Source organism: Oncorhynchus clarkii, chromosome 11, assembly GCF_045791955.1.
Source record: "Oncorhynchus clarkii lewisi isolate Uvic-CL-2024 chromosome 11, UVic_Ocla_1.0, whole genome shotgun sequence".
NCBI lineage: Eukaryota > Metazoa > Chordata > Actinopteri > Salmoniformes > Salmonidae > Oncorhynchus > Oncorhynchus clarkii.
In genome coordinates this window covers 26378862-26519209 of record NC_092157.1, presented here as the reverse complement: position 1 = coordinate 26519209, position 140348 = coordinate 26378862, and the positions used below count along the sequence as shown (strand labels likewise).

Genomic DNA, 140348 nt, shown 5'->3' with positions numbered 1-140348 from the left:
GCCCCGAAATAGAAATAGATTTAAGGGACTAGAGTAGGAATAATGTAATGTAATTTCCTTAGTGAAAACACGCTGTTCTAAAGGTCTTAATTCCGATGATTAGGTCACAAATGGCATGCTTTTCCCTGTATAGTGCAATACTTTTGACCAGGGCCCCAGAAGTAGTGCAGTAGTGCAGAATAGAGTGCCATTTGGGATGCAAACCATGATTCAACAGCAGAAACACAAACAGCTCCCAATGTGAGACATGTTTATTTACAATACAGGAGGGTGTGGCTTTCTAAAGAGCATTTTCAGAGCTAAACCAACAAATCAGACAACCCCTCTTTTACAGCTCACTGTATACATCAGTGGGATGTCTCTGTCGCCGCAGATTTGCAGTTGAACTGGGCCCCTGTGTTTGGTATCAGTGGTATTTTTTGACTTCATTGGGATTCTCAAACAGTGCCTTAAGACAGTTGTGTGTTCTTTGTGCATTCTGCAAATCGACTTATTACAATATGGACTAATGGAGATCTGGTTTCTCTATACAGATCACAGTGACTAACTGTGGCGTTGTAGTTGTACAATGCTTTTGATACAGTGTGCACAACCAAGCCTTTGTGCAGGGATCATGCAGTAAAGTTTGTCTCCCCTCCACAGTGAAGTTGGAGGAAGCGTGAATTCGTGGCAAGAGACGCTAGGTGTGTCCTTGTCCTCAGGATTTGGCGGCAGGGCCTACACCCTCTCCTCGCCTCTCCTCTTTAGCTTCTATTAATGCCTCTACCATGCCATCGCTCTGCTCGCCACCCTATCCTGAGCCCTGCCGCGGAGCCAAGGCCCTCTCACTCCAGGGACGGCGCGCGAGAGAGAGGGGAAGAGAGGGGAGGTAGGGAAAGGGAGATGACATAAAGTAAGAGAGAGACAGAGAAACATACAGAGGCAGAGAGAGAGAGTATACAGAAACATAGAGTCCAACGGAGTCCTTCCCAAGCCAATGGCAGTGAACACAGCACCACAAACTGCATGATGCTGCCTGGCCCTGGAAAGCCCTTCGCCGCACAGTCCATCTATCAGTCAGGACCAATCAGGCCAGGGCTCTTTGAGGGGCCAGCGGCTCAGCAAGGGACCACTGGGGATGTACTGGATCCCTGAGCCAACTGGAGCACAGCGCTCTCTCTCTCCCCCTCCCTCCCTCCCTCCATCCATCCCCCCTCGCTCCATCCCCCCTTCCCTTTCTCTCTTGTCTCTCAGGCAGCTATCCCGGACACGTCCCAAAATAATTCTATCAGGTGTTTTGACCCGTTTCTCTGTTCCCATCTCTCATTAAGTGGCCTGGCAAACATCCACATCTGAGCAATAGTTTCCATCGAAAATACTAAGCGATATTCCATCATGTTTTCTTTTTTTTTCTTGTAAGTCCCAAACGGCACCCTATTCCCTATATAGTGCAGTACTTTTGACCAGGACCCATAGGGCTCTGGTCAAAAGTAGTGCACTATGTGGGGAATAGGGTGCCATTTGGGACTCAGGTTTGGTGTTTGTCTGGAGGATTTGAAGTTGAAGACTCGCATTTGCTGAAAGATTTGAAAAGCGTTGCGGAACTAAGAGCTGTTATCTCGGAGCGCACGATCGAGAGACGGACAAGTGAAGAGATGTTAGGCGCTTGGCAGACAACTTTACTTGACAGACTCCAGATCACCTTGTTTTTACCCAGCCAGAAAAGGAATGGAACTCAGAGGAAAACCACACGGGATGAAATCCAAGAACCAAAGACTTTATTCCTGAAAATCATTTAAAAACAAATTGTATAGTATTTCTTATTTGATGAGGGACTCTAACCTTCACCACACTGAAGTAATTAGTTACCTTGCAGAGGAGAGGAGAGGATGCTTCAACAGTACGTTCAGTAGAGTCAGTCCTTCTCTGCATCCCAAATGCCACTGTATTGCCTATATAGTGCTCTGGCTAAAATACATTCACTATAAAGGAAATAGAGTGGCATTTGGGACGCAGCCCTTGTTGTGTTTCCACTCATACACAGTATGCTTGGAGACAAATCTGAAGAAAAAAGTATTCAGCTTGTTATTCAGAAATGATTGATTAAAACTGTCCGGCTTGGCAACTCAGCAATGGGACCGGTACTGATCAACTGCAGGTGCATGTCACAGGAGGTTGGTGGCACCTTAAATGGGGAAGATGCGCTCATGATAATGGCTGGAGAGGAATTAGTGGAATGGTATCAAATACATCAAACACATGGTTTCCAGGTGTTTGATGGCGTTCTATTTACTCCGTTCCAGCCATTATTATGAGCCGTCCTCCCCTCAGCAGCCTCCTCTGCTGCATGGGTGTTTTGCCATTTTTCAATGTGCCTTTTTAAGCGTTTTTACATCATATAAAGGTGAGGAAGCTAACAAAGCCATGTAAGGTCACACGGATACTGTTGTAGGAGTCTCAGCTCTCATGATAAGGAGTGTCGACAAGACACACAGGAGTCAATGGGTTAAAAAGGGTGATGACATTTCAAGCATGTGTCCCAAATGGTTCTATTTTCTATATAGAGCACTGCTTTTTACCAGAGTCCCATGGCCCTGATCAAAAGTAGTGCACTAAATAGGGAATAGGGAGTCAAATTGGGACATAGACAAAGTCTTTAAACTGTTGAAACAGACTGTTATGCACTTACCTAAAGACTAAATATAAGGGCTCAGACACACCAATAGCGTTTGCTGGCCGAGAGTACTTAGCACCTCCGAGCATAATTTGCAAACCGAGTGTGTACAGTCGGCAGTCAGATGTTTACGCAACAAATTTACGATCGGAATTTTAACACCCAAAGTGCTAAATGTAATACTTTATTAGTAATTATATAATTATAAGTGTTAAACTAACATTTTTCAAAGTATTGATAAACTAACACCCCAAGATGGTTGCAAATTCCAACTTAAGTTAACTCAATATTAAAGCTGTTGTTACACTTTCTCACTGTTAGGGAATTAACACCTGTGGTGTCACATTAACTCATTGTTGGGTGTTGTTTTCTATCTGGTGTAAAGCCTTATTTGTATATTTATTTCCCAGGGAGCCTTTCGAGTGAATTTTAGATGTACCAATACCACGCATGACTGCGTTCGCATTCGAAGGCGTTCAGTCCTGTAGCTCACCAAGTGAGTGCAGAAGTGAAGATTTTATCCTAATAAAGTAATTATTTATGAAAATACAGAATTTGTTTTTGACAATACCATACTTCGACAGTTAGTTTTACCCTAACACAATAGTCTGACACTCCTGGTTTGCAGGCCACATTGGCAAATCATATTATGCTGGCTTGCAAAGTGCTACGTAATTCCTATTGGAATCCAGCCAGAGTTAGGATAGCCAACAATTGGAACTTTTAATCCCCCGCAATCTGCAGTTAGAATGACATGCCAAGGTAGGGAAGAGAGATAAGAGACTACCTGAGCCATCTAAACTGGCACGACCACTTCAATAAAGGGTGAAAAAAGTGGACTCGTTTAGAAAAATGTATGCTATTTATCTTTGTGTAGTATAAGATCAATTCATCAATCGATGCGGCATGCAGAAACATAGATATTAAAACAAGCTCATCTAAAAAGCAACCCTAACTCTGAGAGAGTTCACGGAAATGAACATCAACACTGTCGAGTAACAACACCACCACCTGGTTAACACATTTATTCACCGCTGGCGGGGTCAATTTCAATCCCGCTGGTGTTAACCCCACTAGAATCGACACTCAAATATATAACGCACACAACACTGAGATGTTAACACCCGCAAATCTGCTTCGTACAGCAGGTGGTCCCTAAAACACAGCGTGCTGAGCGATCAGCAGATCCACATTTGGTGCGATGTATGCGAGCCACATATCACAGAATTACAGAATCACATCAAGTGAATCACACAGAGCCAAAGACTCCTTACTATAATACATGAAGAGTTCAATTAGAATCATAAAGGAATGATGTAATATATGAATTGTTATCTCAGTGTGATACTTCACTTCCTGAGTTTTCTATAGGAATGAGAAAAGTTACATTGATTTTGATCCATTTCTTAAACTAATGGGGCAGGATGACTGTTAAGAGTAAAACACTGAAAAGGTTTATTTTGTTATATTATATTGCTTAATGGATTATTTCCCTAAGGTATTTTCTATTGGTCTGAGTATGAGGGATGAATACTGGAATTGTTTTGTCTCCATGATTTTGTTATTGTTTTAAAGCCACAGATGTTCAACTCTTCTCCTGGTTCCAATGCTGATGTGAGGCGGTAACTCGTTTCTAAATCTGCTGCTCAGTAAGCTAACCTAAGGCAGTAGCAACATTTCCTGTCTTTATTGTTCATAATAAACATTCCAAAAACCACGAGAAACATTGAGAAAAAAAGTTTGACTTTTAAGAAACAACACAAAATTGCTATTTTCGGCCAAACAGCGGCGTTTTAGATGAATTATCAGGTGTGTTGTTAGAATGGCTGAGTCTTTTGAACGCATTGGTCTTAAACAAAGGGGTGGAAATGATACATCATATCAAGTTAAAACAAAAAGGTTGAGTGGACTTGTTAGTACATGTGGTGGAGGGTTGGGGTTGTTTCGACTTGAGAAATGGTCACAAGTGAGGAGATCAAGAACGAGCAACACACCAGGAGAGAGAGGGAGAGAGAGAGAGAGAGAGAGAGAGAGAGAGAGAGAGAGAGAGAGAGAGAGAGAGAGAGAGAGAGAGAGAGAGAGAGAGAGAGAGAGAGAGGGAGAGAGAGAGAGAGAGAGAGAGAGAGAGGGAGGGGGGAGAGAAAGAGAGAGAGAGAGAGAGAGAGAGAGAGAGAGAGATACTTTACCTCAAACCACTCATGACTAAATATCAGCATCTACTGTAGATACAGTGCCTTGCGAAAGTATTCGGCCCCCTTGAACTTTGCGACCTTTTGCCACATTTCAGGCTTCAAACATAAAGATATAAAACTGTATTTTTTTGTGAAGAATCAACAACAAGTGGGACACAATCATGAAGTGGAATGACATTTATTGGATATTTCAAACTTTTTTAACAAATCAAAAACTGAAAAATTGGGCGTGCAAAATTATTCAGCCCCCTTAAGTTAATACTTTGTAGCGCCACCTTTTGCTGCGATTACAGCTGTAAGTCGCTTGGGGTATGTCTCTATCAGTTTTGCACATCGAGAGACTGACATTTTATCCCATTCCTCCTTGCAAAACAGCTCGAGCTCAGTGATGTTGGATGGAGAGCATTTGTGAACAGCAGTTTTCAGTTCTTTCCACAGATTCTCGATTGGATTCAGGTCTGGACTTTGACTTGGCCATTCTAACACCTGGATATGTTTATTTTTGAACCATTCCATTGTAGATTTTGCTTTATGTTTTGGATCATTGTCTTGTTGGAAGACAAATCTCCGTCCCAGTCTCAGGTCTTTTGCAGACTCCATCAGGTTTTCTTCCAGAATGGTCCTGTATTTGGCTCCATCCATCTTCCCATCAATTTTAACCATCTTCCCTGTCCCTGCTGAAGAAAAGCAGGCCCAAACCATGATGCTGCCACCACCATGTTTGACAGTGGGGATGGTGTGTTCAGCTGTGTTGCTTTTACACCAAACATAAAGTTTTGCATTGTTGCCAAAAAGTTCAATTTTGGTTTCATCTGACCAGAGCACCTTCTTCCACATGTTTGGTGTGTCTCCCAGGTGGCTTGTGGCAAACTTTAAACGACACTTTTTATGGATATCTTTAAGAAATGGCTTTCTTCTTGCCACTCTTCCATAAAGGCCAGATTTGTGCAATATACGACTTGTATAGGATTGTTGTCCTATGGACAGAGTCTCCCACCTCAGCTGTAGATCTCTGCAGTTCATCCAGAGTGATCATGGGCCTCTTGGCTGCATCTCTGATCAGTCTTCTCCTTGTATGAGCTGAAAGTTTAGAGGGACGGCCAGGTCTTGGTAGATTTGCAGTGGTCTGATACTCCTTCCATTTCAATATTATCGCTTGCACAGTGCTCCTTGGGATGTTTAAAGCTTGGGAAATCTTTTTGTATCCAAATCCGGCTTTAAACTTCTTCACAACAGTATCTCGGACCTGCCTGGTGTGTTCCTTGTTCTTCATGATGCTCTCTGCGCTTTTGACGGACCTCTGAGACTATCACAGTGCAGGTGCATTTATACGGAGACTTGATTACACACAGGTGGATTGTATTTATCATCATTAGACATTTAGGTCGACATTGGATCATTCAGAGATCCTCACTGAACTTCTGGAGAGAGTTTGCTGCACTGAAAGTAAAGGGGCTGAATAATTTTGCACGCCCAATTTTTCAGTTTTTGATTTGTTAAAAAAGTTTGAAATACCCAATAAATGTCGTTCCACTTCATTATTGTGTCCCACTTGTTGTTGATTCTTCACAAAAAAATACAGTTTTATATCTTTATGTTTGAAGCCTGAAATATGGCAAAAGGTCACAAAGTTCAAGGGGGCCGAATACTTTCGCAAGGCACTGTATAATACATAATATCTCTGACAGTTTATTTTCCACTATAAAGACTATAAAGTGTTGTAATGCAAATGGCCTTTATTTGCCCTCAATGCCCCACTGAACTCTTTGAGATGAACATTATATAACAAACACCTCACAAGTCCTCAACTGGCAGCTACATTAAATAGTACCAACAAAACACCAATCTCAACTTCAACAATGAAGAAGCGACTCTTCTAGGCAGAGTTCCTCTGTCCAGTGTCTGTGTTATTCTGCCTATCTTAATCTTTTATTTTTATTGGCCAGTCTGAGATATGGCTTTTTTTTTTCAACTCTGCCTAGAAGGCCAGCATCCTGGAGTCGCCTCTTCACTGTTGACGTTGAGACTGGTGTTTTGCGGGCACTATTAAATGAAGCTGTCAGTTGAGGAATTGTGAGGAGTCTGTTTCTCAAACTAGGCACTAATGTACTTGTCCTCTTGCTCAGTTGTGCACCGGGGCCTCCCACTCCTCTTTCTACTCTGGTTAGAGCCAGTTTGCTCTGTTCTGTGAAGGGGGTAGTACACAGATCTTCAGATCTACGAAATCTTCAGTTTCTTGGCAATTTCTTGCATTGAATAGCCTTAATTTCTCAGAACAAGAATAGACTGACGAGTTTCAGAAGAAAGTTCTTTGTTTCTGGCCATTTTGAGCCTGAATCGAAAACACAAATGCTGATGCTCCAGATACTCAACTAGTCTAAAGGAGGCCAGTTTTATTGCTTCTTTAATCAGAACAGTTTTCAGCTGTGCTAACATAATTGTAAAAGGTTTTCTAATGATCAATTAGCCTTTTAAAATGATAAACTTGGATTAGCTAACACAATGTATAAAATGCTAATTTCAATGCAAAATGTTAACAGTAGTGCTAACACTAGCGGGAGTTAGCTAACAAGATCAACGCATGGTAATTGAACACAATAAACCACAAAATGTAGCTCAACATAACATGACGCAGATCTCAAGGCATTTACGTTTAGATGCACGCACAATTAAACATCAGGCATACAGGGATTCAGTCCACAGGAGGAAAAGTTCAGCAGGAGAGGAAACTGTGGAAATGCTCTTCGGGATGGGGAAAGCACATTTCTGACCACACAGTCCCGGGAATCAAGGCTGCTGATAAGCTGAACGAGATGTGGTAATAAGTATTTGGCATGACCTTGACCAATAAGACACTAACAAAAGTGGGGGTCCTCTGAATAGGAGACTAAGCTGCCCGACTAGAACTTACCATAAAGGATGGCTAGAATCAGCTGACTGAAGCTAGCCGTTTTAACACAAATCCTAAAACTAACCCTAAACCTAATTTGAACCCTAACACTAATTCTAACCTTAACCCTAAACCCCCTAGAAATAGCATTTAGCCTTGTGGGGACTAAGAAAATGTCCCCAGTTGATCAAACTTTTGTTAGTTTACTATTCTTGTGGGGACTTCTGGTCCCCATAAGTATAGATAAACATGTCCACAGTCACACACACACACACACAGTCACACACACACACACATAGTCACACACACACACACACACACACACACACACACACACACACACACACACACACACACACACACACACACACACACACACACACACACACACACACACACACACACACACACACACAAAGGTCTGTAACATTGCAAGAAAAATGCAGGGTTAGCTTTTTCCTAACCTTTTTCCTAACCCTCAGCTGTTTCCAAACCTCCATAATCCCCTCTTTATAACTAACCTGCTGTTGTTCTCCTGAGACGGACCTGGCGAAACAGCTGCTACAAACAAACCCAACTTCCAATGGGATTGGGGGTAATAGCCAATTTATGCACGCAAGCACACACGCATGAGCACACACACATAGGCATGCAAACAGGAACACACACACATACACCTCCTGCCAACAAACAGCAGATGGCTAAACCCACATTATTGATCATTTGACTTCCTAAGACTCTTAACAACATGGTTTGCTGCTCTTACAGCATCTCCTTTCATAAACAATGATCACTTTGGCCCAATTATTGTCTTCACCTCACCAAGCTGGCCCAAGGTCTTAAGACTATGTATACTCCATGGCCAGTTTATTAGGTACCCCTTCACAAAAATGGATCGCTCCTACAGACAGTGAGTCACGTGGCTTGCTATATAAAGCAGGCAGACAGGCATCGAGGCATTCAGTTACTGTTCGACTGAATGTTAGAATGGGCAAATTAGTGACGTAAAGCAACTTTGAGTGTTGTGTAATTGTTGGTACCAGGCACGCCGGATCCAGTATCTCAGAAACGGCTGCCCTCCTGGGCTTTTCACGGACGGCAGTGTCTATAAGGTTTCCCGAGAACGGTGACCTGGTACTACATGGGTGTACCTAATAAACAACAGCTATAACTCAGTAGAACTTGGTTGTTGAATGTCATTTTCTAAGGTATATGCCATCAGCAAGACCAATAATTGAGTTCAGTGTACTTTCCTCATTCTCTCAACTTCCTATGTAATAGTTATTCCCAGTTCTGTCTATTCTTCAGGATTAAATCTTCTCTGTCTTGTAATAATGGTTCTCTGCTACAGTTTCAAATCATGTGTTCCATTCCATGTCCACAGACAGTTGTGTTAGGTCAGAAACATTGTCCATGTCCCACAGACACCAGTCCAGCAGTAGCAGTAGCATAACCCCTCATAATATAATGACAGCTGTGGGATCACAAATAAGGAAAAGAAGAGAGAAAAAAGGTTGGGTCTATGTTTCTGTTCTGTCTGTAATATTTCTTAAGAGAAAAGTTGAATAAATTCCTGACTACAGTCAAGTGAAACCACGTCAATGCAACAGATGTAGAAAAAAAAAATGGCAGCTGCCGTAGGAATGTGGCTTGGCAGGGACGAGGATGGCCGGGGAGACTGTGGCCCCGTCCCAAACAGCACCCTGTTCACTTACAATGCACTGCTTTTGACCAGAGCCCTGGTCAAAGTAGTGCACTATATAGGGAATAGGGTGCTATTTGGGACGGGACATGTAAGGTCCTCTCGCGTTAACACGTTTGTGTTTGGAAGCACAAAGATACATTGTTGATGGACGCAGTTTGACTCTCCCTGCTTGAATCACATATCTGCATGTACAGGGTATCACATCTCATTGACTGGCACATGAACAAATTATACACAAAGGCTTCCATGTGTCCAGACCATATGCCCAGGGTAGTTTTCTATGAAATACTATTAGCAATATTGAGAGTGAGTAGATCTACTATTATGGCACTGGACACACACAAACACGTATGCAAACACGCACGCACGCACGCACGCAAACACGCACTCTGCACGCACTCTACACGCACTCTGCACGCACTCTTACGATGCATTCTGCACGCACTCTGCACGCACTCTGCACGCACTCTTACGATGCATTCTGCACGCACTCTGCACGCACTCTTACGATGCATTCTGCAAGGCCATTCTTATTTACTGCCCTGAAATGTTTCATCCAGCCGACAATATGTTCAATATTACCCAACTTAGGAGTGTGTTCACAGAGAGCTTACCTATCAAGAAGCATTGCTCATCAACCACCTTATAAACTCATTTGATAATGGAGACATTGAATGAAAACCCAGGTCAGGTTGGGTCAGCAGAAAATTAAGGATATACGTGCAAATTAACCAATAAAGCGAGTACTGTATAGAGCAGCTGGAAATACAAAAAAATAAATGTTCTCTCACTGTCAACTGCGTTTATTTTCAGAAAGCTTAACATGGGTAAATATTTGTATGAACATAACAAGATTCAACAACTGAGATATAAACGGAACAAGTTCCACAGACATGTGACTAACAGAAATGGAATAATGTGTCCCCTGAACAAAGAGAGGGTCAAAAGTAACAGTCAGTATCTGGTGTGGCCACCAGCTGCATTAAGTACAGCAGTGCATCTCCTCCTCATGGACTGCACCAGATTTGCCAGTTCTTGCTGTGAAATGTTACCCCACTCTTCCACCAAGGAACTTGCAAGTTCCCCGACATTTCCGGGGGGAATGGCCCTAGCCCTCATCCTCCGATCCAACAAGCCCCAGGCGCGCTCTATGGGGTTGAGATCCTGGCTCTTTGCTGGCCATGGCAGAACACTGACATTCCTGTCTTGCAGGAAATCACGCACAGAACGATGGCTGGTGGAATTGTCATGCTGGAGGGTCATGTCAGGATGAGCATGCAGGAAGGGTACCACATGAGGGTGTAACACTCATTCCTTCGACGATAAACGCGAATCTGACCATCACCCATGGTGAGACAAAACCGCGACTCATTAGTGAAGAACACTTTTTAGCAGTCCTGTCTGGTCCAGCGACGGTGGGTTTGTGCCCATAGGCAACGTTGTTGCCTGTGATGTCTGGTGAGGACATCACAGGCCTACAAGTCCTCATTCCAGCCTCTCTCAGCCTATTGCGGACAGTCTGAGCACTGATGGAGGGATTGTACGTTCCTGGTGTAACTCGGGCAGTTGATGTTGTCATCCTGTACCTGTCCCGCAGGTGTGATGTTCGGATGTACCGATCCTGTGCAGGTGTTGTTACACGTGGTCTGCCACTGCGAGGACGGTCAGCGGTCTGTCCTGTCTCCCTGTAGCACTGTCTTAGGCGTCTCACAGTACAGACATTGCAATTTATTGCCCTGGCCACATCTGCAGTCCTCATGCCTCCTTGCAGCATGCCTAAGGCACGTTCACACAGATGAGCAGTGACCCTGGGAATCTTTCTTTTGGTGTTTTTCAGAGTCAGCAGAAAGGCCTCTTTAGTGTTCTAAGTTTTCAGAACTGTGACCTTAATTGCCTAACGACCGTTCCACAGGTGCGTGTTCATTAATTGTTTATGGTTCATTGAACAAGCATGGGAAACAGTGTTTAAACACTTTACAATCAAGATCTGTGAAGATATTTGGATTTTTACGAATTATCTTTGAAAGACAGGGTCCTGAAAAAGGGACGTTTCTTTTTTTGCTGAGTTTATAAGAGTCTCGAGGGCTTCAATTGTATTAAAGAGTGTGATTGATTAATCCGCTTCATTGAATCAACATTGAATTGATCTCTTTACAAGTTTCCGTTGTATTCCAGTGGCTACTGCTTTGTCTGTCTGTGTGTCTGTCTGTCTATGTGTCTGTCTGCAGGCCAAATCTATAAAAGGCCTGAGAGTGATCTACTTAGGACTTATGCCCAGACGGTTGGACAGCCATGGTTGCGTCCCAAGTGGCACCCTATTTTCTGTCAAGTGCACTACTTTAGTCCACGGGCCGTAGGGCTCGTGTCAAAAGTATGGCTCTACATAGGGAATAGGGTGCCATTTGGGACATCACATCCCCATGTACTACATGTCATCCCAGACCCAGATGCTCTGGCGTTTGTCAGGGTTGAGTTTTGCGTCACTGGGTCCTATTTAAATGACTGCTATTTAATCATCATATACCGCTCATCTCCTACAGAGGAGTCCTCAGTTATAGATATAAAGTTCTACTGTAGGTAGGTTTATTATATGACACCCATACACAGAACCCCACAAACCTAATCTAACCAATGATCTCTAACAGTCTTTTATGTACCTTTTGAGAATGTAGTCCATGTGTTATACTGTTATAATACATGCCTGGTATTTGTTATTAGAATGGACCTAATAAAACTAACATTGTGGGGGAAATGAGGTTTCAGAGAACGTTTTAGCACCTCATCCGGTCATATGTTCTCAGACAAATATATGATGGTATCCTGGTTCTGACCCCTGAATGGCTGTCATTTCAGTTGCAGTTCTTTACACAGAAGAGACAGAGAAAATAAATCAAGGAGAAAACAGAGACACCACTGAAATGTTCCAAAAAAGATAAGATCAAGTTCTGAAACCTAGATGAAGATCAACTACCTCAAAATATTTGAAGCTCGGAAAGAGACAGACAGAGGAGGAGGGGACAACATCAATAACTGTCCACTGTGTGTGTGTGTTATACTCCGTGATTCGGCTGTGTCCGGGAGCACACTATGAGCTACAGTACCCTGGAATCCCTAAGCTCTGCGGTGGGAGTGGGAGGCAGCACACTGATGACCTCACTGAAATATATGCGCTACTGTCTGCCGCTTGATTGGACGAATGTAAATATTTGAACTCTTGGAAATGTGCCTGCTGCTATCCAACACCATGCATGAGTTCGAAGCCACTCAGGGTCTGTATGGTGAGGAGCCAGGAGCCAATGCGCGCGCGCACACACACACACACACACACACACACACACACACACACACACACACACACACACACACACACACACACACACACACACACACACACACACACACACACACACACACACACACACACACACACACACACACACACACACACCCCTTGACGTTGGTAGCCAGGAGCCAAGGCGGGCCCCAAGCCCCAACCCGGCACTGTGGGGAACCTAAACCATTGTTACTGTATCTGCTTACCTAGGAGGGGCAGAAGTGTGTGTGTGTGTGTCTGAACATATTGTTTGTGAAAGCTGATGTAAAATTAGATGTGGAGAGTTTTTAGAGCCGGTGCCAGTCTATGTTAAGCCAGGCTCAGGCCCAGCAGGTTACTAACGTCCTCCACATTACGGCCTTGAGGTGGGTGAGAAGTAGACAAAACAGCCAAGTCTAAAGGCCCCCGCCCCGGGCGAGGCTGTTACCATTACAAAACACACACACTCCTACACAAACAACACACGCACACATGCATACACACACATACATGCAGACACATGCGCAGATGCACGCACACACACACAGTTTTCCAGCTTCTACATCTGCCACTAACTAACAGTCTGCATTCCAAATAGCACCCTATTATTCCATTTTGTTCTGGTCAAATGTAGTGAACTATAAATGGAATAGGGTGCCATTTGGAACAAATCTATAAAGTACAGGGTCTCTTTTCTCCAGTACCACAGTAAACTGTCCCACTATTGTAAATTATACCACTGTATCAATAAAGTATTCCAAATCCAAAATATATTGATTTCCAAAATATTATAAAAGTATAACAACATCTATAAAATGTACTTTTTGGATCCAAATCTATCGTCTTGTATTCAATATTAGTCTAAAAAGTGATAAACATCTGTGCAATGAAAACATTTTCCAACCATTTTAGTATTTTTGAGTCATAAATCTTTGAGGTCTTTCAGATATGGTGATATTTTTCAAAATATTAAATATGTGATGACAAGGAATTCATGAAATTATTATTTTTCCATTCGCCTGTATAAAATTCTGAGACAGAATACGAAAATACCAGTCATAAATATAACCTAAACAAACAGCCTGGTTTCATAGACTAGAGGTAACATAGTAAATGTAAATCTGGGACACTCAAATGAGTTTTTGTTACGTTTGGCATGGTTACATAACACAGATTGTTACTTAAGGCAAAAATGGAGGTGGTTGGGTGGGAGTACAACGCAAAAGTCTATCAACACAAGTTTGAATCTCATCATGGACAACTTTAGCATTTGAGCTAATTAGCAACTTTTCAACTCAAATCAAATCAAATCTTATTTGTCACATGCACATGGTTAGCAGATGTTAATGCGAGTGTAGCAAAATGCTTGTGCTTCTAGTTCCGACCATGCAGTAATATCTAACAAGTAATCTAACAATTTCACAACAACTACCTTATACACACAAGTGTAAAGGAATTAATAAGAATATGTACATAAAAATATATGAATGAGCGATGGCCGAACAGCATAGGCAAGATGCAGTAGATGGTATAGACTACAGTATATACATACGAGATGAGTAATGTAGGGTATGTAAACATTATATAAAGTGGCATTGTTCAAAGTGGCTAGTGATACATTTATTACATACATTTTTTATTATTAAACTCACTCAATGTTAGTGGTGGCTGTTTAACAGTCTGATGGCCTTGAGGTAGAAGCTGTTTTTCAGTCTCTGGGTCCCAGCTTTGATGCACCTGTATTGACCTCGCCTTCTGGATGATAGCGGGTTGAACAGGCAGCTGCTCGGGTGGTTGTTGTAAAAAGGAACGCGAAGCGAGGCGGCCTTCTATGTCGGCGCCAGAAGTTACTTCCTACTTAGTCTACTTACTACTTTTCAACATGTTAGCTAACTCTTCCCCTAACCTTAACCCTTTAAACGAACCCTTCCCCTAACCCTTTAACCTAAGTCCTATACTTAACCCTAACCTTAACCCTAAACGTTAGCCAGCTAGCTAACGTTAGTAACCAAGCCACCTAGCTAGAATTCGTAACATATCATACATTTAGAAAATTCGTAAAATGTTGTACGTTTTGCAAATTCATAACATGTTGTACATTTAGTAAATTCGTAACATATAATACGAATTGTAATTCATAATATGAAACAGTTGATAGACATCCAACATATCATACAAAACGTAACATAAACTGCATGACCAAAAGTATGTGGAACCAGCTTGTCGAACATCTCATTCCAAAATCATAGGCATCAATATTGAGTTGGTCCCCCCTTTGCTGCTATAAGAGCCTCCACTCTTCTGGGAAGAATGACCACTCGATGGTCATTGTTGGAAAAGTGACTTCCTATGACGGCCATTCTACTGTAAATGTTTGTCTATGGAGATTGCATGGCTGTTTACTAAATTTATACACGTGTCAGCAACGGATGTGTCTGAAATAGCCGACTCCACTCATTTGAAGGGGTGTCCACATTCAGTTGAAGTCGGAAGTTTACATACACCTTAGCCAAATACATTGAAACTCAGATTTTCACAATTCCTGACATTTAATCCGGGTAAAGATTCCCTGTCTTAGGTCAGTTAGGATCACCACTTCATGTTAAGAATGTGAAATGTCAGAATAATAGTTGAGAGAATGATTATTTCAGCTTTTATTTCTTTCATCACATTCCCAGTGGGTCAGAAGTTTACATACACTCAATTAGTATTTGGCAGCATTGCCTTTAAATTGTTTAACTTGGGTCAAATGTTTTGGGTAGCCTTCCACAAGCTTCCCACAATAAGTTGGGTGAATTTTGGCCCATTCCTCCTGACAGAGCTGGTGAAACAAAGTCAGGTTTGTAGGCCTCCTTGCTTGCACACACTTTTTCAGTTCTGCCAACAAATGTTCTATAGGATTGAGGTCAGGGCTTTGTGATGGCCACTCCAATACCTTGACTTTGTTGTCTTAAGCCATTTTGCCACAACTTTGGAAGTATGCTTGGGGTCACTGTCCATTTGGAAGACCCATTTGCGACCAAGCTTTAATGATGTCTTGAGATGTTGCTTCAATATATCCACATCATTTTCCTCCTCGTGATCTATTTTGTGAAGTGCACCAGTCCCTCCTGCAGCAAAGCACCCCCACAACATGATGCTGCCACCCCCGTGTTTCACGGTTGGCATGGTGTTCTTCGGCTGCAAGCCTCCCCCTTTTTCCTCCAAACATAACGATGGTCATTATGGCCAAACAGTTTTATTTTTGTTTCATCAGACCAGAGGCCATTTCTCCAAAAAGTATCATTTCTGTCACCATGTGCAGTTGCAAACCGTAGCCTGGCTTTTTATGGCGGTTTTGGAGCAGTGGCTTCTTCCTTGCTGAGCGGCCTTTCAGGTTATGTTGATATAGGACTCGTTTTACTGTGGATATAGATTATTCTGTACCTGTTTCCTCCAGCATCTTCACAAGGTCCTTTGCTGTTGTTCTGGGATTGATTTGCACTTTTCGCACCACAGTACGTTCATCTCTAAGAGACAGAACACGTCTCCTTCCTGCGCGGAATGACGGCTGCATGGTTCCATGGTGTTTATACTAGCATACTATTGTTTGTACAGACGAACGTGGTATCTTCAGGCGTTTGGAAATTGCTCCCAAGGATGAACCAGACTTGTGGAGGTCTACAAAAAATGTTTGAGGTCTTGGCGGATTTCTTTTTGTTTTCCCATGATGTCAAGCAAAGTTGCACTGAGTTTGAAGGGAGGCTTTGAAATACATCCACAGGTTCACCTCCAATTGACTCAAATGATGTCAATTAGCCTATCAGAAACTTCTAAAGCCAGGACATCATTTTCTGGAATTTTCCAAGCTGTTTAAAAAGGCACAGTCAACTTAGTGTTGACTGACCCACTAGAATTGTGATACAGTGAATTATAAGTGAAATAATCTGTCTGTAAACAATTGTTGGAAAAATTACTTGTCATGCACAAAGTAGATGTCCTAACCGACTTGCCAAAAGTCAATGCAACCTAAGTGCATGTACACTTCCGACTTCAAGTGTACACTACCTTTCAAAAGTTTGTGGTCACTTAGAAATGTTGCATACATTTCTAATGTTGGGAATAGCTTCTTATGGCAATCTCTGAATGGATTTCAGACGCCATCATTCAACAGTATAGTAGTGTAGTGGGTGAGGTGAACTCGATCTTCAAGGTCATGTCTCGATCTTCAAGGAGCTTTAACGAAGAAGACATCAAAGCTAGAACCTTCTCTGCATCAGAGAGTGACTTAGTGGTAGCATGACCTGAACTAAACGAAACATGTAGATCGCATACACTTCACTATGCCTGTGTGCCAAATGGCACTATCCTTTATAGTGCACTACCTTTGACGAGAGCCCAAATGGTAGTGCACTGTAAAGGTAAATAGTGTTCCATTTGGAACTCAGCAATGTTTTTCAGAGTTTTGCGTGACTGTTAACATAGATGTTGGTTCTGGGTTACATGATTAGTCAGATAGACTATTGTTTTCCTTTTGAATCTGAGTGAAATGAATTACCCAAAAGAAGTGGATACAAGATGTTGACTGGGATTAGATCAAGCAAAACTCATGTACAGTACTTTTGATGTGTCTGTCTATGTGAAACTCATCTATAGTTTCTTTATAGAGCAAGAGCTGTATTCTACTTAGAAGGAGAGGGAAAGAGAGAGAGAGGAAGACAGGGAGAGAGAGTGAGAGCGAGAGAGAGAGAAAGGGAGCGAGAGATATTCTACTTGGCCAGTGGGAGGGTGGGAGTCGAGAAAGAGGTAGAGGTTGAGGTCGGGGGCCCGTCTGTGTTTTCAATTTCAATTGTCCGCCGTACATCTTAAAGAACTTGAGCTTCCTGTGGTTCAGGGTAATAAACGTAACCTCAGGTTACATCCTGAGCACAATGGAACAGACATGTTGGAAAAACATACATTAAGTAAGAGGTAAGCTACAGGGCAAAGGCACTATGCTGTGCAAAACACCCTGCAAAAATGGCAAAGCAACCAACAAAAGTGGCAGAACTACCAACTCAAATTAAGTGGCAAGGGTTTACTACCATTGAACTACTTGGTCGGGTCAATACTTTCTACTGCTTCTCTTAAACACCCCCTATTCTGTCCAAGGTGGCACACCTATTCAATGTTTGAGGGAAAGTAACCCTGTATCCTCCCCACCCTGACAGACCTACACGCCTCATCAATGCCAGTCAAACTGCAGGGACTTCTGGTCTTTGTGGTTTGTAATGAATTCACTAGTACAGCCCTGAAAACCAGATCATCCTGGCAAAGGAAAATAAGCAGCGCAATTATAACACAGAGCAGGATTATTTATACAAAATAATGAATTTGTTTCTATACATGCCAATCATGTAGACCAAAGGGAGTTTAATAATATATATTTTTTTTTCAAGGCGGGTCGAGATAGAAGCATAGCAGTAAAACATGGATGAAAAAAGGGTTTCAGGCATGTGGAAAGCTTACACCCAGTCCATGTTGACACAATGTGATTAGTTTATTATAGAATCCAATAAGCTTGGGCCTGTATGGATATTTGCTTCCATGTTATAGTAGCACGAGTCCAGATCTGACCGGAGGGCTTTTTGTGACAAGCGGTCGGGTGGTGTGGGTGAATGACAGCACAGCTAAAGAATTCTGGGGAGAGCCGGAGTATGCCAGAAATATGCCACAGGAGAGTGGAGCGGGGAGCGCAATAAACAGGGGAATTATGGGTAGATGGATGATGAATGGTGGTACTCATCCTTTCATTTGGTTTCCACAGGATGGTGGGGTGGTACGTGTGTGTGTGTGTGTGTGTGCGTGCGCGCGCCCCGGTCAGTCCCTCTCTGAGCCCTGTGCTTATTAACACAGTAACCTGAGGCCAAGATGAAAGACTGCCCTGTAGAGAAAGGAGCTTCCGCTGTATGGGTGTGGAATCACTTGAGTCCCTCTCCCTTGCTTTCTTTAGGGACCTTTACATAGGAGTCTGTGTTTTCCCAAATAACAAATATAGGTTACAATACAATCACTTAGTTTCAAATCGCGAGGAAACTCAATTACAACTGAATTACAAGTCAAATTGAATACACGAAATTAGGCCAAGGGTTCGCACCAAGCAGGGGTAGAGGTTTCCTACTCACAAAAGGTCAGGGATTATTCAGTTATGGGGCTGCTCCAGTCTGATTGATAAGTGATCTTGTAGGCCTGGTATCTCAGAGGATATGATCACACCTTTCTGAGGAGGACAGAATCTAACTTCAGTGGGCCTTACACTACTATAACCCTGTCTTAACATTATGTCAACATCAACAATATCTCTGTTCATACTGTTTCAGGACACACTTTCAAAAACCAGGAGACTGTGATCTGGAATGAGAGGGAGGTAGAGAAAGAGAGTGAGAGATACAAAGAGACAGAGGGGAAAGTAGAGAAAGAGAGAGGTAGGTAGAGAAAGAGAGGGAGGTAGAGAAAGAGAGAGAGAGGTAGAGAAAGAGAGTGAGGGAGGTAGATGAAGAGAGGAGGTAGAGAAAGAGATTGATAGGTAGAGAAAGAGAGAGGGAGGTAGAGAGAGAGGGAGGTAGAGAAAGAGAGAGAGAGGTAGAGAAAGAGAGAGAGGAGGTAGAGAAAGTGAGTGAGAGGTACAGAAAGAGAGTGAGAGGTAGAGAAAGAGAGTGAGAGGTAGAGAAAGAGAGTGAGAGGTAGAGAAAGAGAGTGAGAGGTAAAGAAAGAGAGTGGGAGGTAGAGAAAGAGGGAGGTAGAGAAAGCGAGTGAGGTAGAGAAAGAGAGGGAAGGTAGATAAAGAGAGAGGGATGTAGAGAAAGAGAGAGGTAGAGAAAGAGAGAGGTAGAGAAAGAGAGTGAGAGGGAGAGAAAGAGAGGGAGGTAGAGAAAGAGAGTGAGAGGGAGGGAGAGAAAGAGAGGGAGGGAGAGAAAGAGAGAGGGTGGTAGAGAAAGAAAGTGAGAGGTAAAGAAAGAGTGAGGGAGGTACAGAAAGAGAGAGGGAGGTAGAGAAAGAAAGTGAGAGGTAAAGAAAGAGAGAGGGAGGTAGAGAAAGAGTGTGAGAGGGGGTAGAGAAGATCGAGGGAGTGAAGGAGTAGTATTATAGGACAAAAGGAGGGCCATACATCTCCGAGGGACCACTGAAATTGTGAAATAAGAAGCTCCTGATGAAATAACAGGTGACAGAGTGTAAAACGACAATCTAAACAGGAGATTCAACCTAATTAGTGTGTTTCCACCTGCATTGACAGTCTCATCAGTCCTGGGGCTGTTGGTTGCATTACCTCAGAGGCTTCTGGTACAGAGAGAGGTTGCTTCCCAAATCACACCCTATTTCCTTAATAGTGCATTTCATTTGACCATGGCCCATTAGGGATCTGGTCAAATGTACTGTAATATATAGGGAATAGGGCGCCATTTGGGATGTACACGGGGTAACCTAAGAGAGGAGAAGGCCAGGGAGCTTGGCTGAAGCTGGAGCTTACTGACTTCAGAGGGTAGGGAAGGAGGATGGAGGGATGGAGGGGCATTTTCCTCTACCTCACTTCAGAACGTTAACACTTGAAAAGTTTGCAGACGCACAGGTACCTTATAGGCATGGTTGGGTAGGTTACTTTCTAAATGTAATCCGTTTAAGTTATCAGTCCAAAATTGTAATCAGTAACATAACTTGTTGATTACTTAAACTCAGTAATCTGATTACTTACTTTTGGATTGTTTTTCCCTTAACCTAGAAGACAAAAAGTATCTATCAAACATATTTGCTGTGTCATCATAGTGGTCTCTGAATTGTGGTCAGACTCGCTGAGGTGGAACAAACTTAAAAACTTGTGCACAAGTGTCATAATGTATTTGTTTCTCGCAAACATTGCGAAGTAATCCAAGAAGTAATCATCTAGTTCTTCAAAGTATCTGTAATCTGATTACAATATTGTTGCTGGTAACATAACAAATTAGTTAAAAAATAAGTTTTTAATCAGATTACATGTAATCAGTTACTCCCCAGCCCTGCTTATAGACCACCATTTTCACACTACTGAGCTGAGCCGAACCAAGCCGTACTGCTCCGGCCTGGCTACCCAACTACTGGAACTGTGTTGCAAGGGACAATGTGAATCAGAGCCAGCACGGTACATACTGCTTGATTGAAGTTGGCACAATAGTGTGGAGGGAGTAGCTTTTCAGACAAGGCCTGTTGCAATGTCAACTCACCAGTGCTCCCCATCACTTTCACACACAACACTTTCTGGGCGCCGAGCGGAGAGGAGGAGGCTATCCTCATGGTTAACCTATTAGCCTTAAGGCCCCCGATAACTCAGATCTCTCCCAGCATCAGTAACAGAGAGCGTGATCCTTTCAATTGTTCTCTCCCCCATTCTTTCTTCTGGTCAGCATGGCAAAACAATTAACTGATAGCAGACCGACAACGAGCATGACAAACTGAGTGACGTCTGGGAACCCGACACCTTATGAAACGATGCCCGACGTCTCGTAACATTTTTACACATGACAGCATGACGGCTCTCCTGAGAGGCTCGTCTGAGCTAGCGCTAACCCAAAACCCATACGGCCTGGCGGAGAGGAGCCCGTGCTAATGAGACACAGACCCACTCTGTTAGCTTGGCCACTCAGACTGTCTCACTCCAGTCCCTTAAAAACCTGACTGACTACACATTTTCTGCGACACATATTTTTTAACGTAACCTTTATTTAATTAGGCAAGTCAGTTAAGAACAAATTATTCTTCACAATGACGGCCTAGGAACAGTGGGCTAACTGCCTTGTTCAGGGGCAGAACGACTGATGTTAACCTTGTCAGCTCGGGGATTCCATCTAGCAACCTTTCAGTTACTGTCACAACGCTCTAACCACTAGGCTACCTGCCACAACCTGGTCAAAAGTGGTGCACTATGTAGGGAATAGGGTGCCATTTGGGACTTCGACATACTGTTATAATACTATACTATTGCTAGTACAAATTTGAATAGTGTTAAGTGGAAAGAGAATGCAATGGGACGTGGCCATAAGGTGGCAGGCAGTGGCATACTGCGCATTCGCAAAGTATTCAGACTCCTTGACTTTTTCCACATTTTGTTACATTACAGCCTTATTCTAAAAATGGATAAAATATTTTTTTCCTAATTTACAAAAAATGAAAACAAATAATTTTACTAAAGTATTTAGACCCTTTGCTATGAGATTGAGCTCAGGTGCATTCTGTTTCCATTGATCATCCCTGAGATGTTCCTACAACTTGATTGGAGTCCACCTGTGGTAAATGTAATTGATTGGACAGGACTTGGAAAGGAACACACTTGTCTATGTAAGGTTCCACAGTTGACAATGCATGCTGACAGAGCTTGATAGGATCTGCAGAGAAGAATGGGAGAAACTCCCCAAATACAGGTGTGCCAAGCTTGTAGCGTCATACCCAAAAAGACTTGAGGCTGTAATCGCTGAAGTAAAGGGTCTGAATACTTATGTAAATGTGATATTCCTGTTTTTGCTTTATCATTATGGGGTATTGTGTGTAGATTGATGAGGGGGAAAAACTATTTAATCAATTTTAGAATAAGGCTGTAACATAACAAAATGTAGAGTCAAGGGGGTCTGAATACTTTCCAAATGCACTGTATATCCCACTGGTGGTCAATTGTCAGACCTAGGTTCAAATAGTATTTATTTGTACTTATTTAGTTTCAGATAACTTTGAGCATTAGATTGAGGTCTGCAAGATGAGCAGAGTTTGCATCGTGTGCTAGTCGATTAGATCCATTGCGCCAGGCAGGCTCAATCAAATGTAGCTGAAGTATTTGAACCCAAGTCTTGTGTTTTGGGTTGGTGGTGGTTGAGAATCCACTGGGAAAATGTTCCTTCTAATGCACTTTCTGCACTGACAAACCTCTGGTCTGTGTAATGAAGCAGATTCTCAATATAACAATGTGGTGGTTAGGTCTGTTGATGCTACAGACATTCAGTTATGTTGTAGGTCTGTGTTTTCAGATTAACAGCAAGGAAAGACTGAGGGTAGTGGGTTAAGCCAGCCCTTTCATAATGACACAGGACTGATGCACATCCCAGTCAAAGCCACCGCACCAAGGCAAAAATAATAGTGGTAGGGTTTCCTGACCAGCTGCCCATAGGATGATTTAGAAATCACAGGGAGCTGTAAGGAGTCCTCGGACGGTCTGTAAACGTGTGGAATTCAAAAACAGGCTTTTAAGAGAAACCCTTTTTCAGTTCTCACCAAAGGATGACATTTCCAACATGGTAAGTAGTCTAGGTCGTTTTCTGTGAAGACTTCTCAGATGAGGTGAAGTACAAGTACTGTGTGAAGATTTATACTAAGTTAACAGGATCTGGCCCTTTGTTTTACAATAGGCGAGGGCTCCTTAGCTCGGGCAGGAATAAGCATTAACTTCAGAATCCTTTAAAAATTACTTTATTCACTTTAATACAGAGGGCGGTTTTATAATAGTATGTATACATTCAAATTTTACAATCCACACAGGAATGATACATATTTTCATAAGTATTCCTAAACACACACATGAATTTACAATGTGTTTATATGCTGTCACATATAAACAGAAAAGAACAAGTTCAAGAGTTAAAAGTCTCTGTCATTTCAATCATAAAGCAGACGTCTAGTTCATTCAGGACAAATAAAACATCTCTATGCAGTCTACTCGAAACCCTGTGTGCAAGGTCCTGGATGAAGGTACATTTAACTCAATTGTTGTGTATGTGTGGTTCATACAGTCCAAGTTTGTGTCCGAGATGGCAACCTAATTCTCTATAGAGTGCACTACTTTAGACCAGGGTGGTTGAAAGTAGTGCACTATATAGTTAATAGGGTGCCATTTTGGGACACAATGCAACTGTCTCTGCAAGGCATTTATAGAACAAACATGAAAAATTAAAAATAATTCTACATGCAATTAAGGATAAGAAATAATTATATTCTGATTAGACATACTGTAAAGGCATCCGTGTCACTCCTGACAAATATACCATAGGTACGGTCACCCAAAACTACATTTCCCAACACATTCTTCCTGGCTCTCAAGAACTACAGGCAAGGTCTAAGGACATGGAACATGGAGACAGAGCATTGCAAAACTAATTTTTTACAGGTCTTACACCTTCTTTGATTTCAATGCCAACACCCATATGACTCAATGTATTCTTTAATATAGAAAACGTTGGGTCTTTATTCCATATAGGGATGCATTATGAAAAGCTGAAGCAAGACTGACGCTAGCGCTGATACTGATATTAATATTTAACTGTCCGAGTGGCAGATAACCAGGCTGGTCACAGCCCATTAGAACAACCAACAAAACATGCAGCGTTGGTTCGTTTAGTTTCTTTTTCATAACACACACAATGGATAGCCAACCCTCCTGTGCCAATCTGTTTGATTTATAAACCCTTCAAGAAAATGCTGAAAGTTTTGAGTCCAAGTGAGGAAAAGTTGTAAAACTTAGTTCCAAAAACATGGTGACTGTATAATTTTTAGAACAAAAGAGGCAGCTTGTGGAAGAGAGACAAAAAGAGAGAGAGAGAGAGAGAGAGAGAATACACGAAGGCTTGGCCTGACAAGAAAATCAACTGCAGCGCTGTTAGGAGGACGAGCACTGGAGAACAAGGTTGCATGATCACACTGGGTAGATGCACACGCTGGAGAATCATCCCTGCAGCCAACACACACTAGCTGTCAACACACACTAGCTTGCCTTGCTATGGGGAGCAAAGTGTTAAAGGAGAGAAAATAGGGGGGGGGGGGGATTCTACAAAGAAAAAGTGTTGAGGGGGGAGGACAAACAAAACGATACAACCGTAATTGAGAACAGGTGATAGAAAATTATTTTCTAAATGAAAATAATACCCCCATCTGCTATCCATGGTACTGTGCCCCACCTCACTATTCCACCAAGTCATACACTAATTTCATTTTCAGAAAGACCGACAGTACCTTTAAAACAGAATTATAGCCATGATAACAGGAAGTGTGCAAACAGCAACATCCCTATGAATGATCACAGCCAGTGAGCAGAGGGTGCTGGTCAGGAGCAGCCCTGCCTCACTCCACACCTCAGGGGCTGATGTGGGAAATAGTCTGAAAACTATAGCTTTCATAGTCCTCATCGCAGGACATCAGCCATCAGTGTGAGTGTTTGGTTGGGTGTGTCTTTCAATTGAGTGTGTGTGTGGGGTGCGTTTCGTATGCGTGTGTGTGTATGTGTATATGAATGTCTATGCTTTGTATGTGCGCGCGTTGCGTGTGAATGTAGTGTGGGTCTATACCAGGGAGCAGTAACCCCCACAGCCACCCCCTGCAGCCTGGTCCTGCCGGCCCAGCTGGACCCCTCGGCCCTGCGTCTCGCTCTCCCACAGTCCAGGGGTCTGGATGATCTTCTCAACCAGCTCCTCAAACGCACACTGGACCCCATCACGCGTCTTAGCACTGGCCTCTGGCCCAGAGAAAGGGGGGTGGGGGGGAAGTAGGAGAGAAAGAGAGAGGGAGAGGAGGAAGAAGGGATACAGACATAACAACTGTCAGTGACTGGCTGCTCCTTCATGTCATCTAGCTTCTGACCTCCACAGCTGCATTTCTCTGAAACTAGACAGGGTAATTCTCCTGAACATTGTGTGCCTCAGCTGCGTGTCGGACCGAACAACGTCATTTACCTGGGACTATGTTTATCACAGCCTCTTGTGCGTTATTGCTTAGCTAGAATGTGCTCTCCGAGTGCTACAATTTGAACAAGTTGCTCAAAATAGCCGTATCTATTGATCGGTAGAAGTTATTTCTGTTCTGATTGGAATAACAAAGACTCGGACAAAGACTTCATACACAAAGTTTATCTTATGAAGGTGGCAGATAGCCTAGCGGTTGAAAGCGTTGTGCCAGCAAACCGAAAGGACACTGGTTCGAATCCCTGACTAGGTGAAAAATCTGTTGATGTGCCCTTGAGCAAGGCACTTAGCCTAATAGCTCCTGTATGTTGCTCTGGATAAGAGCGTCTGCCAAATGACGGAAATGTAAAAATGAAAGTGGTCAAAATGGTTGTTTCTTAAATTGGAGAGAAAATAAAGTAGTTGACACGGTTCCTAAATCAGTGGTGCCTCTGGAATGGCAGAATAAACTTCTGTTCTGAGTCAATTACGTATGAGTGTTGGTCCCACTGCTCTTTAACACAGTGTATATTTATCACGTGGTTATCATTCAAATGATCGAAAATATGTTATACTAAATACAGGCAAAAATATGGTAACAATACACAAAAAAATGGTTTAAGTCATTAAATTGATTATTTCAAACTAAATCAGACAACTTTGTCCACATAAGTGGGGGGGTTTAGACAAAGTGAAAGATGTTCGAGGATATTAAAAAGAGAAGGCTAAGAATAGAAGCAGGCAGACATTCCAGTCCAGGTATGACAGGTATTTAAAACGCTGTTTCCCCCGCATAACGGTGGGCCATAACTCATGCCCTGAGTCGCATCCGAGAGGGGAATCCTCCCAGCTCCCGACTTACCTATAAACAGCATGGAATGTTTTCTTGCAAACTTCAGGCCTTCGTTCCTGTCTAGTTCATGGTTTTCCTAAAACAAAGAAGAGGTCTGTCCAGTTTACCTGTCAGCTACTGTGAATGGGCTGGGTACACGGGAAGCATACACTACATGACCAAAAGTATGTGGACACCTGCTCGTCCAACATCTCATTCCAAAATCACGGGCATTAATATGGAGTTGGTTCCCCCTTTAAGCTATAACAGCCGCCACTTTTCTTGGAATGCTTTTCCACTAGATGTTGGAACGTTGCTGCGGAGACCTGCTTCCATTCAGCCACAAGAGCATTAGGGAGGTCGGGCACTGATGTTGGGCAATTAGGACTGGCTCGCAGTCGGCGTTCCAAATCATCCCAAAGGTGTTTGATGGGGTTGAGGTAAGCGCTCTGTGCAGGCCAGTCAAGTTCTTCCACATTGATCTCGACAAACCATTTTTGTATGGACCTCGATTTGCGCACAGGAGCATTGTCATGCTGAAACAGGAAAGGGCCTTCCCCAAACTGTTGCCACTAAGAGTCACAGAATCGTCTAGAGTGTTATTTTATGCTGTAGCGTTAAGATTTCCCTAAACTATGAAAAACAGCCCCAGACCATTACTCCTCCAAACCTTAGAGTTGGCACTATGCATTAAGGCAGGTAGTGTTCTCCTGGCATCCGCCAAACCCAGATTCGTCCCTCGGACTGCCAGATGGTGAAGCATGATTCATCACTCCAGAGAACGCGTTTCCACTGCTTCAGAGACCAATGACGGCGAGCTTTACATCACTCCAGCCGACACTTGGCATTGCGCATGGTGATCTTAGGCTTGTGTGCGGCTGCTCGGCCATGGAAACCGATTTCATGAAGCTCCTGTTGAACAGTTCTTCTGCCGAAATTGATGCCAGAGGCAGTTTAGAACTCGGTGGTAGGTGTTGCAACCAACGAAAGATGATTTTTACGTGCTTTGTGCTCCTAGATGTTTCCACTTCACAATAACAGCATTTGCAATTGCCCGGGGCAGCTCTAGCAGGGCAGAAATGTTACAAATTGACTTGTTGGAAAGGTGGCATCCTATGACAGTGCCACGTTGAAAGTCACTAAGCTCTTCAGTAAGGCCATTCTACTGCCAATGTTTGTCTATGGAGATTGCATGGCCGTGTGCATTTTTTTATTTTTACACCTGTCAGCAATCGGTGTCTGAAATAGCCGAATCCACTAATTTCAAGGGGTGTCCACATACTTTTGTACATATAGTGTAGAAGAGTCCAGTCAGTACCACAGCTAAAGACCAGTAATGTACATGATATCTACTAATGTTATATTCTCCTACAGGGTTAAGAAACAACAAACAAAGGACATACAGTGCCTTGCGAAAGTATTCGGCCCCCTTGAACTTTGCGACCTTTTGCCACATTTCAGGCTTCAAACATAAAGATATAAAACTGTATTTTTTTGTGAAGAATCAACAACAAGTGGGACACAATCATGAAGTAGAACGACATTTATTGGATATTTCAAACTTTTTTAACAAATCAAAAACTGAAAAATTGGGCGTGCAAAATTATTCAGCCCCCTTAAGTTAATACTTTGTAGCGCCACCTTTTACTGCGATTACAGCTGTAAGTCGCTTGGGGTATGTCTCTATCAGTTTTGCACATCGAGAGACTGACATTTTTTCCCATTCCTCCTTGCAAAACAGCTCGAGCTCAGTGAGGTTGGATGGAGAGCATTTGTGAACAGCAGTTTTCAGTTATTTCCACAGATTCTCGATTGGATTCAGGTCTGGACTTTGACTTGGCCATTCTAACACCTGGATATGTTTATTTTTGAACCATTCCATTGTAGATTTTGCTTTATGTTTTGGATCATTGTCTTGTTGGAAGACAAATCTCTGTCCCAGTCTCAGGTCTTTTGCAGACTCCATCAGGTTCTTCCAGAATGGTCCTGTATTTGGCTCCATCCATCTTCCCATCAATTTTAACCATCTTCCCTGTCCCTGCTGAAGAAAAGCAGGCCCAAACCATGACGCTGCCACCACCATGTTTGACAGTGGGGATGGTGATGAGCTGTGTTGCTTTTACACCAAACATAACGTTTTGCATTGTTGCCAAAAAGTTCAATTTTTGGTTTCATCTGACCAGAGCACCTTCTTCCACATGTTTGGTGTGTCTCCCAGGTGGCTTGTGGCAAATTTTAAATGACACTTTTTATGGATATCTTTAAGAAATGGCTTTCTTCTTGCCACTCTTCCATAAAGGCCAGATTTGTGCAATATACGACTGATTGTTGTCCTATGGACAGAGTCTCCCACCTCAGCTGTAGATCTCTGCAGTTCATCCAGAGTGATCATGGGCCTCTTGGCTGCATCTCTGATCAGTCTTCTCCTTGTATGAGCTGAAAGTTTAGAGGGACGGCCAGGTCTTGGTAGATTTGCAGTGGTCTGATACTCCTTCCATTTCAATATTATCGCTTGCACAGTGCTCCTTGGGATGTTTAAAGCTTGGGAAATCTTTTTGTATCCAAATCCGGCTTTAAACTTCTTCACAACAGTATCTCGGACCTGCCTGGTGTGTTCCTTGTTCTTCATGATGCTCTGCGCTTTTAACGGACCTCTGATACTATCACAGTGCAGGTGCATTTATACGGAGACTTGATTACACACAGGTGGATTGTATTTATCATCATTAGTCATTTAGGTCAACATTGGATCATTCAGAGATCCTCACTGAACTTCTGGAGAGAGTTTGCTGCACTGAAAGTAAAGGGGCTGAATAATTTTGCACGCCCAATTGTTCAGTTTTTGATTTGTTAAAAGAGTTTGAAATATCCCATAAATGTCGTTCCACTTCATGATTGTGTCCCACTTGTTGTTGATTCTTCACAAAAAAATACAGTTTTATATCTTTATGTTTGAAGCCTGAAATGTGGCAAAAGGTCGCAAAGTTCAAGGGGGCCGAATACTTTCGCAAAGCACTGTACTATGGCGGAAGACGAGAGGCAGCAGGATACATTTCAATCTATATACAATGTTGTCGTTTTTTTTTTATTTGTTTTTTTAAACACAGACTCAGGGAACTAAACCCAGAGATGACATTTGGTTGAACATGCGAGTGTTTTCACATGGGCTCGGGATATGTTAAAATGTGACGAGCCCTCTTCTCTCAGCCCAACCAGGTTGGGAGGCCTCACATTACATTCCAGCTCAATCTGTAAACTAGGAACATACTACACCAAGTACTGAAGAATGTTTCAAATATACACCAGCGCAGTGGTTCCCCCAGGATTTATTTTCAGTAGTGGTGGCAAGGGTAGCAGGAGGGGGTTGGGGGGGGGGGGTCCACAGGTAGGCATGGTTGTTTTAACAAAGACTACGTTGTGTAGTCAGTTAGATGCATTACTACGAGTTTTGTAAAAAAATTAATGTATATACAATATAATACATTTTGAATAAAATAATAAAAGGGGAAATACTGGGGTATGATCTAAACATAGAAAATCAAGAAAAATAGGATATTGGTTTGGGGTAAGTCAATACAATGAATAGAGGATAACTGAAAAACAAGAAATTCCCTGTACATAGAATGTGTTGATTCTATGAGGGGGGTGAAAAGCCTTGTTACCTATTAAGTATCAACAAACATTAACCACTGATTATAGCACAATTCTAGCCTAAATGACACACTGTACACAAACAAACGGACTCACCTTATCAATTTTGTTCCCGACCAGCATCTTGACAAGGTCATTCCTTGTGCAGTACGTCTCCAGCTCATTGAGCCAGTTGTCCAGCTTGGTGAAAGTATCCCGTCGTGTTACATCATACACTGAGGAAGAGACAAGGGGTGAGGTGCTCGGTCAAAAACATTGTATCTCTGTCAGCAGATGACTGCAGGACATACTGTAACTGAGGGCGGGACCTTTGACCTTTAAAACCGTGTTTCAACCCCCCCCGCATCACAATAATGTGTTAGTGTTCTATCAAAAAGTAGTCCTGTGTATCAACACAAAGTATAGAGTAACAACACTGGTTCTGCTACTACTAGGAATGTGTGTGAAATGCGCCATCTCTATATGACAAAAGCCACAATTCACCCAAAATCGGACACTTAGCCAACGGACTAAAACTGATGAGGAAATACAACACTTGTTTAGAAAGCCAGTTCTACTGCATCCATGGTGTTAGCCACACTATCATAGCCTCCTGGTATACTGTAGGCTCTGGAGGATGTCTGCTCTAGCGTTAAGAGCAATAATGTCAGTTCCAGAGAGTAAGGAAGAGGACAGGATGAAAAGCCATCAGTCTTTATGGTGGCTGTCCGGACCTACAGTGGCTGAATGTGTCTAAAGGGGTAGAGGTCTGAATGATGAAGTTGTTTGCTCACCCAGGATGACTCCCTGCGCGCCGCGGTAATAACTAGGTGTCAGGGTTCGGAAACGCTCCTGGCCAGCCGTGTCCTGCAAAACATAACCATAACCATTAAAGCCCTGGGCACATCAAAACACAACAGCTCTGGACACATAACACAGCCATAACCCTCTCCGCTGTCAGGCTCTGGACACATGGGGAGGAAAATATGGTGGTGTGACTAAGACAGAACCATAAAAAGTGATGGAGGACAAGGACTAAAGCATAAAGAGAGATTTGACAGCCATTTGTCATTGGTGCTCAGAATGATGTACATCAGCACCATCTTGTGGAGGTTAAGTGAATCATTTGTTAAGTGGAAGTTAAGCAATTAGATATTTTTTTTACTAGCCATCCCTAGGAGTTGTCGACAACAATAACGTAGGCCCACACCTCATACTAACTCCTTTCCAGAATTTTCCAGTCAGTTTTGAAAGGGACCGTGTGTGTGTGTGGGTGTGTGTGTGTATAGTGGACTACTTACCCATATTGCCAACTTTGCCTTGTTCCCATCCACTGAGATGGTCTTCACTTTGAAATCAACGCCTGCGTAAGAAACAAAGAGAAACACACATTCAGGGTGCGTTCGTAAATTCACTCTGGCTATCTTCAGATTTCAGAGCACTCTCGCCTGTGAGTGCCACAGTGCAGAATTTTTAGAAATGCTCAACACCCGTTGAATATGGCCGATGTTGGTAAATGTTGGCAAAAAGCATAATTAATTTGTTGCCAGCAGCACAGTTACCAAGCTCTGGTTAACATGAAAACAGCATAACCAGCCCTGCTAGGGAGAGTAAAATGCTCAGAGTGAGGTGTTCTCATTTGTGTCTGGAAGTAGCTAACAAACTAGACAACATTAGCCAGTTTGCTTGGGGGCTTGAATGCCGTTGTGAAGTCAGAACACTCGGATCAATCCTATTCCTAGGTCAGAGCGTCCAGTGTGCGCTCTGAAAGCATTTGCAAAACAGACAATCCGACAACGCTCTGAATGTACGAATACCCTGAGCGCTCATTGGCACTCCAGAGTGAATTTACGAACGCACCCCCCAATCAAAGACGATGTCTTCATCATAAATGTGTGCCTGGTGATTTGAGTCATCACACAGGTCGTTTTCCCCAAGAATATGAATCAAGAAGACAAATGAACTTGACTAATTTAAAAATGGTCAAAACATACAGAACTTAGACCTACATGTACCACACAATGCATGTCTGAACTAAATTGGATATTTTCACTAGTCAGAGAGGGGCGGAGATTTGTGCACTTAAATTTTGATGCGAGTCCTGATTTAAAACTGTGTGGGGAATATGTGGTTGAATATGTAAAGATAAAAATATAGCAAAATCCTATTAAAAAAAAAAAATCCACCTGTGTTGTCGCTCAGAAGTGCCATGATTCATTCTTTGAAATCCCCTTTTCATCAAAATAAAAGCGCCGTGCTCGTCACACATGACGAGTAAATCTCTATGGCTTCTTTCAGCGCACATAGCATGAAGGGTTTGGCTGGACGCATTTGTCCATAGCTTTAGCACACACTGAAAGATTTATCAGGAAAAACGTATGCTTAAGATGGGGTTGTTTTTATGTCTGGACCAGGCTCCAGACAAGAGCCAAAACAGAGCAGAGTGAAGACAAGAGGGACTCATCTCCTCACCCTGCCCTCCTCCTTACACCCAAAAGAGTGTCAAGCATGTCCTCTCGCTCTTTGTTTATCCCTATGGACCATGGTATTTAGCACCCACTACAGTGTAGACAACAGTACAGTCATTGCCATAATGCAGCATCTGGTTCATACATCACCAAGCCAATAATAACTGACAATCACTGTGGTGTAGTCAAGGTAGGGCTGTTGTGCTGCGGACTAAACTCTTTATGGGCGACCTGAAACGTCCCGAGTACGTCTGACAGAAACCGGAATCGGCAACTCACTTAAACATGGTTTGTTAATTAATAAAAAGGTACGTGATGGAGATCTTTTCTTCGACCCTGCAACCCACTAAATGATGTGGTTTTGATTTAAAATAATGCGCGGGAAGCCTGTGTTTGGAGGATACATTGGCATGGGTGATAGGCCCGAAACGAAGTGGAGGGCCGGCAACCGAGCCAATGTATCCTCCAACACCGGTTTCGAGGGCATTATCACTTGTATACAATGGGTTACCAACATATTTAAATAATGATTGACATTTTCATTAAAAAACATTATTTTGATGAATTTATGGATACCATTTCATCCTTCCACAAGATCTAGTCCAGACACAAATCTAGGGTTGCTACCCAAGATGGCTGGTCGTTCGTTCTATCGGTTTGGTTGCTAGAGACGCGACCCAGTCGCTCAGTCTTTTTGTTCTATATCTGTGGACGCGACTCTAAATGTTCCATTGCCATACTGGCTGACAACGTTCTTATCCCTTGCTTGTTAGCTTGCCAACTACGGGTAACTTACAGTCACGTCAAAAAGTGCGATCTTGCCTGGCTTAGAAAATGTGCTTAATTGTCAGGACACTGTTGTTCAGAGGAGCTAGCCAACAACACAGCTAACACAATCACTTCAAACTGAAGCTGGAAAGACCACAAACTAGCTGCACTTCATTTCACCTTTTTTCCCCAATTTACATTTCTTTGTATAGATATATATCGATAAAACTGATGCCAGCTGATTCATGATTTCGACTGGCTGAGAAACGCTGCCTTCCTGTGTTTGTCTCGTCCCGAAACGTCCATTAATGGGACAGCTGAAGATCGAAACAATGTTGCAAATGTCCGAGAGGCAGACGGCAAGGCAGACAGCAAGGTTTATACAAATCTCAGCTGTTGAAACTAAATGTTAGTTTAAAAGAAATGTGAGATAATGTCTAGATGCTTTTCATAGTGGAGATCAAGTTTAGAAAGTGCCTGGTTGCGGCTGATGAGACAGTGGATTGCGCAGTCAGACGGAACAAAGTAAGTAGTCATTTTAATATAATAGATTTAGCCGCATATGGTAATTAGTGGAATATACACCGACTGGAATGCGGTTTTAACCAATCCGCATTAGAGCCACCCGCTGTATAACGCTTGATAACTCACACAGACAGCACACTAAGTACAACAACCACATGCACCAAAACAGTAGTGTCAAAGCATTTTAACTGATCCCAGACAACCCGTGTCCTCAAATCTGAGTCTCTGTATTTATTAATGAGTACCGGTACACCTGAGCCCGAAGTGTCTTATCGCAGTATTTAAGAGAGAAAGTAGTTGGATGATAGGGAGGTAGTTTTATTTGGATGGCTCTGTTTAAATGTCAAAGGGGCGCTACAAACCACATGTTCCGATACAGATTTGTAACATGCTGGCACAGAATTACAGCAAGACTCAAATAAGAGACCACGGTATGCTTATGCTAATATGACAGATATTGACAAGTGTAGATTGAACTTTTACTTTATACAAAGGAAGAAAGGAGCAAGCAGGAATTGAGGGATACCAGTGGTTTTCAGACCACAAATCACAAGGGACTTGTGTCAATGTGGGGAGTATAGCTAAACTTCTACGGGGACATCTGTTTGGCAAAGATATTGAGTTGGCCAAGTAAAATAGGAGCGAGGCATGCCTACCAGAAAAATTATTTTATTACGTCGAACTTTCTCTCTGGGATTCCACAGGCACGTATGGTTGTTTTAACAAAGACGACATTGTGCACTCAGCTATAAGAACTTCTTATTGTAGAAAAAAAACAACACTATTCCGTTTGTGTCTCCCATTCTAAGTAATCAATAGCGCTATGAATTTTGAGCCTGTCTTTCACTAAGACTCCTGGATGTTAACTGTCTCAAGGCTACCTAAAAGAAATAATAGGGGTGTCCTTGAAGAGTCTAATGTTTAATACAGTTTTGAATTCTGATATCATTTGCAGATCCTGGAAGAAAAGGAATTCTCCATTTCCCAAACCATGCATTTCACCACCAGTTGAATTAACTCACTCACTGTAAACCGGGCTGTATCTCAAATTCATTCCGTTAAATTTAGAAAGTAGATTATTGAAATAGTTGGGATATTAGCTATACTTTTCATTCAGAATACCAGTGAGTTAGTTATTGTTACCTGGTCTGTTCATACTGTTGATACCCATATGAGCCTAGTACAGGACTGACCAGGTCAAGCTACTCTGTGCTTAGCTCAGATAAGACGGGTCCTGTCCAGTACTGTTTGTGTGTGCTCACTGTTTGTCTTTAATTATTGGGCATGTTTTAATGAGACAACAAGGGCTCCTAGTCCTAGCTAATCCGGGATCAATCAGTGGAGCTGTCACTAAAACAAGATGATACTAATGATACTGACTATTATGTGTGTGGGTTATAGAGGGCTAGTGACACTGCCTTCAGAAGGTCTTACCTATAGTTGCTGCTAGTTCTGGATCAAATGTGTCATCTGTGAATCTCAAGAGAAGACTGCAAAAGAGAAAAGGACAAATACTTTATCATTTGTATCATTTCCATTTTAGCCTTGCACAATTACAATGGTGTCGTTTTTACAGTACTGTATAACACATTTGAAATGAGGGCAACTTCCACAAAGGCAAATAGCCATGAGCACATAGCTATTATCCTACATATTAAATACACTAACAACCAGATGACATCATCGGTTGGTGTTCAGAGGGTCAGGGTTCAGTTGAGTCACTAATCAAGTGCTAAGAACTGAATCACATGGCTAATGATGTAGCTAGCTAATCCTTATTTCCAGTCAACCCCAGCACAGATAATAGCCCGATACTCTAATTTTCTTATTCAACCATACACTCATTTTCTTCATCCACATGGAAATGATTTATCAGATGGAATGTCAGAAGAATGACTGGTCATAGTTTTATGTCAGTATCCTGATACCTCAGTAGCAATGTTGTTACTTAGCCTACATAATAGCACAATCGCAGTGCAACAGACCAATTTGCCCGGTAAAATAAAACCCATATTCTCTGCCAGAGAGATTTCTAATGATTTGAAGACCTAGGAAGAGAGGGGGGATATTTGAGAATGAGATCATGCATTTATTTAATCAATAAATGATCAAATAAATATAAATATATATATGGACATAATGTCACTAATGAAGATTACTCAATCATATGCCATTACATTTTAACAATACTTAAAAATTCAAGGTTGAGGCAGTAACCCAAAATGGGCAGATGAAACACTAGCCTTGGCCAACATTATTCATACCAATAGCTAACGTTAGTGATGAGTTGGAGGTGTTGCAACAACAAGGATGACTGCATAGTTATTTTCACACAGCTAACGTCTTAATATGCCTTAAGTCACTTCCGTACAAGTGAGTTTTGTAATAATAAATCAGAACAATCATTTTGCTGATAGTATACAAATATTTAAGCTACTGTTTTATTTGGAAAAGTGTTTGAGTCAGTCAATTCAGGTGTTAGATGAATTTGATCCAAATTGAACATTTGACACATCCAATGACAGCAGGGTTTAGCTAGGCCTTTGTGTCCTGAGCCTGATATATCTTAGGCCTATGCCAAGACCTTAGCTATAGATAAAGAGTTTGGCCAACACAGCTGAGAGTTAGAATCTTAAATGGGTGCAATGATGGCACCATAAGTTCCAGGAAGAAATTACAGGGCGTCCTTGTAAATAAGAATTGAGTCGACCTGGATAAATAAAGGTAAAAAAAAAAAAAAATTTAAAGACCCTTCGCATCTCATTGCTAATCTCGTTAAATACAAAAAAAGGCTTGAAAAGGCTTAAAATCTTAGAAAATAACTATTTGTCCCTTGATGCAGATGCATTTTGGGAGTGTCTCTGGCCAGTCAGGTGGAAGGAATATCCAGTTTATTTTTTAAAAATGTAACCTTTATTTAACTAGGCAAGCCAGTTAAGAACAAATTCTCATTTACAATGACTGCCTACCCCAGACGACACTGGGCCAATTGTACACCGCCCTATGGGACTCCCAATCACATCCGGATGTGATACAGCCTGGATTTGAACCGTGGACTGTAGTGGACTCTTGCACACAGCCTGGATTCTAACCAAGTGGACCCTTGCACTGCAGTGCCTTAGACTGCTGCGACACTCGGGAGTTGCAGTGAGTCTGCCGGTCTTTCTTCAATTAAAAAACACATTTATTTGATTCTTTTGAGAAACTGAAGGCTGTCTGGTCTGAACCAAAGGCCTTATATGAAAAGTACATCTGACTGCTGGGTCGGGCAGTGCAGGTGCACTAGTCCTCATGCTTTAGTAATATAACATAACCCTACTATTTGATGGTTCAAGGCTCACTCAGACATACCAGCATTCTTTCTAGCAGTCTAGAGACTAAAGCCAGAGATATACACAGCTTGGTAACATTCCATGACAATAACATCCTACTTTGCCATATTTCTAGAATTTATTCTTGGAACTTGTTGCCATCATGGCACCCATTAAGATTCCAACTCTCTCCGCTGAGTTGGCCAAACTCTTTAGCTATTGCTAAGGCATTGGCCTTGACATAGGCCTTTTAGACTCACTGGGTCTCACTCAGGGCATAGGCCTAGATAAACCTTGCTGTCATATTGGAGGTGTCAAATGTCCAGTCCAGTCTGGATTAGATTAATCTAAAATAACCCGTGAATTGAATTACACTCAAATTGATAACTTCACTGACACTTTTCCTATAAAAATATATATTTAACTTAGCAAGTCAGTTAAGAACATAAGAACACATTTTTATTTACAATGACGGCCTAGGAACAGTTCAGGGGCAGAACGACAGATTTGTACCTTGTCAGCTCAGGGATTCGATCTAGCAACCTTTATGTTACTGGCCCAACGCTCTAACCACTAGGCTACCTGCTATTAAAGCATTAACTTAGTTATTTGTATACTAATATCAAAATGATGGTTTTTAATGTAATCTTACAAAACTCACTCCTACCGAAGTGACTAATAAAAGGCATATTTAGACGTTAGCTGTGTGAAAATAACTCGTTGCAGCCATCCTTGTTGTTGCAACACCTCCAACTCATCACATCGATTACGTCACCCGTTCTACATCGTAAGCTAGATAACGTTAGCTAGCTGATGTGGCACAGCAAAATATTGTGTTACATTAGCCAGTTTACTATGATCTAACAACATATGTTGTTTTTTTGCTTGGTTAACACTCAAGCTATCTGGTTAACAGACACAGCACGAAAACATGGTCATTTTTTAACGAGACAACAGGGCTCCTAGCTAATCGTTCCAGCTACTGTTAGCTACCAGCTTTCTTACCTGGACTTCCCAACGCCACTTTCTCCAATTATTAATATTTTCAGTGTTGTTAAAACGTCGTCTTCCATCTTCCTATGCGATCTATAGACTATACTTGTACTTCAACTGAGAGTTGTAAAAAATACACCCTAGAAGAGTTGTCAGCTAGCTAATGAGACTTCTTCTTTAAATTTGTATTGGCGGATCGCAACCACCTCAAAGAGCCATGGACCGCCACCTACTGTACTGGAGTGAGGCAGGTCACATCCTCCCTATATAGAGCGCCACAGCATGAGTCATGCAACCTTACGGTCTAACAGGGAAATGGTTCCAATCGTTTTTCCACCATTGATTTTTTACATAGGGTATTTTAGAAACACTTCAAATGAGGGCGGTGTTTCATGTAGGCTTAACCTGGCGTGACGTTTTGATAACTGTAAATCTCTCTCAGACAACATGCCCTTCATCAATATATTTGCCTGTATTCACAACCCCCCCCCCCCCCCCCCCCCCCAAAAAAATGAAATGCTAATCACCTACTTATGTGGGTATCATACAGAACTACAAGTTCCATGATGATCTGGATGAGACTGGCAAATCGAGGCAAAGGTAAGAATCTCTGGATTAACGATCTAATGTTAGCTAAATGTAGTAATGAATAAATTGGCTACATTTCTTTAAGTTTACAATTCTGTCAACTGTTTTGGGCAAGTTTGAAATTTAAACAATACCTGTTTGCAAAGGTGAAAGCTAGAGATTACGTGCTGGAGCTTGCAGGGATTTGTAGTCTACTTTGATGCTAATTAGCATAAATTAAATAGAGCCGAATGTATTGATAAAAGTCACCTTGTCCGAAAGAGATTTACACATTTATCAAAACGTAACACCAGGGTAAGCCTACACACAACATCGTCTTTATTTTCAGCATTTCTAAAATCCCCTATAGGAAGAATAAATAGTGGAAAAAAATATTAGAACTATTTCCCTGTCTGACCGCTAGGTTTTTTTGGGTATTATGAGAGGGCCACTGTGGGGCTCTATTAGTAAACGTTGTCTTATCTAGCCCTGTGTTTCCGCCTACTATTATGGAGTGTGAATTCATTAGACTTTGTAACAGAAAAAGGAAGAAAATTGCCCTACCAACTAACCCTACACCCATTAAAAACCTCACCACTATTCCGCTACTTGGCCCTATCTGATCCTACACTAGGCTGGAGAATAATAATACTTCTTCTGTGGGGTTTTACGGTGGACTACATCCTATTATGGTGTATTGCCGCCACCTACTGTGTGGGGTGAAAACTGACGCTTTAACACCGAAAAAGAGGAAAAAACGTAAACAAAACCAAAAATATAACAGTCTGTCTTCCTACTCAGATCTCTACACAGCCTCTGGGGCCTGAGAGGGGGGAACATCTTCAGATAATATTCCCTGCAATGTCTTGGCTGTGAAGTCCTGGAGATCCAAAAACCTTTTAGGTTTCACAATGTCCAGTTTCTTAGATTCCTTGGTTGTTTGGCCAGTACAATGAATCACCAGCGCAATTAAACGCAACAAAATCCACTACTTAACAATCGGTGTTTCAGGATCCTTTAACTGATGAACGACTTTCTCAGCAAGCTGCGGGGCATCCACTACCATGTCATCCTCATCTCCATTTCCTCCAACAATTTCCACTGCCTCCACATAGGAGACCCGCTGGACAGCTACCTCGACCTCCTTCACCCTGACAGGGCACCCCGGGAGACTCAATAATGTGATTCCCACCACAATTGCAGCATTGTACACCCTCCGAATCTTCAAAAACATTTTTCCTCATCCTGCACACACTTGACATGTGTGTCCAAACTTTTTAGAATTCTGGAATAACACTGGAGACTTTTGCACACTTCCAGTTTAAAAAGGCACTTTAAAAACAAGATGTGGTATTTTGAGAGATTTTAGTATTTTAAAAACACACTCCAAGAGGCCTTTTACTTCAATACTGATTTCACACAAACACTGTTACAGATGAAAGGCCCAGTGATTGCAGAACAAATGTCACAATTTTTAACATTGATCAACATGAAACACATTGGTTGAATCAACGTTGTTTTCACGTCGTTTCATCGAATTTACATAGAACCAATGTGGAATAGATGTTGAATTGACGTCTGTGCCCAACGGGAAGGCTTTGCAATGAAGCCATATTTGGCTTTGCTTGGAATGAGCACAGAAAGAATGACCTGAGGTTGAATACTGAAATCTTTTAGAATAGAACTATTAAATTAAAAATAAATTAAACTTCAAATTTTGTCACATAAAGACATGTCAATTGATTGTGTAATTCATTGATTTAGATGATTTTATCCCATTAATACAAGTGGTTTTCAATCCCTTTAAAATAGACTTGATGACAGTCTTATGACAATGTATACTTAGTCTTTTCAGTCCTTTCGCAATGCAAACTTGTACTCATCAATAGTGCAATGAAAACTTTTAAAACATCAATGTAATAGCACTTCTTCACGCATGATATGTTATCTGATGACAAGGTTAGAGTCAACCAATGGTTTTCTATGATTGACAATTATGTGAAGGATGTGCTAAATTCATCTTTAAACTGCTCTCAATGATAAATCCAGATTCTTGTAATCCTGCTTAATGGATGACTATTTTATACACAAATCAATGTGTTTACTACATATATACTGTACCCTTTGGCTGAAAAAAATACTTTATAACCACAATGCAAAAGGTATGCTTTAGCCTCAGGTCCTGTCTGAAACTCGATTTCTTCGTTCCAAATTTCTCTATTTCCTATATACAGTAGTTAACTACTTTTGATCAGAGCCCATTGGCCATCGTCAAAAGTAGTGCACTATAAAGGGAATAGGGTGTCATTTATACACAGACAATAACACATTAACATCAAGTCCATGTAGAGAATGAGAGCTCTTTGTGTCCATATGGGTATGGTCTATTTCTGCTTCCTTAATGGCATCCTATTATCTCCTTTATAGTGCTACTTTTACCAGAGCCCCACCGGCCCTTGTCAAAAGTAGTGCACTATAAAGGGAATAGGGTGCCATTTGGAGTACAGATGTTGTCTTTGAAAGGTAAAACCCTTTGCCCATACCAGTTCTGTGGCAAAAACCTTCATTTCAAACAGTGGTTCAAGAAAGGAAATAATCTTAAAAGTATATACACATAACTGTACTTAAAAAAAGAAAATGCATAGAAAATAAAATGTTAGTAAACATACCAAATGTATTGGCCAAATGTAATGTTATAATACTGAAGCAACGAAAATAAGAAATTACAAAATACATACAATGAATCCCCCCTCCCATGCTACTATCCCTCTCACTATATTTGCATACAGTGTTTTTCAAGCTCCATCATTTGCCTTCATATTTGGGGTTGACCACTGTCGTAACAGCACTCTTGTAGATAGGGTTTTCGCCCTGGAAGGCACAAGAGAAACAAGGAGAAAACGTTATAATTGTAATGTACAGTCAGTCATAATATATCTGTCACATAACATGTCAGTCGTATGACAACAGCTGCAATCTGAGACAATTTATTAGGAAAAAACACCACAGCAAAATCAGAGCCATCCATTTAGAATATCAAATGATTATGAAGCATTCTTTGGACAGATCTTTCCAACTGATTGTGCTATCACCTGGATACGTTGCTGTCATTGTGAGTGAGCATTTGTGTTGTCATCCAGGGAACACTTTTAGAAGAAATATCAACAAACGTCACAGTCACAACATGCCATTTCCATCATACTGTAGCATTAAATATGATATAAATACTAGACTTAAACTGAAGTGTACTGGGCCTACACGTGACCGACCACCTGTTCATACTTACCTCCATTTAAACTAACAGACGGGACAGCTTGTGTTGACCAACAAAACAATAGATATTGTGGGTTTTAATATCCCCTCATATGGATCTTTCTGCACAGTTTCATCAACTGTCTTATTTGGCTCAAAGAGACCAAATGAAAGACAGAAATAATGAGATGGATGAAGAAGTGACAGTTTACAGTAAGTTGACAAACATACATATAAACAAACAGGAAACCCATGCAGGAAAACAGAGGAGAGGGAAAGTAAATACAAACTTATAGAACCACATCTTTATGTCCATAGTTTGGATTCTGGAACTTTTTAATGGGGCTCTTGTAAATGGGATTCTCTTGCTATGGGTTGAGAGAGTGGGACAGACAATCAAGAACAGGAAACAGAGAATGAAATGAAAAGCATGGGTGAAGACAAATGAAGACAAAGGAATGAAGCAATGATATGACAAAGAAGTGAAAATTACTCCCAGGTCTGACTGGGAGTAATCAGGATGAGCTGAATCATTAAGGATTTCAAACCCTGACAGCTGTCTGGAATTGAACCTCTCCTGCTGTGTGGATAACACGCCACTAGGTTGAAGCATAACACAGAACAAACTAAGCTGCTGTAGCCACTCCCATGAAAAGACACGTGTGTCCAGACCTTCGCATTCCAAAAAGGATTCATTTTTTCATAGCTGTATTTTGCACAGAGATTACTTAAAACTACAGGGTTTTATGAACATTTTAAACAAACTGTTGGGTAGGACTGTGGAAAAATGTGTGTTTCATCTTACGAAGTCATCGTCAAAAGCAACAGGTCTGTTATAGTCATCAAAGGTTAAAAGAAAGTAAAACATTTCCAGTTCTGTGTTCCTTCAGGAGTCTGTTCTCCGTGTAAGAGATTCACACATTGACCATATCTATAACACCAGTTTTCCACATCTCAATCAACCTACTGAAATTACATTCAGGGAGAATACAAACTAGGACCTGCAAAAGTACATCATCATCATCCCCATTATGGGCCATAACGAATAGTTCTCCAAGATTGCTTCTTGCGTCCTGTATCTACCATCTCCACTCCCTTACCGTGTCCCATTTAGCATTCATCTTCTCCTTCTCAAACTTGGCGAACTCTCTCCTGTCGTGGATGATCATGAGCAGCTTCCAGATGAGAAGCAAAGCCAGGCCGATCAGGACGATGCCCGCCACCACGCCAGCCACGATGGGGATGATGTCAGGGCCCGCAGGGCAGTCTGGAACACAGGCAGGAAACACACAGCCAGGAACATTCAGTTATCCCAACTTGTATTTATTTATTTAACCAGGCAAGTCAGTTACTGTAAGAGCAAATGCTGATTTACAATGACGTCCTGATTTGCATTATATATAGGCCCAGGAACCTTACCTGACCAGGAAGAACTTCCGGCCGGAGTACTAGGCCCTAGTACCATTAGAGCCAAGAGTTTTTCCTAGTAAGGGCAAAAACTCCTAGCTCTAATCACAAAACGACTCAATAGACAAATAAATAACCTCCGTTTTCACTGTAATATCCTCAGTCACAATGACATAGTAGGATGTATGTAATATCCTCAGTCACAATGACATAGTAGGCTGTATGTAATATGCTCAGTCACAATGACATAGTAGGCTGTATGTAATATGCTCAGTCACAATGACATAGTAGGCTGTATGTAATATCCTCAGTCACAATGACATAGTAGGCTGTATGTAATATGCTCAGTCACAATGACATAGTAGGATGTATGTAATATGCTCAGTCACAATGACATAGTAGGCTGTATGTAATATGCTCAGTCACAATGACATAGTAGGCTGTATGTAATATGCTCTCACCTAGTGTTTCCATGACATGGACCTCCTTCTCTGTCTTGTTGACAGCGTAGGTGTAGTAGAACCAGCAGTCGTTGGCATCCCTCTCCTTACAGTGCATCAGAGGGAAGGCCTGTCCTGGCTGAGGCAGCTTGTCCCTGTCCTTCACCTTGATCAGGTTGAAGTAGCTACAGTCTCTCTCACATGTGTCCTTCTTCTCCCCCGTCCCAAAGGCCCTGCACTGAACACACTCCCTGTGGAAGACAGGACATTGACATGTAACTCTGTACAGATGGAGTAACACGCGCAGGTAGTCTCGCATTGTGATGCTTGATAAACTTGTGACATATTCACTAGTCTACTGGAATGCAAGAAAGCTGGATATTGAGGTTCCACTCCACATGCAGGTGTTTGTAGTGGACAATGCTGTACCCTTGCCACCACTACTGGTTTTAAGATATCACAGTTGTGTCTAGACTTTTCATTGGTCCCCTATCTTGGAATTATCAGAAGAAAGTAAACAAAGGTCACAATAATAATTGAGGTTAAGACAGATAAAGGAAGACATATCTTTATGCCTACTTTAAAAGGTTAAGAGGCATTCAACTCAGGCTGAGGAAAGAGACAAGGAACCGGTCCCTCAAATAATAATACTTTTTAAAAAAAATCTACATATACATTTTCAGAAACGTTAGCTTTTATTGTTTAAAGAAATTCTGAAAGAGATTGGTGTGTTTTTTCACTATCGAATCATGGCACAGGGTTGATCAATGACCACCATGTGTTTGTTTAAAAACTATCATGGTTTCATTTCAGAGAGACAAAGAATCCTGTTTTTTTTTAAAGAACTGTTCAAATGATACATTTGTGCCATCAGAAATCTATACAGTAATATGAGATGTGTGTAATAAAAAAAAACGTTTAGTCATTTAGCAGATACTGTTAGTCACTTTTGATAAGAGTAAGTGAATTCATCTTAGGATTGCTAGTTGAGACAACCACATATCACAGTCAAATATACAGGATGCGAACATTCCATTCATGCTAAACAATGGACAGACAGGACCTGAGACTAAAGCATACATTTTGCATTGTGGTTTACAAAAAAATAACATTTTTCATCTAAAATCTATGAATAAAAACATCAGAGAACAGTAATATTTTACACACACATGAAGGTACCCATAAGGAATCATTTCTGATGTAAAAACACAAATGTGCATTTTTTCAATATAGCGTTTTGGAAATAAACTTGTTGTATATTGTTGTTTTCTGCATAGTTAAAACAGATTAAAATAAACAATTCATTAATTCCTTTATTCAACTCACTTGTGTTCTGCGCAGACCCCTGGACAGGTAGGACAGATCTCACAGCTGGGGCCCTGGAACTTTGGGTCAGTACACCTGCAGGTGCCACACTCACAGGTGCCTCGTCCGTTACAGATCTGCTTGTTGGAAGCCAGGCAGGTCGTGGTGTCCAGAGAACAGTCACAGGCACTGCCTGTCCAGTTGGCATCACATATACACACCCTGCACTCACAGTGACCATGTCCTGCCACAACACAACACACAGGGTCAGAGATGATCCTCTATAGTTCAAACATCATTTCATACTATAGATAATATTCTAGATTAGAGATTAAATTAAGCTAAATTGAACACGGGAAATCTAATTTCGTAAAAGGCCATGTCTGATTTTATCAACTGATCTCTAATTTAATTGGGAAATCACCCATTACGCCACAAACACTAGAGGTAGTTTGTGTTCTGAGGAATATGTTCCACAGGTCTTCAGATGGTACACAGGTCTTGACCATCATTTCACAGCAAGCTAAATCTTTACTGATCATCCAATGAACTGAACTCGCATACCTCCACAGAGTTTGTTGTTGGAGCGGTCACAGTTGAAGTTGTCACACTCGCAGAACATCCCGCTGTAGCGCTCCTCTGGGTTCTCTCTCTTCTTGCACTCACAGGTTCCACACACACAGTCTCCGTTGTTGCTGCAGATGTCTGTACCGTTGTCTTTACGGCAGCTCTTATCCAGGTCTTCGCTGGTCACCTCGTTGGTGCTGCACTCACACTGTCTACCAATACGGCCCTCATTGCACCTGACAGATAATAAAGGAAATGTAATGTTATTAACAACAAGGGAGGACTGCATAAAAGACTGCCTATGTAAAAAAATATTCACATGCAAACAGATGCAATGCACTTAAACAGTCACATGCTTATGGCCAATAGAAATAGATTTACAACACATTATATATACAGTATCAAATATCATGATGTATCTCTATGCCATGGAAATTATTACAATATGGAAGGTGAATAAAGGGTTAAGATCTTCTGCTAGTGAAACATAAGTGCCTTACCTGCAGGCTCCACATTCATATGTCCCGTTGCCGTTGTGGCAGATGTCACTGTTCTCAATGCCATCTTTGTGACAGTCACACTCGCAGATGAAGTTCAGAGTGATCTCCACCTCCTCATTGAACCCTAGGGGTTTGATCTTGATGGTCTCTGGTTTGCCCATTTTAGGACACTGCTTAGCTGTGATGCTTATGGTGAAAGACACCTACAGATCAGGGATGAAGGGATGCATTCACACATAAGGCATAATAATCACATTTTGTAATAAAAACAATGACCTTGACACCTACAGATACTGAAAACATTATATTTACTTGATCAGAAAGCTAAAATAACTGAACCTGAATTTTAAAAAAAAATCTAAAATAAATACATATGTATTTAGAATAGAAAACATTCAATGTCATGTTGTTTTGGTTTCTCACCTCGTCACCGATTGAGATATTGGAGCATTTTCTTCCCATCTCTCCCTCACCAGTCACTCCGTTCTTGCAGCGTGACTGATACATTATGGTCACTCCCTCTGGTAGCTTGCTGTTCTCCAGAATCACCTCTGAGGAAAGAGACTAGCACACAAAGAACAACAATTAGCCCTTTGTACACTATATACAACATTTTCAGTAGGCTTCAGTTTTACAAAAGCAGAAATGCATATTTTTGACTATTCCCATAGAAAGATCAGTTCAGAAAGAGAAATGTGATGACTTAACAGTAGCAGCAGCATGGTTTTGCCAACTATTTTAAGGATGAAAGTTAGATAGTGTGCAGAAGTGCATCTTCTCCAGTAACTAAACCAATCCAATCTATACTTACATTGTAGGCATCAATAATGAGGTTGATAACGTTGCTGGAGTTAGCAGAGAGTATCCCCACTGCAGATTTAGGAATGAGATTCTTTAACTCCTGAGAGAGAAAACACAATACACTAAATGATCATGTATGTCAATTGGAATCCTGTCAATCTCTAAATACTCACCAGAAAAGTCTAGAGCAAAAAAGTTTTGTCATGTTTTGCCTGACCCATTAAGATTGCGGAGTAGTTTGATTGTGGTCTGCATCACATAGTGGTAAAGTCAATCTAAAGTTACAACTTTTTGAAGTGTTGTGAGGTTCTAAATTCAGAGATCCAAGTCTGCGTCCTAAATGGCACTCAATCCCTACATAGTCCACTACTAATATCGGGAATAGGGTGCCATTTGGGATGCATCGTGTAATCAACTAAATGAGAACGCCATTCTACCGAGGTTGACAGATTGCAAATATTGTCCAAACATTGGACTGATGGGGATATGATAAAAGGTCATTACGGAACTCCAGGCAGACTTCTAATTGGCTTGAAAAGCACTAGAGGGCAGCAGGGAACATTCAAAGGCAGCTGTCCAAATGGAAACCTATTCCCCACAGTGCAGTACTATTGACCTGGGCCCATAGGGATCTTGTTAAAAGTAGTTCACTTTTTAGGGAACATGGTGCCATTTGGGGAACAACCAGAGATCCAAAGAGATGCTACTGGTAACAGAGAGAGATGCTGCTCTTCAAAGAGTTGGGCTTCTTCTAACCTACAACAGACAAGCACAGGAAATTGAAAGGAATTCCACACACACATCCACACACACACCCACGTACAAACACGCACAGACACAAACAGTGTAATGGAACAACTGACTGACCTTGTAAACAGGCTGGAACTCCTCTGTGATGGCAAAGATCGTCTGGATGTTGTTGTCGCTAAGTTTCTGAACCAGGTGAGCGATGGAGGGGTAGTCCTGTTACAGGGAGACAATGAGGAAGTACAGGTATCAGGCAAGCCCTTTGATGACATCACTAAGGGCAAGTAGCCCATTCCCTTCAAACTTGTCATATTCAAAATGCAGACCACACAGAAGACTAGAAAGAAAAGTCACAATACATGCAGTACATAGGAGTGCATCATTATACTACATATCGCATTATTATACTACACAGTGTATTACTATAATGCATAGTGTATGATTATACTACATAGTGTATTATTATACTCCATAGTGTATTATTATACTCCATAGTGTATTATTATACTACATAGTGCATTACTATAATGCATTACTATAATACATAGTGCATTACTATAATACATTGTGCATTATTATACTACAGTGTATTATTATACTGCATAGTGCATTACTATGCTGCATAGTGTATTATTATACTACATAGTGTATTATTATACTGCATAGTGTATTATTATACTACAGTGTATTATTATACTACAGTGTATTACTATACTGCATAGTGTATTACTATACTGCATAGTGTATTATTATACTACATAGTGTATTATTACACTGCATAGTGTATTATTATACTGCATAGTGTATTACTATACTGCATAGTGTATTACTATACTACATAGTGTATTACTATACTACATAGTGTATTATTATACTACACAGTGCATTATTATACTACATAGTGTATTACTATACTACACAGTGCATTATTATAGTGCATGATTATAGTGCATAGTGTATTATTATACTACATAGTGTATTACTATAATGCATAGTGTATTATTATACTACATAGTGCATTACCATAATGCATAATTATACATACATAGTAGTGGCTCATTGTGTACATGTTGTTCTCCAGGTGACATTTCCCATCGTTGGGCAAAACTATCCCTCCCAGTTTCCCGTCTCCAGCAAAGTGGAAGCCAGCGTCAGTGGAGAACACCAGCAGACGGGTGACGTTCCTCCAGCCAATGTGCTCCTGGGGAAGGGAGGGAGGACTATTAAAACATGTACAAATTAACCACATACAGAAAATGGACACAGCCTAGAGAAATACCAGAGAACAAAATTACAAGACTTACAAAAGACTCAGGAAGTATATATCAAAAACTATGAACAACTATGTGAAAGGTTACCCTCTTAAAATAGCAGTTTAGCGCCCTAGAGTGAATGAACTTTCAAACATTTATAAAAAGGCCTTCTCTAAGCATATACACATTAAGCCTTGACTCCAGCCATTCTCAAATGAAAGTAGGGTCTTGAGGTCTGGTACCATGAGAAAGGCAATATAAAGCCCTGATAAAAGTATTATTGGAACTTTATGGTCTGGTTTTCTGGACAGATATCAAGCCTAGTCCTGGAGTATAAACTAAGCTCAATGGAGAATTCTTTTCAGTCCTGGACTAGGCTTGATCTATGTCTGGGAAACTATCCCTAAATATGATATAAAACATATTACTTACACCACACACAGCCACTTGCATGATGGCATCAAAGCCTCCCTCCGGTGAGTCCAGGTTTCCAGAGATCTGCTGTTGTCCCACCAGGGTGTTAAACTCCTGTCCATTGCTGGTCAGCTTCAGGACGTTCTTGTAGCTGAAGGGACTGGTGCAGTTCTGGTCCCCAGTACAGGGGTTCAGCAGCTTGGATGGGGTGATGCTAATGTAAGGCATCACTGTCTTTTCTACAAAGGAACCAAAACCTAGAGAAGAAGAAGAAGATATCCATCTCATATATAAACTGTATAGTTAAGGAGACGGGACACCAATTTGTTAGCTTCAAAACATCTTTACTAAGATCAAACCGGTTATCTTACACATGGCATTATGGGTATTGTAGTACAGTGTAACTGCAATATGCACCCAACCAGAACTGAAAGCAGAAGAGATCAATTTGAAGTGGAGAAGATGTTCAAATAAATATAAACATCCTCAATCCTCATACAACCAGGCTGATTCTCAAGCTCACCGATTTTAAAATCAGTCGTGATCTTTGACATCTCCAGCATCAGATGTGTTCCCAGGTTCTTGACGTTTTCCAGATCGTCCTTCATGGAGTAGGACAGGTCCATCAGGTAGTAGAGGTCAATGGGGTAATCCTCGGCCCGTTTGAACTTCAGGTTAAAAGACTGGGGTTCACCTGCAGTACACAGACAAATGGGCAAGGTTAAGCCGGGGACTACTGACTTGCTAACTCTGGCATATTTACATTGATGTGAACACTGAAATCTTGATTCATGTGCACCTTCCCTGTCAAATAAGGTGCTGGCCTTCACATTAAAGAGTATAAGGAACACTCCTTCCAAATCATAATAGCTAAAACACTCAAAGAAAATGGAGGCTACTGTAACTAATCAACATAACAGTGAAAGACCACGGAGGAACAGCAGGATAAACAAAAAAGACCCTCAGCAACGCTGCGTCAACAATGGTTGTCAAGCAAGATGTTTTGGCTGAAGCAAAGTTAACTAAGACTACATCCCTAATGACAACCGATTCCTAACATAAGGCACCACTTTTGACTAGAGCTAAAAGTAGAGCACTAAATAGGGAAAAGGGTTCCATTTGGGACGCAACCCAATCAAAAGTAACAGTTCCATTTAAGTTTTTACCAGATCTGAGGCTGAGGGTGAGTTTCTGTGGCTGGACCTGTGTGATGTCCTCTGCTCTGAGATTCTCTGCTCCCTTGTTGCGGTTGGTCACAGCCTTGTTCTTCAGGGCCCGTTGGCTGCCTTGGGGGTTCTCTACCTTGGTGGAGCTACAACCTCTCTTCCTCAGGGACTCCAGCTCGTCACAGCGGGTCGATGTGGCCTCACCCTGCTTCAAGAACCCCTGGGAGAGAGGAGGTATAAGTATTATGAAACATTGCATTATGGCACTCAGAGGAAATCCACCCACAATGTAAGGTCCTTATTTTCTGAAAATGTATTTCCTACTCTCCCAAGCAGGTTATAAAGGTTACAAACAATATTGCCCGACATGCTAGTGTTTTAATTCCAAGGAACAGTTTAGATTTCTTAAGTTGTAACGCTGAGTCAGTTGATATTAAGGTTGTGTAGCATCAACGCAGCAACAATGTTATTGGAAAATTCATATCCACGTACTGGGTCCATGCACCAGCCACATTTCGCTCCCACTTGAATACACTCCCCACAGGATTTGGCATTAGCTTTGATGCACTCGTTCCCTTCTGGAATGGAATGGAAAAACAAAGATTGAAAAGAAGCAAACTCATCATTAGACTCCTAAAACCTAACCAGGTAATAAGCCAGAGTGTACACATTGTGTAATTTGGAAAACTGTGTGGCTCAGAGAGAACAGTAAATTGAGCCAGAGACAGAATGGAATATTCCTCTGTTCCATAGTTCCATGATGTCTTCACTACTATGCTCAAAGAAATGCTCAAAGAAACATACACTGTAAACCCCAGGGGGATGTCATTACACAACTTTTGAGGAAACCTGTTGCACTTAATATATCTGAGTACAGTTACTTAAAGTGATTTGTAGTCCTTACTCAAAACAATAGAGTAACTGTTACCCTGTAGGGGGGTTCAGATTTGAATTGTATCAGCTTGAAAAAATGTTGCAATGCCCCCACTAAGCCACACCTCCAATATAATTTCCCAGTGTGCCTTGCCTTTTCGAGTGAGTCCTCTGGCCTTCACCAAGTGAGTTCCTAGGTGAATGTTATTATTATAATTAAACTCTTTATGACAATACATTACATATCTCAGATTTTATAGAATGGCGCCAGAGGAGATGGCTGCCGTTTTACGTGCTTCTAACCAACTGTGCTATTTTGTTATTTTTTTGGCGTTGTTTTGGTGTTATTTTTTGGGCGTTGTTACCTATTTTGTACATAATGTTGCTGCTACCGTCTCTTATGACTGAAAATAACTTCTGGGCATCAGAACAACGATTACTCACCTCGAACTGAACAAAGATTTTTTCCAAATCTGACACGAAGGATATACTGCTTTCTCAGGAACGTGAAGAAAAGACAGAGAAAAAGGGGGCGGAGGTCAGGCTGCCTTCTGAGAATTCGTAGGCGAGTGTGTAAACCTCCACTGCCATCCGTTCTATTGGCCAACATGAAATCATTGGAAAACAAAATGAATGATATACGATCAAGACTGTCCTATCAACAGGACATGAAAAACTGTATTATCTTATGTTTCACCGAGTCGTGGTTGAACGACGACACGGATAATATACGGCTGGCAGATTTTTCCATGCATCGGCAGGACAGAGAAGCTACGTCTGAGAAGACGAGGAGCGGGGGTGCGTGTCTATTTGTCAATAACAGCTGGTGCGCAATGCCTAATATTAAAGAAGTCTCAAGGTATTGCTTGCCTGAGGTAAAATACTTTATGACAAGCTGTAGACCACACTATCTACCAAGAGAGTTCTCATCTATATTATTTGTAGCCATCTATTTACCACCACAGACTGATGCTGGCACTAAGACTGCACTCAACCAGCTGTATAAGGCCATAAGTAAACAAGAAAATGCTCACCCAGAAGCAGTGCTCCTAGTGGCAGGGGCCTTTAATGCAGGCAAACTTAAATCCGTTTTACCTCATGTCTACCAGCATCTCACATCTCTAGACCACATTTACTCCACACACAGAGAAGCATACAACGCTCTCCCTTGCCCTCCATTTGTCAAATCTCAACATAATTATATCCTTCTTATTCCTGTTTACAAGCAAAAACTAAAGCAGGAAGTACCAATGACTTGCTCAATACGGAGATGGTCAGATGAATTGGATGCTACGCTACTGGACTGTTTTGATAGCACAGACTAGACTATGTTCCGGGATTCAGCCAATGGCATTGAGGAGTATACCACCTCAATCATCGGCTACATCAATAAGTGCAGCGACGACGTCGTCCCCACTGTGACCGTATGTACATATCCCAACCAGAAGCCATGGATTACAGGCAACATCCGCATCGAGCTAAAGGCTGGAGCTGCCGCTTTCAAGGAGCGGGACATTAATCCGTACGTTTATAAGAAATCCCGCTACGCCCTCAGACAAACCATCAAACAGGCAAAGCATCAATACAGGTTCTAACACCGGCTCTAACACTTCTCAGATGTGGTGAGGCTTGAAAACTATTACAGACGCGAGCCTAACAGACAAGCTAAATGCCTGTTATGCTTGCTTCGAGGCAAGCAATACTAAAGCATAAATGAGAGCACCAGCTGTTCTGGCTCTCGGTAGCCGATGTGAAAAATACCTTTATTAAACAGGTCAACATTCACAAAGCTGCAGAGCCAGAGGGATTACCAGGACGTGTACTCAAAGCATGCACGGACCAACTGGAAAGTGTCTTCACTGACATATTCAATCTCTCCCTGACTGTGACGACCCTCCCACTCTGTCTGCCGTATTCTGTCTTTGTTCTTGTTTCCTTATCAGGATGCCGGTGGGCGGAGTTGGGAGGGTCATCAGCTTCATGGGAAACACCTGGGCCAGGTGTTTCCCAGGATAAATAGACCTCTTCCACATTCATGGAAGAGACTCTCTCCATGCAGACACCTTTGTAGATTGTGTTGTGGGTTTTTGTTTGTTTGCTTTGGCACCTTTCAACAGCCTGCATTATCACATTCATGCATGCAAAACACTCACTTACACTACTGATTACTGATTACACACACCATTGTATATTTTCCTTAGTTGCTTTAGTTAATAAATATATATTTTGTTACGCCTTATCGCCACGTTGTCTCCCTTTGTTACGGGCTTTGAGCCGGTTCATGACACTGACCGAGTCCGGGATTCTTCCGATGACATTGAGGAATACACCACATCAGTCACTGGCTTTATCCATAAGTGCATTGAGGACGTCGTCCCCACAGTGACTGTACATACATACAAGAGGTCGACCCATTATGATTTTTCTACGCCGATACCGATAATGATTATTGGAGGACCAAAAAAGCCGATAAACGGCCATTTAAAATGTATTTGTAATAATGACAATTACAACAATACTGAATGAACACTTATTTTAACTTAATATAATACATAAATAAAATCAATTTAGCCTAAAGTAAATAATGAAACATGTTCAATTTGATTTAAATAATGCAAAAACAAAGTGTTGGAGAAGAAAGTAAGTGCAATATGTGCTATGTAAGAAAGCTAACGTTCCTTGCTCAGAACATATTAACATATGAAAGCTGGTGGTTCCTTTTAACATGAGTCTTCAATATTCCCAGGTAAGAAATTTTAGGTTGTAGTCCTATAATAACTATTTCCCTCTATACCATTTGTATTTCATTAACCTTTGACTATTGGCTGTTCTTATAGGTACTTTAGTATTGCCAGTGTAACAGTGTAGCTTCCGTCCCTCTCCTCACTCCTACCTGGGTTCGAACCAGCAACACAACGACAACAGCCCCCATCGAAGCAGCATTACCCATGCAGAGCAAGGGGAACAACTACTAGAAGGCTCAGAGCGAGTGACGTTTGACACGCTATTAGCGCGCAATAACTAGCTAGCCATTTCACTTCGGTTACACCAGCCTCATCTCGGGAGTTGATAGGCTTGAAGTCATAAACAGCGCAATGCTTGACGCACAACGAAGAGCTGCTTGCAAAACGCACAAAAGTGCTGTTTGAATGAATGTTTAAGCGCCTGCTTCTGCCTACCACCGCTCAGTCAGATACTTAGATACTTGTATGCTCAGTTAGATTATATGCAACGCAGGACACGCTAGATAATATCTAGTAATATCATCAACCATGTGTAGTTAACTAGTGATTATGATTGATTGTTTTTTATAAGATAAGTTTAATGCTAGCTAGCAACTTACCTTGGCTTACTGCATTCACGTAACAGGCAGTCTCCTTGTGGAGTGCAACGAGAGAGAGGCAGGTCGTTATTACGTTGGACTAGTTAACTGTAAGGTTGCAAGATTGAATCCCCCGAGCCGACAAGGTGAAAATCTGTCGTTCTGCCCCTGAACGAGGCAGTTAACCCACCGTTCCTAGGCCGTCATTGAAAATAAGAATGTGTTCTTAACTGACTTGCCTAGTTAAATAAAGGTATATAAAAAATATTTAAATCGCAAATCGGCGGCCAAAAATGCCGAAGCATCAATACAGGGCTAAGATTGAATCATACTACACTGGCTCCGACGCTCGTCGGATGTGGCAGGGCTTGCAAACTATTACAGACGACAAAGGGAAGTGACACAAGCCTACCAGATGAGCTAAATCACTTCTATGCTCGCTTCGAGGCAAGCAACACTGAGGCATGAATGAGAGCATCAGCTGTTCCGGACGACTGTGTGATCATGCGCTTCGTAGCCGACGTGAGTAAGACCTTTAAAACAGGTCAACATACACAAGGCTGCGGGGCCAGACGGATTACCAGGACGTGTGCTCCGGGCATGTGCTGACCAACTGGCAGGTGTCTTCACTGACATTTTCACCATGTCCCTGATTGAGTCTGTAAGACCAACATGCTTCAAGCAGATCACCATAGTCCCTGTGCCCAAGAACACAAAGGCAACCTGCCTAAATGACTACAGACCCATAGCACTCACGTCCGTAGCCATGAAGTGCTTCAAAAGGCTGGTCATGGCTCACATCAACACCATTATCCCAGAAACCCTAGATCCACTCCAATTTGCATACCGCCAAAACAGATCCACAGATGATGCAATCTCTATTGCACTCTACACTGCCTTTCTCCACCTGGACAAAAGGAACACCTATGTGAGAATGCTGTTCATTCATTGAATACAGCTCAGCGTTCAACACCATAGTACCCTCAAAGCTCATCACCAAGTTAAGGATCCTGGGACTAAACACTTCCCTCTGCAACTGGATCCTGGACTTCCTGACAGGCCGCCCCCAGGTGGTGAGGGTAGGTAGCAACACATCTGCCACGCTGATCCTCAACACTGGAGCTCCCCGGGGGTGCGTGCTCAGTCCCCTCCTGTACTCCCTGTTCACCCACGACTGCATGGCCAGGCACGACTCCAACACCATCATTAAGTTTGCTGATGACAAAACAGTGGTAGGCCTGATCACCGACAACGATGAGACAGCCTATAGGGAGGAGGTCAGAGACATGGCCGGGTGGTGCCAGAATAACAACCTATCCCTCAACGTAACCAAGACTAAGGAGATGATTGTGGACTACAGGAAAAGGAGCACCGAGCACGCCCCCATTCTCATCGACGGGGCTGTAGTGGAGCAGGTTGAGAGCTTCAAATTCCTTGGTGTCCACATCAACAACAAACTAGATTGGTCCAAACACATCAAGACAGTCGTGAAGAGGGCACGACAAAGCCTATTCCCCCTCAGGAAACTAAAAAGATTTGGCATGGGTCCTGAGATCCTCAAAAGGTTCTACAGCTGCAACATCGAGAGCATTCTGACCGGTTGCATCACTGCCTGGTACGGCAATTGCTCGGCCTCTGGCCGCAAGGCACTTCAGAGGGTAGTGCGTACGGCCCAGTACATCACTGGGGCAAAGCTGCCTGCCATCCAGGACCTCTACCCCAGGCGGTGTCAGAGGAAGGCCCTAAAAATTGTCAGAGACCCCAGCCACCCCAGTCATAGACTGTTCTCTCTACTACCACATGGCAAGCGGTACCGGAGTGCCAAGTCTAAGACAAAAAGGCTTCTCAACTGTTTTTACCTCCAAGCCATAAGACTCCTGAACAGGTAATCAAATGGCTACCCGGACTATTTGCATTGTGTTCCCCCCCAACCCCTCTTTTACCTCAATTGGCCAGACCAACCAGTGCTCCCGCACATTGGCTAACCGGGCTATCTGCATTATGTCCCACCACCCGCCAACCCCTCTTTTTATGCTTCTGCTACTCTCTGTTCATCATATATGCATAGTCACTTTAACAATACCTACATGTACATACTACCTCAATAAGCCTGACTAACAGGTGGCTGTATATAACCTCGCTACTCTTATTTTTAAATGTCTTTTTTCTGTTGTTTTATTTCTTTACTTACTTACCTAAACACACACACACACCTTTTTTTCCGCACCATTGGTTAGAGCCTGTAAGTAAGCATTTCACTGTAAGGTCTACTACACCTGTTGTATTCGGCGCACGTGACAAATAAACTTTGATTTGATTTGAGTCTGTAATACCTACATGTTTCAAGCAGACCACCATAGTCCCTGCGCCCATGGAAGAGAAGGTAACCTGCCTAAATGATTACTCATGTTGGTAGCCATGAAGTGCTTTGAAAGGCTGGTCATGGCTCACATCAACAGCATCATCCTGGATACTCTAGACCCACTCCAATTTGCATACCGCCCCAACAGATCCACAGATGACACAATCTCAATCGCACTCCACACCGCCTTTCCCACCTGGACAAAAGGAACACCTATGTGAGAATGCTGTTCATTGACTACAGCTCAGCATTCAACACCATAGTGCCCTCAAAGCTCATCACTAAGCTAAGGACCCTGAGACTAAACACCTCACTCTGCAACTGGATACTAGACTTCCTGATGGACTGCCCCCTGCGGTAAGGGTAGGCAACAACATGTCTGCCACGCTGATCCTCAACACTGGAGCCCCTCAGAGGTGCGTGCTTAGTCCCCTTCTGTACTCCCTGTTCACCCACGACTGCGTGACTCCAACACCATTATTAAGTTTGCTGACAACACAACCGTGGGAGGCCTGATTACCGACAACAATAAGACAGCCTACAGGGAGGAGGTCAGAGACCTGCAGTGTGGTGCCAGGACAACAACCTCTCCCTCAATGTGAGCAAGACAAAGCAGCTGATTGTGGACTACAGGAAAATGCGGGCCAAACAGGCCCCAATTAACATTGACGGGGCTGTAGTGGAGCGACTCGAGAGTTTCAAGTTCCTTGGTGTCCAAATCACTAACAAACGATCATGGTCCAAACACACCAAGACAGTCGTGAAGAGAGCATGACAACACCTTTTACCCCTCAGGAGACTGAAAAGATTTGGCATGGGTCCCCAGATCCTCAAAAAGTTCTACAGCTGTACCATCGAGAGCATCCTGACCGGTTGTATCACCACCTAGTATGGCAACTGCTCGGCAACTGACCGTAAGGTGGTACAGAGGGTAGTGCGTACGGCTCAGTACATCACTGGGGCCAAGCTTCCTGCCATCTAGGACCTGCAGTGGCAAGAGAAAGTATGTGAACCCTTTGAAATTACCTGGATATCTGCATAAATTTGACAAAATTTTATCTGATCATCTAAGTCTCAACAATAGACAAACACAAGGTGCTTAAACTAATAACACACAAATTATTGTATTTTTCTTGTCTATATTGAATACATGATTTAAACATTCACAGTGTAGGTTGGAAAAAGTATGTGAACCCCTAGACTAATGACTTCTCCAAAAGCTAATTGAAGTCAGGAGTCAACTAACCTGGAGTCGAATCAATGGCATGAGATTGGAGATTTTGGTTAGAGCTGCCCTGGCCGATTAAAAAACACTCACAAAATTTGAGTTTGCTATACACAAGAAGCATTGCCTGATGTGAACCATGCCTCAAACAAAAGAGATCTCAGAAGGCCTAAGATAAAGAATTGTTGACTTGCATAAAGCTGGAAAGGGTTACAAAAGTATCTTTAAAAGTCAGTCTACGGTAAGACATTGTCTATAGATGGAAAGTTCAGCACTGTTGCTACTCTCCCTAGGAGTGGCTGTCCTGCAAAGATGACTGCAAGAGCACAGTGCAGAATGCTCAATGAGGTTAAGAAGAATCCTATAGTGTCAGCTAAAGACTTACAGAAATCTCTGGAAGATGCTAACGTCTCTGTTGACGAGTCTACAATACGTTAAACACTAAACAAGAATGGTGTTCATGGGAGGACACCATGGAAGAAGCCACTGCTGTTCAAAGAAAATACATTGCTGCACGTCTGAAGTTCGCAAAAGAGCTCCTGGATGTTCCAGAGGTACTGGCAAAATATTCTGTGGACAGATGAAACTAAAGTTGTGTTTTTTGGAAGGAACACACAACACTATGTGTGGAGAAAAAAAAAGGCACAGCACACCAACATCAAAACCTCATCCCAACTGTAAACTATGGTAGAGGGAGCATCATGGTTTGGGTCGGCTTTGCTGCCTCAGGACCTGGACAGCTTGCTATCGTCGACTGAAAAATGAATTCCCAAGTTAATCAAGACATTTTGCATTGAAGCTCAACAGAAGTTAGGTGATGCAACAGGACAACAACCCAAAAGACAGAAGTAAATCAACAACAGAATGGCTTCAACAGAAGAAAATACTCATTCAGGAGTGGCCCGGTAATTTCTGACCCCAACCCGATTGAGATACTGTGTCATGACATAAAGAGAGCAGTTCACACCAGAAATCCCAAGAATACTGTGGAACTGAAACAGTTTTGTAAAGAGGAATCGTCCAAATTCCTCCTAACTGTTGTGGAGGTCTGATCCGCAACTATAGAAAATGTTTGGTTGAGGTTATTGCTGCCAAAGGAGGGTCAACCTGTTATTAAATCCAAGGGTTCACATTCTTTTACCAACCTGCAATGTGAATGTTAATACAGCGTGTTCAATAAAGACATGAAAAATGTGAATTGTTTGTGTGTTATTAGTTTAAGCAGACTGTGTTTGTCTATAGTTGTGACTTAAATGAAGATCATATATAATTCTATGACCAATTTATGCAGAAATCCAGGTAATTCTAAAGGGTTCACATACTTTTTCTTCCCATTGAATATGCTACGCGGTGTCAGTGGAAGGCCCAAATAATTGTCAAAGACTCCAGTCACCCAAGTCATAAACTGTTTTCTCTGCTACCGCACAGCAAGCGGTACCGGAGTGCCAAGTCTAGGACCAAAAGGCTCCTTAACAGCTTCTAGCCCCAAGCCAGAAGACCGCTGAACAATTAATCAAACGGCCACCCGGACTATTTACATTGACACCCCCCCATTAGTTTTTACACTGCTACTACCCGCTACGTATTATCTATGCATAGTCACTTTACCCCTACCTATATATACAAATTACCTCGACTAACCTGTTCCTCCGCACATTGACTCGGTACTGGTATCCCTTGTATATAGCCTCGTTATTGATATTTTATTGTGTTACATTTTATTATTTTTTACTTTAGTTTATTTGGTAAATATTTTCTGAACGCTTTCTTGAACTGCACTGTTTGTTAAGGGCTTGTAAGTAAGCATTTCACAGCATTGCACCTGTTGTAGTCGGTGAATGTGACAAATAGCGTTTGATTTGAAGGCAGGGTTCATCAAATAGTTCAGCATTGGGCCGATTTTATTTTTGAGAGGATGATCAGAGGGCCGGAACATATTTAAAAATCATTTTTATACTGCAAATTGACTGCAAGAAGCCAAAACTTATATAATATTTTACTAAAACTTAATCATTTCAAACCTTGCTTACATTTGTATACGATTAAATAGTGCCTTCGGAAAGTATTCCGACCCCTTAACTTTTTAAACATTTACGTTACAGCCTTATTCTAAAATGGATTCAAAAAAAGAAAATCATCTACACACAATACCCTATAATGACAAAGTGAAAACATGTTCGTAGAAATGTTAGCAAATCTATTACAAATAAAAAAACAGAAATACCTTATTTACATAAGTATTCAGACCCTTTGCCACGAGACTCGAAATTGAGCTCAGGTGCATCCTGTTTCCATTGAACATCCTTGAGATGTTTCTACAACTTGATTGGAGTCCATCTGTGGTAAATTCAATTGATTGGACATGATTCGGAAAGGAACACACTTGTCTATATAAGGTCCCACAGTTGAGAGTGCATGTCAGAGCAATATGTAAATGAACTTATGTAAATATAATATATATTCTTTTACTTTGAATAAATTAGCAAAAATGTATAAAAACATGTTTTTGCTTTGTCATTATGGGGTATTGTGTAGATAAATGAGGGAAAAAACGATTTAATCAATTTGAAAGTAAAGCTGTAATCTAAAAATGTGGGAAAAGTCAAGGGATCTCAATACTTTCGAAAAGCACTGTATATCTCTCTATAATTTATCTTTGTGCAGCATAAAATTAATCAATCAATCCCTCAATGTACATGCAAAAACACAGATATTAATTATATATTTTTTTGTATCTACCTGCAGTAGAGCATGCTGGGAAAAAAGTAAATTTGTTATCATAACTTAAAATATTTAGTTGATGTGACTTCCCATTGTCCCCCACGATGAAATCGGGGAGGGAACTGTGGATCTGTCTGCGTCTGTTCGTTCGTACGTCATACTCGATATCTCAGACAGCACTGGTGACAAAACTTGGGTGAATGATGTGTCTTGCCATAGAAATACGGCATTTACAAAATTACACCGATTGGCCCAAGGCGGGAGCTATAGTAATTAACAGAAATTTGTTAGTCACACACAATCTCAATTTGCTCAAAGTGGGGTGCTGTATCATTCATGGGGGATGACACGTTTACTGTTGCCTTGTTTAGTTGAGTCAGGACAACTTAAACATTTTCAAGAAATAATGACTTTTCATTGACTTTGAGATCAACTTACTTGAAGTATTTGAGTAAAAATGTCTTGGGGTTTACAGTGTAGGTGGAGCTGCTTCTTCTGGCTATCGACATCATTACATTACAGCAGCATGCTCAGTTGGGGTCGGCTCACCCTTACGGGACATCAGGCAGTTAATCACTATTCTGTACATTTATGATGCGGTTTAGTAGAAATATATTATGATTAGATGATGTACTGTGTAGTCAGTCAGTGTACAGATACAGAATACTGGTGTTACTGTTGAGGGTTGATTTGGTCTAACAAGGTGGAAGTTACAGTACGTAAATCAGAAACTTGAGATAAGATGGAGAATAATCTTACCTTGCTGAGCACTGCTGTAACAAATGACTCCTAACAACGTTGAAATCAGAAGTAGTTTCAGGTCCATCTGAAAAAAAGAACATGTGTGAAGATACAGTAAAGGTGGAGGTGAATACTGTGTTTTTGTTTACATTTCAGTACCACAGAAGGCATTTGGTTTTGTGAATGTATTTACATTTGTAGTACCATAGAATGCATGAGGCTTGGCGATCTAATGCATACATTCTTCCTTCCCTTGACAAAAAGGACCAGTTAACTGATATTGTCATGCTTCCTCGTGGCACCAGAGTGCGGCAGAGGCTGCCCTAGAGACTTTTATTGGACTCCGGTGTCTTATAATTTCATGATTGTGTCCCTTTAAAAGAGGTGTGTTTTCTGCAGTCCTTTGTAGAAACTTGAATTGTTTGCTGTGTGTGTTTGTTTACTGAGTGAGTTTGAGACTTGGCGTTTGTTGTTTTTTCAAGTGTACTGTGATAATGTGGCTACCGTATCTCAGTAAAATATGATGTTTATCCTTAACCACTGATTCCTTGTCTGGTCTCTTCTCTGCACCTGGGTCCAACCTTACTACGTCACAGCAAGTTTCTGCCACAACATGGACCCAGCAGAGATCCCCCAGATCTGGAAAGTGGTAGCTCACCAAGGAGCACTGTCAGGACGGCAGCAAGAACAGCTCTCCCATATCTCCGGGACACTTCGGGCACTTGCTGAGTCCCTCCAACCATGGCATGCCCCTATCCAAGGAGGAGCCAATGCCCAGTGTTACAGATGTTGCCTGGTGGTTACTCCAGGGAACCTGCACTGGGAACCCAGGACGCCAGACCCCGAGCGGTATAACGGCCACCCGGGAGGATACAAGGGGTTCCTCACACAGTGTTCTCTGGTGTTCGAGCCACAGTCCTCCTCGTTCCAAACCGATCGGGCCATGATCGCCTATATCATCTCTCTACTCTCGGGCAAGGCCCTGGCGTGGGCAACGGCAGCGTGGCAACAGCAGCCACCATCTTGCAGATCCATTAGGAGCCTTCACTGCCAAGCTGCGACGAGTCTTTAACCACCAAGTCGGCAGACAAGAAGCGGCCAGCCGACTGTTCAACATTCGCTAATTGGCCAGACCAGTGGCTGACTTCGCAATTGAGTTTCACACCCTCGCCAGCGAGACTGGGTGGAATACGGAGGCACTGGTGACCGCTTTCCACCAGGGTCTGTCTAACTCCATCAGAGATGAACTGGCCGCTCGGGAACTGGGAAAGAACCTTGAGTTCCTGATAACGCTGGTAATCAGGTTTGACAACCGCATCCGGGAATGGGTGAGACAGCGCCCTTTTGACACCACTCCAGCATTCTGGTTTCCTGAGCTCCCAAAGCCCACTGAGCCCAGCATAAAGGATCCCATGCAGCTGGGTCGCACAGGTCTGAGTCCACAGGAGCGTGCCAGTCAAATGAGTGAAGGCCGCTGTCTCTGCCATCTCCGTGCTACCTGCCCAGAGCTGACAGGAAACATCCGGGCTCGCCAGGACAGGGGAAGACCCTGACGAGCTGTGCAGTTACCTCCCAGCTACCCAGTCACCATCTGTTACTACCCGCAACCCTCCACTAGGACAACCATCAGCACGAGATTCAAGCCTTTGTGGACTCTGGGGCCGCAGATAATTTCATTGATCAAGACTTCGCCAGAGTTCCAGATTCCCTGTGTGAAGTGTCCCATCCCTCTGCAGATTCAAGCCCTTGATAGACACCCCATTGAGACTCTTAGTTTTCTGCTGATCACTGCTCCCGAGAACCCCATTATCCTACAGTGGTTCCTCCTTTAAAAGTTGCATCATACTGCGGCACACCCTGCTTGCTGCTGCAGCATTCTGTGGCACGTCATATAATTCTCAGCCATTTCTTCTGTTACTGCAAGTTATTGCTAGTTTGACCACCAGAGGGCATCTATGAGAAGCATTTGATAGTATTCCGTATTGGCATTACCAGAGAATTTAAAACCTTTTTTGCAATTACATAGAATATGGGATTGTTTTTAAAGAAATTTGCCATAATTAATTTGATTAATATTATAGTGTGTCCATTCAGAGAAATTGTCAGTTTGTAAATTCAGACCCTTTCGCTCTTGGAATGCAGTAGGGTTGATTTGAGCGTTCTGGTCTTACAACGGCAGTCACGCACCCAAGTTAACGTTGGCTAGCTACTTCCAGACACAATGAGACCACTCTGACCATTTTACTCGCCCTAGCAGAGCTGGTAAGGCAATTTTCGTGTTAACCAGAGAGTTGGTGACTGTAAAAGTGCTGCTGGGAACAATTTTAATTACGCTTTTTTCCCCCGACGTTTACTGACACCGACCATATTCAACGGGTGTTGAGCGCTAGTAAAGTAATTATTCTGCGCTCTGGTACACTCTGACGAGAGTGCTCTGAAATCCATGTAGATAGTAGGCTGGACATGTGAAATTTAACAACGTTCTTTTCTGATAAAAAAAAAGAGCGGCTTGCCGTGGTTCTTAAGTAGTGAAATAACAAGTCTTATTTTAGTGCATTTTTCACCCTACCAGCTACTATTAGTTCTATTGAGCACCGTGGCACCAACTCGCCTTCCGAATGTTCTATTCCCAGTTTATTGTTCAACGTCACAATGCCTGCTTCACTATTGTTGGCAATGAGACCTGCTCACAATGTTTCATAGTTAAAATGTAAACAACACAAATAATATTGGAATTCTGCGGTCTTCCCATTGTTTCCTATGAAGGTAAATATAGGCATGTCTGTCTATTTCGCCAAATATCTCGCAATGTGTATATTTAGATTTTTTTCCTTCAAATTAGGGTGTAACCGGGGTGAAATGGCTAGCTAGTTAGCGGGGTGTGCGCTAATAGTGTTTCAATCGGTGACGTCACTCGCTCTGAAACCCTGAGTAGTTGTTCCACTTGCTCTCGAAGGGTCCGCGGCTTTTGTGGAGTGATGGGTAACGATGCTTCGAGGGTGGCTGTTGTCTGTGCAGAGGGTCCCTGGTTCGAGCCCAGGTAGGGGGCAAGGAGAGGGGCGGAAGCAAAACTGTTACACGGGCACCATTTGAATCCGGAGAATCTCCTCTTTGTAATTATGTAAGTCTGGACAGCGAGCTCGTCGATCGGTAGACCAGAAATGGTCCAAAAATAATAATTATCCATACTTTTTCATTACGTGGACAGTTGACACCATCGAGGCGTGGATGTTTACTTTCTACACAAGTTGTTTGTTTCCAGTTTTGTCCGACGAACAGATTGTAGTCGTAAAATAAAAAGGGATACATTTTTATAATGGAATTCTAAGCATCATTCCAGTCCCAGAACGTTCGATTCCATCAATTTGCTTTGGGCTCGTAATAGTGTTCCAGTTTAGTCAACGTTCTTAAGCCGTTTTTCAGCCTTGGGTGAATTTGAACTCGTTCTATTGTCCAGCCTATAGATGGCCAGAGCGAATTTACAAAAACACCCGAATGTCCATTGAGAGAGCACAACGACTACCATTTAGCTAAGCTAAGAATGATGAGAATAATCAAGTCAATAAATGTTGAGTAGTTAGATAGCCTATAGTTAATATACTGGCAAGTTTGCTGTATAACTACTAACGTTAGGTAGCTAGCTAACATACCGGTTCTGAAAGCTTAATGATGATATGCTATGTGGTTCGTAAAGGACAGTGTAGCTAACAAATTGTCAGCCAACTTGTAAGGTAACTTATTTGAAAAGTCATTACTTTATTACATTGAGTAGCAAGCTACCCATTGGTCATAGGGCAAATCTGGTCTGTGATAGGAGGGGGGGGTTTTCACACCTAGCTCAGCTATTAGACTATTCTTTAGTAAAGGTTGAATAGTCTATTGTTCAGCTATTAGCCCTCATCATTCTGCTCCTGAGTGGCTCTCTTGTGGGTGTGCTGGCAGGATATGGCAGCATCTTCGGTTGTGTGTCAAGAATTCTGCATACAGTAGCACGTTTATATGAAGGTATGGTTATTCACAGGCAAATTATTATATGCTATGGAGGTACATTTGTTTCTTTTTGTCGAGTAAAACTTATTTTTTAATTAAAAATAATTGTTCTGAAAGCAACTTTTTTTTTTCCCGACAAAGGATGTCAAAGCGGGCACTCGAAAATGGTCGAAACTGTAAATATTGCCAGATGTTCACTGTCCGAGGAACAGGCCGTGGAAGCTTTATTGCTGGCAAAAGTATCCATAACCAGAGGTAATTAAAGTGTTCTGTGTTTTTCTCCATCTATGCCTGTCTTGTTGTACATGGAACCTGTCTTACATGCATTTAATTAATAGACCTTTAAGTTGTCAGCTGCTAATTTTCAGATTTACACCACATGAACACAGCCATTTTCACTGGACTCTGTTGCTGCCAAGTCATGATTTCCCTGAGGGTTAGCCTTGCAATAACCAAGTGCTGAGACACACAGCCCCCTATATTTAAATGTTTCAGGTACACTCCGATAGGTGTCTGCGTCACATACAGTATCTTCTATTGTTTATCCGCATGTGTTTGTTTTTCAGCATAAAGTACTCTGTAGCCACTTAGTGTGGACACCAGATGAGACCACACACAATAACAGCCTCTCGTCTTCACTTCATCCTTCTCCCTAAAATCCTTTAGGTTATATGAGCTGTTTTGGTGAACCCCTTCTGCATCTGAACAGGCTGGCAGAGGGCACATCATGATCATAGGTGAGATGTCACTTGGTCGGGTCAACAGGAAGTATTAAAGATGCTTTACATTGAAATAAGAATAAATTAAAATAAAAGGGGCTTAATCATGCTCTCTCTGTCACTCGTCTGCAGGTATGTTTTGATGAGAGAGAGGAAGCCAGTCCCGTCATCGCCACCTCACCTGCTCTTAAGATAACCTTCGGGCCAACAGGGGTCCCACGGTTGGTTAGGAGACACCACAATTTTGATGAACTGAAAGAATATTAGGGTAGCACTGTAATTCATGAATCATATGCTGTCTGCTGCTGTTCTTACCTCTTTCCCTTTCTGTCTTCTACACCTCTCCCCACCTTGTTGGTCTTCCTCATTTTATAATGCACACCATATGTGCATTGAAGTACAGATTGAACTTGTATTTATAATATTACAATTATCATAATAATGTATTTATAACACCTGGATAATGAACTTTTTCAATAAAGCGTTTCACATTCTCCACTGGTTGAAATGAAGTATCTCATTGTAATACAATCTATCCTGTGTCCTCAGATTCTAACAGATGGCGTTAGATATGCAGAGTTTTTCTGTATATTTGAATTACAAATCAATCATGTTTCTAGTCTATTGCATAGTTAATGTGTAATCATTGACGTCCCAGGAGCATGAGTATTAAACACTATATAATTGTAATGCAGGCACAGACAGCATCATTCAAATAATGGAGTTTGATGACTGAAAAAGAATGTCTGAGATTCATACCTGAATCGCACCTTTATTTGCCAAGGAAGAGTACATGATCAGTGAATATATTCAATGTACAGGCTACAATGTGGGAATCTCATGTGTGGTAATATCTACAGTACGTGTGTGTATATAGGAGTTGCATCCTTGACACAAAGTCATTATATTCTACTCTATCATAGGCTTCATTAATATCATTCAGATTTGACGTTGATACGACTATGATAGCTGAGGTTCATAGATTGGTACACATCCATAGGCATACAGTTTTATCTTCCACTACACAATAAGAAAGTAAATAGTTAGCTCTGTTACTTCAGCTGCATTGCAAGGAAAGCTTACACAATTGTAGATTCAATTTGCAGTAAATGCTTTAGCTAGTTAGATTGTTAACATCCACTGTTTCACAACTGTTTTTTTTAAACATTTATTTAACTAGGCAAGTCAGTTAAGAACAAATTCTTATTTTCAATGACAGCCTAGGAACAGTGGGTTAACTGCCTGTTCAGGGGCAGAACGACAGATTTGTACCTTGTCAGCACGGGGGCTTGAACTTGCAACCTTCCGGTTACTAGTCCAACACTCTGCCGCCCCAGGAGTGCCGGTTCTCAGGAGTCCCTAAAACAAACACGAATTACAAATTCATTCTCCTAACGCTAGCTGGCTGGCTTGCTAAATAGTGATTTTCATAAATGAACTCTGACCAAAAAACATGCATTAAGTTTGTCTCTACTTTAACTAACATATTCCTCAATTGTAATTTTTTTGATTAACTCATTATGACAACTTACATCTGGTTCCACCGTAATGTTTTGTTGTCCATCTTTATAGAACGCTACAAGGCAAGGGTGGCTCGTGTCAAAGTTCGTCATTGGAACCACTCTGATTGATCATGTAAAAACCTTGGGACCCAAATGCATAATGAGTGCTCTAACGCCCCATTGTGGTGGTCTGGAGTAATGAAGCCATGACGCTGGGTACTTCTAAGTCCCATGGTGCAAGCTCACAACTTTTAAAGGAGGAACCAATGTAGGGTAATCCTGGCTAGCGCTACTCATCTAAATTAACTGGGCATCCAGGGGTTAATCGGACACTGGAGTTCCTGAGGCAGAAATTCTGGTGGCCCAACATGATGGAGGATATGAGATCCTTTGTTGCGCCCTGTTCCATCTGTTCTTAAAGCAAATCTTCACGTCAGCGACCGGTCGGGTTGCTCCAACCATCCCCAGCCGGCCCTAGTCTCATCTGTCTGTAGACTTTATCACAGGGTTACCTCCATCTCAAGGGCTTACCACTATCCTGGTGGTCGTCGATCGGTTCTTCAAGGCAGTCCATTTCATCGCCTTACCCAAGTTGCCTTCAGCGAAGGAGACCCCTGATCTCATGATTATCCATGTCTTTCGACTACACGGACTTACCAGGACCCCCCGGTTCCTGAACAAGAGGCTGAAGCAGGGGTGCCATCAGATGAGGCGTTCATTCGATGATGTCGCCCACCTGGATCTGAGCGCGATCCTCCTTGCTCCGCTACTGTCGTTGGTTTCTCCTGACCGCACAAGATACTTTTTTTTACCCCTTGTTTCTCCCCAATTTCGTGGTAACCAATTGGTAGTGGTTACTGTCTTGTCTCATCGCTGCAACTCCCATACAGTCTCGGGAGAGGCGAAGGTTGAGAGCCATGCGTCCTCCGAAACACAACCCGACCTAGCCTCATTGCTTCTTGACACAATGCACATCCAAACCGGAAGCCAGCCCGCACCAATGTGTCGGAGTAAACACCGTGCACCTAGCGACCTGGTCAGCATGCACTGTGCCTGGCCCAACACAGGAGTCGCTAGTGCGCGATTAGAAAAGGATATCCCTGCCAGCCAAACACTCCCTAACCCGGACGACGCTGGGCCAATTGTGCGCCGCCCCATGGGCCTCCCGGTCGCGGCCGGCTGCGACAGAGCCTCGGCTCGAACCCAGAATCTCTGGCGGCACAGCTAGCACTGCGATGCAGTGCCTTAGACCACTGCGCCATCTGGGAGGCACCCTAGAGACTTTTAATGGACTCAGGTGTCTCTTATTATTTCATAATTGTGTCCTTGTTAGAAGAGGTGTGTTTTTCCTTTGCAGAAGCTTGAATTGCTTACCGTGTGCGTTCGATTCCTGAGTGAGTTTGAGACTTAGTGTTGGTTGTTTTTTCAAGTGTACTGTGATCCTGCGGCTACCGTATCTCAGTAAAGTACTATGTTTATCCTTAACCACTGATTCCTCGTCTGGCCTCTTCTCTGCACCTGGGTCCAACCTTACCACGTCACAGATATAGCCTTTGGGCCCAGAGTTCTTCCTGGTCAGATGGTCACATGGTCTGGACGCCTACATATTATAGATCTAATTAGTAACTGTATTAACTCATGACATGGGTCATTACTCTCCTTATGGTCCCACGTAAGCTGTGGTTCTCTAATGGTCCGTTTAGCCAGGGAAGTCAGAGTGTATTTAGTCTCCCTGTCGTTAAGGAGGGTTGAGCTGGGGACTGAGTGTAAAATGGAGAATGATTAATTGACCTGAGTAGTCAAAGGGGGTGGGGGTGGGGGTGTGTGCCGAATAGGGATCGATATACATTGCAGGAAGACTTTTGACCCTATGGAGCCGAGCTCAGCTATTTACAGGAGGGAGGGAGGGATAGATGGCGGGAAGGAGGGCGATGGAGAGGGAGGGGAGACTGCAGGCTAGTGAAGGAAGAAGAATGCCATGTGAGAGGAGGATGTTTTATTGAATTAGCTCCTGACTGTTATCCTGTGACACACTGAGAATAGCAGACCTCTGCCTCCCTGCCATCAGATAGTTTATTACCTCCCATTATAACCAGGCCTTTTACAGATAGCCTGGAAAGAAATCAGCCTCAATGTTTCAACTCTATTTAATGGTACAGCTTTAACAGAAGCTGTTATCTCAGGGTAGTAAGTTGGTGGTTTGAAGATATCCCTCTAATGGCTGTGCTTTGGCAAAGTGGGTGGGGTTATGGCCTGCCTGGTTGGCCCTGTCTGAGGCCATCGTAGGACGGGGTCACAGTGTCTCCCAACTCCTCATGTCTCAGCCTCCAGTATTTATGCTGCAATAGTTTGTGTCAGGGGGCTAGGGTCAGTCTGTTATATCTGGAGTATTTCTCCTGTCTTGTCCTTTATGAATTTAAGTATGCTCCCTTTAATTCTCTCCCTCTCCCCTCCCGGAGGACCTGAGCCCTGGGACCATGCCTCAGGACAACCAGGCCTGATGACTCCTTGCTGTCCCCAGTCCACCTGGTCGTGCTGCTGATCTAGTTTCAACTGTTATGCCTGCGGCTTTGGAACCCCGGTTCACCGGACGTGCTACCTTGTCCCGGGCCTGCTGTTTTTGACTCTCTCTCTACCGCACCTGCTGTCTCTAACTCTGAATGCTCGGCAATGATAATCCAACTGACATTTACTCCTGAGGTGCTGACCTGTTGCACCCTCTACAACCACTGCTAATCATCATTGAACGTTTGAACATTTTGGCCATGTACTGTTATAATCTCAACCCGGCACGGCCACCTCTCAGAGCCTGGTTCCTCTCTAGGTTTCTGCCTTTCTAGGGAGTTTTTCCTAGCCACCGTGCTTCTACATCTGCATTGCTTGCTGTTTGGGGTTTTAGGCTGGGTTTCTGTATAGCACTTTGTGACATTGGGCTTTATAAATACATTTGATTGATTGATTGATTGAAATGGGTGAAGGGGCAATGCTATTATGCTGATGGAGAAGAGATAAGCACAGCATCCATGACACAGTCCCTTAAGGTGGAGAAGGGGGTTGAGAGTGCACCAATGTGGAGAATTTACTAGAAACTTCCTTTCTCGGTACAACAGACCAACCCTAGCGGGTTTAGTAGGGATGCATCCTATTCCTTTGGGATGCAGACTTCAGCTGGTAGCCTACAGGACAATCCTCTGCATTGTCTCTCTACTGAGGCCATCCATCCAACACAGAACTGTTAATCACCAGCATGCTGTCCTAACATCAATGCACATGGTTAACATTAAGGATAGAAGGGCTAGTGATGAGGAAGCTCAAGAGGAATTCTCCCCCATTTTACAGTGGTGGGAAGATGTCAAATGACCAAAATATATACCCCTGGCCTGTCAATGACAGCTAACACTACACAGTTACTGCCCTGAGGGTGCTGTGCACGTCTGAATGTTGTCGCTTGTATGAGTATGTTTTGTAAAACAATATATGTAAGAAAAAGAGTGCTGGTGCATTCTCAGCACAGTACATGTTGAGAAAAAAGTTCTGTCAGTCAGTACTGTATGGTGTTGAGTGAAGCATTCCTTGTTACCTAGTGTGTGTGTGTGTCCCATCATGTTCTATATAGAGCCTAGCAGGACAGACAGCCAGTCTTCAACTCCCAGATTAGATCAGATGGACTAGGGCCTCTGACTGACTGACGGACTGACTATAATTCAGTTATTGATGAGTTGTTTTTTTGCTTTAGCTAAAAGCTCCTGCAAAGTAGTTGTGTGAAATTCAACAACGATTTGTACAAACGGCCCTGCAAACCCTTTGTCCCAGATGGAATAAACATCTGTGATCTCTGGACAGAACCAAAACCACAGCCTCTGTTGGCCCAGCACAGAGTTCCAGGGAACCATTATGTGTGAAACTATGCCTGTAAAATGCCAGCGAGGGGTCAAGTTAGAAAAACTAAAGGGCTGCTTCTATTCTATGAAGCTTAGCAGCTGGTGACAGGAATGTTCTTCAAGTCCTCCAATGTCAGAGGGAAAGAGACTAGTGGACAGAACGATATGTAGACCAACACACTGGTACTGTCCAACCCCTTATTGAATATGAGAACCGTACACATAACTTAAGAATTAGTATCTTCTGGCCAGATCTTTCACTGGGCAGATATGCAGCACAGGGGCCAATGGGCTGGAGGGAGGGACTGAGACTGATATGGTAACTTGACTAAACAACCACATTTCTCAAGTATTAACCCTTTTGGAGGGCAACATAAATCTGAGATCTTCAGTAAACCTAAACTATGTCCAAAATTAGACATAGATCACTGGTCTGTAGACAGCACAGTGCAGATTCCTTAAAACCATCCAGGTGATAGGATATACTGTCAAACACACACACCCTGAACCCCCCCACCCACACACCCTGAACCCCACACACCCTGAAGGAGGACCCATGCCAAATCTTTTCAGTCTCCTGAGGGGGAATAGGCTTTGTCGTGCCCTCACAACTGTTTGTGTGTTATGTGGTATGTATGTACAGTCACTGTGGGAATGACGTCATCGATGCACTTATTGATGAAGCCAGTGACGGATGTGGTGCACTTCTCAATGCCATCGGAAGAACCCTGGAACATATTCCAGTCTGTGCTAGCAAAACAGTCCTGTACCTTAGCATCTGCTTCATCTGACCAAGTCACTGGTGCTTCCTGCTTTAGTTTTTGCTTGTAATGATTTGACAAATGGAGTGCGAGGGAGAGCTTTATACGTGTCTCTGTGTGTGGAGTAATGGTAGTCCAGATTTTTTTCCCCCTCTGGTTGCACATGTGACATGCTGGCAGAAATTAGGTCAAACGGATTTGAGTTTCCCTGCATTAATGTCCCCGGCCACTAGGAGTGCCACCTCTGGATGAGCGTTTTCCTGTTTGCTTATGTAAATAGTGTGGTCTACAGCTTATCATGAGATACTCTACTTCAGGCGAGCAAAACCTCAAGACTTACTTAGATTTTGTGCACCAGCTGTTGTTTATAAATATACATAGACCGTCACCCCTCGTCTTACCAGAGGCCGCTGTTCTATCCTGTCAAAAAAGTTTAAACCCGCCTGCTGTATGCTATTCATGTCGTTGTTCAGCCACGACCTGGTGAAACGTAACATATTACAGTTTTTAATGTCCCATTGGTAGGATATATGTCTATTTTATTATTGATTGATTGTACGTTGGCTGGTAGGACCGATGGTAAAGGTAGATGACCCTCTCGGCGTCGGGTCCTTACAAGGCACCGGGCCTTCGTCCTCGATACCTCCGTCTCTTTCTTCTGCAAATGACGCCTTGTCCGACTCGTTGAAGAAATAGTATTCCTCCAGTACGGGGTGAGTAATCAAGAGTAAGCTCTTTTCGGTCATAAAACACAGTGGCAGAAACATTATGTTCAAAGTTACAAATAATGCAACAAAAAAAAACATATACAATAGCAAAATTGGTTATGGGATCGTAAAACGGCAGCCATCTCCTTCTGCACCATTAACAGCTCAGGAACAGCGATGTTCCTGAGCGGAGTAGAGCTGCCATATTTGGACAGGCACCAGCTTTCATGCCCCCTCCCTTCTACCACAACCTCCCTCCCCACCCCCTACCCTACCAGTGATGAGAGAGAGAAAAAATCGTTACAGTTACATATCGGAATATTATTTTTGACGATATATCGTATTGTTTTGCCAACATCACAATATTGTTTTTGAGCTAGTTGGCTTTACATGCACCAAAACTCCAATTTGTTATCAGCACTTTTATTTCCAAGACTGATCAAAACTCGTTTTGCTCGTCATGCTCTCTCGTGTCTCTCTGCAGCAGACATATTGTGAGCAATATGTTACATTGAGGAGCAATAAAATCACAGAATTGAATACATACATATCATATTGCCTCCGTACTCAACTGGCGGACCACGGAACGGATCCAGAACGGGGTCAATACGAACCAGAAAAATTCAAAATATCATATAAACACACAAGACATGAAAGAATGCATAGAAATGCAGGAAAATTGCTCTGAAACGGCAACATTTAATCTCTTTCAACAAGAGGGGTGTGAACAGTTTGGGGGAGCATGGGTTGTGAGGTGGGGGTTTATTACCACGCCAATAAATGACATTATCCATCCGGACCTTTGCCACCTAGAAAAATTGTGTGACCGGACCTTCTCAAATAGTTCTAGAGTACCTCTGTCATATCGTGATAATCTTGTATCGTGAGGTCCCTGTCAATGATAACCACCCATTTCCTTCTAAAAATACACAGCCCACTCTGACCACTCTCCCTGTTATTTTTATTGAGCTGCCCTCTTGGCCCGATCGCCATTATAAAGAGGTCTTCTGACCTCAATAGGACTTCCTGAATACATAAAGGTTAAATAAATAAAAATGCAGACCAACTGTGTATAAAGTCAGATGGGTTAAACACAATCTCTTCCTGTCTAGTGTAGATTGTTAAAACGGCTGAGCATCAGATTCAGATTGAGTTGCACTCGCAGGTCTTAGTCACAACTGAGTGAATGGCTTTATTTGTTTAGGGGCTTCCTTCCTTTAGAAATATCTACATGTCAGCAAATACTTCCTAGTAGCAGCAGCAACAGTAACATTACAATCACAAACGCTAAGCTAGCTGCTTTTCTGGGTAAAACAGAGAGAGAACTTGGCAGTACTCCACTATGACAGTGCTCCAGAGAGAGAGAGAGAGAGAGAGAGAGCGAGATTACGTCCCAAATGGCACCCTATTCCCTATATAGTGCACTACTTTTGACCAGAGCACTGGTCAAAAGTAGTACACTATATAGGGAATAGAGGGCAATTTGGGAAGCGTATAGAGACTCAGGTTGTGCTTTCCTCATTCTCCTGTTGTGACAATAGAGAATGGAAAAGGAAAAACACTCTGGTTTACTACAGTCGAAGACCCCTGACAAACAGGAAATACATCTCAACTGAAATGATGCTGAAATATAAATCAGTTGCAAGATAAATAATCTCTCTCCCTCCCCTTTCTTTCTCTATGTATGAATCACTCTCTCAATTCATGAATCACTCTCTCAATTCAATTTCAATTCAATTCCAATTCAATTTAAGGGCATTATTGGCATGGGAAACATGTTTACATTGTCAAAGCAAGGGAAATAGATAATAGACAATACATTGTTTACTGTAAATATCACACTTACAAAAGTTCCAAAAGAATAAAAAATATAATAATTTAAAAATGTCAAATGTCATTATGTATATGTACAGTGTTGTAATGATGTACAAAAGGGAAAATAAATAAATATAGGTTAGGCCCTTTTCTTGTGGCAACAGGTCACAAATCTTGCTGCTGTGATGGCACACTGTGGTATTTCACCCAGTAGATATGGGAGTTTATCAAAATTGGGTTTGTTTTCTAATTCTTTGTGGATCTGTATAATCTGAGGGAAATATGTGTCTCTAATATGGTCATACATTTGGCAGGAGGTGAGGAAGTGCAGCTCAATTTCCACCTCATTTTGTGGGCCGTGTGCACATAGCCTGTCTTCTCTTGAGAGTCAAGTCTGCCTATGGCGGCCTTTCTTAATAGCAAGGATATGCTCACTGAGTCTGTACATAGTCAAAGCTTTCCTTAAGCCCCCCCCCCCCCCCCCTACTCATGAGTCAGGTTTAAAGCACAACCATGATATCATATATCATATATTCTCAAATATGGGGTGAGTGTGAAACATGGCTGTCACTGTGTTGAAAACTAACTATTTCTGACTCATCCACATGGTTAACACTCAGATAATAATCAACAGTCTCACAGACTAGGCCTATGAGCATTATTCAGGCAAGGGGGAAGAGAGAGAAATTTATTATGAATCTTAGCTAACGGCCACCAATCACTTCCATACAAAATATTTCCTGTTGCACACAACCCCAGATTCACCCGATGAACAGCTGGGCTATGATATTAATGAGTTCAGCTGCACTGAGAGATAAAATAGGGGAGATGAATACTATAAGCCTAGGGGCTTGCTCTCTGAGCTGGAGTTCAGATATGCAGCAGCAGCGGTAGTCAGACCTGGGTTCAAATACTACTTGAAATTAATTAAATACTATTCTATTGGTTAATTAAGCCAGGCAAGCTCAGTCAAGCATGTTAAAAATGATTTCAAATAGTATTTGAACCCAGGTCTGGCAGGAGTACAGTGAGTCGTATCCCTAAGCGTTGGTTTGCTGAGTTGGCCCTTCCTTTGTTGGAACACAGGAAGCACATCTCAATCACACAGGAAGCCAGCCGGCGTGCTGCCTGGAAACGGGCCAAATCCCCCTTTAAGGCCGGCGCATAACGTGGAGATACAACTGCAGGGAGGCCAGCCTCTGTGGACGCTGGAGAGGAGAGTAGCAATCCAGGGAAGCTAGTACACACACACGCACACTCACACGAAGCTTTAGGGTGGAGAGGAGAAAGCCTCAGTAGTGGCTGAGTAGCAGACACAGCCAACAGCCTCTGTGGAAGCTGCATGGAGACTGCAGGGGAGATGACTCCTATGGTAATCAACACCATAAGAGTTAACAGCTATGTTTTAGGGTTATAGGAGAGAGAGCCTCCGGAGGAAGGGAGGCCAGGGCAGCCAGTAACGCCACATGATTGTCTATGTGGATTGACTGTGTCTGACCTGCTCCTTTAAATCTAACCATCCCAAATCATTTAAGGTCTGGGAAAACACGGCAATACCGCAACAAGCATATTCAGAGATACCACAACCAAACATTGCATATCCTTAGCTAGTAGATAATAACTTGGATTGCTAGTAGATAATAACTTGGATAGCTAGTAGAAACATCACAGCGAAAAAGACGACCATTATAACAAGTAAATATTTACAGTGAGAAGTGATTGATCATGCTCTCAGAGCCTTGGTGTTGGAGTAGGATCAAAACAGACGCTCAGAGCTTTAACGAGGTCCCTCAGCCTGCTGTAGGAAAGTCTGCTAACTGCCCACTACCGTGCTCCCAGTTGAGCTACGGACTCATTTACTAAAGCTGTCTAATACCAGTAATAACAGAAGTTCTGTGTTACGTGAGCCTTTGAGGGCAAAGATACCTTCACTAAGTGCATTGTCAAGCTGTTTTGTACAAGTGTTAGGCCTACAGAACGCAGCCCATGTGAAAACTCAACTCACTCTATTAGGTCTAGGTTGAGGACTTACTGCTTGGCTTTCTCCTGACAGCCAAGTAGTGTTCTAATCAGACTTGTAATACTACAGTCATTAGCTTTATAGGGTCAGCTGTGGACACCTTTAGGTCGGTTAACGCTGTAAAATTGGCATTAGGTTGCAGGCTCAACACTTGAACAAGAGGGCCTCCATTTCAGCAGGGTGAAATCTCTGCAGGCAGCAAACAGTAAGCAGTCATTACTACACTACTTTCTCCAGGGATCGTTGGGGAAATAAATTCATTTCCATGTAAAAGGAGCATGTCAAATGTAAAAGGAGCATGTAAAAGGACCCTGTCAAATGTAAAAGGAGCATGTAAAAGGAGCATGTCAAATGTAAAAGGAGCATGTAAAAGGATCTTGTCAAATGTAAAAGGAGCATGTAAAAGGACCCTGTAAAATTTAAAAGGAGCATGTAAAAGGAGCATGTCAAATGTAAAAGGAGCATGTAAAAGGAGCATGTCAAATGTAAAAGGAGCATGTAAAAGGAGCATGTCAAATGTAAAAGGAGCATGTAAAAGGAGCATGTCAAATGTAAAAGGAGCATGTAAAAGGAGCATGTCAAATGTAAAAGGAGCATGTAAAAGGAGCATGTCAAATGTAAAAGGAGCATGTAAAAGGACCCTGTCAAATGTAAAAGCAGCATGTAAAAGGAGCATGTCAAATGTAAAAGGAGCATGTAAAAGGAGCATGTCAAATGTAAAAGGAGCATGTAAAAGGAGCATGTCAAATGTAAAAGGAGCATGTAAAAGGAGCATGTCAAATGTAAAAGGAGCATGTAAAAGGAGCATGTCAAATGTAAAAGGAGCATGTAAAAGGAGCATGTCAAATGTAAAAGGAGCATGTAAAAGGAGCATGTCAAATGTAAAAGGAGCATGTAAAAGGAGCATGTCAAATGTAAAAGGAGCATGTAAAAGGAGCATGTCAAATGTAAAAGGAGCATGTAAAAGGAGCATGTCAAATGTAAAAGGAGCATGTAAAAGGAGCATGTCAAATGTAAAAGGAGCATGTAAAAGGAGCATGTCAATTGTAAAAGGAGCATGTAAAAGGATCTTGTCAAATGTAAAAGGAGCTTGTAAAAGGAGCATGTCAAATGTAAAAGGAGCATGTAAAAGGAGCATGTAAAAGGAGCATGTCAAATGTAAAAGGAGCATGTAAAAGGAGCATGTAAAAGGAGCATGTCAAATGTAAAAGGAGCATGTAAAAGGAGCATGTCAAATGTAAAAGGAGCATGTAAAAGGAGCATGTCAAATGTAAAAGGAGCATGTAAAAGGAGCATGTCAAATGTAAAAGGAGCATGTAAAAGGAGCATGTCAAATGTAAAAGGAGCATGTAAAAGGAGCATGTCAATTGTAAAAGGAGCATGTAAAAGGATCTTGTCAAATGTAAAAGGAGCTTGTAAAAGGAGCATGTCAAATGTAAAAGGAGCATGTAAAAGGAGCATGTCAAATGTAAAAGGAGCATGTAAAAGGAGCATGTAAAAGGAGCATGTCAAATGTAAAAGGAGCATGTAAAAGGAGCATGTAAAAGGAGCATGTAAAAGGAGCATGTCAAATGTAAAAGGAGCATGTAAAAGGAGCATGTAAAAGGAGCATGTCAAATGTAAAAGGAGCATGTAAAAGGAGCATGTCAAATGTAAAAGGAGCATGTAAAAGGAGCATGTCAAATGTAAAAGGAGCATGTAAAAGGAGCATGTAAAATGTAAAAGGAGCATGTCAAATGTAAAAGGAGCATGTCAAATGTAAAAGGAGCATGTCAAATGTAAAAGGAGCATGTCAAATGTAAAAGGAGCATGTAAAAGGAGCATGTCAAATGTAAAAGGAGCATGTCAAATTGGGTGTCAAATGAAGCGAAGAGTCTATATTTTTTTGAGAAGTGAAGGCATATATAAATTGTTGAACCATTTTACATCGCAAAAATTTGGAATAAGCAAAGACTTTGATTCCTGGTTAAACAGATGGAAAAAGGGGTCTTAGAAAACATCTACCAGAAACATCAACACATATATATTTTATTTTACCTTTATTTAACCAGGTAGGCAAGTTGAGAACAAGTTCTCATTTACAACTGTGACCTGGCCAAGATAAAGCAAAGCAGTTCGACACATACAACAACACAGAGTTACACATGGAGTAAAACAAACATACAGTCAATAATACAGTAGAAAAATAAGTCTCTATACAATGTGAGCAAGTGAGGTGAGATAAGGGAGGTAAAGGCAAAAAAAAAAGTAAATACAGTATAGCAAGTAAAACACTGGAATGGTTGATTTGCAGTGGAAGAATGTGCAAAGTAGAGATAGAAATAATGGGGTGCAAAGGAGCAAAATAAATAAATAAATACATTAGGGAAAGAGGAGGGTCCCTGGTTCGAACCCAGATTGGGGCGAGGAGAGGGACGGGAAGCTATACTGTTATATTTAGTTCTGGATCATTATTTCTGCATTCTGTATGTTTAACAAACATTGCCTTGTGCCTTGAAATTCCATTACCAAAAACCAACAAAGTATCTTTCAGATATTTTCTATTTTCATGAGGGAGGATAATGAAAGTTCACATAGTAACCTATCAAATAGTTATCAAATGGTGTTTTTACTGATATCAATTTTCATTATGAATTGATAAGTGATTCAAACTCGAAATGTGGTAACAAAGTGTCTACAATTGAATAGGCTACAATAGGAAATCATAGTAGTTACAAACCACAGTTGGGTTCACAATAACTTTTAACAAGGCACACATGTTAATTGAAATGCATTCCAGGTGACTAGCTTATGAAGCTGGTTAAGAAAATCCCAAGAGTGTGCAAAGCTGTCACCAAAGGGTGGCTACTTTGAAGAATCTCAAATATAAAGTATATTTCAATTTGCTTAACACTTTTTGGGTTACTCCATGATTCCATATGTGTTATTTCATAGTTTTGATGTCTTCACTATTATTCTACAATGTAGAACATAGTAAAAATAAAGAAAAACCCTTGAATGAGTAGGTGTGTCCAAACTTTTGACCGGTAGTGTTCGTTACTTTCTTTTGCCGGCTGTCTTCACAGTTGCTAATAAAAACGATCTTCATTGTCAGCCTCCTCAGATCATCCCTATCTACTATTTACCAACAATATAAGGAGTTTGTCCCGTTTTCAACACCAACCTCTTGTAGCATTGCAGAGGTCACCTAAACTAAGGCTGCATCCCAAATGGCACTCCTATCGGGCTCCGGTCAAAAGCAGTGCACTACATAGGGAATAGGGCACAATTTGAAAAGCCTAAACCACCCCATTCCTGTATGTGGTTTTGATGTTGTTTTTAGACCTGGATGTGGAGTGGCCATGAAATCACAAAGTGCCTCTGAGTCTGAGGGTCGAGGGGAGTGGGAGGGCAAACCTCCATATAAACTACTGAGCAGGTTTAACCAAAACCCAAAGCAATTTCAACTTAAAGAACGACAATTCCATCCTCGACAACAGAGACTTTTGAAAGACTGAAACTGAATCTGATATAGGCTTGACCATAGAGATCCTATAATTCAAGACTATATGTAATCCTATGTGCTAAACACAGTAATCAACGACTATAATGTTTACATAGCGTTATCTCATTCATATACAGTACCAGTCAAACGTTTGGACACACCCACTCACTGTAGAATAATAGTGAAGACATCAACACTATGAAATAGTGAAACTGGCTCTCATGAGGACCGCCACAGGTTTTGATGTCTTCACTATTATTCTACAATGTAGAAAATAGTACAAATAAAGAAAAACCTGGAATGAGTAGGTGTGTCCAAACTTTTGACTGGTACTGTACTTTGCAATAGAGCACATTTGATTCCTAACATCAGCACAAGATGATTTCATAATTAGACTGGAATAATCTTGTGATAATCAGGATGAGGTCTAAATATGAGCTCTTATTTTTCCACTCTCACACGGTTGAGGAAAGTCCTTAGGGAATTCCATGATGTGCTAGTTAGAGCAGACAGTGATTTACGGACAAACAAAACCTGATAACCACACTGTGATCATCTGTGGCCTCTCTTTGTTACGGGCTCATACTACTCGTTGTTGTGGGTCAGGGTAACATAATGGTTGTAACAGGCAGTCATTGTACTACTTGTTTTCTACACAAATCGCCCCGTTCAGTACAAACAATGTGTTTGAGTAACAGCCGATTCATCACTTCCACCACAGAGGGACAGGAGAACACATATGGTCTGTGTCAGACGTACCCCAGAACGGCAGGGTGGGGTCTCCTGTCAATCAGATGAGAAGCCAGCTCTTCAACCGCTGTTATCTGGCGTTGGAGGTCACATCCATTCAGCTGGTAACTCCCCAACATAGCGTATCCGACCTACCGTCTCCTACCTCCTCACACACACACACACACACACACACACACCTCCTCTTCTCCCTCAATTAGCCCTACCTCCCTTCTCCTCATCCCTCCTTCCCCTCTCCATCCATCCCTCCCACAGCTCTATCCCCTTAATTAAACTCTAGCAACACCGAGAAGTCAGCTCGACTCGGACGCCCGTATTTACAAGGTTATTGAAAACGCACACACATTATATCTTCCCTGAGAATAAATGGATTACTTATTCTGGGGGACGACTTCTGCTGTGTACATCTCTATTCTCCCTGGATATTGACATTATAAAGAGCTATTGATGTCTGCAAGCCAGACGCTACAGTGTTTGTGAGCAGACAGGATTGGTGGGAGATCGAATAAAATGACATTGACTTTATCAGGTGGGAGAGAGAGAGAGAAGGAGAGAAAGAGAGAGGCTGAGTTGTTCTTTGGGACACTCCTAGCCCTGATGTTATCTTTAGGTCATGACCCCCCCGGAGCTGGAGGTTGAATGTTTGATGGGGTATGGGACTATAAAAAGTTTGGGAACTACTGGTGTAGAGAATCATTGTACCATCTAAACCGCTGTGAAATATATTTCCCATAACCAAAAATATTGTGTTTTCAGCTACTACTGTGAGTAAGTGACATGGAGAAGGGAGGGAGAGACAGCAAACAACCAGGCCGACTCACACTATAGTAGAATAATAGCTGCCATAGCTGGGTTATTCATCATCCAATATGATTACGTAGTACCTGTCCTGACTGTATCAAACTGAGAGAAGCTAGTTAAGCTAGCTAGCTAGGCTAATTGAGGCCTCATGTGCTTTCTCGTGCTACACATTTACAAACAACAACTCCATTCAGAATATTAAGTAGAAGCCTACCTGTTGGCTCTTGTTCGTTGTAACCTATCCTCTCCTCCTTTAACTTTTAATTCAATCATTTTAATTCCATCTTCCGTTGATTAGATATCTCCTATCTTTTGCCACACACGGCTGTAGCCTGCTGCCACTTTGATGACTTATGATTGGCCAACAACAAGCTACAGTTGAAGTCGGAAGTTTACATACACTTAGTTTGAAGTCATTAAAACTCGTTTTTTAACCACTCCACAAATTTCTTGTTAACAAACTATAGTGTTGGCAAGTCAGTTAGGACATCTACTTTGTGCATGACACAAGTCATTTTTCCAACAATTGTTTACAGACAGATTATTTCATTTATAATTCACTGTATCATAATTCCAGTGGGTCAGAAGTTTACATACACTAAGTTGACTGTGCCTTTAAACAGCTTGGAAAATTCCAGAAAATGATGTCATGGCTTTAGAAGCTACTGATAGGCTAATTGACATCATTTGAGTCAATTGGAGGTGTACCTGTGGATGTATTTCAATGACTACCTTCAATCTCAGTGCCTCTTTGCTTGACATCATGGGAAAATCATGAAAGAAATTGTCCAAGACCTCAGAAAAAAGATTGTAGACCTCCACAAGTCTGGTTCATCCTTGGGAGCAATTTCCAAACGCCTGAAAGTACCACGTTCATCTGTACAAACAATAGTACGCAAGTATAAGCACCATGGGACCACGCAGCCATCATACCGCTCAGGAAGGAGAAGCATTGTGTCTCCTAGAGATTAACATACCTTGGTACAAAAAGTGCAAATCAATCCCAGAACAACAGTAAAGGACCTTGTGAAGATGCTGGAGGAAACAGGTACAGAAGTATCTATATCCACAGTAAAACGAGTCCTATATTGACATAACCTGAAAGGCCACTCAGCAAGGAAGAAGCCAGTGCTCCAAAACCGCCATAAAAAAACAGACTACGGTTTGCTACTGCACATGGGGACAAAGATCGTACTTTTTGGAGAAATGTCCTCTGGTCTGATGAAACAAAAATAGAACTGTTTGGCCATAATGACCATCGTTATGTTTGGAGGAAAAAAAGGGAGGCTTGCAAGCCGAAGAACACCATCCCAACTGTGAAGCACGGGGGTGGTAGCAACATGTTGTGGGAGTGCTTTGCTGCAGGAGGGACTGGTGCACTTCACAAAATAGATGGCATCATGAGGTGGAAAATTATGTGGATATATTGAAGCAACATCTCAAGACCTCAGTCAGGAAGTTAAAGCTTGGTCGCAAATGGGTCTTCTAAATGGGCAATGACCCCAAGCATACTTCCAAAGTTGTGGCAAAAGGGCTCAAGGACAACAAAGTCAAGGTATTGGAGAAGCCATCACAAAGCCCTGACCTCAATCCTATAGAGAATTTGTGGGCAGAAATGGAAATGCGTGTACGAGCAAGGAGGCCTACAAACCTGACTTCGTTACACCAGCTCTGTCAGGAGGGATGGGTCAAAATTCACCCAACTTATTGTGGGAGGCTTGTGGAAGGCTACTTGAAATGTTTGACCCAAGTTAAATAATTTAAAGGCAATGCTACCAAATACTAATTGAGTGTATGTAAACTTCTGACCCACTGGGAATGTGATGAAAGAAATAAAAGCTGAAATCAATCATTCTCTCTACTGTTATTCTGACATTGCACATTTTTAAAATAAAGTGGTGATCCTAACTGACAGGGGATATTTACTAGGATTAAATGTCAGGAATTGTGAAAAACTGATTTTAAATGTATTTGGCTAAGCTGTATGTAAACTTCCGACTTCAACTGTACATGCGCCACTTTCCTGAAAAGCAAGAGCAGTAGCACAAATGATACAATTTATTTATCTATCTCTCTCTGCCATGGGCCTTCTGAGTCTTTTAGGTGATCCGAAAATATTTGGCTTCGTTTGCGTAGAAGACCTTGCTCATTTGGATCCCAAACAGCTCTTTATTCAAAATGCTTAAAAATCTACATAGAACCATGAACAAAATGTAAATCTCCAATGTAAATTTTTACCTTACCAAATGATTAGATAGCATGCAAATTACTTTTACACACTGTAAATATCACTGTGGGCCAGATTGACACGCTCTTCCCGCTGTTTATTGTTTCTGCAGTGAGGATTCACCCTCTTTAAGGAATTATTTTGTCATTTATCTGCAGAAAAAACGTTGGAGCCTAAAAGCAGTAGTAAGAGTATGCAAATCTGGGAGCCAAAGGAAATGCAATTCGGTTTTGACGTTCACCAAAAAGATCCTTTCAAAAAGAGCCATCGATCACTACTCCCTCTCTACTGCGGCAGTCGCATTCCAATGTGTATGGGTCCTTCCGGACAAGTCAGTTAAAATTATATATACCCAAGACCCATGACAATCATATCAGATCCGATCCAGACCTGTGACAATATTTATAATTCTGGATCTGGACCCGCTCATGTCCCGGGTATCAGGGTACAGGTGGATCCAGGAAGACCTCTATAGACAGGGGTGTTTTTTTTTGACACCACCACCCCCCAGTAAATGTCGAACTGTCCTTAAAATATCCATCATAAAAGTCCTTCACTCATGTGGAAAATTCATAGCCTTATTGGAGAGTAAATCAATAACGGATGAAAAACAGGATTCATACAATTATCAAAATATAAATATTTACCTTATCGGCGTGATTTATTTCCGATGCAACATACGTAAATAAATGTATGCTCTTAAAAATCCCCGTTGTGATCCGCTAAACACCGTAGACACAGCAGCAATTGCTTTGTTGGGAACAGCTTTCTCCTCTGCGAAAAGTCACGGTCAATTCACTCCCCCGCGGGTCACTCCTTATTCAGTTACTTCATTGAGAAAGGGAAAAATGCTGTTTAGTTGTAAAAAAAAAAGTGTTGGCGTATGTAATATATATATATCAAATGTAATATATATATATTTAGCATATTCCCCTGGCCCCGTGAATTTATTTGTATTTTCAAAATTAGTCCGCAGGGCTCTCCTCTGAAGCTAAGCTCTGCCTCCACAGGAAATTCCATATGACGTCATGCGTTTAAGATACGCCCATATTCTATTACAGTGAATATTATGACATGCAGGAGAATAATGAACGTTCTACCAAAGCTAACACTGGAATAGCCTCTTATCAGATACATTTGTCATGTATGGATGGGTTTGTGATGTGTTTCCTTTTAGGGTCATGTTCAGTCTACAGTGCCTTGCGAAAGTATTCGGCCCCCTTGAACTTTGCGACCTTTTGCCACATTTCAGGCTTCAAACATAAAGATATAAAACTGTATTTTTTTGTGAAGAATCAACAACAAGTGGGACACAATCATGAAGTGGAACGACATTTATGGGATGTTTCAAACTTTTTTAACAAATCAAAAACTGAAAAATTGGGCGTGCAAAATTATTCAGCCCCTTTACTTTCAGTGCAGCAAACTCTCTCCAGAAGTTCAGTGAGGATCTCTGAATGATCCAATGTTGTCCTAAATGACTAATGATGATAAATACAATCCACCTGTGTGTAATCAAGTCTCCGTATAAATGCACCTGCACTGTGATAGTCTCAGAGGTCCGTTAAAAGCGCAGAGAGCATCATGAAGAACAAGGAACACACCAGGCAGGTCCGAGATACTGTTGTGAAGAAGTTTAAAGCCGGATTTGGATACAAAAAGATTTCCCAAGCTTTAAACATCCCAAGGAGCACTGTGCAAGCGATAATATTGAAATGGAAGGAGTATCAGACCACTGCAAATCTACCAAGACCTGTCGGTCTCTCTAAACTTTCAGCTCATACAAGGAGAAGACTGATCAGAGATGCAGCCAAGAGGCCCATGATCACTCTGGATGAACTGCAGAGATCTACAGCTGAGGTGGGAGACTCTGTCCATAGGACAACAATCAGTCGTATATTGCACAAATCTGGCCTTTATGGAAGAGTGGCAAGAAGAAAGCCATTTCTTAAAGATATCCATAAAAAGTGTTGTTTAAAGTTTGCCACAAGCCACCTGGGAGACACACCAAACATGTGGAAGAAGGTGCTCTAGTCAGATGAAACCAAAATTGAACTTTTTGGCAACAATGCAAAACTTTATGTTTGGCGTAAAAGCAACACAGCTCATCACCCTGAACACACCATCCCCACTGTCAAACATGGTGGTGGCAGCATCATGGTTTGGGCCTGCTTTTCTTCAGCAGGGACAGGGAAGATGGTTAAAATTGATGGGAAGATGGATGGAGCCAAATACAGGACCATTCTGGAAGAAAACCTGATGGAGTCTGCAAAAGACCTGAGACTGGGACGGAGATTTGTCTTCCAACAAGACAATGATCCAAAACATAAAGCAAAATCTACAATGGAATGGTTCAAAAATAAACATATCCAGGTGTTAGAATGGCCAAGTCAAAGTCCAGACCTGAATCCAATCGAGAATCTGTGGAAAGAACTGAAAACTGCTGTTCACAAATGCTCTCCATCCAACCTCACTGAGCTCGAGCTGTTTTGCAAGGAGGAATGGGAAAAAAATTCAGTCTCTCGATGTGCAAAACTGATAGAGACATACCCCAAGCGACTTACAGCTGTAATCGCAGCAAAAGGTGGCGCTAGAAAGTATTAACTTAAGGGGGCTGAATAATTTTGCACGCCCAATTTTTCAGTTTTTGATTTGTTTAAAAAGTTTGAAATATCCAATAAATGTCGTTCCACTTCATGATTGTGTCCCACTTGTTGTTGATTCTTCACAAAAAATACAGTTTTATATCTTTATGTTTGAAGCCTGAAATGTGGCAAAAGGTCGCAAAGTTCAAGGGGGCCGAATACTTTCGCAAGGCACTGTATATCCCTTATTGGTTACCCTCTTTTTAATGGACATTGTATGCTTTTTTAAAATGACTTTGCAAGAGGTTCTTGGGAGAATTGCTGACATCTAGTACTGCTATAATACATATTGCTGAATGGACTGACTGAGGGGTTGACAACAGTTTCCATGTGGATGTTAGAGTCTGGTTCGGGTGTACCCACACAGGCTCCATTGAAGCTGCCCAGGTCTGACTGGGACACAAAGACACTGTTTGTGCTTTACAGAAAACCTTACTGTATAAAGAATCAAAGGGCGATTCATTCTTTCTCATATTTGGACTACTCACACTCACACAACAACTTAATTGGCTACCTGTAATTGTACTGCTGTTCTGCATGGTTTTGGGTTTGAACCCAGTCCAGCCTCTTTTCACTGTTCAATCACCACTTTCAATTGTTTATTTTAGAACAATTTACTTTGACTGGTCACCTTGCTTCTTACCAAATGTGTTTTGGTTGAATTTGACCAAAATAAAATGCAAGCAAGAAAGTTATTTTGTATTCAACTATACTTCTTGTATTTAATTTATTTTTCTTTATTAAGAAAATATTTATTCTTCAGGATGGAAGACATTGGTGAACTTTCCAGTCAAACAACCACTGGCGTTACCATTAGGCAAAGTGCTTGCCTCAGGCCTCACATCATCAAGGAGCCTCCTGAGCTGGGAAAAAGAATAATATATATCTCTGCTTGAAAATAAATTTTTACAATATGGCCAAAGTCAATTATTTTGTGGCTGTGGTAACTAGTGACAACCGGATTGTCAGACAGGATGACATTCCCGAAAATTGGTCTTCTCTACTCTATGGAAAGGTGAAACTCTCACGAACACGATGGTGTTCTCCGTTTGAGGGACCACAATGGAAAAAAGTCCCTGACTTTATTACGCAATCCTGGTCACTTTCAAAAAGATTTGTACTGTGTGTATATTTGTACTGTGTGTACATATACCGGTAGTCTGAAGGTATGTACTGTGTGTACATATACCTCTAGTCTGAAGGTATGTACTGTGTGTACATATACCTCTAGTCTGAAAGTATCCGGTACAGGGCATTCCCACGTAAAAGGTATGCAGGCAATTCCACTGAATTGTTTATTTTATTTTCCAGATTTTTCTTATTACTCTCAGATATAGGACAGCCACTTCAAAACATAGTTCCTTTTGATTTCATTTCAGACAAATTTCTGTTTTTCCATGTATTAATCTGTTAATCAATACGTTTCTATGGGCTAATATCAGTGAGGCCAAAATCAATGTTTTATCACTAACTGTAAGTTGCTCTAGATAAGAGCGTCTGTTAAATGACTAAAATGTAAATATACATGTGTTACATATAGTCCTAGTAAGACAGAAAGACGCTGTTTCGCTTGCTCGGATGCTTTCTCCAGTAAGACAGTTTCAGCCACTTGTGAATTGAAGGAAAGTTGGAGGGTGCACAGTGCACTGTTGGGATGCTGGAATTATTTGGATGAACGTGCAAAGGTAACCTACTTTTTGAAGGGATTTGTTTGATAGTCAGCTGAAAACATCATGAATGGTTGTGTTCATGACACATTAAAAGGTAATACAATTTTACATGTCTTCACTATAAAACCCATATATTGTTTGGGAACCCATATACACTGTATTGTATGAGCACCAATAGGACGGGTGGGGTGGGGTGGGCGTCAGACTGGCCTCTGACTGGAGCCTCCAAATCACTAAGTAGCCCCTGCATCCAACCAAAGTGTTGGGTTAGGGTTAGGGTTAGGGTTATGCATATACTATATTCCTGGCATGAGTAGCAGGACGTTGAAATTTTGCACGCTTTTTATCAAAAAGTTGAAAAAAATGCACCCTAACTACTAAGAGGTTATTAAGGATAGGACCCGTTTTTTCAATGTTCACCAAAAAAGACATTCACAAATCGAACTGCCTGTTGCTCAGGACCTGAAGCAAGGATATGCATATTCTTAATAACATTTGAAAGTAAACACTTTGAACTTTGTGGAAATGTGAAATGAATGTAGCAGAATATAACACATTAGATTGGGTAAAAGATAAAACAAAGAAAAAAAGTTGTTTTTTCATTAATTTTTTTGTACCTTCATCTTTGAAATGCAAGAGAAAAGCCATAATGTATTATTCCAGCCCAGGCACAATTTAGATTCTGGCAACTAGATGGAAGCAGTGTATGTGCAAAGTTTTAGACTGATCCCATAGAGGTTAATCCCTGGGATCTATTTCCAGAGGAATGTTGTTCTTCGTCTTTATTTTCATTCAGCACTCTCATCAGGGTCATTACAGTTCCTTAATCACTGCCATATTGTATTCCCCTTGCCCAATCATGCAACTACTCTACAGTACATATTGTCCACTCCCAATTCCAGATGTTGACCTATCCTTCCTGGCTCTTGAATGACTATGATAATAATTCACAACTGTGGAAATGTTGTACTGTACAGAATTTTAGTCACATTAGAGAATGATTTATACAACTCTTTATAAAACTTTATTCAACTACAAGGGGATGGATTTTATTGTCTATGTTTTGTAATCAACTGTTTGTCATCAGATTTCCTTTCATCAAGAACATTATCAGGTCTTGATTGTATTTATATATCTAAACAGTAGGCCTTGTGGAACTTTCTTCCAAACGAAATACAGGATAAATAGATAGAAAATGAACCCCAGGCAGTATCTTTTATCAGCTAAAGCCAACCAAGCACATCCATAAGAACTGCCAGGTGTTTAGTACCTGTGGCCAAGTTTGCAGGCCAAGGATTGAGCTTGGGAAACAATCTATGCCTGAAGCTATCTGGTATGCAGACGTGAAGATTCTGGCTCTCATTTCATTTCTTATAAACTCGGCAAAAAAATAAATGTTCTCTCACAGTCAATTGCATTTATTTTCAGCAAACTTAACATGTGTAAATATTTGTATGATTATAACAAGATTCAACAACTGAGACATAAACTGAACAAGTTCCACAGACATGAGACTGATATAAATGGAATAATGTGCCCCTGAACAAAGGGGGGGGGGATGGGGGTGAGATGCAGTGAGATGTTACCCCACTCTTCCACCAAGGCACCGAGTTCCCCGACATTTCTGGGGGCAATGGCCCTAGCCCTCACCCTCTGATCCAACAGGTCCCAGACGTGCTCAATGGGATTGAGATCCGGGCTCTTCGCTGGCCATAGCAGAACACTGACATTCCTGTCTTGCAGGAAATCACGCACCGAACGAGCAGTGTGGCTGGTGGCATTGTCATGCTGGTCATGTCAGGATGAGCCTGCAGGAAGGGTACCACATGAGGGAGGAGGATGTCTTCCCTGTAACGCACAGAGTTGAGATTGCCTGCAATAACAACAAGCTCAGTCCGATGATGCTGCGACACACTACCCCAGACCATGTCGGACCCTCCACCTCCAAATCGATCCGGCTCCAGAGTACAGGCCTCGGTGTAATGCTCATTCCTTCGACAATAAACGCAAATCCGACCATCACCCCTTATGAGACAAAACCACAACTCGTCAGTGAAGAGCACTTTTTGCCAGTCCTGTCTGGTCCAGCGGCAACGTTGTTGCAACGTTGTTGCCGGTGATGTCTGGTGAGGACCTGCCTTTAAAAAGGCCTACAAGCCCTCAGTCCAGCCTCTTTCAGCCTATTGCAGAAAGTCTGAGCACTGATGGAGGGATTGTGGGTTCTTGGGATAACTCAGGCAGTTGTTGTTGCCATCCTGTACCGTTCCCGCAGGTGTGATGTTCGGATGTACCCATCCTGCGCAGGTGTTGTTACACGTGGTCGGCCACTGCGAGGACGATCAGCTGTCTGTCCTGTCTCCCTGTAGCGCTGTCTTAGGTGTCTCACAGTACGGACATAGCAAATTATTGCCCTGGCCACATCTGCAGTCGTCATGCCATCTTGCAGCATGCCCAAGGCATGTTCACGCAGATGAGCAGGGACCCTGGGCATCTTTCTTTTGGTGTTTTTCAGAGTCAGTAGAAAGGCCTCTTTAGTGTCCTAAGTTTTCATAACTGTGACCTTAATTGCCTACTGTCTGTAAGCTGTTAGTGTCGTAACGACCGTTCCACAGGTGCATGTTCAATAATTGTTTATGGTTCATTGAACAAGCATGGGAAACAGTGTTTAACCCCTTTACAATGAAGATCTGTGAAGTTATTTGGATTTTTACGAATGATCTTTGAAAGACAGAGTCCTGAAAAAGGGCCGTTTCTTTTTTTTCTGAGTTTAGCTTGAGTCTTATCTACATCCCTTTTTATCATATCTAATTTATCACCAATGCAAATTCACACCTACAGTTTATGCACAGATTATTATGAGCTGTAATTCAGCATTGTGTCATAGTGAATGAATCAAAGGCAAAAATATAATGATATAGTTGTTAATACATTTTTCCTTTAAACTTACATGTTTTTACTCTGTTGAGTCTCCTTGTGGCCCTTTCAGTCATTGCACAGGGGAACAGAAACATATGCCAAGTTATTGTTGCTTTTTGAAAAGTCCTGATTTAGTTGGTCTATTCTTTAATCCTACTTTTTGCATAGTAAAAACACAAATTAATACCTGCCATCTTGTCTGGATTTTGAAGCCAAACTACTACAGAGGCAATTGACAATGACCCAGGTCACAATCCCATGGAAATCATGAGAAACATATACAGAAAGACATTCAGTAGTCAGACTCAAGCCCCCACAGTGACGTACGTGTTGCTTTTGGCAGTGTGGATCAGTCTTAAGGGTCTATCAGAGTAACAAAGGTGTGTATGCACAGCAGTCTTCTAGAATATTGGACCGTTGGCATTCATACTTTCAAATTGTCAGTGCAGCTCATTTTATTTCTCCAACTGTCAACACATTCAATTGAACAGATGTGTACCGGTAGATTTTTTGGTTGGTAGGCTAATTGGGGGGAGGTGGGTGTTCGGGCTGTGCGTCCCCCAAAGATGGCGGTCTATGAGCTGGTACCTATGTCACAATGGGACACTGGACTACCGCCTCTTGGGGGGGGGGGGGGGGGGGGGTATTTATGTCTGCAATAAAGCCCTTTTGTGGGACAAAACTAATTCTGATTGGCTGGGTCTGGCTCCCTAGTGGGTGGGCCTATGCCCTCCTAGGCCCACTGATGGCTTCGCCCATGCCCAGTCATAGGAAATCCATAGATTAGGGCATAATTTATTGGGGGCGACCAACAGTAACTCAACAAAATCTTTGAAATTGTTGCATTTTGCGTTTATATTTTTGTTCAGTATAGTACCGGATCGGACCCCCCTTTGCCTCCAGAACAGCCTGAATTCTACAATATTCTACAAGGTGTTGGAAATGTTCCACAGGGATGGTCCATGCCGACGCGACGGCATCATGCAGTTACTGCAGATTGGACATTCATGCTGTGAACAGCCCATTCCATCTCATCCCAAAGATCTTCTATTGGGTTGAGATCTGGGGACTGTGCAGGCCACTCAAGTAAATTGAACTCGCTGTTATGTTCCAGGCAATATTTTTCCACTCTTCAATTATCCAGTTTTGGTGATTGTGTGCCCGCTGGAGCCAGTTCTTCTTGTTTTTAGCTGCTTGAAGTGGAACCCAGTGTGGTCGTCTGCTGCAATAGCCTATACGTGACAAAGATCGACAAGTTCTGAGTTCCCGAGATGACGTTCTGCACATTGTTGTACTATGCAGTTTGTGGCCCGCCTGTTAGGTTACACGATTATTGCCATTCTCCTGCGACCTCTCATCAACAAGCTGTTTTCGCCAACAGGACTGCTGCTGACTGGATGTTTTTTGGTTGTCGCGCCATTCTCAGTAAATCCTAGTCACTGCCATGCGTGAAAATCTCAGGATGGTGGTCGTTTCTGAGATACTGGATCCGGCGTGCCTGGCACCAACGATCATACCACGCTCTAAGTCACTTAGGTCACTCGTTTTGCACATTCCAACGTTCAATCGAACAGTAACTACATGCCTCGATGCCTTCTTTATACGGCCAAGTGACTCACTGTCTGTAAGCCAGCTTCCTTAGCTATTACGCCTGCCAAACTCTCGCCGTAGTTAACAGAACTTCAGGAAAACTGTGCCTGACAGGTGGGGGTGAAGGACACTGGGAGACTCTCAATTACATACTCCTCGCTCACTCTTAACGATCGGCTATGAAAAGTCAACTGACATTTACTCCTGAGGTGCTGACTTGCTGCACCCTCGACAACTACTGTGATTATTATTATTTGACCCTGCTGGTCATTTATGAACATTTGAACATCTTGGTCATGCTCTGTTATAATCTCCACCCGGCACAGCCAGAAGAGGACTGGCCACCACTCATAGCCTGGTTCCTCTCTAGGTTTCTTCCTAGGTTTTGGCCTTTCTAGGGATTTTTTCCGAACCACCGTGCTTCTACACCTGCATTGCTTGCTGTTTGGGGTTTTAGGCTGGGTTTCTGTACAGCACTTTGAGATATCAGCTGATGTATGAAGGGTTACATAAATACATTTGATTTTGATTTGATTTTTGCTGAATACAAGACAAGGCAAAAATGTTGATAGCTGATGGACACAAGCTGAAGAACCTTTCAACAGATAAAGGTTGCGCAACCAATGGTTGGGTGCCACGTCATCGACTGTGCAGTCTGGCACAACATTGCTATAACATAATGTTAGCTGATATGTAAAATACCTATCCAGGCGTTGCATCAGCAATGTCTGGGCAGACGAACACGACCAAGGTAAGTGCTGTACCCTAGCCAACCTACCTACATTGGTTTGAGAGTTTGAATTGTCTATAGTGTCCTTGTCTTCCCACTTGATTTTGAATGAAATTTGTCTGCTGTTCCGATTGGCTGCTGCAGCTTTTCAATTGGATGACCGTATTTGTCTGTGTTCCGGTTCAACCGAGGTACCGGGTTAACTTTGGTCCTGTTCCCCTGCTCAGACATTGCATGCATCAACCAAAGGTTGGGTGCCATGTAATTGACTGTGCCATCAGCCCTGTGATTTCAAAAACGAACTTGTATGTCTTTAGAACAAATTTCACAATTTTTTACATTGATCAACATGAAACACAATAGTGCAATGATCACTTTTAAAACAATGTAAAAGTTATTTGCACTTCTTCATGCATTATGTTATCTGAGTAAGTTTAAGTTTAGAATCAACCAATGGTTTTCTATGATTGACAATTATGCCAATGTTGAATGTTTATCCTTCAAGCTTGGAAAAGAGACCCTTAAACCCAGACTTGGACCACACACCCACCCCACTGAATAGCAGGCTAGTCATTGCTTTGCAATGCTTTGCAGTTAGCCACTGATTCCCTCCAAACCACTCATTGTTGAATGTGCAATTTCCAACTTGTGAAATGTTTGTCCAATAGCCAATGAGCACCGATACGTTCTCTAATTTATCTTCATTATGACAAGGATTGAAAAGGTTTTGCCAGTAGATTGTCAACTTGATTCATGATGATGACTGCTAGCTTGCTAGCTAAGATTTAGAAAGTGTGATGTTGACATGATCAGTCCAATCAAAGCTACTGTAGATGTAACGTGATTTGAAGTCATTTTATCTGTGGCCAATGACCTTGAGCCTTCTTGGATGCGCACTTCTAATGTAACTCTATGACAGCACCCAAGGGGCTTGAATTTTTGAGCTCTACCCGTAGATTTTGTTCTGTCACTCACCATGAGTGACAGAACACTGAGCCAATCACTGCACAACTGGAAAACATTACCAAACCCTACGTTCCGTATTTTCCACTGCCTGCCGTACCACCACAGAAAGCACCAACATTTTGGAGCTGCCTTACTCAAGAAACCAAAAAAGAGACCATGTTTGTATGCAGCTTTATTAACTCAATGACAATTTTTTGTACATTGTTTGCAAACTGATATGTGACATGTATTAATGCCAAAATAACATGTAAAACAGGCAAATATAGGTGGAGCTTTGCCTGCCCTGAATGAAGGGGTCACCACTGCTTGTAGATAGGGTTTTCGCCCTGGAAGGCACAAGAGAAACAAGGAGAAAACGTTAGAATTGTAATGTACAGTCAGTCATAATATATCTGTCACATAACATGTCAGTCGTATGACAACAGCTGCAACCTGAGACAATTTATTAGGAAAAAACACCACAGCAAAATCAGAGCCATCCATTTAGAATATCAAATGATTATGAAGCATTCTTTGGACAGATCTTTCCAACTGATTGTGCTATCACCTGAATATGCTGCTGTCATTGTGAGTGAGCATTTGTGTTGTCATCCAGGGAACACTTTTAGAAGAAATATCAACAAATGTCACAGTCACAACATGCCAATTCCCACCATACTGTAGAATTAAATATGATATAAATACTAGACTTAAACTGAAGTGTACTGGGCCTACACGTGACCCCCTGTTAATGCTTACCTCCATTTAAACTACTAACAGACAGGACAGCTTGTGTTGACAAACAATAGATATTGTGGGTTTTAATATCCCATCATATCGATCTTTCTGCACAGTTTCATCAACTGTCTTATTTGGCTCAAAGAGACCAAATGAAAGACAGAAATAATGAGATGGATGAAGAAGTGACAGTTTACAGTAAGTTGACAAACATACATATAAACAAACAGGAAACCCATGTAGGAAAACAGAGGAGAGGGAAAGTAAATACAAACTTATAGAACCACATCTTTATGTCCATAGTTTGGATTCTGGAACTTTTTAATGGGGCTCTTGTAAATGGGATTCTCTTGCTATGGGTTGAGAGAGTGGGACAGACAATCAAGAACAGGAAACAGAGAATGAAATTAAAAGCATGGGTGAAGACAAATGAGAAGGAACGAAACAATGATATGACAAAGAAGTGAAAAAATGAATCCCCTGAAAAAGGGGTGTTTCTACATCAGGATCCAGGACTCGGAGGTTGATCATCTCCCTTTGAAAATCATCTTACAGTGCTGGTTATATTCCACTTTAATATGTAACAAGTCAGGTCAGTCTGCTCTCTCATACAGTCATTTAGGTCTGGTGTCTTCTCCATGTACCATAATGAGAGGGTCCAGAAGCCTCAGTGCCCTGCCCATGTCACCAGACCAGAGAGGCTATCACATGTGGCGGGTCTGACTGGGAGTAATCAGGATGAGCTGAATCATAAAGCATTTCAAACCCTGCCAGCTGTCTGGAATTGAACCTCTCCTGCTGTGTGGATAACACGCCACTAGGTTGAAGCATAACACAGAACAAACTAAGCTGCTGTAGCCACTCCCATGAAAAGACACGTGTGTCCAGACCTTCGCATTCCAAAAAGGCTTCCTTTTTTCATAGCTGTATTTTGCACAGAGATGACTTAAAACTACAGGGTTTTATGAACATTTTAAACAAACTGTTGGGTAGTACTGTGGAAACGTCATCATCAAAAGCAACAGGTCTGTCATAGTCATCAAAGGTTGAGAGAGAGTAAAATGTTTCCAATTCTGTGTTCCTTCAGGAGTCTGTTCTCCGTGTAAGAGATTCACACATTGACCACATCTATAACACCAGTTTTCCACATCTCAATCAACCTACTGAAATTACATTCAGGGAGAATACAAACTAGGACCTGCAAAAGTACATCATCATCCTCCCCATTATGGGCCATAACGAATAGTTCTCCAAGATGGCTTCCTGGTTCTGTATCTATCATCTCCACTCCCTTACCGTGTCCCATTTAGCATTCATCTTCTCCTTCTCAAACTTGGCGAACTCTCTCCTGTCGTGGATGATCATGAGCAGCTTCCAGATGAGAAGCAAAGCCAGGCCGATCAGCACGATGCCCGCCACCACGCCAGCCCACAATGGGGATGATGTCAGAGCCCGTAGGGCAGTCTGGAACACAGGCAGGAAACACACAGCCAGGAACATTCAGTTATCCCAACTTTTATTGATTTATTTGACCATGCAAGTCAGTTACTGTAAGAACAAATGCTTATTTACAATAAAGTCCTTCCTGATTTGCATTATATATAGGCCCAGGAACTTTACCTGACCCTGTAAGCTGACTAGGAAAAACTACAAGTATAGCCTAGAATTTTTCCTAGTCAGGTCAAAAACTACTAGCTCTAATCACAAAACGACTTAATAGACAAACAAATAACCTCCCTTTTCACTGTAATATCCTCAGTCACAATGACATAGTAGGCTGTATTTAATATGCTCAGTCACAATGACATAGTAGGCTGTATGTAATATCCTCAGTCGCAATGACATAGTAGGCTGTATGTAATATCCTCAGTCACAATGACATAGTAGGCTGTATGTAATATCCTCAGTCACAATGACATAGTAGGCTGTATGTAATATCCTCAGTCACAATGACATAGTAGGCTGTATGTAATATCCTCAGTCACAATGACCTAGTAAGCTGTATGTAATATGCTCAGTCACAATGACCTAGTAAGCTGTATGTAATATGCTCAGTCACAATGACATAGCAGGCTGTATGTAATATGCTCAGTCACAATGACATAGCAGGCTGTATGTAATATCCTCAGTCACAATGACATAGTAGGATGTATGTAATATGCTCAGTCACAATGACATAGTAGGATGTATGTAATATCCTCAGTCACAATGACCTAGTAAGCTGTATGTAATATGCTCAGTCACAATGACCTAGTAAGCTGTATGTAATATGCTCAGTCACAATGACATAGCAGGCTGTATGTAATATGCTCAGTCACAATGACATAGCAGGCTGTATGTAATATCCTCAGTCACAATGACATAGTAGGATGTATGTAATATGCTCAGTCACAATGACATAGTAGGATGTATGTAATATGCTCAGTCACAATGACATAGCAGGCTGTATGTAATATGCTCTGTCACAATGACATAGCAGGCTGTATGTAATATGCTCTCACCTAGTGTTTCCATCACATGGACCTCCTTCTCTGACTTTTTGTTGACAGCGTAGGTGTAGTAGAACCAGCAGTCGTTGGCATCCCTCTCCTTACAGTGCATCAGAGGAAAGGCCTGTCCTGGCTGAGGCAGCTTGTCCCTGTCCTTCACCTTGATCAGGTTGAAGTAGCTACAGTCTCTCTCACACGTGTCCTTCTTCTCCCCCGTCCCAAAGGCCCTGCACTGAACACACTCCCTGTGGAAGACAGGACATTGACATGTAACTCTGTACAGATGGAGTAACACACGCAGGTAGTCTCGCATTGTGATGCTTGATAGACTTGTGACATATTCACTAGTAGGGCTGTGGCGGTCACAAAATGTATTGTCAAGCAAATAACTGTCGGTCTCATGGTAATAGATGCTAATTAAAACACATTTATCATCTGCTGGCTTCCACACTTACAAACCACTGATGCAGACCTTTGGAACATCTACATTTTTAAAAATCTAATAAATCCATGTAATAAAGCCTACACCTTCACAATAAATACGTTATTTATTTTAAACAGGTTTAAAGAAACATGATATGAAAATATAGTCTATTTCAGAAGAACAGAATAGCATACTCTTAGTTGTCCTTATGTTAGGTCCTGATCTGGCTATGATAAATGGATATGGGCTACAAAGATTTGCTTAGAATTCCGTGGCATTATTTTATATTATTTCATAGTATGAAGAATACAATTGAACAAAGCTGAATAAAATAGAAAGGATATAAGTGATTAACACAGAATGAGGTATTCCTATATGCTTCATTTAGAGTTATTAATGTAACTTTAGTTCTACAAATGTTGGGCTATATGCTTTGATTTGTAATCTTTGTAAGGATGCATGATGTGACTAATGATGATTTGAAAAAAGTCGCTTGAAAGGCATGAGCTCTGCTTAGTTTTTTTTGCATAGGCTGTACACACTTTATCAGTCTCTCATTCACAATATGACAAGCACTTGACAAGGCCTCAAGTGCTGCGCTGTGCCGTTCTATCTGAGTGCTGCGCGCTCCGAAGCACCTCTCACTTACATGGCTCTCCATCACATGATCGGGTCTTTCTCACAGGCTACAAGTGAAGACAGACACATTGGGGACGCAACGGCGCACATCCTTATCCAATTCTGAGGTGAATATTGAAGATATTGGAAGAACTGTCCACATGTACGTTTAGTCAGCCAACAAAATGAGTAGGCCAAACGAACAGTAAAAGCACAAAAGCACTATGTCAATCTACTATCCCCCATAGTGCAAAAGTTGACCTATTCTATTCTGTGCGAGAAATAAATATTCCAAATAAAGTCTGTGACATTTGTGGGATGCGATAGATCCCAAATTAATACAACCACTAGCATCAAAAAACATTTTTCAAGCTAAATGGCTAACGCAACAGATTAGAAAGTTTAGCATTAAATGTTGATAAACTAATTGGCTATTTATTCATATTGTAAACCCAGCAATGCGCACATGGCAATAGGCTATAATCACGGATATTCCATTAGCGGGAAAACACCATTATTAAAACTGAACGCAAATGCGATTACGCTATCATTATAAAAGTGCATTTTTATGGTGAAAATTATCTTCCCCAAAATTGAAACTCACGCGCTCCTTATGTATGCCAGTTAGGCTCTACACCCCTTGTAAAGCGGATTAATGTGCTTAATTTTAAGAAGTTATTTGGCCACTTTAGTTGTGATACAAACCTTATCAAAACATATAGGCCTATGGTCTAGGCTACATGAGGTGTGTGACTATGATTAGAAAAAGTCATAAAAACAAGGCATTGTTTCTTGCCTTATGCTGGGCATCATTCACAAGTGATAACATATAATTCACAAGTTATTGGCTAATATTGCCACCCATCAGACTATTCTTGATTTAATCTGGTCTTTACATAAACTAAATACATGTGTGAAATTATTTTTTATTTAAAACTGGACCATTATCATGCACCGGTCTCAGAACAGGGGCAGTGGGATAAAAAAATACATGTAATCTTTGCACTTAAATAGCGAACGAAGGACGTTTTTCCCATGGTTCATTTTCATGCCAACCAGGTAGGCTATACTCCTTTTGTAAATATAAGCAATGTGCTTAATATTAGGAAAGTTGAGAAAAAAATACAGTAGGCCTAACCTATAGAAAGCTGATGAGATACTCCTCTTTTTAATAGAGGACACGACTCACCCAAATGCATAGCCTATAGAAATGTTGCACAACGTTGGGGTGGCAGGTAGCGTAGGGGTTAGAGCGTTGGATTAGTAACCAAAAGGTTGTAAAATCAAATCCCCGAGCTGACAAGGTAAATCAAAATCTACCCTTCTGCCTCTGAACAAGGCTGTCATTGAAAATAAGAATTTGTTATTAACCTCTTTCAGCTAGGTAGCACTAGTTTTATGTTTGGAAAAATAACGTTCCCAATGTAAACGGCCTATTTCTCAGGCCCATATGCTAGAATATGCATATAATTGACAGATTAGGATAGAAAACACTCTAAAGTTTCCAAAACTGTCAAAATATTGTCTGTGAGTATAACAGAACTGATATTGCAGGCGAAACCCTGACGAAAATCAAACCAGGAAGTGGCTTCTATTTTGAAAACTCCATGTTCCATAGCCTGCCTTTGCTCCATTTAAAGGGATATCAACCAGATTCCTTTTCCTATCACTTCCTCAAGGTGTCAACAGTCTTTAGACATCGTTTCAGGCTTTTATTTTGAAAAATTAGCAAGAACGATAACATCGCGTCATTGTATGGCTGGGTGCCAGCAGCGTTTTGTATGCGCAACAGAGCTTTCTCTCTACTACTGAAAAAGACAGTTGCGGTTGACATATTATCAATTATATATTTGAAAAACAACTTGAGGATTGATTATAAAAAACGTTTGACATGTTTCTGTGGACATTACGGATACTATTTGTAATTTTTGTCTGCGCTGTCGTGACCGCTCTTTCCTGTGGATTTCTGAACATAACGTGCCAAACAAACTGAGGTATTTTGGATATAAAAATCATCTTTATGGAACAAAAGGAACATTTATTGTGTAACTGGGAGTCTGGTGAGTGAAAACATCCGAAGATCATCAAAGGTAAACGATTAATTTGATTGCTTTTCTGATTTTCGTGACCAAGCTACTTTGATGCTAGGTGTTCATAATGTTTTGTCGAGCGATCGATAAACTTACATAAACTCTTGGATTGCTTTCGCTGTAAAGCATATTTTCAAAATCTGGCACGACAGGTGGATTAACAAAATGCTAAACTGCGTTTTGCTATATTGCACTTGTGATTTCATGAATATAAATATTTTTTGTAATATTATTTGAATGTGGCGCTATGCAATTCAGCGGTTGTTGATGACAATTATCCCGCTAAAGGGATTGGTAGCATCAAGAAGTTTTAACTGACTTGTTAAATAAGATGGGCAATCATGAAGTGTTTGATTAGATTTAGCATTTGTCAGAGTGATTAGAGGGACAATAGAGTGCTGAATACCAGGCAGTTAACAAGTTTGGTAGGCTACTAATGACCATCAGCAGCATCAGAGTTTAGAGAAGCCTAAATACCGTGACTAAACGGTCACGTGGAATTTGACTGCCTTCATGACTTGTGACCGCCGGTGCGGCGGTAACATGGTCACCGCAACAGCCCTATTCACTAGTCTACTGGAATGCAAGAAAGCTGGATATTGAGGTTCCACTCCACATGCAGGTGTTTGTAGTGGACAATGCTGTACCCTTGCCACCACTACTGGTTTTAAGATATCACATTTGTGTCTAGACTTTTCATTGGTCCCCTATCTTGGAATTATCAGAAGAAAGTAAACAAAGGTCAAAATAATAATTGAGGTTAAGACGGATAAAGGAAGACATCTCTTTATGCCTACTTTAAAAGGTTAAGAGGCATTAAACTCAGGCTGAGGAAAGAGACAAGGAACCGGTCCCTCAGATTAACAAAAATAAAAAGCAGAATTCATTTCAACCATCACAACAAACCTTTATGTAATCCACCCATAACATTCCCAGAAGGAAATACTATCATGACTTAGGACCACCAAGGGACAGGCAAAAGGACAGGTTGAGGGCAGGCAGAGGTTCGTAGTCCAAGGCAGAGTCAAAAAGGGACAGACCGACAGGCAGGTTCAGGGCAGGCAGAAAGGTCGGAACGGGGAAGACTAGAAAACAAGAACTTGTGAAGAGGGGGAAATGGGAAACACGCTGGTAAGAGCTGACAAAACAAGGCAGACTGGCAACAGACAAACAGAAAACGCAGGTATAAACACACAGGGGATAATGGGGAAAAATAGCACACTTGGAGGGGGGTGGAGACAAGCACAAGACAGGTGAAACAGATCAGGGTTTGACAAATACAGCATATGAAGAGTTTCAATCCAAATTGCTATATATACACAGTACATTTTCAGAAATGTTGGTAAAGTAGCTTTTATTGTTTTCAGAAATTCTGAAAGAGATTGGTGTGTATTTTCACTATCTAATCATGGCACAGGGTTGATCAATGACAACCATGTGTTTGTTTAACCAGGCTGTTAGCCAGCCTGCCCGCTTAGTGGTGTCTGCACTAGCACAGTGTAGTCAGCTCAGCTATCCCCATTGAGACCGTGTCTGTGCCTCGACCTAGGTTGAGCACATGGCGGTGTTCGTCTTAGCAATCTCACTAGAATAAAGACCTCCTCCATTCCTGCTATTATTGAAAGAGAATTTGATACCTCACATCTCAAAATAGTGCTACTTAATGTTAGATCCCTCACTTCAAAGGCAGTTATAGTCAATGAACTAATCACTGATCATAATCTTGATGTGATTGGCCTGACTGAAACATGGCATAAGCCTGATGAATTTACTGTGTTAAATGAGGCCTCACCTCCTGGTTACACTAGTGACAATATCCCCCATGCATCCCGCAAAGGCGGAGGTGTTGCTAACATTTACGATAGCAAATTTCAATTTACAAAACACCCCCCGACGTTTTCATCTTTTGAGCTTCTAGTCATGGAATCTATGCAGACTACTCAATCACTTTGTATAGCTACTGTTTACAGGCCTCCTGGGCCATATACAGCGTTCCTCACTGAGTTCCCTGAATTCCTATCGGACCTTGTAGTCATAGCAGATAATATTCAAATTTTTTGTGACTTTAATATTCACATGGAAAAGTCCACAGATCAACTCCAAAAGGCTTTCGGAGCCATCATCGACTCAGGGTTGGGTTTTGTCCAACATGTCTCTGGACCTACTCACTGCCACAGTCATACTCTGGACCTAGTTTTGTCCCATGGAATAAATGTTAATGTTTTTCCTCACAATCCTGGACTACCACCATTTTATTACGTTTGCAATCGCAACAAATAATCTGCTCAGACACCAACCAAGGACCATCAAAAGTCGTGCTATAAATTCTCAGACAACCCAAAGATTCATTGATGCCCTTCCAGACTCCCTCTGCCTTCCCAAGGACGTCAGATGACAAAAGTCAGTTAACCACCTAACTGAGGAACACAATTTAACCAAGCGCAATACCCTAGAATCAGTTGCACCCCTAAAAACTAAAAACATTGGTCATAAGAAACTAGCTCCCTGGTATACAGAAAATACCCGAGCACTGAAGCAAGCTTCCAGAAAATTGGAATGGAAATGGCGCCACACCAAACTGGAAGTCTTCCGACTAGCTTGGAAAGACAGTCCCATGCAGTATCGAAGAGCCCTCACTGCTGCTCGATCATCCTATTTTTCCAACTTAATTGAGGAAAATAAGAACAATCCGAAATGTCTTTTTTATACTGTCGCAAAGCTAACTAAAAAGCAGCATTCCCCAAGAGAGGATGGCTTTCACTTCAGCAGTAATAAATTCATGAACTTCTTTGAGGAAAAGATCATGATCATTAGAAAGCAAATTAAGGACTCCTCTTTAAATCTGCGTATTCCTCCAAAGCTCAGTTGTCCTGAGTCTGCACAACTCTGCCAGGACCTAGGATCAAGGGAGACACTCAAGTCTTTTAGTACTATATCTCTTGACACAATGCTGAAAATAATCATGGCTTCTAAACCTTGAACTTTGAACTAAACCTTAAACTCTGCCAGGACCTAGGATCAAGAGAGACGCTCAAGTGTTTTAGTACTATATCTCTTGACACAATGATGAAAATAATCATGGCCTCTAAACCTTCAAGCTGCATACTGGACCCTATTCCAACTAAACTACTGAAAGAGCTGCTTCCTGTGCTTGGCCCTCCTATGTTGAACATAATAAACGGCTCTCTATCCACCGGATGTGTACCAAAATCACTAAAAGTGGCAGTAATAAAGCCTCTCTTGAAAAAGCCAAACTTGGACCCAGAAAAAACAAAACAAACTATCAGCCTATATCAAATCTTCCATTCCTCTCAAACATTTTTGAAAAAGATGTTGCGCAGCAACTCACTGCCTTCCTGACGACAAACAATGTATACGAAATGCTTCAGTCTGGTTTCAGAACACATCATAGCACTGAGACTGCACTTGTGAAGGTGGTAAATTACCTTTTAATGGTGTCAGACCGAGGCTCTGCATCTGTCCTTGTGCTCCTAGACCTTAGTGCTGCTTTTGATACCATCAATCACCACATTCTTTTGGAGAGATTGGAAACCCAAATTGGTCTACACGGACAAGTTCTGGCCTGGTTTAGATCTTATCTGTCGGAAAGATATCAATTTGTCTCTGTGAATGGTTTGTCCTCTGACAAATCAACTGTAAATTTCGGTGTTCCTCAAGGTTCTGTTTTAGGACCACTATTGTGTTCACTATATATTTTACCTCTTGGGGATGTCATTTGAAAACATAATATTAACTTTCACTGCTATGTGGATGACACACAGCTTTACATTTCAATGAAACCAAAATTGCCCTTGCTAGAAGCCTGTGTTTCAGATATAAGGAAGTGGATGGCTGAAAACGTTCTACTTTTAAACTCGGACAAAACAGAGATGCTTGTTCTAGGTCCCAAGAAACAAAGAGATCTTCTGTTGAATCTGACAATTACTCTTGATGGTTGTACAGTCGTCTCAAATAAAACTGTGAATCACCTCGGCGTTACTCTGGACCCTGATTTCTCTTTTGATTAACATATCAAGACTGTTTCAAGGACAACTTTTTTTCCATCTACGTAACATTGCAAAAATCAGAAACTTTCTGTCCAAAAATGATGCAAAAAAATGAATCCATGCTTTTGTTACTTCTAGGTTAGACTACTGCAATTCTCTACTTTCCGGCTAAATAAAAAGCACTAAATAAACTTCAGTTAGTGCTAAATACAGCTGCTAGAATCCTGACTAGAACCAAAACATTTGATCATATTACTCCAGTACTAACCTCCCTACATGGGCTTCCTGTTAAGGCAAGGGCTGATTTCAAGGTTTTACTGCTAACCTACAAAGCATTACATGGGCTTGCTCCTACCTATCTTTCCAATTTGGTCCTGCCGTACATACCTATACGTACGCTAAGGTCACAAGACGCAGGCCTCCTAATTGTCCCTAGAATTTCTAAGCAAACAGCTGGAGGCAGGGCTTTCTCCTATAGAGCTCCATTTTTATGGAATGGTCTGCCTACCCATGTGAGAGACGCAGACTCGGTCTCAACCTTTAAGTCTTTATTGAAGACTCATCTCTTCAGTCAAGCATATGATTGAGTGTAGTCTGGCCCAGGAGTGAAGAGAAAGGCTCTGGAGCAACGAACCGCCCTTGCTGTCTCTGCCTGGCCGGTTCCCCTCTCTCCACTGGGATTCTCTGCCTCTAACCCTATTACATGGGTTGAGTCACTGGCTTACTGGTGCTTTTCCATGGCGTCCCTAGGAGGGGTGATTCACATGAGTGGGTTGAGTCAATGACGTGATCTTCTGTCTCCCTTGGGTTGTGAAGTGGTGGAGATCTTTGTGGGCTATACTCAGCCTCGTCTCAGGATGGTAAGTTGGTGGTTGAAGATATCCCTCTAGTGGTGTGGGGGCTGTGCTTTGGCAAAGTGGGTGGGGTTATATGCTGCCTGTTTGGCCCTGTCCGGGAGTATCATCGGATGGGGCCACAGTGTCTCCTGACCCCTCCCGTCTCATCCTCCAGTATTTATGCTGCAGTAGTTTATGTCTCGGGGGGCTAGGGTCAGTCTGTTATATCTGGAGTATTTCTCCTGTCTTATCCGGTGTCCTGTGTGAATTTAAGTATGCTCTCTCTAATTCTTTCTTTCTCTCTCTCTCTCGTAGGACCTGAGCCCTAGGACCATGCCCCAGCATGGCATGATGACTCCTTGCTGTCCCCAGTCCACCTGGCCGCGCTGCTGCTCCAGTTTCAACTGTTCTGCCTGCGGCTATGGAATCCTGACCTGTTTACCGGACGTGCTACCTGTCCCAGACCTGCTGTTTTCAACTCTCTAGAGACATCAGGAGCGGTAGAGATACTCTGAATGATCAACTATGAAAAGCCAACTGACGATGTGCTGACTTGTTGCACCCTCGACAACTACTGTGATTATTATTATTTGACCATACTGGTTATTTATGAACATTTGAACATCTTGGCCATGTTTTGTTATAATCTCGACCCAGCACAGCCAGAAGAGGACTGGCCACCCCTCATAGCCTGGTTCCTCTCTAGGTTTCTTCCTAGGTGCTTCTACACCTGCATTGCTTGCTGTTTGGGGTTTTAGGCTCGGTTTGATATATCAGCTGATAAATTTGATATTTGGGGAGTTTCTCCCATTCTTCTCTGTGAGGTGGGATGGGGAGCATCACTGCACAGCTATTATCAGGTCTCTCCAGAGATGTTTGATCGGGTTCAAGTCCAGGCTCTGGCTGGGCCACTCAAGGACATCCAGAGGCTTATCCCGATTCATCTGTTTTTTAAATTTATTTATCTAGGCAAGTCAGTTAGGAACAATTTCTTATTTTCAATGACGGCCTAGGAAGAGTGGGTTAACTGCCTGTTCAGGAGCAGAACAACAGATTTGTACCTTGTCAGCTCGGGGATTTGAACTTGCAACCTTTCGATTACAAGTCCACCACTCTAACCACTAGGCTACCCTGCCGCTATGTTCATTTTTCCCTTGATCCTGACTAGTCTCCGAGTCCCTGCCGCTTCCACCACCATGCTTCACCATAGGGATGGTGCCAAGTTTCCTCCAGACGTGTTCAATCTTTGTTTCATCAGACCGGAGAATCTTCTTTCTCATGGTCTGAGAGTCCTTTAGATGCCTTTTGGCAAACTTCAAGTGGGCTTATACAGTGTGGAGAACAAGTATTTGATACACTGCCGATTTTGCAGGTTTTCCTACTTACAAAGCATGTAGAGGTCTGTAATTTTTATCAGGTTTACTTCAACTGTGAGAGACGGAATATAAAACAAAAATCCAGAAAATCACATTGTATGATTTTTAAGTAATTCATTTGCATTTTATTGCATGACAAGTATTTGATACATCAGAAAATCAGAACTTAATATTTGGTACAGAAACCTTTGTTTGCAATTACAGAGATCATACGTTTCCTGTAGTTCTTGACCAGGTTTGCACACACTGCAGCAGGGATTTTGGCCCACTTCTCCATACAGACCTTCTCCAGATCCTTCAGGTTCCGGGGCTGTCGCTGGGCAATACAGACTTTCAGCTCCCTCCAAAGATTTCTATTGGGTTCAGGTCTGGAGACTCGCTAGACCACTTCAGGACCTTGAGATGCTTCATACGGAGCCACTCCTTAGTTGCCCTGGCTGTGTGTTTCGGTTCGTTGTCATGCTGGAAGACCCAGCCAAGACCCATCTTCAATGCTCTTACTGAGGGAAGGAGGTTGTTGGCCAAGATCTCGTGATACATGTTTATCCATCTTCCCCTCAAGTCGGTGCATTCGTCCTGTCCCCTTTGCAGAAAAGCATCCCCAAAGAATGATGTTTCCACCTCCATGCTTCACGGTTGGGATAGTATTCTTGGGGTTGTACTCATCCTTCTTCTTCCTCCAAACACGGCGAGTGGAGTTTAGACCAAAAAGCTCTATTTTTGTCTCATCAGACCACATTACCTTTTCCCATTCCTCCTCTGCATCATCCAGATGGTCATTGGCAAACTTCAGACGGGCTTGGACACGCGCTGGCTTGAGCAGGGGGACCTTGTGTGCGCTGCAGGATTTTAATCCATGACGGCGTAGTGTGTTACTACTGGTTTTCTTTGAGACTGTGGTCCCAGCTCTCTTCAGGTCATTGACCAGGTCCTGCTGTGTAGTTCTAGGCTGATCCCTCACCTTCCTCATGATCATTGATGCCCCACGAGGTGAGATCTTGCATGGAGCCCCAGACCGAGGGTGATTGACAGTCATCTTGAACTTCTTCCATTTTCTAATAATTGCGCCAAAGTTGTTGTCTTCTCACCAAGCTGCTTGCCTATTGTCCTGTAGCCCATCCCAGCCTTGTGCAGGTCTACAATTTTATCCCTGATGTCCTTACACATCTCTTTGGTCTTGGCCATTGTGGAGAGGTTGGAGTCTGTTTGATTGAGTGTGTGGACAGGTGTCTTTTGTTCAAACAGGTGCAGTTAATACAGGTAATGAGTGGAGAACAGGAGGGCTTCTTAAAGAAAAACTAACAGGTCTGTGAGAGCCAGAATTCTTACTGGTTGGTAGGTGATCAAATACTTATGTCATGCAATAAAATGCAAATGAATTACTTAAAAATCATACAATGTGATTTTCTGGATTTTTGAAGTGAAGTGTACCTTTGATAAAAATTACAGACCTCTACATGCTTTGTAAGTAGGAAAACCTGCAAAATCGGCAGTGTATCAAATACTTGTTCTCCCCACTGCATGTGCCTTTTACTGAGGAGTGGCTTCCGTCTGGCAACTCTAACATAAAGGCCTGATTGGTGCAGTGCTCCAGAGTTCCACTGTGGAGATTGGAGAACCTTCCATAAGGACAACCATCCCTGCACTACTCCACCAATCAGGCCTTTATGGTAGAGTGGCCAGACAGAAGCCACTCCTCAGTAAAAAGGCACATGAAAGCCTGCTTGGAGTTTGACAAAAAGCACCCAAAGCACTCACACCATGAGAATCAAGATTCTCTGGTCGGATAAAACCAAGACTGATTGATCTCTTTGGCCTGAATGCCAAGCTTCACGTCTGGAGGAAACCGGGTGAAGCACGGTGGTGGTAGCATCATGCCGTGGGGATGTTTTTGCCAGGGACACAGAGACAAGTCAGAATTGAGGGAAAGATGAACGGAGCAAAGTACAGAGAGATCCTTGATGAAAACCTGCTCCAGAGAGCTCAGGACCTCAGACTGAAACTAAGGTTCACCTTCCAACAGAACAACAACCCTAAGCACACAGCCAAAAAAACGCAGGAGTGGCTTCGGGAAAAGTCTCTTAATGTCCTTGAGTGGCCCAGTCGGAGCCCGGACTTCAACCTGATCAAACCTCTCTGGTGAGACCTGAAAATAGCTGTGCAGCGATGCTCCCTATCCAACCTGACAGAGCTTGAGAGGATCTGCAGAGAAGAATGGGAGAAATTCCCCAAATATTGGTTTGTCAAGCTTGTAGCATCATCCCCAAAAAGACTTGAGGCTGTAATCGCTGCCAAAGGTGCTTCAACAAAGTACTGAGAAAAACGTCTGAATACTTACGTAAACGTGAGATTTCAGTTTTTATCTTCAATAAATGTGCTAAAAAAACTTTGTCATTATGGATTATTGTGTGTAGATTGATGAGGAAATAAAAACATTTAATAAATTTTAGAATAAGGCTGTAACATAACAAAATGCGGAAAAAGTCAAGGGGCCTGAATAATTTCCGAATGCAATGTATCGCAGTCAAATATACAGGATACGAACATTCCATTCATGCTAAACAATGGACAGACAGGACCTGAGACTAAAGCATACATTTTGCATTGTGGTTTACAAAAAAATAACATTTTTCATCTAAAATCTATGAATAAAAACATCAGAGAACAGTAATATTTTACACACACATGAAGGTACCCATAAGGAATCATTTCTGATGTAAAAACACATGAAGAGCATTTTGGAAATAAACTTGTTGTATATTGTTGTTTTCTGCATAGTTAAAACAGAATAAAATAAACAAATACAATTCATTCATTCCTTTATTCAACTCACTTGTGTTCTGCGCAGACCCCTGGACAGGTAGGACAGATCTCACAGCTGGGGCCCTGGAACTTTGGGTTAGTACACCTGCAGGTGCCACACTCACAGGTGCCTTGTCCGTTACAGATCTGCTTGTTTGAAGCCAGGCAGGTCGTGGTGTCCAGAGAACAGTCACAGGCACTGCCAATCCAGTTGGCATCACATCTACACACCCTGCACTCACAGTGACCATGTCCTGCCACAACACAACACACAGGGTCAGAGATGATCCTCTATAGTTCAAACATCATTTCATATTATAGATAATATTCTAGATTAGAGATGAAATTAAGCTAAATTGAACACGGGAAATCTAATTTCGTAAAAGGCCATGTCTGATTTTATCAACTGATCTCTAATTTAACTGGGAAATCACCCATTACGCCACAAACACTAGAGGTAGTTTGTGTTCTTAGGAATATGTTCCACAGGTCTTCAGATGTAACACAGGTCTTGGCCGTCATTTCACAGCAAGCTAAATCTTTATTGATCATCCAATGAACTGAACTCGCGTACCTCCACAGAGTTTGTTGTTGGAGCGGTCACAGTTGAAGTTGTCACACTCGCAGAACATCCCGCTGTAGCGCTCCTCTGGGTTCTCTCTCTTCTTGCACTCACAGGTTCCACACACACAGTCTCCGTTGTTGCTGCAGATGTCTGTACCGCTGTCTTTACGGCAGCTCTTATCCAGGTCTTCGCTGGTCACCTCGTTGGTGCTGCACTCACACTGTCTACCAATACGGCCCTCATTGCACCTGACAGATAATAAAGGAAATGTAATGTTATTAACAACAAGGGAGGACTGCATAAAAGACTGCCTATGTAAAAATATTCACATACAAACAGTCACATGCTAATGGCCCATAGAAATGGGCTAATGGCCCATTATAAAGTGCATTCGGAAAGTATTCCCTTGACTTTTTCCACACTACAGTCTTATTCTAAAATGGATTCAATAGTTTTTCCCCCCTCATCAATCTACACACAATTCCCCATGATGACAAAACCAAAAAACAGTTTTTAGACATTCTTGTAAATGTAATAATAATTTCAAAGATCTCTCTGAACTTTTCTCCATTAATCTTTCCCTCGATTCTGAGTAGTCTCCCAGTCCCTGCCGCTGAAACACATTCCCACAGAATGATGCTGCCATCACCATGCTTCACCGAAGGGATGCTGCCAGGTTTCCTCCAGACGTGACGTTTGGGATTCAGGCCAAATAGTTCAATCTTGGTTTCATCAGACCAGATAATCTTGTTTCTCATGGTCTGAGAGTCCTTTGGGTGCCTTTTGGTAAACTCCAAGCCTTGTCATGTGCCTTTTACTGAAGAGTGGCTTCTGTCTTGCCACTCTACCATAAAGGCCTGATTGGAGGAGTGCTGCGGAGATGGTTGTCCTTCTGGAAGGTTCTCCCATCTCCACAGGTGAACTCTGGAGCTCTGTCAGAGTGACTATCGGGTTCTTGGTCACCTCCATGACCAAGGCCCTTCTTCCCCGATTGCTCAGTTTGGCTGGGCGGCCAGCTATAGGAAAAGTCTTGGTGGTTCCAATCTTCTTCCATTTAAGAATGATGGAGTCCATTGTGTTCTTTGGGACCTTCACTGGACGTTTTTGGTACCCTTCCCCAGATCTGTGCCTCGACTTAATCCTGTCTTGGGGCTCTACGGACAATTCCTTCCACCTCATGGTTTGGCTTTTGCTCTGACATGCACTGTCAACTGTGCGACCTTATATAGACAGGTGTGTGCCTTTCCAAATCATGTCCAGTCAACATCTCAAGGATGATCAATGGAAACAGGGCGCACCTGAGCTCAATTTTGTGTGTCTCATAGCAATGGGTCTAAATACTAATGAAAATAAGGTATCTGTTTTTTTGTTTTAATAAATGTAAAACATTTCTAAAAACCTGTTTTTGCTTTGTCATTATTGGGCATTGTGTGTAGATTAATGAGGGGAAAAAATGTGTAATCCATTTTAGAATAAAGATGTAACGTAACAAAATGTGGAAAAGTAAAGGGGTCTGAATACTTTCCGAATGCACTGTATATACGGTATCAAATATCATGATGTATCTCTATGCCATGGAAATTATTACAATATGGAAGGTGAATAAAGGGTTAAGATCTTCTGCTAGTGAAACACAAGTGCCTTACCTGCAGGCTCCACATTCATATGTCCCGTTGCCATTGTGGCAGATGTCACTGTTCTCAATGCCATCTTTGTGACAGTCACACTCGCAGATGAAGTTCAGAGTGATCTCCACCTCCTCGTTGAACCCTAGGGGTTTGATCTTGATGGTCTCTGGTTTGCCCATTTTAGGACACTGCTTAGCTGTGATGCTTATGGTGAAAGACACCTACAGATCAGGGATGAAGGGATGCATTCACACATAAGGCATAATAATCACATTTTGTAATAAAAACAATGACCTTGACACCTACAGATACTGAAAACATTATATTTACTTGATCAGAAAGCTAAAATAACTGAACCTGAATTTTAAAAAAAAATCTAAAATAAATACATATGTATTTAGAATAGAAAACATTCAATGTCATGTTGTTTTGGTTTCTCACCTCGTCACCGATGGAGATATCGGAGCATTTTCTTCCCATCTCTCCCTCACCAGTCACTCCGTTCTTGCAGCGTGACTGATACATTATGGTCACTCCCTCTGGTAGCTTGCTGTTCTCCAGAATCACCTCTGAGGAAAGAGACTAGCACATAAAGAACAACAATTAGCCCTTTGTACACTATATACAACATTTTCAGTAGGCTTCAGTTTTACAAAAGCAGAAATGCATATTTTTGACTATTCCCATAGAAAGATCAGTTCAGAAAGAGAAATGTGATGACTTAACAGTAGCAGCAGCATGGTTTTGCCAACTATTTTAAGGATGAAAGTTAGATAGTGTGCAGAAGTGCATCTTCTCCAGTAACTAAACCAATCCAATCTATACTTACATTGTAGGCATCAATAATGAGGTTGATAACGTTGCTGGAGTTAGCAGAGAGTATCCCCACTGCAGATTTAGGAATGAGATTCTTTAACTCCTGAGAGAGAAAACACAATAAACTAAATGATCATGTACTCACTCGTATGTCAATTGGAATCCTGTCAATCTCTAAATACTCACCAGAAAAGTCTAGAGCAAAAAAGTTTTGTCATGTTTTGCCTGACCCATTAAGATTGCGGAGTAGTTTGATTGTGGTCTGCATCACATAGTGGTAAAGTCAATCTAAAGTTACAACTTTTTGAAGTGTTGTGAGGTTCTAAATTCAGAGATCCAAGTCTGCGTCCTAAATGGCACTCAATCCCTACATAGTCCACTACTAATATCGGGAATAGGGTGCCATTTGGGATGCATGGTGTAATCAACTAAATGAGAACGCCATTCTACCGAGGTTGACAGATTGCAAATATTGTCCAAACATTGGACTGATGGGGATATGATAAAAGGTCATTACGGAACTCCAGGCAGACTTCTAATTGGCTTGAAAAGCACTAGAGGGCAGCAGGGAACATTCAAAGGCAGCTGTCCAAATGGAAACCTATTCCCCACAGTGCAGTACTATTGACCTGGGCCCATAGGGATCTCGTCAAAAGTAGTTCACTTTTTAGGGAACATGGTGCCATTTGGGGAACAACCAGAGATCCAAAGAGATGCTACTGGTAACAGAGAGAGATGCTGCTCTTCAAAGAGTTGGGCTTCTTCTAACCTACAACAGACAAACACAGGAAATTGAAAGGAATAAAATGTTTTCCACACACACACGTCCACGCACGCAAACACGCACACACACAACTGACCATGTAAACAGGCTGGACCTCCTCTGTGACGGCAAAGATCGTCTGGATGTTGTTGTCGCTAAGTTTCTGAACCAGGTGAGCGATGGAGGGGTGGTCCTGTTACAGGGAGACAATGAGGAAGTACAGGTATCAGGCAAGCCCTTTGATGACATCACTAAGGGCAAGTAGCCCATTCCCTTCAAATCTTGTCAAATTCAAAATACAGACCACACAGAAGACTAGAAAGAAAAGTCACAATACATACAGTACATAGGAGTGCGTGATTATACTACATAGTGTATTATTATACTCCATAGTGTATTATTATACTCCATAGTGTATTGCTATAATGCATTATTATACTACATAGTGCATTACTGTAATACATAGTGTAATAGTATACTACATATTGCATTACTATACTGCATAGTGCATTACTATACTACATAGTGTATTATTATACTACATAGTGCATTATTATACTGCATAGTGCATTATTATACTACATAGTGCATTACTATAATACATAGTGCATTATTATACTGCATAGTGTATTACTATAATGCATAGTGTATTATTATTCTACATAGTGTATTATTATACTACATAGTAAATTACTATAATACACAGTGCATTATTATACTACATAGTGTATTATTATACTACATAGTGCATTACTATAATACATTATTAATGCATTAATGCATTATTACATTACATGTACATAGTATATTACCATACATACATAGTAGTGGCTCACTGTGTACATGTTGTTCTCCAGGTGACATTTCCCATCGTTGGGCAAAACTATTCCTCCCAGTTTCCCGTCTCCAGCAAAGTGGAAGCCAGCGTCAGTGGAGAACACCAGCAGACGGGTGACGTTCCTCCAGCCAATGTGCTCCTGGGGAAGGGAGGGAGGACTATTAAAACATGTACAAATTAACCACATACAGAAAATGGACACAGCCTACAGAAATACCAGAGAACAAAATTACAAGACTTACAAAAGATTCAGGAAGTATATATCAAAAACTATGAACAACTATGTGAAAGGTTACCCTCTTAAAATAGCAGTTTAGCGCCCTAGAGTGAATGAACTTTCAAACATTTATAAAAAGGCCTTCTCTGAGCATATACAAATTAAGCCTTGACTCCAGCCATTCTCAATTGAAAGTAGGGTCTTGAGGTCTGGTACCATGAGAAAGGCAATATAAAGCCGGCTTTGAGGGCATCATCACTTTTATACCAGGGGTTACCAACATATTCAAATAATGATTGACAGATCTTCATTAAAAATGTTTTTTTTTTTTAATGAATTCATTCGTACTGTCACCCTTCCACAAGATCTAGTCCAGACACAAATCTAGGGTTGCTACCTAAACCGGCTGGTCGTTGATCCAGTTGTTCAGGAAAATAACCTCACACTCAACGTCAACAAAACTAAGGAGATGATTGTGGACTTCAGGAAACAGCAGAGGGAACACCCCCCTATCCACATCGATGGAACAGTAGTGGAGAGGGTAGCAAGTTTTAAGTTCCTCGGCATACACATCACAGACAAACGGAATTGGTCCACTCACACAGCATTGTGAAGAAGGCGCAGCAGCGCCTCTTCAACCTCAGGAGGCTGAAGAAATTCGGCTTGTCACCAAAAGCACTCACAAACTTCTACTGATGCACAATCGAGAGCATCCTGGCGGGCTGTATCACCGCCTGGTACGGCAACTGCTCCGCCCTCAACCGTAAGGCTCTCCAGAGGGTAGTGAGGTCTGCACAACGCATCACCGGGGGCAAACTACCAGCCCTCCAGGACACCTACACCACCCGATGTCACAGGAAGGCCATAAAGATCATCAAGGACATCAACCACCCGAGCCACTGCCTGTTCACCCCGCTATCATCCAGAAGGCGAGGTCAGTACAGGTGCATCAAAGCTGGGACCGAGAGACTGAAAAACAGCTTCTATCTCAAGGCCATCAGACTGTTAAACAGCCACCACTAACATTGAGTGGCTGCTGCCAACACACTGACACTGACTCAACTCCAGCCACTTTAATAATGGGAATTGATGGGAAATTATGTAAATATATCACTAGCCACTTTAAACAATGCTACCTTATATAATGTTACTTACTTTACTACATTATTCATCTCATATGCATACGTATATACTGTACTCTATATCATCGACTGTATCCTTATGTAATACATGTATCACTAGCCACTTTAACTATGCCACTTTGTTTACATACTCATCTCATATGTACAATGCCTTGCGAAAGTATTCGGCCCCCTTGAACTTTGCGACCTTTTGCCACATTTTAGGCTTCAAACATAAAGATATAAAACTGTATTTTTTGTGAAGAATCAACAACAAGTGGGACACAATCATGAAGTGGAATGACATTTATTGGATATTTCAAACTTTTTTAACAAATCAAAAACTGAAAAATTGGGCGTGCAAAATTATTCAGCCCCCTTAAGTTAATACTTTCTAGCGCCACCTTTTGCTGCGATTACAGCTGTAAGTCGCTTGGGGTATGTCTCTATCAGTTTTGCACATCGAGAGACTGACATTTTTTCCCATTCCTCCTTGCAAAACAGCTCGAGCTCAGTGAGGTTGGATGGAGAGCATTTGTGAACAGCAGTTTTCAGTTCTTTCCACAGATTCTCGATTGGATTCAGGTCTGGACTTTGACTTGGCCATTCTAACACCTGGATATGTTTATTTTTGAACCATTCCATTGTAGATTTTGCTTTATGTTTTGGATCATTGTCTTGTTGGAAGACAAATCTCCGTCCCAGTCTCAGGTCTTTTGCAGACTCCATCAGGTTCTTCCAGAATGGTCCTGTATTTGGCTCCATCCATCTTCCCATCAATTTTAACCATCTTCCCTGTCCCTGCTGAAGAAAAGCAGGCCCAAACCATGATGCTGCCACCACAATGTTTGACAGTGGGGATGGTGTGTTCAGTGTGATGAGCTGTGTTGCTTTTACGCCAAACATAACGTTTTGCATTGTTGCCAAAAAGTTCAATTTTGGTTTCATCTGACCAGAGCACCTTCTTCCACATGTTTGGTGTGTCTCCCAGGTGGCTTGTGGCAAACTTTAAACAACACTTTTTATGGATATCTTTAAGAAATGGCTTTCTTCTTGCCACTCTTCCATAAAGGCCAGATTTGTGCAATATACGACTGATTGTTGTCCTATGGACAGAGTCTCCCACCTCAGCTGTAGATCTCTGCAGTTCATCCAGAGTGATCATGGGCCTCTTGGCTGCATCTCTGATCAGTCTTCTCCTTGTATGAGCTGAAAGTTTAGAGGGACGGCCAGGTCTTGGTAGATTTGCAGTGGTCTGATACTCCTTCCATTTCAATATTATCGCTTGCACAGTGCTCCTTGGGATGTTTAAAGCTTGGGAAATCTTTTTGTATCCAAATCCGGCTTTAAACTTCTTCACAACAGTATCTCGGACCTGCCTGGTGTGTTACTTGTTCTTCATGATGCTCTCTGCGCTTTTAACGGACCTCTGAGACTATCACAGTGCAGGTGCATTTATACGGAGACTTGATTACACACAGGTGGATTGTATTTATCATCATTAGTCATTTAGGTCAACATTGGATCATTCAGAGATCCTCACTGAACTTCTGGAGAGAGTTTGCTGCACTGAAAGTAAAGGGGCTGAATAATTTTGCACGCCCAATTTTTCAGTTTTTGATTTGTTAAAAAAGTTTGAAATATCCAATAAATGTCGTTCCACTTCATGATTGTGTCCCACTTGTTGTTGATTCTTCACAAAAAAATACAGTTTTATATCTTTATGTTTGAAGCCTGAAATGTGGCAAAATGTCGTAAAGTTCAAGGGGGCCGAATACTTTCGCAAGGCACTGTATATACTGTACTCGATACCATCTACTGTATCTTGCCTATGCTGCTCTGTACCATCACTCATTCATATATCCTTATGTACATATTCTTTATCCCCTTACACTGTGTACAAGACAGTAGTTTTGGAATTGTTAGTTAGATTACTTGTTGGTTATTACTGCATTGTCGGAACTTGAAGCACAAGCATTTCGCTACACTCGCATTAACATCTGCTAACCATGTGTATGTGACAAATAAAATTTGATTTGATTTATGTTCTGTATGGATGCGACCCAGTCGTTCGTTCTTAATGTTCCATTGCCATACTGGCTGGTAACGTTTTTATCCCTTGCTTTCTAGCTAGCCAACTACGGGTAACTTACAGTCATGGTCAAACAGTGCATCCAGAATAACAGCAAACTTGCTGGATTTGCATAAGCTGTTTTCTAGTGACATTTATTTGGATTCAACCATAACAATGAGATAATGAGGCGTGATTTCTCCTGGCATAGGAGCTAGCCAACAACACAGCTAACACAATCACATCAAACTGAAGCTGAAAATACTTTCGTTTTACCTTTTTTTCAATTTACATTTTTTATATATATCCATAAAAATTATGCAAGCTGATTCATGATTTTGACTGGCTGAGAAACGCTACCTGTGTCTGTCTCGTCCCGACACGTACATAATTATGGGACAGCTTGAGATGGAATTTGAATATTGAAACATTGTTGCAAATGTCCGAGAGGCAGACAGCAAGGTCTAAATGTTAGTCTAAAAGAAATGTGAGATAATGTCTAGATGCTTTTCAAGGTGGAGATCAAGTTTATAAAGTGCCTGGCTGGGCTGATGAGACAGTGGATTGTGCAGTCAGATGGAACAGAGTAAATAGTCATTTTAAAGTCATAGCCCGTGGTAACTTGTGGAATAGACACCTGCTAGAATGCGGTTTTAACCAATCAGCACTCAGGATTAGACCCACCCATTGTATAACTATGCAATATGCACCCAACCAGAACTGAAAGCAGAAAAGATCAATTTAAAATGGAGAAGAGGTTCAAAGAAATATGGACATCCTCAATCCTCATACAACCAGGCTGATTCTCAAGCTCACCGATTCTGAAATCAGACGTGATCTTTGACATCTCCAGCATGAGCTGTGTTCCCAGGTTCTTGGCGTTTTCCAGATCGTCCTTCATGGAGTAGGACAGGTCCATCAGGTAGTAGAGGTCAATGGGGTAATCCTCGGCCCGTTTGAACTTCAGGTTAAAAGCCTGGGGTTCACCTTCAGTACACAGACAAATGGGCAAGGTTAAGCCGGGGACTACTGACTTGCTAACTCTGGCATATTTACATTGATGTGAACACTGAAATCTTGATTCATGTGCACCTTCCCTGTCAAATAAGGTGCTGGCCTTCACATGAAAGAGTATAAGGAACACTCCTTCCAAATAATAATAGCTAAAACACTCAAAAGAAAATGGAGGCTACTGTAACTAATCAACATAACAGTGAAAGACCACGGAGGAACAGCAGGATAAACAAAAAAGACCCCCAGCGACGCTGCGTCAACAATGGTTGTCAAGCAAGATGTTTTGGCTGAAGCAAAGTTAACTAAGAATACATCCCTAATGGCACCCAATTTCTACCCAACCCAAAAGTAGTGCACTAAATAGTGAAACGGGCTCCATTTGGGATGCATCCCAATTAAACATAGCAGTTCCATTTAAGTTTTTACCCGATCTGAGGCTGAGGGTGAGTTTCTGTGGCTGGACCTGTGTGATGTCCTCTGCTCTGAGATTCTCTGCTCCCTTGTTGCGGTTGGTCACAGCCTTGTTCTTCAGGGGCCGTTGGCTGCCTTGGGGGTTCTCTACCTTGGTGGAGCTACAACCTCTCTTCCTCAGGGACTCCAGCTCGTCACAGCGGGTCGATGTGGCCTCACCCTGCTTCAGGAACCCCTGGGAGAGAGGAGGTATAAGTATTATGAAACATTGCATTATGGCACTCAGAGGAAATCCACCCACAATGTAAGGTCCTTATTTTCTGAAAATGTATTTCCTACTCTCCCAAGCAGGTTATAAAGGTTACAAACAATATTGCCTGACACACTAGTGTTTAAAATTCCAAAGAACAGTTTAGATCATTCTTTCAATGATTTGCATACACCTGCAAGTTGTAACGCTGAGTCAGTGGATATTACGGTTGTGTAGCATCAATGCAGTAACAATGTTATTGGCAAATTCATATCCACGTACTGGGTCCATGCACCAGCCACATTTCGCTCCCACTTGAATACACTCCCCACAGGATTTAGCAATAGCCTTGATGCACTCGTTCCCTTCTGGAATGGAAAAACAAAGATTGCTTCTTTTCAAACTCATCATAGACTCCTAAAACCTAACCAGGAAATAAGCCAGAGTGTACACATTGTGTAATTTGGAAAACTGTGTGGCTCAGAGAGAACAGCAAATTGAGCCAGAGACAGAATGGAATATTCCGCTGTTCCATAGTTGCATGATGTCTTCACTACTATGCTCAAAGAAATGCTCAAATAAACATACACTGTAAACCCCAGTTTGATGTCATTACACAACTTTTGAGGAAACCTGTAGCACTTAATATATCTGAGTAGTTACTTAAAGTGATTTTGAGTGCCTTCGGAAAGAAATCAGACCGCTTGAGTTTTTCTACATTACAGTCTTATTCTAAAATATATATATATTTATATTCTCAGTAATCTACACACAATGCCCTATAATGACAAAGTGAAAACAGGTTTTTACAATATTTTGCAAATGTATTAAAAATAAAAAACAGAAATACCTTATTTACACAAGTATTCACACCCTTTGCTATGAGACTCGACATTGAGCTCAGGTGCATCCTGTTTCTATTGATCATCTTTGAGATGTTTCTACAACATCATTGAAATCTACCTGTGGTAAATTCAATTGATTGGACATGTTTGGAAAGGCACACACCTGTCTATATATGGTCCCACAGTTGAAAGTGCATGTCAGAACAAAAACCAAGCCATGAGATCAAAGGTATTGTCCGTAGAGCTCAGAGACAGGATTGTGTCGAGGCACAGATCTTGGGAACGGTATCAAAACATTTCTGCAGCATTCAAGGTCCCCAAGAACACTGTGATCTCCATCATTCTTAAATGCAAGAAGATTGGAACCACAAGCTTCCCACAATAAGTTGGGTGAATTTTGGCCCATTCCTCCTGACAGAGCAGGTGTAACCGAGTCAGGTTTGTAGGCCTCCTTGCTTGCACACGCTTTTTCAGTTCTGCCCACACATTTTCTATATGATTGAGGTCAGGGCTTTGTGATGGCCACTCCAATACCTTGACTTTGTTGTCCTTGAGCCCTTTTGCCACAACTTTGGAAGTATGATTGGCGTCATTGTCCATTTGAAAGACCCATTTGCGACCAAGCTTTAACATCCTGACTGATGTCTTGAGATGTTGCTTCAATATATCCACATAATTTTCCTGCCTCATGATGCCATCTATTTTGTGAAGTGCACCAGTCCCTCATGCAGCAAAACTTCCACACAACATGATATTGCCACTCCCGTGCTTCACGGTTGGGGTGGTGTTCTTCGGCTTGCAAGCTTCCCCCTTTTTCCTCCAAACATAATGATGGACATTATAGCCAAACAGTTCTATTTTTGTTTCATCAGACCAGAGGACATTTCTCCAGTTGCAAACCATAGTCTGGCTTGTTTATGGTGGTTTTGGAGCACTGGCTTCTTACTTGCTGAGTGGCCTTTCAGGTTATGTCGATATAGGACTCTTTTTACTGTGGATATAGATACTTTTGTACCTGTTTCCTCCAGCATCTTCACAAGGTCCTTTACTGTTGTTCTGGGATTGATTAGCACTTTTCGCACCACAGTACGTTCATCTCTAGGAGACACAACGCATCTCCTTCCTGAGCGGTATGAAGGCTGCGTGGTCCCATGGTGTTAATACTTGCGTACTATTGTTTATACAGATGAACGTGGTACCTTCAGGCATTTGGAAATTGCTCCCAAGGATGAACCAGACTTGTTGAGGTCTACAATTGTTTTTCTGAGGTCTTGGCTATTTCTTTTGATTTTCCCATGTCAAGCAAAGAGGCACTGCGTTTGAAGGTAGGCCTTGAAAAACATCCACAGGTACACCTCCAATTGATTCAAATGTTGTCAGTTAGCTTATCAGAAGCTTCTAAAATCGTGACATCAATTTCTGGAATTTCCCAAGCTGTTTAAAGGCACAGTCAACTTAGTGCATGTATACTTCTGACCCACTGGAATTGTGATACAGTGAATTATAAGTGAAATAATCTGTTTGTAAACAATTGTTGGAAAAATGACTTGTGTCATGCACAAAGTAGATGTCCTAACCGACTTCCAAAAACTATAGTTTGTTAACAAGAAATTTGTGGAGTGGTTAAAAAACGAGTTTTAATGACTCTAACTTAAGTGTATGTAAACTTCCGACTTCAACTGTATATGTGGGTATGTGGATGTATATACATAAATATATTTACCCCAAAAATATATGGGGGATTGGAAATGATGCAGACAATTACATTGATGGAAACTACAATCTATCTGCAATATTAAAGCTGATCTACCGCCTAAAAAAGAAGAGTACGAGGTAAAGGGCCTGAATACTTAAATGTGATATTTCAGTTGTGTTTTTAAATACATTTGCTAAAATGTAAAAAAAAATAAAAACGTTTTTTGCTTTGTCATTATCGGGTATTGTGTGTAGATTAATTAAGAAAAATATATATTTAATACATTTTAGAATAAGGCTGTAATGTGTCAAAACATGGAAAAAGTCAAGGGGACTGAATACTTTCCGAATGCACTGTACATGCAAAAACACACACACATATATATATATATATATATATATATATATATATATATATATATATTTTTTTATCTACCTGCAGTAGATTTTGTTATCATAAATAAAAACGTTTAGTTGATGTGACTTCTCATTGTCCCCCACGATGAAATTGGGGAGGGAACTGTGGATCTGTAACACATCAGACAGCACTGGCCCGATTTTGATGAAACTTTGGTGGATGACGTGTCTAGCCACAGAGATACGGCATCTAGAAAGTTACACTGATTGGCCTAAACCGGGAGCTATAGTAATTAACTGAAATGCGTTAGTCACACACAATCTCAATTTGCTCAAGTGGGGGGCACTGCATCATTTGTGTGGGATGACATGTTTACTGTTGCCTTATTTAGTTGAGTCAGGACAACTTAAACATTTTCAAGAAATAATGACTTTTCATTGACTTTGAGATCAACTTACTTGAAGTATTTGAGTAAAAATGTATTGGGGTTTACAGTGTAGGTGGAGCTGCGTCTTCTGGCTAATGACATCATTACATTACAGCAGCATGCTCAGTTGGGGTCGGCTCACCATTACGGGACATCAGGCAGTTAATCACTATTCTGTACATTTATGATGCGGTTTAGTATAAATATATTATGATTAGATGATGTACTGTGTAGTCAGTGTACAGATACAGAATACTGGTGTTACTGTTGAGGGTTGATTTGGTCTAACAAGGTGGAAGTTACAGTAAATAAATCAGAAACTTGAGATAAGATGGAGAATAATCTTACCTTGCTGAGCACTGCTGTAACAAATGACTCCTAACAACGTTGAAATCAGAAGTAGTTTCAGGTCCATCTGAAAAAAAGAAAATGTGTGGGGATACAGTAAAGATGGAGGTGAATACTGTGTTTTTGTTTACATTTCTTGTACCATAGAAGACAGACATTGTGGATGTATTTACATATGTAGTACCATAGAATCCATTAGAAATGGTGACCTATTGAATACATTCCTCCTTCCCTTGACAAAAAGGACCAGTTAACTGATATAGCCTTAGGGCTTAGAGTTCTTCCTGGTCAGGTGGTCACATGGTCTGGATGCCTATATATTATAGATATAATCAGTAACTGTATTAACTCATGACATGGGCCATTACTCTCCTTATGGTCCCACGTAAGCTGTGGTTCTCTAATGGTCCGTTTAGCCAGGGAAGTCAGAGTGTATTTAGTCTCCCTGTCGTTAAGGAGGGTTGAGCTGGGGACTGAGTGTAAAACGGAGAATGATTCATTGACCTGAGTCATCAAAGGTTGTGTGTGTGTACCGGATGGGGATCGATATACATTGCAGGAAGACTTTTGACCCTATAGAGCCTAGCTCGGCTATTTACAGGAGGGAGGTAGGGAGGGAAGGAGGGAGGGTGATGGAGAAGGAGGTAATGAGAGAGAGAGAGAGAGAGAGAGAGAGAGAGAGAGAGAGAGAGAGAGAGAGAGGGGATGGGGGGGGGGGACTGCAGGCTAGTGAAGGAAGAAGAATGCCATGTGAGAGGTTGACTGACTGACTGTTATCCTGTGACACACTGAGAATAGCAGACCTCCCTGCCATCAGATAGTTTATTACCTCCCATTATAACCAGGCCTTTTACAGCCTAGAGAGAAATCAGCGTCAATGTTTAGTGGTACAGCTTAAACAGAAGACATGGGGGAGGGGAGGGGACAATGCTACTACGCTAATGGAGAAGAGATAAGCACAGCATCCATGACACAGTCCCTTAAGGTGGAGAAGGGGTTTGAGAGTGCACCAATGTGGAGAATTTACTAGAAACTTCCTGTCTCAGTACGACATACCAACCCTAGCGAGTTGAGTAGAGACTCATCCTAATTGGCATCCTATTCCTTTGGGATGCAGACTTCAGCTGGTAGCCTACAGGACAATCCTCTGCATTGTCTCTCTACTGAGGCCATCCATCCAACACAGAACTGTTAATCACCAGCATGCTGTCCTAACATCAATGCACATGGTTAACATTAAAGATAGAAGGGCTAGTGATGAGGAAGCTCAAGAGGAATTCTCCCCCATTTTACTGTGGTGGGAAAATGTCAAATGACCAAAATATATACCCCTGGCCTGTCAATGACAGCTAACACTACACAGTTACTGCCCTGAGGGTGCTGTGCACGTCTGAATGTTGTCGCTTGTATGAGTATGTTTTGTAAAACAATATATGTAAGAAAAAGTGTGCTGGTGCATTCTCAGCACAGTACATGTTGAGAAAAAAGTTATGTCAGTTAGTACTGTATGGTGTTGAGTGAAGCATTCCTTGTTACCTAGTGTGTGTGTGTGTGTGTGTGTGTGTGTGTGTGTGTGTGTGTGTGTGTGTGTGTGTGTGTCATCATGTTCTATATAGAGCCTAGCAGGACAGACAGCCAGTCTTCAACTCCCAGATTAGATCAGATGGACTAGGGCCTCTGACTGACTGACTGACTGACTATAATTCAGTTATTGATGAGTTGTTGACAAAACAAATTGTAAGGGGTGCGTACTGGCGGCAGAAAAGTCAGACGCAGGAGAGAAAAAACTGTGTTTCCAACGGTGCAGTTTAATAATAAAAAAACATTGGAAACCAGAACAATCAATGAATGGGTTCAAAACCCGACGCACACCAGACATAACGTGCACAAGCACTACAATAAACAATACCGGACAAGGACATGGGGGGAACAGAGGTTTAAATACACAACATGTAATGAATGGAATTGGAACCAGGTGTGTGTGAAGACAAGACAAAACAAATGAAAAATGAAAGGTGGATCGGCGATGGCTAGAAGACCGGTGACATTGACCGCAGAACGTCGCCCAATCAAGGAGAGGGACCGACTTCGGAGGAAGTCGTGACACAAATGTCTTAGAGGAAGAGATTAAGGCAGCCTTTTGCTTTAGCTAAAAGCTTCTGCAAAGTATTTGAATTTCACACAACAGCGATTTGTACAAACGGCCCTGCAAACCCTTTGTCCCAGAATAAACATCTGTGATCTCTGGACAGAACCAAAACCACAGCCTCTGTTGGCCCAGCATTATGTCTGAAACTATGCCTGTAAAATGCCAGCGAGGGGTCAAGTTAGAAAAACAAAAGGGCTGCTTCTATTCTATGAAGCTTAGCAGCTGGTGACAGGAATGCTCTTCAAGTCCTCCACTGTCAGAGGGAAAGGGACTAGTGGACAGAACGATATGTAGACCAACACACTGGTACTGTCTAACCCCTATCGAAGACACATTATTGCTTTTAAGGAGTTGCATCTTAAACTCCATTAGTAACTTAACTTAAGAATCAGTTTCTTATACCAATAAAGCTGTAAAGGTTAAGAACTTTCATGAAAGACAGTTTGAAAGATATGGCAAATAGAAATCAAACCAGATGGACATCAGAAATAGATGGTAGAGGTTGAGGGTAGAGGAAGGACAGGAGTAAAAACAAATACAATAGAACTGCAGTAAAATAGACTGTGTCCATAAAATGTATTTAGTATGTATAAGCTGGAAATACGGGCCTAAGCATTGTTGTTCACTACTTTTCTCCAAATGGGGTTGGGTTGGAGGGTAATATTTTTTGAAAGTTTTGTATGAGTATATGTACGTTTTGTAGGTGTAAATGTATGTATTTGTGTGTATATATACACTACCATTCAAGATTCTGAGGTCACTTAGAAATTCCCTCGTTTTTGAAAGAAAAGCAAATTTTTTGTCCATTAAAATGTCATCAAATTGATCTGAAATACAGTGTAGACATTGTTAATGTTGTAAATGACTATTGTAGCTGGAAATGGCAGATTTTTTAATGGAATATCTACATAGGCGTACAGAGGCCAATAATCAGCAACAATCACTCCTGTGTTCCAATGGCACGTTGTGTTAGCTAATCCAAGTTTAGCATTTTAAAAGGCTAATTGATTTTTAGAAAACCATTTTGCAAATATGTTAGGGCAGCTGAAAACTGTTGTTCTGTTTAAAGAAGCAATAAAACTGGCCTTCTTTAGACTAGTTGAGTATCTGGAGCATCAGCATTTGTGGGTTCGATTACAGGCTCAAAATGGCCAGAAACAAAGAACTTTCTTCTGAAACTCGTCAGTTTATTCTTGTTCTGAGAAATGAAGGCTATTCCATGCGAGAAATTGCCAAGAAATTGAAGATATCGTACAACGCTGTGTACTACTCCCTTCACAGAACTGTGCAAACTGGCTCTAACCAGAATAGAAAGAGGAGTGGGAGGCCCCGGTGCACAACTGAGCAAGAGGACAAGTACATTAGAGTGTCTAGTTTGAGAAACAGACGCCTCACAAGTCCTCAAGTCCTCTAAATAGTTCAACATTCACAAGGCCGCAGGGCCAGACGGATTACCAGGACTTGTACTGTGAGCATGCGCTGACCAACTGGCAAGTGTCTTCACTGACATTTTCAACCTCTCCCTGTCCGAGTCTGTAATACCAACATGTTTTAAGCAGACCACCATAACGACAACCGACCCGTAGCACTCACGTCTGTAGCCATGAAGTGCTTCGAAAGGCTGGTCATGGCTCACATCAACACCATTATCCCAGAAACCCTAGACCCACTCCAATTTGACTACAGCCCCAACAGATCCACAGATGATGTCATCTCTATTGCACTCCACACCACCCTTTCCCACCTGGACAAAAGGAACACCTATGTGAGAATGCTATTCATTGACTACAGCTCAGCGTTCAACACCATAGTGACTTCAAAGCTCATCAATATGCTAAGAACCCTAGGACTAAACACCTCCCTCTGCAACTAGATCGTGGACTTTCTGATGGGCCGCCCCCAGGTGGTAAGGGTAAGTAACAACACATCCGCCACGCTGATCCTCAACACAGGGGCCCCTCAGGGGTGCGTGCTCAGTCCCCTCCTGTACTCCCTGTTCACTCATGACTCCACGGTCAGGCACGACTCCAACACCATCACTAAGTTTGCCGATGACACAGCAGTGGTAGGCCTGATCACCGACAACATCGAGACAGCCTATAAGGAGAAGGTCAGAGACCTGGCCGTTTGGTGCCAGGACAACAACCTCTCCCTCAACACGATCAAGACAAAGGAGATGATTGTGGACTACATCGACGGGGCTACAGCGGAGCAGGTTGAGAGCTTCAAGTTCCTTGGTGTCCACATCACCAACAAACTAACATGGTCCAAGCACCCCAAGACAGTCGTGAAGAGGGCACGACAAAACCTATTCCCCCTCAGGAGACTGAAAATATTTGCCATGGGTCCTCAGATCCTCTAAAGGTTCTACAGCTGCACCATCGAGAGCATCCTGACTGGTTGCATCACTGCCTGGTATGGCAACTGTTCAGCCTCCGACCGCAAGGTACTACAGAGGGTAGTGCGAACGGCCCAGTACATCACTGAGGCCAAGCTTCCTGCCATCCAGGACCTCTATACCAGGCGGTGTCAGAGGAAGGCCCTAAAAACCCAAGTCATTGACCAGAGCGCCAAGTCTAGCTCCAAGAGGCTTCTAAACAGTTTCTACTCCCTATAAGACTCCTGAACACCTAATCAAATGGCTACCAATACTAAAATTTGATTTGATTTGAGAGGGAGGGAGAGAGGCTGTGTTGTTCTTTGGGACACACCTAGCCCTGATGTTATCTTTAGGTCATGACGCCAACACATATCATCAAGACGTTTACTCCCCCCCCCCCACCCCACACACACACAAACCTCTCCCTCAAGGATCAATACCACCACACATTAGATAACGTGATGATGACCACAAACAGAAGCAGCTGCATGTCTTTAGTCCATAGCATCCTTATTGTCAATTTGACAGAGACCAACTTGTATAAGATTCTAAGAAGCTGATTTCTTCATACCTCAACCGTGAACAATTATAGTGTATATTATCTATTATAGATCTGTGGCCCTAGAGTTGAGCCCACTGTAGGGTCTCAAGCAAGGTAACCTAGGCAACACATGTATAAAAACGTCCAACATCAACATTACAGGAAACATGACAATTACATGTTTGTTGTTGAATAGGAAAAATAACGCAAAATTGTCAGATTAAATGAAGTTCGGGAACACTATTTAACAACAATATCTTGTCCCAAACAATATTTATCTGTATTAGTGATTATGAACATTCAACCTTTCCATCAACGCTCAAAAAGAAGACAGATTGAGATCCATCTGGAACAAATATTCCCTTTCCTCTCCACTCAAAATATTTATTCTGGTCCACGTTCGAAGACTGCCAAGATCCTACTGTCTCTGTCTGTGAAAAACTAGAAATCTGGATAAGGGACAGTTAGAAATGTACTGGGGTGGGAGTGTCCAAAATAAGGGAGGGTTGCCTAACTTTTTTGGGCTTTGGGGAGGGTTGTGTTTTTTTTTTTTGGGCACAGTGTTTTTTCCCTTGGTTTACATTTGCTCTTTTGCAGGCCTTCTACTATACATTCTCTTCCATCCTAACCAAATTTCCTCACCTGTTTGAATGCACTTGCCCCTATATCAAGGTGTTTTGGTACTTCCCTGGTGCACTACACTTTTCCGTATGCTAACTTTTGGTCCAACGCTCTAACCGCTAGGCAATGTGCCGCCCTAACACAATAGTGGTTGGTGGATCATTTTTTCAAATAGGCTAACTAGCAATCATACCACACATAAAATAGCGTTGGAACCGCTTTTATGCGCAAATATTGATATAATAACCATCATATCGAATATCGAAGTAAACTTGGAGTCACACGATGATATGTTGTGTTATGATGAACTTCACAGGGTGGTGAAAATGCATGGTGATGATGTTCCTTTCAATAAATATCGAGGGTCTTATTCTGGTGACATGATGATTGATGCTTTAACAAGTAAAATTTGAACTTTTGTCCATAATAATCTCATGTAGGCATTTACCCTTACTGTATCTGTGACCTGTTGGCTAGAGGGCACGTGCCATTACCAGAGTGGGCACATTCTCTATACCGACGCAACATTTTCAATGACAAAACAATTAGTAGGCCTAGACTTGAAAATGCGATGGAAACCTGTAATGGTCCTATGTGTAGCTGGTGTAGGGAGTCAGGCGCAGGACAGTAGATATGAGTAATCAAAGTACTTTACTCAAAAAATAAAAAATATATAAGGCAACAATGATAGCCCACAATCACGGACCGAATTACAAAAAACTATCACTCACAAAATAAACATGGGAACAGATGGTTAAATAATAAACAAGTCATTTGGTTGAGTGAAGCCAGGTGTGTAAAGACACAGGACAAAACAAATGGAAAATGAAAAGTGGATCGGTGGTGGCTAGAAGGCCGGTGACGTCGACCGCCGAACGCCGCCCGAACAAGGAGAGGGACCGACTTCGGGAGAAGTGCACTTATTGTTTTTATGCAGATTTTACAATATTAACATGAAAATCTATCGCCAATAGCTAAAGACACCCTCAAGACTCTGGCAAGTGTGCTAGTCCAGTGTCACTTTGATTATGGCTGCACATCATGGTTCACCAGCAGCCCCAAACGTCTAAAGAATAAGCTGCGGACCAGCCAAAACAAGCTTGTGTCACGATCGTCAAAATAACATTCGGACCAAGGCGCAGCGTGATATGGGTTCCACATATTTATTGACGTGAAAGGCACAAAACAATAAAAAGCAAACGATACGTGACGCTATGGAGTGCTCACCGGCAACTACACATAAACAAGACCCCACAAAACACAGTGGGGGAATGGCTGCCTAAATATGATCCCCAATCAGAGACAACGCTAAACAGTTGCCTCTGATTGGGAACCATACCAGGCCAACATAGAAATAAAACAACCTAGATTACCCACCCTAGTCACACCCCGACCTAACCAAAATAGAGAATAAAAAGGCTCTCTATGGTCAGGGCGTGACAGCTTGTAAGAATTGTACGTAAACTTCCCCCTCATACTCATCTGGAGGTTGAGCGTTTTAAGCAGCTAGGCTGGCTATCTGTGGGGGAAAAAAGGATAGCATTACTTCAACATGATTTGGTCCACAGAATTATCATGGACTCAGCCCCAGGTACCTATCCAACTATTTTACATTTCTTAAAGATGTCCACCAGCATAACACCAGAGCCAGAGACTCTAATATTCTCTGTTTTAAATATGAGAATCTATCTGGCATGAACACATTTTTATATATCTTGGCGCTGTTGAGTGGAACAAACTACCACAGCAACTCAAAGCCAAACATAACCACTTTTAAAAAGAATGTCAAAAGCTGGCTATTGTGTGAACAGTGGAACCTATTTTTTGTCTGTATCTCTGTATCTGTATGACTGTATGTAAAGAAAACAGGGACCACAATGGAAATAAGTCCCCGGCTTTATTGTGCAATCCCGGTCACTTTTAAAAGTCTTTGTGTCGTGTGAATCCGTTTTTTTTTTTAAACTGACAAATTTAATCAATTATTCAATCCAAACTGTGCAGCGGACATTTGATGAATGGAAAGAGACATCTGTTACAAAACACCAGAAAGATGAATGACATTCAGGGATTGTCAAGCCAAGCCTTCGATAGTGGGTAGGCCTACAAGGTAGGGAGGGAAGTATTTTCTGTCTGTCTTCTATTTATTGTGGTGTTGAAAACGCAAACCATGATATTGAAGTGCCCAAAGTTGGTATGCTTAGTTTATTGGATGTGGGGTGAATTGGCACATAAACCTGTTGTTGGAAAATTCATTAAATATATTTTATATAATTATAAATATGACATAAAAATGTTGAAAATCTGATTTCCCTGTAGCTGATCATTGTCTGCAGCCAGCTCTGATCGTAGTGTAGGTCTAATGAAACCAAAAGTGTGCAACTGCAGCCCTCGAGCATCCCATTGGTTCCTGCATGAACCCCCACCTCACCTCGAGCACACCATTGGTTTGTGCATGAACGACCTCGAGCATGTCATCTTCATGCTTGCACCTCTGCCCCCTGCCTATATACTGGAGTCATAGCTTAACAATGGACAAATAGGAGTATAAAGAGGGGTTCCTGCAGGTGCAGGAATGTCCATATGCAGGAACGCCCCAAATTGCGCGCTGCAGTTGCACCCTTCTCAATGAAACAGGCAGGGAGAGTGAGCTCGTCCGTGATGGTCAGCAAACCCTCAACCTTATGGCCTGTGCCATTGCGTGGCATCTACGGTGCCATAAAAGCATACTGAAGTGGCAAAGTCGATATCCACGTTTATAAACACAGGGTCGCTACAGTAATTGTTATTTGTGGTCGTAAACATTATTTTGAGTGAAAGATGCACTATGCAGAAATCGCTCCGCCATTTCTTATTTGCAAAAATTCTAATAGTTTTCCTAATTTCTGCTAGTGACAAAACAAGTATAGTGTACAGAAAAATATGTACCATGTAAACCGCTGTGAAATATGATTTTCCATAACCAAAAATATTGTATTTCCAGTAAGTAAAAAGTAAAAGACGCCAAAAGAAACTTAATAATGGGAAGCATAGAAATAGCTCTCTTAGAACAGATATACCGTTTCTTACACGTGCTTTCAAAGAGAATGACAGATTTATAACACGCATTTCTATGTGAATTTTGTTGGGTCGCAAAATAAATGACACATTGCAGCTTTAATTGTGTGTGTGTGTGTTTTTTTGTTTTGTTTTACATTAGAATGGGAGTGTTACATTGGGTGGGAAGCGAGAAAGAGGCCTTCACGGGTCCGAAATTGACCTGGGGCTTTCCCATCCGGAGCTAATATGCATAAATAGATGTTTTAAATATAGAGACCCGTTCCGAACGGATATAGCCGTTCCGTATAGACCTGGCTGGACCAAGTCCGATCCGAGTGAGGGAAGCTGCAGAAAGGTTATTTTTTTAGATAGACTACTTTATTAACCATAGCTGATCAAGCGCGAAAGAGAAGAGGTAGAACGTGGCGACGCTCTAGCATGGCCGTGCTGTGTGTGTAGGCTACTACTGTGACTATCATCCAATATGATTACATAGTACCTGTCCTGACTGCATCAAACTGGGAGAAGCTAGTTAATTGAGGCTACTCCAGAATATTAAGTAGAAGCCTACCTGTTGGCTCTTGGTCGTTGTAGCCTATCCTCCTCCTTTAATTTTTAATTCCATCTTCCATTGATGATATATCTCCTAACTTTTGCCACACACGGCGGCTTAGCCTATTGCCGCTCTCAGCAATGCGCATTCTGAATAGTTTACGTAAAAGAGCTAGCTCATTTGGCTCCCAAACAGTTCTTCCTTCAAAATGCTTAACAGCTCTTCCTTCAAAATGCTTAAGAATCGACCTAGAACCTTGACAACCAATTTATATTTTATGTCAGATTGTGAAATGCATGCTCAAATGCATATTTACCTGGCCAAATGATTAAATGGCATGCACATTTCTTTTACGCACAGAAAGAAATCACTGTGGACCAGATTGGTGCGCTCTCCCTGTTGTCTATTGTTTCTGCAGAGGATTCACCCTCTTTAGATCATTATTTTGTTTAGAGCTTAAAAAGCAGCACGCCAAAAAAATAAACGGCTCTTTCACCAATGCGATTCGGTTCTGACGTTCACCAAAAATATCCTTTCAGAAAGAGTCACCCATCACTATTCTCTCTCTCTACTGCAGCAGTCAAGTTCGGATCTGTACGTGTCCTTCCGGAGAAGTTAGTTAAAATGACATATACCCAATCATATTAGATCAGACCCTTGACAATATTTGCCATTCTGGATCTGGACCCGCTCGGGTCCCGGAGATTCGGGTACAGGTGGATCCATGAAGACCTCTAGAAGGGGGTGTTTTTATGACATGAGTTATACCAGTCCCTTCAGTAGAAGTCGAACTGTCATTAAGATATTCATCATCCAAGTCCTTCACTCATGTGGAAAATGCATAGACGTATTGGAGAGTAATCAAGAACGGATGAAAAACAGGATTCATACAATTATATTTACCTTATCGGCGTGATTTATTTCCGAGGCAACATACATACAGTAAACGTATCCTCTTCAGAATCCCCGTCGTGATCCGCTACCCAGCGTAGACACCGCAACAATTGCCTTGTTGGCAACGGGAGCTACTTTCTCCTCCTGCGAAAAGTCACAGTCAATTCACTACTCCTCCGCAGGTCATTCCTTATTCAGTTACTCCATTGAGAAAGAGAAAAATACAGTCTACGATTTAGTTGTATACAAGTGTTGGCGTATTTAATTAATATATATATAATATTAATATATATATATATATATATATATATATATATATATATATATATATATATTATATATATATATATATATATATATATATTAATTAAATACGTATATTCCCGTTGCCGGGAATTATTTTTATTTTCAAAATTAGATGAAGAAAAGTCCGCAGTCCTCTCCGCTGAAGCTAAGCCCCGCCTCCACAGGAAATGCAGATACGCCCATATTCTATTACGGTGAACATGATATGTACGATCATTTTGTATTTGTATTTATCTAGGCAAGTCAGTTAAGAACAAATTCTTATTTACAATGACGGCCTACCCGGGCCAAGCCCTAAACCGGACAACGCTGGGCCAATTGTGCGCCACTCTATTGGACTCCCAATCAGGGCTGGTTGTGATACAGCCCGGAATCGAAACCGGGTCTGTAGTGACGACTCTAGTACGAAATGCGGTGCCTTAGACGGCTGTGCCACTCGGGAGCCAATAGACATTGTCACTTTTAAAAATCTTTGTACTGTATGTATAGTTGTACTGTGTGTACATATACCAGGTTACCTTTAGTCTGAAGGTAACCTGGTACTTACCGAAAAATGAATGGAAGTGGATAAGGCATGCAAAAGGTATAGGGGTAATTCCATCGTAAAAAAAAAAAAAAAAATTCTAGAAGAAAAAAAAAGAAAAGATTTTTACATTTCCTTAGATCGCTCAGATATAGGACAGACTCTTCAAAACATACTTACTTTTGATTTAAATTTAGACTATCTGTTTTTCCATGCATGAATCTGTTATTCAATGCGTTTCTATTGGCTAATATCAGTAAGGCCAAATTAAATGTTTCATCAAATTGTTTTTTTTAATATATATTTTTTTTATAACTACAGGGATTCAAAATCAAATAGCTAAATTATCCTTGATATGACCATCTTAAAACAATTCCATATGTTAGAGCCTTTAGACTCTAAGGGGATACAATACGCATTTCTCTAGTAAAAAGACAGTTGCTGCTGATAACTGCCGATTTCGTCACTAATTGTAAGTTGCTCTAGATAAGAGTGTCTGTTAAAAGACTAAAATGTAGAATGTAAATATACATGAGTTACATATAGTCCTAATAAGACAGAAGGACACTTTCTCCAGTTAGACAGTTTCAGCCACTTGTGAATTGAAGGAAAGTTGACAGGTGTACAGTGCACTGTTAGGATGCTTTGCAGACACCCTGGACCCAAACTGCTACAGACCTATATCCATCCTGCCCTGCCTATCTAAGGTCTTCGAAAGCCTAGTCAACAAACAGATCACTGACCATCTCGAATCCCACCGCACCTTCTCCGCTGTGCAATCTGGTTTCCGAGCCGGTCACGGGTGCACCTCAGCCACCACGCTCAAGGTCCTAAACGATATCATAACCGCCATCGATAAAAGACAGTACTGTGCAGCCGTCTTCATCGACCTGGCCAAGGCTTTCGACTCTGTCAATCACCATATTCTTATCGGCAGACTCAGTAGCCTCGGTTTTTCTAATGACTGCCTTGCCTGGTTCACCAACTACTTTGCAGACAGAGTTCAGTGTGTCAAATCAGAGGGCATGTTGTCCGGTCCTCTGGCAGTCTCTATGGGGGTGCCACAGGGTTCAATTCTCGGGCCGACTCTTTTCTCTGTATATATCAATGATGTTGCTCTTGCTGCGGGCGATTCCCTGATCCACCTCTACGCAGACGACACCATTCTGTATACTTCTGGCCCTTCCTTGGACACTGTGCTATCTAACCTCCAAACGAGCTTCAATGGCATACAACACTCCTTCCGTGGCCTCCAACTGCTCTTAAACGCTAGTAAAACCAAATGCAACCGTTCGACCGTTCGCTGCCTGCACCCGCACGCCCGACTAGCATCACCACCCTGGATGGTTCCGACCTAGAATATGTGGACATCTATAAGTACCTAGGTGTCTGGCTAGACTGTAAACTCTCCTTCCAGACTCATATCAAACATCTCCAATCTAAAATCCAATCTAGAGTGGGCTTTCTATTCCGCAACAAAGCCTCCTTCACTCACGCCGCCAAACTTACCCTAGTAAAACTGACTATCCTACCGATCCTCGACTTCGGCGATGTCATCTACAAAATAGCTTCCAATACTCTACTCAGCAAACTGGATGCAGTTTATCACAGTGCCACCCGTTTTGTTACTAAAGCACCTTAAAGCACCCACCACTGCGACCTGTATGCTCTAGTCGGCTGGTCCTCGCTACATATTCGTCGCCAGACCCACTGGCTCCAGGTCATCTACAAGTCCATGCTAGGTAAAGCTCCGCCTTATCTCAGTTCACTGGTCACGATGGCAACACCCACCTGTAGCACGCGCTCCAGCAGGTGTATCTCACTGACCATCCCTAAAGCCAACACCTCATTTGGCCGCCTTTCCTTCCAGTTCTCTGCTGCCTGTAACTGGAACGAATTGCAAAAATCGCTGAAGTTGGAGACTTTTATCTCCCTCGCCAACTTTAAACATCTGCTATCTGAGCAGCTAACCGATCACTGCAGCTGTACATAGTCCATCGGTAAATAGCCCACCCAATTTACCTACCTCATCCCCATACTGTTTTTATTTATTTACTTTTCTGCTCTTTTGCACACCAGTATCTCTACCTGCACATGACCATTTGATCATTTATCACTCCAGTGTTAATCTGCCAAATTGTAATTATTCGCCTACCTCCTCATGCCTTTTGCACACAATGTATATAGACTCTTTTTTCTTTTTTTTCTACTGTGTTATTGACTTGTTTATTGTTTACTCCATGTGTAACTTTGTGTTGTTGTCTGTTCACACTGCTATGCTTTATCTTGGCCAGGTCGCAGTTGTAAATGAGAACTTGTTCTCAACTAGCCTACCTGGTTAAATAAAGGTGAAATAAAAAAATAAAACATTTTGGATGAACGTGCAAAGGTAACCTACTTTTTGAAGTGATTTGTTTGATAGTCAGATGAAAACATCCTGAATGGTTGTGTTCATGACACATTAATAAAAGGTAGTTCAATTTTACATGTCTTCACTATAAAACCCATATATTTTTTTGTGGCACCCATAGGACGGGTGGGGTGAGGGGGGCCTCAGACTGGCCTCCGCGCGGAGCCTCAAAATCACATAGTCCGCCCCTGCAAACAACAAAAACATTAGTCCTGGAAGCTTGACTTTTCCTGTTTAATACCTGGGGTCTATTTCCAGAGGAACGTTGTTATTCATTTTTCCTTTCATTCAGCACTCTCTTCAGGGTCATTACAGTTTCTTCATCACTGCCATATTGTATGTCCTTGGCCCTCTCATGCAGCTACTCCACAGAGCATTTGGTCCACACATGTTGACCTATCCTTCCTGGCTCTTGAATAACCATGATAATAATGAATAACTGTGGAAATGTTCTACTGTACAGCCTTTTAGACACATTAGAGAATCATTTATGCAACTCTTTATGAAACTTTATAGAACTACAAGGGGATGAGATTGTATTATTTTTCTGGTCATCAGATTTCCTTTCCTCAATAACTTTATTAGGTGTTGATTGTATGTCTCTGTCAGTAGGCCTTATGGAACTATCTTCCAAACGAAACAAAGAATAAATAGATAGAAAGGCCAGCGATTGAGCTGGGAAACAGTCTATGCCTGAAGCTATATGGTATGCAGACATGAAGATTCTGGCTCTCATTTCCTTCTTATAGTTTGAGTCTTATCTACATCCCTTTTTATCATATCTAATTTATCACTAGTGCAAATTCACACCTACAGTATATGCACAGATTATTATGAGCTGCAATTCAGCATTGTGTCATAGTGAATGAATCAAAGGCAAAAATATAATGATATAGTTTTTTATACATTTTTCCTCTAAACTTACATGTTCCTACTCTGTTAAATCTCCTTGTGGCCCTTTCAGTCATTGCACAGGGGAACAGAAACATATGCCAAGTTATTGTTTGAAAAGTCCTGATTTAGTTGGTCTATTCTTTAATCCTACTTTTTGCATAGTAAAAACACAAATTAATACCTGCCATCTTGTCTGGATTTTGAAGCCAAACTACTACAGAGGCAATTGACAATGACCCAGGTCACAATCCCATGGAAATCATGAGAAACATATACAGAAAGACATTCAGTAGTCAGACTCAATCCCCCACAGTGACGTACGTGTTGCTTTTGGCAGTGTGGATCAGTCTTAAGGGTCTATCAGAGTAACAAAGGTGTGTATGCACAGCAGTCTTCTAGAATATTGGACCGTTGGCATTCATACTTTTCAAATTGTCAGTGCAGCTCAATCCATTTCTCCAACTTTTAACACATTTATATGAGTAGAGGATGTGTAGGCTAATTGTGGGGAAGTGCACGTTCTGCAGATGGTGGTCTCAGAGCTGGTACCTATGTCACAATGGGATGCAGGACTATCGCGTCTCAGTGTCTGGGGACTATGATTTATGCTTAGATGGTTTATCAAGAGCCATATACTCTTACCGGCCAGTTTATTAGGGACACCCATCTATACTGAACAAAAATATAAACACAACATGTAAAGTGCTGGTCCCATGTTTCATGAGCTGAAGTAAAAGATCCCTGACATTTTCCATATGCACAAAAAGCTTATTTCTCTAATTTTAGAACAAATTTGTTGACATCCCTGTTAGTGAGACTTTTGTCTTATGTCAAGATAATCCATCCACCTGACAGGTGTGGCATATCAAGAAGCTGATGAAACAGCATGATAATTACACAGGTTCACCTTAAAATGTACAGTTTTGTCACACAACACAATGCCACAGATGTCTCCAGTTTTGAGGGAGCGTGCAATTGGCATGTTGACTGAAGGTATGTCCACCAGAGCTGTTGCCAGAGAGTTGAATGTTAATTTCTCTACCATAAGCTGCATCCAACGTCGTTTTAGAGAATTTGGCAGTATGTCCAACCGGGTGTCAAAAATGTTCCACAGGGATGTTGCTCCATGCCAACGCAATGGCATCAAGCGTTTGCTGCAGATTGGACGGCCATACATTCATGCTACAAACAGCCCGTTCCATCTCATCCCAAAGATCCTCTATTGCAGGGTTTCCCAACCTTTTTATAGTCCCGTACCCCATTAAACATTCAACCTCCAGCTGCGTACCCCCTCTAGCACCAGGGTCAGCGCATTCTCAAATGTTGTAAGCCTGCCACACACACACACTATACAAAACATTTATTAAACATAAGAATGAGTGTGAGTTTTTTTCACAACCCGGCTGGTGGGAAGTGACAAAGAGCTCTTATAGGACCAGGGCACAAATAATAATATAATAATAAGAAATAATTTTGCTCTTTATTTAACCATCTTACATATGAAACCTTATTTGTTCTTTGAAAATTGTGAAAAACTCACCACAGGTTAATGAGAAGGGTACGTGCTCCTGCTGACACCATAATTCGGTTGTAGAATTCTGTAACGGAGTGCGTAACTGGGTGCAAACCAGCCTGGAGTACACATACATTTACACATAACAATTCCTCACACAGACATGGGGGGAAACAGAGAGTTATGTGCAAGACAAGTAATGAGGGAACGCAAACCAGGTGTGCAGGAAAACAAGACAAAACAAATGGAAAATGAAAGGTTGATCGGCGATCGCTAGAAGACCGTTGACGTCGACCATCGAACGCCGCCCGAACAAGGAGAGGGACCGACTTCGGCGGAAGTCATGACACAGGAAGTATTAAGTCTTCCACAATAGTACGGGGCTTGCCTGTCTTAGCCACTCGGTAGCTTACCATATAAGACTCTTCTAGCCCCTTCTTATTAATGGTGTCTGTTGCTTTTACACATGTCTTACAACTCGAAAGTTGTCTTAATTCTTTCTCAAACGGAATGAGCAGCAGCTACGTTTTGCTACATAAGGACCGTTAGTGGAATTCCCGGAATTCCTGTTAGTGGAATTCCCGCGAGAGTAATGGTTAATGTGATGTTAGTTATTTGACTTAGCTACCTGTATTTTACGTTGTGTTGTTATTTCACTGAACAATTTAATTTTTTTAGGCAGTGAAACGAGCCTACTCAGGCGAGAAAAAAAACTCACACAAATGTATAGTCCCGTTGGAAAATATAAATAGACTGTTTGAAAATGTGAAGAATATTTTTGTACATTTAAAAAAAAATATTATTATTATTATATATGTTTTTTAAATGTGAATTACATTTTTATTTGGCTTACCCCCGACGGCATTGTGCATACCTCTGGGGGTACGCGTACCCCAGTCTGGGAATACCTGCTCTGTTGGGTTGAGGTCTGTGGATTTGCTGTGTGAGCTAGTTCCTTGTTTTAGCAAGAGTACGTAAGATGACTTGAGTCAGGCGGTTTAG

General features: G+C 41.8%; 2 protein-coding genes and 1 pseudogene across 2 annotated transcripts; all 3 read right to left on the bottom strand.

The window, feature by feature from the left end:
- Positions 1-23180: 23180 nt before the first annotated feature.
- On the bottom strand, positions 23181-38202 carry LOC139420414 (ras-related protein Rab-18). The gene is made up of 7 exons (XM_071170495.1): positions 37976-38202; positions 35094-35149; positions 31200-31261; positions 30693-30765; positions 30016-30134; positions 26299-26365; positions 23181-25231 (listed from the first exon to the last, which is right to left on the bottom strand). Exons 1-7 carry the CDS (start codon positions 38041-38043, stop codon positions 25059-25061), a joined length of 618 nt encoding a protein of 205 aa, XP_071026596.1. The 5' UTR covers positions 38044-38202; the 3' UTR covers positions 23181-25058.
- A 1676-nt stretch (positions 38203-39878) lies between these two features.
- Positions 39879-85264, bottom strand: LOC139420413 (integrin beta-1-like). Its single transcript, XM_071170494.1, has 16 exons — positions 84931-85264; positions 61645-61711; positions 50875-50960; positions 50383-50602; positions 49740-49910; positions 49235-49473; positions 48595-48750; positions 47670-47765; positions 46813-46902; positions 46425-46565; positions 46002-46204; positions 45499-45737; positions 44956-45178; positions 43651-43880; positions 42883-43049; positions 39879-41401 (listed from the first exon to the last, which is right to left on the bottom strand). The coding sequence occupies exons 2-16, from the start codon at positions 61709-61711 to the stop codon at positions 41336-41338; spliced, it is 2394 nt and encodes a 797-aa protein (XP_071026595.1). The 5' UTR covers positions 84931-85264; the 3' UTR covers positions 39879-41335.
- Positions 85265-95792: 10528 nt separating this feature from the next.
- LOC139420560 (integrin beta-1-like) lies at positions 95793-123593 on the bottom strand (annotated as a pseudogene).
- Between the last annotated feature and the right edge of the window lie 16755 nt (positions 123594-140348).

Excerpts from the sequence above, each read along its gene's own strand:
- LOC139420413 (XM_071170494.1), bottom strand. The coding sequence starts at position 61,711 with ATGGACCTGAAACTACTTCTGATTTCAACGTTGTTAGGAGTCATTTGT. Across the intron at positions 50,603-50,874 it reads GTGGCTGGTGCATGGACCCA|GGGTTCTTGAAGCAGGGTGA; the intron begins GTACGTGGATAT and ends CCTCTCTCCCAG. Across the intron at positions 46,566-46,812 it reads TCATTATTGATGCCTACAAT|TCTCTTTCCTCAGAGGTGAT; the intron begins GTAAGTATAGAT and ends TTTGTGTGCTAG.
- LOC139420414 (XM_071170495.1), bottom strand. The coding sequence starts at position 38,043 with ATGGAAGACGACGTTTTAACAACACTGAAAATATTAATAATTGGAGAA. Across the intron at positions 35,150-37,975 it reads AGTGGCGTTGGGAAGTCCAG|TCTTCTCTTGAGATTCACAG; the intron begins GTAAGAAAGCTG and ends TCTCTTTTGCAG. Across the intron at positions 30,766-31,199 it reads AGGCAAAGTTGGCAATATGG|GACACGGCTGGCCAGGAGCG; the intron begins GTAAGTAGTCCA and ends TATGTTTTGCAG.